This window comes from Mustelus asterias, chromosome 16, assembly GCF_964213995.1.
Source record: "Mustelus asterias chromosome 16, sMusAst1.hap1.1, whole genome shotgun sequence".
NCBI classification, from domain to species: domain Eukaryota; kingdom Metazoa; phylum Chordata; class Chondrichthyes; order Carcharhiniformes; family Triakidae; genus Mustelus; species Mustelus asterias.
In genome coordinates, this window is record NC_135816.1 from 56,859,587 (window position 1) to 57,003,765 (window position 144,179).

Genomic DNA, 144,179 nt, shown 5'->3' on the forward strand with positions numbered 1-144,179 from the left:
CACGTTTACCGTCTGGCAAGTAAATTACCTTTTAATTAAAGACTTCCACGAATAAATCATTGTTGTTACAGTAGAAATTAAAACACAAATTAATTTTTAGTAAAGCTTTTTAATAAACAAAACAACAACAGTTTATTTCTTAAAAAAGTGATCGAGTGTTCCTTGCTTGAACGTAGCATTTCGCTGGCTGCGAGCGAAATCTAGAATGCTTCTAAGTTGGAGGATTTTTATGTGGTCCACTTCCTGGGTCTCCAGAACCAGTACACTTGCCTCCGCCGGTGCTATAGTTACGTTACGGACGATCTCGGCATCCGTCAGATGCTCATATGTTGGTCATTCGTCGTCGGCAGAGTGCCACTGGTGTAGCTCTTCTTTGCTGCATTCAGACAGCTTCTCTGCCTCACGCACACCTTCCTCTGTGAAGCCGTACAAATCTGGCTCGTCATCATCTTCCATGGTGGATTGGCGTGATGGAAAGGCTGGCCCCAGACCCTTTTCCCAGCATTTCTCTACACATGACGAACTGACTGGTGGAGCATGGTGGAAACAACGGGGCGAGCGAGATTTGCCAATCATGAGCGGAAAAAAAAGGGTCCAATGATTCATCGCGTTATATCTGAATTTGCGCTAAATCGTGGCATGTAAAATCGGGGTTCCACTGTATCTCTTTCTTTGCTTTGTTAAATTCTGTCTCAGTGTACCCGAACAGGTGCCGGAGTGTGGCAATTTTCACAGTAAACTCATTGCAGTGTAAATATAAGCCTACTTGTGACACTAATAAATAAACCTTAAACTTTATTTTTGATCTTTTTTACCCCGTGAATCATTGCGGAGTGTTTTGCCATTTTGCTATATGTGCAAGTCTTTTGTTGTTAATATTGTTAGTATGCTGCTGATAATCTATACTGAACGATAACAGTCGTACCTGCTAACTGTTTATTTCTCACTTGTAAACTCATTGAATGTTCTCTCGACCATCTTCACGTTGCTACCGCTTGCTGATAGTAATTTAATCTTTTATTAGTGTTTGTAAGATAATGATCACATAATCCTTTCCGTGACGTGTGTTACTGAATTTAGGCTAACTATTGTGTAAGCTTTAAGTCACAATATCAAAACATCCTATTGTTGCCCCTTGCTGCTGTGCTATTTCTGCGAGATGAGGTTGATCTCTCAACCATTGCAACTAGCAAGGCTTTACCTTACTGATCCACAGGGCTTATTGTTTAAGTCTGAGCCTTTGAGCTAATTTTCCAGTCCTGATCTGACGAATGTTTTTTTTTTCTTCATGGAATGCTAGAATGGAATGTTGTTTGGCCTGAGATTCAACTGTTATTCATAACATGTCATTTTCCATCTCTATTCTCATACTGCCCTGTGCAAAATGTTGGCCCTTCAGCTCTCTCTTCTGCGATTTCTATAATTTCTATAGGGTCTGCACCGACAGTAAGTAGAGTGTATCTGCTCTGTTCACAACATCATGAAAAATCTGAATGTCTTTTACTGGCTAAAGGATTAGAATGTATTATATAATGTGTATAGCCTACTGCACTGCAATGCTTAGTGAAATAGAAATTGCATATGACTGCAGTATGAGTCACACAGCAAAACCACTGCAGTATGATTCATGAGTTGCACTTGTAAAAGCCCAACAGCAATTTGAATCTTCACGGCAGATTTTGTAGTTACAAAATGAAGATTTAGTTCCCAATTTTTAAACTGGAGCAGGAATTGGATATGTAGTGGGTCAGGTGAGTGACAAACCCACAGAACATGGCCAGCATGAGGCCCTGACAATCTTAAAACCTGGGTCTCATTTTATTGATTGATGGGCTGCCCATTTGATTGCCCAAGAAACAGCCATTTTCCCATGGTTTAATTTCTGACAATCCAGCCCATTTAAAGCAGGAACGCATCTCTTAAAGCAAGTTTGCATTCCTTTCTGCCTAATTTGCTTGTTGGAAAAAAATAGAAGAATGAATCGCAGGGTTGTCCAAAATTTTCTGATGTTTCCCTGGCGTTCCTCGGAGGCGGGGGTTGGGGGGCAGGGTAAGGAACGAGGTAGTGATCCTCATGGGGAGCAGAGTAAGGAGAGAGGGAGTGCACCCACAAGAGATCCCCAGGATGAATGTCCAACAGGCTAATATAAATTGCTGAGAAGGTCAGTGTCAGGAGCATCAGTGCAAAAAGGGGTTCAATTACCTCATGAAAGTAGCACAGTATGGCTCTTCATCATTCTTTTAAGAGTACCTCTTTTCCCTCCCTCCATCTTTACAATTCCCTCATCTTCAATACATTCTTCAAGTTTATTTATTAGTGTCACAAGTAGGCTTACATTAACACTGCAATGAAGTTACTATGAAAATCCCCTAGTCGCCACACTCCAGTCCCTGTTCAGGTACACTGAAGAAGAATTTAGCATGGCCAATGCACCTAACCAGCATGTCTTTCACACTGTGGGAGGAAACTGAAGCACCCGGAGGAAACCCACACAGACACAGGAAGAACATGCAGACTCCACATAGATAGTGACCCAGGTCAGGAATTGAACCCGGGTTCCTGGCGCTGTGAGGCAGCAGTGCTAACCACTGTGCCACCGCATTCTTCAACATTCATTCACAAGGAATACATTGCATCACTTTTTCACATTGCAAACACATTTGATTCTTTTTATATCTTCATGCCAATAACTGATGTCTTTCTTTACTCACATGCGATAACACTTCAGAAGGGAAGGCGATGGCCTAGTGGTATTATCGCTGGACTATTAATCCAGAAACTGAGCTGATGTTCTGGAGGACCCGGTTCTAATCCCACCACGGCAGATGGTGGAATTTGAATTCAATAAAAAAACACCTGGAATTAAGAATCTACCGATGACCATGACATCATTGTCGATTGTCAGAAAAACCCATCTGGTTCACTAATGTCCTTTACGGAAGGAAATCTGCTGTCCTTATCTGGTCTGGCCTACATGTGACTCCAGACCCACAGCAATGTGGTTGACTGCCCTCTGAAATGGCCGAGCAAGCCACTAAGTTCAAGGGCAACTAGGGATGGACAATAAATGCTGGCCAGCCAGCGACGCCCATGTCCCACAAATGAATAAAAATAAAAGAACAAACAACTTCATCAGTATTCCTTTGCACTTCACATTCCAGAGTTGGGTTTCCTTTTCATTATCTTCCCATCCTGATTCTGTCTTGCTTCTTCTCCAGTGCTCAGCACTTCATAATCTCCACTTTTCTTTTCAAGATTCACTCTCTTTAGCTCTTGTCCTTTCTTTCTTCAGAAGAAAGTAGCACACATGATGTTAGCACAAGGAAGGAATGCTTGTCAACACGGCCCTCACTTAAATGGAGCACCAAGTCCTGGAAACTGGTGACCATCTAAAACTATGAGCATCAGAGCAGGAATGGCATCTCCAAATTATTTGTACTTCTCTATTCACTTCAGAAAATATCACATTCCAATGGCTTGATAACTTAAAGACTGCATTCTGAAGACTGTCACCTGCTAATGCCCAGTCTGTCAATGCCATATTAATTCTTGTTACTTTTCTTTTTCCTCCAGTTACTTCTCAGCACCTGGGCCCTCTGGAGCAAAACATCTTAGGGGAAGCAACAACCTGACGTAATCATGCTCACCAAATCATACCTTAGGGCCAATGTCCCAGATTTCCTGACCCCCAATCTTGGTTATGTCCAATCCCACTGGCAGGGCAGAATCACCAGAGGCGGTGGTACAGTAATAATATACAGTGGGCAGGAATTGGCCCTGGGAGCCCCCAAAGTTGACTCAGGACCCCACAAAGTCTTGTGGCATCAGGTCAAGCTTCTTTGGCAGTATGTACCAAACCCTAGACCTCTACCACCTAAAAGGACAACAGCAGCAGATGCATAGGAATACCATCACCTGCAAGTTCCCCTCCAAGTCACATACCATCCTGACTTGGAAATATATCACCATTCCTTCACTGTCATTAGGTCCAAATCCTGGAACTCCCTCCTTAACAGCCCTGTGGGTGTATCTAATTAAATAGACTGCAATGATTTGAGAAGATGGCTCACTACCATCTTCTCAAGGGCAATTAAGGATGGTCAATAAATGCTGGCCTTTCCATCCAAGCTCACATCCCATGAATTATTTTTTAAAAAAAGACAATGCTCCTGAGGATGCATTGTCTCCTGTTCCATCCATTCCAAGCACAGGCACAGAACTGGCACTCTGCATGGGTTAGACTGTGAGCTAGAGAAACATCCATCATGAACAAGCAGCAGCAATGACTTACATGTGAGAGCAAGTCCTGCTCAAGTTCAGCTCTGCCGAACAAACTGCAGATGAGGACATTAAAGGGTCCAGCTATTAAAAGAAAATTGCTTTCTTCAAACAAGGTATACGTGGTATTGGAAAGCCTGCCAAGGAGTTGCAGCACAATGGCTGAAAGAATGTAGGAATCTGCTTGCAGTATTTCTGGTGTCATCTCACATGGCAACAGCATGCTTCAGTCTGTCTTAGAGTGTGTAGCCAGCTCCAACAACGCTGTAGATTCTTGGCCAAGAATCTTGCGTCTCTACAAGTAGACCAACATTCCCACCTGTGTTTTCGACAGCTGTTTTTCCTCACCCAACTCCGTACAAAATCAAACTGGCAATAATGACACCCATAGGTACTTAACATTTACTTAGGTAAGTATCAGAAAGAAGCCATCTGGAAGCTGGAAACTCATCTGGTAATTCAAACAGCACCGTGCAGACTGGTCCTATGTTACAATTCCCTGCAGCTGAGTGCCACTTTAAATATTGTTTCAGTGACTCTCAAAAGATCAATTTTACTAGGTTTCACTGGCAGGTTGGATATGAGGTGGACTCCTGTGATTTCACATTAAAATGGGGTGATGGTATCATTGGATCCAGATTTTAATGTTCTCATGAGTTCCCTTCTCAGCTTTGTTGGGTGCCTGAGTTGATTTGCAAAACTGCACAGTTAAATGGCAGTTGGTGGAAATGCTGCAGTAAGTCTGAAGCAACTTTAACTGCTTGACCTATTTGTTTCACCAGGCTTACTTAATGAGTTAAAATCAGCCCCATAACCTTATATGGCACATATATTCAGTAACACCGTTGGAGTGTATCCCAAAGTAGTTACACACCTTGGGGCTCACAAGCTCTCGTGTCTTATGAATGTCACAATTTTAAGTTTTTTGTTCTCTTTGGTTACGAGGAAGCATCTAATCCTATACGTGAACCTAATGTCCTTATAATTTTCAGTACATCTTTTACTGTTCAACATCTAGTTAAACCCAGGGATTGCAATAGGCAGACTTATCTCTGTACGCAGGCAACTTCTTCTTTCCTGAAGGTAGACTCAAAAGCATCCTGCTGAGACAGCCACTGCTTCAAGCCAACCATGAAGTATGCGAATAGGCAGCGTACAGTTTTCAGTGAGAACAGTCAATTTCATACACTCCTCAGATATGGAAAATAATAAACACGTAACTTATAAACTCACTGGCTTCTCTAGCTCGGCTATTCAAAATTAGGTGTTTCAGATCTTTTTTTTTAAATGCAGACAATTTCCTATTGTTGCTCATTTGGAAAAATCTCAGTCTCTTGTGTTCAAGGGAAAAAAAGAATGGTGGAAGGATAGGGCTCTCTAACACCTGATTTAAATCTGAAATATTTTGGGCGGGGTTAGGTGGAGGAGGTGACAGTGCATCCCTTCAATTGAGCAGAGTTACTAGCCTTTGTGTGAGCACCAGACTCCTCTCCGTATCTTCCTTGGGTAAACTCCTTCACTACCCCCATCTAATTAAAAGGAACTTATTGATATCTCCTATTCTTACAGTGGCATAAAATGGTTGAGATTGTGGACAATGATTCTTCCTCATCCCCTGCCATGCCTGAATAGTTAATGAACATTTAAAATCACAGTCAAAAACAGGTTGGCTTTGGCTTTCAGGCTTCTGGCTGTGAAAAAACAAATACTGAATTCAACATTATAGAAATGTTAAGTTTAACAATCTAGCTCAGACAACACAGGCAAAATGAAGATGTTGCAATATTATTGAAACTCTTTTAATGCATAACAACGGTGTAACGGATTGCTGGATGAATCAGCTGGTCCCATGACATTGCTGACTAAAAAAAACCTCATTCTGTTGGTGTAATTATCAGCTTACTTCTTTCTCTCCAGCTCTTCAGATTTTACCTAAACATTCAATGAGTTCTGTGATCATCATGATGACAGTATCAGTGAGGGAAATAGTCAGTGAGGTTACCCAGTGTCAGCATTGAGTCCATCCACATTTCAGAGGAAAGGTCTCTCTGCTTCTTTAAGACACTGTCACCTAACCCGAACGTCAATATTTCTATTGCGCCAGTGTGAATATTTCTGCTCCACAAGAAAAAGAATGACTCTTGTCAACAGTTTTCTTAGAAAAATTTCAACTTTTATTTTCTTTTAAATTACAAAAGACTAATCACTTTTCAAACATTATCCTGGAGTGTTCCTTTCTATATTGCTATGGTATCAAATAGTATGTAATATTTTATATATTTTTATTTGTTCATGGGACGTGGACATTCCTACACATATCTAATTGCCCACAAAGGCAGCGTTGAGCCTCAGTTTTGACCGCTGCAATTTGTATGGTGAAGGGAGTTCCTGGATTTTGACCCAGTGACAGTGAAGGAACGACAATATAGTTCCAAGTCATCATGGTGTGTGGCTTGGAGGGGAACTTGCAGGAAGTTGTGTTCCCATGCATCTGCTGCCCTTGTCCTTTTAGGTGGCAAACATCACAGGTTTAAAAAGTTGTACATGGTTGTACATGGTGTTGTGAGGGAATCTATGTTGCGGGTTTGTTTCAATGTGTTTTCAGGGCAGAAGACGGGCTCTGGTTGAAGGAATAAAACTCCTGGTTTGCCCGGGGTTTCGGTGCAAGGGGCTAGGCTGTGCACGTTTGGTTTCATATTCCCTTTGTTGGTTGAAGAGATGGCTTGAAAAAAGTGACCAGGTGGCTGGTATTTTGGCATGGATACATGACCACGGGAACTGTGTGGCCATGTGAAAAAGGAATACACAGCATAAGGTTACTCTGGAGCCGAAGAGGCAGCAGAATGTCACTCGCCCCATGCAGCTGGGGCTCAGTGTAGTCCCAGAGGACTGGTATCTCTGTGCGAGTTGGTGGATGTAAATGTGACCACTTCCTTTGGGGATCTCATATCTGATTGAACAAAGAACAACAAAAATTACAGCACAGGAACAGGCCCTTCGGCCCTCCAAGCCTGCACCGACCATGCTGCCCGACTGAACTAAAACCTCCTATCCTTCCGGGGACCATATCCCTCTATTCCCATTCTATCCATGCTAATGGCTCATGCTAACTACATAGCAGATGCATGGTTCTTTGAAACTAGCCATGTTGGTATTTAGACCAATTAGTTTGCTCTGACAACAATTTTCCAAAAAATGTACAGAACAGGCATCTGAACTAATCAGCAATCTTGCTACACTGAAGGCATGCAGCATAATGGAGAGGTTTTACACAGTCTGTCTGTATTTAATATTGCTGTGTCCAGATTGACAGTAAAAATTTGGCAAATCAATTTCATTTCCTGGGGAGGCAGTGGTGTAGTGGTATTGATACTGGACTAGTGATCCAGAGACCCAGGGTAAGCTCTGGGGACAAGGGTTCAAATCCCATCATGGCAAATGCTGAAATTTGAGTTCAATAATGATGACCTTGAAACCATTGTTGATTGTCGTAAATACCCACCTGGTTCACTAATATCCTTTATGGAAGGAAATCTGCTGTCCTTACCTAGTCTGGCCTACATGTGCCTCCAGACCCATAGTAACGCAGTTGACTCTTAAATGCCCCCTCTGAAATGGAAGCCACTAGTTCAAGAGGCAATTAAGGATGGGCGATAAATGCTGGCCCAACCAGCGATGCCCACATCCCATGTAAGAATTAAAAAAGTCTCAGTTATTTATTTACATATTATTGTTCTGTTTTCCCCAGATAATGCTGCAAAAGTCCAATTTTGCAAAATGCATAGCAATGAATTTCTATTGCTATCTTCCAAATAATTCACTATGAATATTGAATCATAACATTATTTTTAAATAATTATATTTTAATTGGTATGCACATAATTTTCTTGGATCAGTTATTTCAGATCAGCCTATTCCTTTATTTCATGTTTCTCTGCTTACTTTGGGAAGGCAGCCTTCTTGGGATCACAAAGAACCTTCCTGCTTGATATCCAACTGAAATTCCATGGGCTGGGAATGCATTCAAAATGACCTCAGTCATGTTTATTCAGGAGCATATTGAAAATTGCATTATATCTGCTTGACTCTGGTTTTCTGCAATTTAAAATCAACATTTTGAATGACATGAGCATCAATTTGAGATTATTAGGTAAAACCAAAAATAGGCAAGGCCGCTGTGTTTCCAAAAACTAATAATTTGGAAAGATGTCAGATTGGCATTGTTTTAGCAGCACTAATGTAATGATGCCAGGAATGCCATTTTTCAGTATTGGGAAAAGACACAAATATTTTCTTTATAACGTACTTCACCTTCCCCAGTGAGGGAGGTCTATGTATCCATCTAAAAATACATAGAGAAACTGAAAACTATCCTCATGAAATACATTTTTACTTTCTCGGTGAGACTGCCAAGGCAACTCATGAGCAACAAAGTCACAAGTGAGTTACTGCCAACTTCATAAATATTCAGCAGCAGAGCTGGCTTTATGGAATTTAGGAAGAAGTGGAACAAAAATACATATTTAATTGGTGAGATGATATTGAGTATTCCCTTTACTCCGACTTAGACTCTTCTTGTTTATAAAAAAAAGTAGCTTTAGTCAAAAACTATTTTAAGGTTGGTAAAGTGTTACAAACTTTTGCATGATGCTGTCATAATATAGCAATTATAGAAATGTGAAAAATGTTTCCACGGATGCTAGCACATACTAGTGAAGCAGAGGAAAAGCTACTAAATATTAAAGCATTTGGCAACAATGTCCATTAATTCCAATCGCTTTCAACAGGCAGTTTTCTTCCGTATTTTGATATTTCCTGTCTTGTAGCTTTTGGCCAACATCATCATTGCAGTATAAAGCATACACACATCTACAACCCATGCTAGACTCACCATAACCAACTCAAGTGAGATCAAACTCACTGTGAAATCCTTGAACTTTCACTGCTACTCAAAAGAAAGCATTGCATTGTCCACATATGTAGGATAAATATTCTAGGGTGGGTATTTAGCCCATTTCATTCAAGGACAATTTAGTAGAGTTTGAAACTGGTACATTTGAATAAAAATATCAACATTAAAGCACAATCTATTGCAAGCCTCAATGGGCAGAATACTCCCAGCCCTTGCGGGAGAGTGGGGGAGGAAAATTGCATTAAAAGCATCATCAGCTTCCCGACATACTCCCTCCTCCTTCTTCTCAGAAGCGGATTACATAGCAGTGATGACAATCCGCCCAACAGCAGTGGGAATGCAATCAAGTTAACTAAGAAGCCACTTAATGGCAATTATTGCAGCAACACTGCAATTTTGCTGGTGTTCATGGCCTCTCCCATCCCCCAACTTCTGCTCAGTCCACACCCTGGTGAATGAGAGGTGTTAGTTGTGCAGCAGGAGGTTAAGGCGGCATTACAGATTGGCTTCCTAACTCACAGCCTTGCCATTAAGTCTGGAATTCCTGAAGAAGGATAACTCTGGTTGTCATGGCCCTAATAAGGTCTCAGATGCTCCTCTGACAGTGATGGCAACACCAATGCTCCTTCAGTTCCTGCTGCTTGGGCCTCAGTTGCATTCTGTTTGATTAGAGACTCAGGGCCGCTGATCTCCTTGCAATGGGTCACGCTATTTGAAGTTCTTACCTCCAAAACCCAACCATCAGAACATAAGAACATAAGAAATAGGAGCAGGAGTAGGCCATCTAGCCCCTTGAGCCTGCCCCGCCATTCAATAAGATCATGGCTGAGCTGATAGTGGTTTAGTCCCACTTATCCACCTGCTCCCCATAACCCTTAATTCCCTTATTGATTAGAAATCTATCTACCTGTGACTTAAACATATTTAACGCGGTAGCCTCCACTGCTTCAATGGGCAGAGAATCCCAGAGATTCACTACCCTCTGAGAGAAGAAGTTCCTCCTCAACTCTGTCCTAAACTGACTCCCCCTTATTTTGAGGCTGTGTCCTCTAGTTCTTGTTTCCTTTCTAAGTGGAAAGAATCTCTCTGCCTCTACCCTGTCTAGCCCTTTCATTATCTTATATGTCTCTATAAGATTGGAAAACGGCTAATGTTACGCTGCTGTTTAAAAAAGGAAGGAGACAAAAGGCGGGTAACTATAGGCCGGTCAGCTTAACGTCTGTAGTAGGGAAAATGCTGGAATCCATTATTAAAGAGGAGATAGCAGGGCATCTGGATAGAAATGGTTCGATCAATCAGACGCAGCATGGATTCATGAGGGGAAAGTCGTGCTTGACGAACATGTTGGATTTTTATGAAGATGTGACGAGGGCGGTTGATGGAGGAGAACCGGTGGATGCGGTGTTTTTGGATTTCCAAAAGGCGTTTGATAAGGTGCCCCATAAAAGGCTGCTGAAGAAGATTAGGGCACACGGAGTTGGGGGTAGTGTGTTAAAGTGGATTGGGGACTGGCTATCCGACAGGAAGCAAAGAGTCGGAATAAATGGGTGTTTTTCCGGTTGGAGGAAGGTAACTAGTGGCGTGCCGCAGGGATCGGTACTCGGGCCGCAACTGTTTACCATTTATATAGATGATCTGGAGGAGGGGACGGAGTGTAGGGTAACGAAGTTTGCAGACGACACAAAGATAAGTGGAAAAGTGAATCGTGTGGAGGACGGAGAAGATCTGCAGAGAGATTTGGACAGGCTGAGTGAGTGGGCGAGGATATGGCAAATGGAGTATAACGTTGAGAAATGCGAGGTTATACACTTTGGAGGAAATAATAACAAATGGGATTACTATCTCAATGGAAACAAATTAAAACATGCTACCGTGCAAAGGGACCTGGGGGTCCTTGTGCATGAGACGCAAAAGCCCAGTCTGCAGGTACAACAGGTGATCAAGAAGGCAAATGGGATGTTGGCCTATATTGCGAGGGGGATAGAATATAAAAGCAGGGATGTCTTGATGCACCTGTACAGGGCATTGGTGAGGCCGCAGCTGGAATACTGTGTGCAGTATTGGTCCCCTTATATGAGGAAGGATATATTGGCATTGGAGGGAGTGCAGAGAAGGTTCACCAGGTTGATACCGGAGATGAGGGGTTTGGATTATGAGGAGAGGCTGAGGAGATTGGGTTTGTACTCGTTGGAGTTTAGAAGGATGAGGGGGGATCTTATGGAGACTTATAAGATAATGCGGGGGCTGGATAGGGTGGAGGCGGAGAGATTCTTTCCACTTAGTAAGGAAGTTAAAACTAGAGGACACAGCCTCAAAATAAAGGGGGGTCGGTTTAAGACAGAGTTGAGGAGGAACTTCTTCTCCCAGAGGGTGGTGAATCTCTGGAATTCTCTGCCCACTGAGGTGGTGGAGGCTACCTCGCTGAATATGTTTAAAGCGCGGATGGATGGATTCCTGAGCGGTAAGGGAATTAAGGGTTATGGGGATCAGGCGGGTAAGTGGTACTGATCCACGTCAGATCAGCCATGATCTTATTGAATGGCGGGGCAGGCTCGAGGGGCTAGATGGCCTACTCCTGCTCCTATTTCTTATGTTCTTATGTTCTTAAGATCTTCCCTCAGCCTTCTAAACTCCAACGAGTACAGGCCCAATCTACTCAATCTCTCCTCATAAGCTAACCCCCTCATCTCCGGTATCAACCTGGTGAACCTTCTCTGTACTCCCTCCAAGGCCAATACATCCTTCCGCAAATAAGGGGACCAAAATTGCACACAGTACTCCAGTTGCGGCCTCACCAGTACCTTGTACAATTGCAGCAAGACCTCTCTGCTTTTATACTCCATCCCCTTCGCGATAAAGGCCAACATTCCATTTGCCTTCTTGATCACATGCTGCACCTGCAAACTGAGTTTTTGCGATTCATGCACAAGGACCCCCAGGTCCCTCTGCACAGTAGCATGTTGTAATTTTTCACCATTTAAATAATAGTCCATTTTACTATTATTCCTTCCAAAGTGGATAACCTCACACTTGTCAACATTATACTCCATCTGCCAGATCCTTGCGCACTCACTTAGCCTATCCAAATCTCTCTGCATAATTTCTGCATCCTCCACGCAATTCGCTTTCCCACTCATCTTTGTATCATCCGCAAACTTTGTTACCCTACATTCGGTCCCCTCCTCCAGATCGTCTGTATATGGTAAACAGTTGAGGCCCCAGCACCGATCCCTGCAGCACGCCACTAGTCACCAACTGCCAACCAGAAAAGCACCCATTTATTCCAACTCTCTGCTTCCTGTTAGATAGCCAATCCTCAATCTACGCTAACACTTTACCCCCAACTCCGTGTACCCTAATCTTCTGCAGCAACCTTTTGTGAGGCACCTTATCGAACACCTTCTGGAAATCCAAAAACATGACATCCACCGGTTCCCCTCTGTCAACTGCACTCATTACATCTTCATAAAAATCCAGTAAATTCATCAAACACGACTTTTCCTTCATGAATCCATGCTGCATCTGCTTGATCAAACCATTTTTTTCCAGGTGTCCTGCTATTTCTTCTCTAATGATGGATTCCAGCAATTTCCCAACTACGGACGTTAAGCTCCCGGCCTGTAGTTACCTGCCTTTTGTCTACCTCCTTTTTTAAACAGTGGCGTCACATTAGCTGTTTTCCAATCAGCCGGCACTTCCCCAGAGTCCAGCGAATTTTGATCAATTACAACCAACGCATCTGCTATTACTTCTGCCATTTCTTTCGGTACCCTGGGATGCATTCCATCCGGGCCCATCAGCACTAATTGTGCAGTAAATGTGGACCTACAGGTTGGCTGCCTCCTGTATATAAATAGGGGGATCCACGTTCCCATTAAAGCAAACATTCTTCATCACATTTCATATAAAAAGCGTTTGATATTTATTTCCTTTCACTAATTTTGCTTCGATCCATTTTCTGTGATGATATTGATCTTTTGGTTTGTTATATTCCTACAGTACCTTATCTGACTGGCAATTATTTATGTGCGAATCATGTAGTGTTGGCAGATCTTTCAGCATTCTACCCATTCACTGGAACCAAGTCCACTCCAGTTGTCACACATGCAATTTCACTCAACTTGGCTGGATATTGACCAGGGGTGAGGACCCTTACCTAGTGGTACTGAATCAAATTGTACTGTCCTTGCCACACCCAGCTGTACTGCTCAGTTCATCAATTTAGAACTGCACTTTACTATCAGATGAACTTGTAGTTGAACTAGTATTGTACATTTAAGTACCACCTTAAGTAATTGTTTCTCAGTCAGAGGGCGGAATCTTGTTGTGACATTGGAGGATTCTCCTGCCAGCTGGAGAGCTGACAAGAGACCTGCGGTGCTTCTTTTCGGGAAGGCCTACCAAGCCACATGCCAATTAGACAGTGATGAGACCATTGGCTGGCCTTCCCCTGTAACCAAGACTCTGGGCATGGAAGTCACTCCTAGTGAGAGTTGCTGGCCAATCAGAGGCAGGCAGCTCTTGTGCTCTGCAGCCCCGCTGAAGGGGCTGTGGATGCTGCCAGGATATCCTGGAATTCTAGGATCGTGAAGGCTGCAGGCGACATATAAGTAATGGGTAGCGGGTGCAAAGGGTTCTCATGGTGGGGGGTCAAGGGAGAGGGGAAGCAAAGGCGGGGGTGGCACTCTAAGGTACCCTTGCCTCCCCACACACCTTCCCCATGTCCAGTCTCTTGATCAGGCACTGATGACAAGTGACCTGCTGAGGTTCACTTGTCGTGCATGTCGTATGGTGACAGACCTGCTTGCTAATCCCAAAGGTAACCGGATGATGCCTTTATGTGAAATCACAGTTTAAAAGCAAGCTGTTCAGCCTAACCAGTGTGTGTTCGTGTTATGCTCCACATAAGCAGTAATCCTAATCCTATGTGTCACTCCTATTCTTTAATCATTTTCAGCCCCTTTATTTTCAATCTGACTAACTAAAATGTTAATAAGTTATCTACTTCAGTTTATAACTCCGTTCGTGCATTTCACAGCCTCATAATGCTGTGTAATAAAAGCAAAATTTTCATACTCTCTCTCCTAAATCTCTTACATTTAATCATATCTATGTCACTTCATTCTAGTCCCATTAATCACTGGAAACCTTATGTTTCTACCTAATCTATCCCTTTCCTTGTAATAATTTTAACACCTCTATCAAATTACTCCTTAATCCCCTCTGATCTAACAAAAACAATACCAGGTTTTTCCTCAAGTCTTTATAGAAATCATAGAAACCCTACAGTGCAGAAGGAGGCCATTCGGCCCATCGAGTCTGCACCGACCACAATCCCACCCAGGCCCTACCCCCACATATTTACCCGCTAATCTACGCATCTCAGGACTCTAAGGGGCAATTTTTAACCTGGCCAATCAACCTAACCTGCACATCTTTGGATGTCTTACTTCATATTTGTATTTCCTCATTTCAGGCAGCATCCTATAGAAATGCCATTGTACTCTAGTTAGTCAACACTTTTTCTATGATACTCCAGCTGTACTCTTACTACTATTTTTAATGGATTTGTCAATTCATTACCTTCAGTCTATAAAGCTTCTTGGTTAAAAAAAATCCCAGTTTTATTGCAAACCTTTTCTGATTTAAACAAAATTATGACAGCTGACATATTTCAGATTTGATACCAGAAATGGAGCTTGTCACTTCTTTGAATATACATTGTTACCAGCGATGTTTCATTTGCAAAGGTTGTGTTAAAAATCTTCTGTTATGCAAATCCAAGTCTGTTGCAACCTGCTCTGTAGTGAACCTTTGGCATAGTGGTAATATTCCTACTCCTGAGCCAAAAGGTGTCAAGAAGTGGAGGCCTGGGCTATTGTTGTAAATTCTCAGTTGGTATCCATCAGGATATTTGCATCTGATTTGTGGGAGCCCATAAAATTATCTGCTTTAAGGGACTAACCACCCTAATGGCTGTAATAAAGATGGTTATGGACTTGAAGGAGGCATTCACATCATAGTCTATCAAATTATTTATCAACCTGTGAATCTTTTCACTACAATATACTCTTAGATTCCAGACATGGGTGGCATGGTGGCACTGTGGTTAGGACTGCTCCTTCACAGTACCAGGGACCCACGTTCAATTCTGGCCTCGGGTGACTGTGTGGAGTTTGCACATTCTCCTGTGTCTGCATGGGTTTCCTCTGGGTGCTCTGGTTTCCTCCCACATTCCAAAAATATGTGGGTAAGGTTGATTGGCCATGCTAAATTGCCCCTTAGCATCAGGGGGATTAGCAGGGTAAATATGTGGAGATACGGGGATAGGGTCTGGATGGGATTGTTGTTGGTGCAGGCTCGATGAGCCGAATGGCCTCCTTCTGCACTGTAATGATTCTATGATTGTCACAAAGTCCACCTACCAATCCCAGTATTAGAGTTGTAGTAAGTACAATTTCAGGTGACATGAGGAAGCCCTTTTTACAGGTGGATTGAAATGTACTGCCTAATAGGGTAGTAGAAAAAATCAATTGTTGCTTTCAAAAGAGAACAGGATAAATGCTTGAAGGTGAAAAAAAAAGTTACAAGACTATTGGAAAAGTGCTGGCAAGTGAGACAAACTTCAAAACAGCTGGCACAGACTTGATGGAAAGAATGGCCTCATACCCTGCTGTACTATTCTATTATTCAACATGTGCTCAGCTATGTAGACTGCAGATAATCTTTAGGTTGGGATGCCACATTTGCTTGCAAAATTGATCAACAGGAAAAGACTAGCTGTTCCAAAAAGCATACCCCAAAGGGAATGGAGCTTAAGTGCTAACATTTCCAGTGGAAACTTTTTTATAAAAATGAATCTAGGATAAATGACGAAAAGAAATCTGGGACAAACTTTTAAAAGAAAGGAACATGTGCAACAAAAAGTGTTTTGATCCTGTATCTTGAGTACCTGCTATAGTTTGATCATAGAATGGCAGAGTCTCCCACCAAATTGGTTCCTTTTGTTGGAGAATGGTTTACAGGGTGGGAAATTCAAAAGGAGAATCAAAAATAAAGACGGACCAGGGGCACTGTTTCTGATTACAAACTCCAATTCTGTGTTTATTACATTGAATTTCTTAATTTTAATCTGTGTTTTAAGGATGAATTTCCATAATTCTGTTTACATTTCGGGCCATTGGTTTATTGAGACTGAATAAATCAAATTATATTTTATTATATAAAATTCAGAGAATTATTACTGGCAGCCAGGAATCAAATTTCACAATTCCTTTCATTTTTCCATGAAACCATCAACCTTAAGCATACTATACTGATGTAACTTCTATTTTTGAAAAGCTTCTATATAAATCATGCATCTTTACTGCTTGAGACTGAAAAGCTATTCAAATGCAAGTCTTGAAAGAAAAGTCTTGCATTTGTATAGCACCTTTCACAACCTCAGGACATTTCAAAGCCCTTTAGAGTCAATTTGAAATATGGTTAATGTTCTAGAAAAGCCAATTTTGCATTACCATGCTCCACAGAGGGATAAATATTGGTCAAAACTATGGGGAGAACTGCCAAGCTCTTCTTTGTAACAGTGTCATGGACTCATTCACATCCATCCTCTCTATACTGCATCCTTTAGTTTTCCATGTCTGTTGTGAAAACAATGCAATAAGCACATTTGGGGCCTTTATTTACATCATGCTTTATTTAGTTAAAGTGAAAACAGCATGGGCAAAGTCTTGTGATACTGAAACATGTCACCAGGCACTAAAGTAGGTCCATGAAGGATACAGGATCGTTGTGCAGAGCCTTCCAAGTAAATGCTTATGTTTCATGTAACATGTAGCTTGATTTCTGAGTACCAACCAAATCATTATGTGACTGACGGGCAATAGGAGATTTTTGTTTTTTATTCACCTGACCTTGATTCAATTTTGCTATTTTCATAACTTTTGTTTTCTTTGGTTTTAAATGAATTGGGCTGAACCACGCTTACCTGAGCATTAATTTTTTTTAAATTCATTCGTGGGACATGGGCATTGCTGGCTGGTCAACATTTATTGCCCATCCCTCGTTGCCCTTGAGAAGGTGGTTGTGAATTGCCTTCTTGAATTGCTGCAGGTGACACCCTTTTAACAGAGAGTGGAGACTGAACAGCAACTGTTAAACTTGGGTTGTACCAAAATTACGACCCCATTCAGTCACTTATCATTGTATTAATAGGATAATAGAGTACAGAAGGAACTCATTAAGCCCACCCATCATAACTGTTAGGAAATATTTATTAGGTGCCAAAGTTCAATTTGAACTTTGCACTTCGGAGCCACCTGATCATATAAGATTATGAATGAGTACAGATTTGCAGCAGTAGTAATTGCTGTTCCCAATTTAATCCATCCTGACCTGCATCCAAACCAATCCCCAAAATTGGTCCTTAGTCAATGAAAATTAACTGTAACATGTAAGAAAAGTAACCTAAAGGCAGAAGAATACTTAAAAGGTGGAGGGTGCACAGTAGTCAAAAGGGGCAGCTCAGTGGTTAGCACTGCTATCTCACATTGCCAGGGATTTGGGTTCAATTCCAGCCTCGGGTGACTGTCTGTGTGGAGTTTGCACATTCTCCCCGTGTCTGCGTGGGTTTCCTCTGGGTGCTCTGGTTTCCTCCCACAGTCCAAAGTTGTGCAGGTTAGGTGGATTGGCCATGGTAAATTGTCCTTTAGTGTCAGGGGGACTAGTGGGGTAAATACATGGGGCTACAGGAATAAGGCCTGGGTGGAATTGTTGTCAGTACTGACTCCATTGGCTTTATGGCCTCCTTCTGCACTGTAGGGATTCTATGATTCTATGAAAAAAGGACATTGTGTTTTGATCTTAATTTCAATTTTTCACATTGGGAAACTGAAAATACTTCTTGCCACATCTTCTGCTTGACATTTTCTTGATGGCTGTGGAAAGTACAAGACTTTGGGTCATTTTGCACGTACAAAGCAATGTCATTAGACTTTTTTGCAACAGAGTGGGTGGGGCATCTTTCAACATAGATCATCAAGTCTCAGTCATGGGGAGACAGTGGGGGTCATGATGTGGAGATGCCGGCGTTGGACTGGGGTAAACACAGTAAGAAATCTCACAACACCAGGTTAAAGTCCAACAGGTTTATTTGGTAGCAAAATCCAGGGGATGTACTATTGATAAGGGAACTGATATATATATATATATATATAAAATTACTTTTCCATTGTAATTTTACTTCAATATATGAAATTTGCAATTATGAATGTGGTGTTTCCACACCGAGTAAAACTATGACCAATCTGAGTAAAACTATGACCAATATCAATGCTATTTTTTTAAACAAAAAAGCCCTGTCAAGCTCTAAGTGAACACAGTAAGAGTTTTAACAACACCAGGTTAAAGTCCAACAGGTTTATTTGGTAGCAAATACCATTAGCTTTCGGAGCGCTGCTCCTTCGTCAGATGGAGTGGAAATGTGTTCTCAAACAGGGCACAGAGACCCGATCTTGTGTCTCTGTGCACTGTTTGAGAGCACATTTCCACTCCATCTGACGAAGGAGCAGTGCTCCAAAAGCTAATGGTATTTGCTATCAAATAAACCTGTTGGACTTTAACCTGGTGTTGTTAAAACTCTTACTGTGTTCACCCCAGTCTAACGCCGGCCTCTCAGTGGAGAGTGACAGTTGGTGTCTCAGTGAGGGAGTGCTGCTCGGGCTGCAGTAGAGTGTGACAGTTGGGGAAGTGTGGGGAAGTTTTTTGTTTTCTTTTTTTTCTTGCTGGTAATGGCTTCAGGGATGGCAGTTCAGGCAGTATGCTGCATCTCCTGTGGGATGTATGTGGTGAGGAAATCCAGTAGTGTTTCAGGAGATTTTAGTTGTAAGAAGTGCATTAGATTGCAGCTTCTGGAGGAGCGTGTAAAGGAGCTGGAGGGGGAGGTAGAGGAACTCCGCATAATTCGGGAGGCGGAGGTGGAAGTTGATAGGAGTTATAGAGAAATAGTAACTCCTAGAAATGAGGCTTGGGTCAATGCCAGGAGGAGGGGTAAGAAGCAATCGGGAAGACAATCCCCTGGGGCGGTTCCCCTCCATAATAGGTTTTCGGTGCTGGAGGCTACAGTTGAGGAGGAATCAACTGAGCATAGAGAGCAGATCTCTGGGGGTGAGCCGAGTGAGAAAGCTCAGGTGGTTAGGGGCTGTAAAAGACTGGGCCTTGTGATTGGGGACTCCACAATTAAGGAGACAGATAGGAGGGTCGGAACTAAAGGTAGGGACTCAGGGTTGGTGTGTTGCCTACCAGGGGCTGGGGTCCGGGATGTGTCTGACAGGGTATTCAGGACTCTTAGGGGGGAGGGAGATAAACCACAAGTTATTGTACATGTGGGGACACACGACATAGGGAAGATAGGGGAAGGGGATATTAGGCAGAGATTTATGGAGTTGGGGTGGAAACTAAAGGCCAAGACTGACAGAGTGGTTATCTCTGGACTCTTGCCTGTACCACGGGATAGTTTAGAGAGGAATAGGGAGAGGGAAGGTTTGAATTCATGGCTGAGGGGATGGTGCAGGAGGGAGGGGTTCAGGTACTTAAGCAATTGGGGCTCGTACTGGGGAAGGTGTGACCTCTATGAGAAGGATGGTCTACACCTTAATCAGAAGGGGACCAATATCCTGGGGGGTAAATTTGCTAAGGCCATGCAGGGAGGTTTAAACTGATTCGGGGGGGGGGAGGGATCCTGAGTAGTGGGGCTGAAAGTGAGGGATGCATGGATGGGGACTGCAATGCACGGCATTGCAGAGGTGGGGTGGAGCAGGGTTTGAAATGTGTATACTTCAATGCCAGGAGTATTCGCAATAAAGTGGGTGAACTTGCAGCGTGGATCAGTACCTGGGACTTCGATGTTGTGGCTATTTCAGAGACATGGATAGAGCAGGGGCAGGAATGGATGCTGCAGGTCCCGGGGTTCAAATGTTTTAGTCGAAGTAGGGAAGGAGGTAGAAGAGGGGGAGGGGTAGCATTATTGGTCAGAGATTGTATCACAGTGTCAGAGAGGAGGTTTGATGAGGACTTATCTGTTGAGGTAGTATGGGCGGAGATTAGAAATAGGAGAGGAGAGGTCACCCTGTTGGGAGTCTTTTATAGACCTCCTAAAAGTTCTAGAGAGGTTGAGGAAAGGATTGCGGAGTCAATCCTGCTTAGGAGTGAAAGTAATAGGGCAATTGTTATGGGGGATTTTAACTTGACTAATATTGACTGGAATTGTTATAGCTCTAGCTCGTTAGAGGGGTCAGTTTTTGTTCAAAGCGTGCAGGAAGGTTTTTTGACTCAGTATGTAGACAGGCCAACTAGAGGTGAGGCTATATTGGATCTGGTGCTGGGAAATGAGCCAGACCAGGTGCTAGACTTGGAAGTTGGTGTGCATTTTGGTGATAGTGACCACAATTCGGTTACGTTCACCTTAGTGATGGAAAGGGATAGGCATGAACCTCGGGCCAATGGTTTTAGCTGGGGGAAGGGTAATTATGAGGCTATTAGGAGAGAATTAGGAAACATAGGTTGGACTAGGAGATTACAGGGACTGGGAACGTCCGACATGTGGAGTTTTTTCAAGGAGCAGCTACTGCGAGTCTGTGATAGGTATGTCCCTGTCAGGCAAGGAGGAATTGGTAGGGCTAGGGAACCGTGGTGCACCAAAAAAGTTTCTTTGTTGGTTAAAAAGAAAAAGGAGGCTTATGTTCGGATGAGACGTGAGCACTCGGGTAGTGCACTAGAAAGCTTTAGATTGGCTAAGAGGGAGTTGAAGAGCGAGCTTAGAAGGGCTAAAAGGGGACATGAGAAGACTTTGGCGGATAGGGTTAAAGAGAATCCTAAGGCGTTCTATAGGTATGTCAAGAACAGAAGGTTGGTTAGGGCAAGTTTAGGGCCAGTTATAGATGGCAGAGGGAAGTTATGTGTGGAACCGGAGGAGATTGGTGAAGCATTGAACCAATATTTCTCTTCGGTGTTCACGCAAGGGGACATGAATATAGCTGAGGAGGACACTGGGTTGCAAGGGAGTAGAATAGACAGTATTACAGTTGATAAGGAGGATGTGCAGGATATTCTGGAGGGTCTGAAAATAGATAAATCCCCTGGTCCGGATGGGATTTATCCAAGGATTCTCTGGGAGGCAAGAGAAGTGATTGCAGAGCCTCTGGCTCTGATCTTCAGGTCGTCGTTGGCCTCTGGTATAGTACCAGAAGATTGGAGGTTAGCGAATGTTGTCCCATTGTTTAAGAAGGGGAACAGAGACTTCCCCGGGAATTATAGACCGGTGAGTCTCACTTCTGTTGTCGGCAAGATGTTGGAAAAAATTATAAGGGATAGGATTTATAGTTATTTGGAGAGTAATGAATTGATAGGTGATAGTCAGCATGGTTTTGTGGCAGGTAGGTCGTGCCTTACTAACCTTATTGAGTTTTTTGAGAAAGTGACCAAGGAGGTGGATGGGGGCAAGGCAGTGGACGTGGTATATATGGATTTTAGTAAGGCGTTTGATAAGGTTCACCATGGTAGGCTTCTGCAGAAAATGCAGATGTATGGGATTGGGGGTGATCTAGGAAATTGGATCAGGAATTGGCTAGCGGATAGGAAACAGAGGGTGGTGGTTGATAGTAAATATTCATCATGGAGTGCGGTTACAAGTGGTGTACCTCAGGGATCTGTTTTGGGGCCACTGCTGTTTGTAATATTTATTAATGATCTGGATGAGGGTATAGTTGGGTGGATTAGCAAATTTGCTGATGACACCAAAGTCGGTGGTGTGGTAGACAGTGAGGAAGGGTGTCGTAGTTTGCAGGAAGACTTAGACAGGTTGCAAAGTTGGGCCGAGAGGTGGCGGATGGAGTTTAATGCGGAGAAGTGTGAGGTAATTCACTTTGGTAGGAATAACAGATGTGTTGAGTATAGGGCTAACGGGAGGACTTTGAATAGTGTGGAGGAGCAGAGGGATCTAGGTGTATGTGTGCATAGATCCCTGAAAGTTGGGAATCAAGTAGATAAGGTTGTTAAGAAGGCATATGGTGTCTTGGCGTTTATTGGTAGGGGGATTGAATTTAGGAGTCGTAGCGTTATGTTGCAACTGTACACAACTCTGGTGCGGCCGCACTTGGAGTACTGTGTGCAGTTCTGGTCCCCACATTACAGGAAGGATGTGGAGGCTTTGGAGAGGGTGCAGAGGAGGTTTACCAGGATGTTGCCTGGTATGGAGGGGAGATCCTATGAGGAGAGGCTGAGGGATTTGGGATTGTTTTCGCTGGAAAGGCGGCGGCTAAGAGGGGATCTTATTGAAACATATAAGATGATTAGAGGTTTAGATAGGGTGGATAGTGATAGCCTTTTTCCTCTGATGGAGAAATCCAGCACGAGGGGGCATGGCTTTAAATTGAGGGGGGGTAGTTATAGAACCGATGTCAGGGGTAGGTTCTTTACCCAGAGGGTGGTGAGGGATTGGAATGCCCTGCCAGCATCAGTAGTAAATGCGCCTAGTTTGGGGGCGTTTAAGAGATCCGTAGATAGGTTCATGGACGAAAAGAAATTGGTTTAGGTTGGAGGGTCACAGTTTTTTTTTTAACTGGTCGGTGCAACATCGTGGGCCGAAGGGCCTGTTCTGCGCTGTAATGTTCTATGTTCTCCACATCAAGCTCTAAGTGCCCTTCCCGGGCTGGCGGTTAGAACCCTTGCGTTTAAAATCCGCGCGTGCCTCCACGTGCGGATTTCCCGTTTGTGACGTGAGATGAATATGCAAAGGAGTCTTGCTGGGGAAGAGGGAGGGAGGGGAAGCCTTGAAACTGCCGAACCGGAAGAGAAAGCCGGCGCGTTCTGGTCAGACCCAAGGGCGAATGGGGTGGCGGTGGGGGAGGGGCCTGAAAACCGTCGAACAGGAAGAAGCTCGCGACTCTTGTCAGTGCGTTCAGTCTGTTGGTGCAGGCAGGCGGGCGGAGAGTGAAGGAGTGAGAGAGCCGCCTGGGGGGGTGGGAGGGGGGGAAAAATAATACAAAACAAGTTTTTAAATTCCCTTCCGTAATTTTTTTTAACGGAAGAGGTGGGGGGGGGGAGGAATTCGATAGAGAAACATAATTATATAATGTAATAATCGACATGTGAGAGAGAAACCGGCCGGAGAGGACGGGAGATACAAAAAAAAAGCTGCTGGTTTCGAAACAGTTAATTAGATTTTCTGAGGCAAAAAAAAGTGGTGCCGAAAGGGCGGGTGACTCGACATTCCCCCCCCTGTTTTTGTACTATTATATGTATATGTGTATATATATAAAGGGGAAAGAAACTGAAAGGAGGGTTTGGGGGGGTGGGTGGGAGGGGGGTTGAATTGTGCGGCCGTCACTCTCGCTCGATGGGGGATTACGGGTTCGGTTTATTAGTTCAGACCAATAATACCAACAGTAAGGTGGCTTTTCCAGTCAGATATCACCACCAACAACAGAACGCTGCCACCGGCTCGGCTTGGCTCTTCCCTGCCTCGGCTCCGCAGACCATGCAGGATGAGCTGCTGCTGTCAGAGAAATCCAAGCAGCAGCAGCAACATCAGCTTTCTCCCAGACTCGAGCAAGCTGCTCCCGAGCTAGTCCTCCTCTCCGACTCGCCCAAATCCGAGGAGGAGAACCTGAGCAGCAGCAAGGAGAAGCTGAGGATGGAGTCGCCCATCCTGCCAGCTTTCGATTACCACGAACCGCCTCCTCCGCCGCCTTCCTCCTCCTCTTCCTCCTCCTGCTCTTCCTCCTCCTCCAACAACAACAACTCGGGGCTCGGCGGAGCCGGCCCGGCCGGCACAGCGTCTCTCGCCTCCTCTTCCTCCTCCTCCACTGCCGCCACCGCGTCCTCCCTGACCGGTTTCAGCAACTGGTCAGCAGCGATGACTCCTCCTACCGTCGGCGAGGACAATTTCTTTCACCAGGGGCTCCCCTCCGCCAACGGTGCCATGCTCTTCCAGAATTTCCCTCACCACGTCAGCCCCGGCTTCGGGGGCAGCTTCTCGCCCCAGATGGCCCTCTCTCAGCAGCACCACCATCCCCACCCTCACCACCACCCTCACCACCCTCCTCCACCGCCGCCGCCGCCTCACCATCACCACCACCAGCCGCCGCCGCAGCAGCAGCAGAGGAGATCCCCGGCCAGTCCGCATCCAGCCCCGTTTCCGCACCGAAACGCTTTCAACCAGCTGCCTCACTTGGCCAACAGCATCGGCAAGCCGCCCTCTCCGTGGAACAGCTACCAAACCCCGTCGCCTTCGTCCTCCTGGAGCTCCGGCGGCGGCGGCGGGGTCGGCGTTTGGGGTGGATCCCAAGGTAGAGATCACCGCCGAGGGATGACCGGCGGGATGGCAGGCCTCAACTCCATCTCCCCTATGAAGAAACCTTTCCCCGGCAGCCACATCCCGGCGCATAAGTACTCGAGATCCAGCCCTGCTTTCCCACCAAAGTCGTGGATGGAAGACAGTATGCTGAGGAATGACAACATTTTACCATTTCAGGTGAGCAATTATTGGAGCCTATCGCTTTTCGTTTGGATTAAGCTGCAATTTCTTGAATGATAGCGTCGAGATGGAGATGTCAAATGTTCTCTCCAATTCGGCAACTTGTCGACAATGGCCTGTATTGTACACGTAAATACAGAGGACTACCGGCATAAATGTCACGAATTCCTAACGTCTCGCTTATTTTTAATTTATAAACTAGTAAAAATGATTTTCTCGATATTAATCAAGTGACCATACTTTGAATCTACTGTATTCTTAGCAATCTTTTATTTTCCCGAATCCAAATTGTAACTTCCAGCGAGACTTGGAAATTGAGATCAAATCGAGAGCCCTGATTTGTTTTTATCAACTCCCAGTACTGAGCACGACCCTGTTCGAAGAGTTTAATTCTTTTGAAATTTTTCCTTGAATTACAAAAAGTCCAGTTCAATTTAGCTTCTTGAAATCCTTAATTAATTTTTCTATACTAATAAACATAAATTATGTCGAGAGAAATCTATTTCAAGTATTCGCAAAGGGTGTGGATATCAGTGATGTGAGGGAAGTATTGATTCACTGTCCTTTGTAGCTGATTAATTCAAAATATGAGGTACTTTAAATTTCCTGGAGGCTTTTTGCAAAAATCCTTTTATTTCTGTCAATAGACAAAAAGATTTGACACTTGCACAGTTTTTCACAATCTTGTACTATTTTAATTTGGGAAAAAAATACTTTGCATTAGCATTTGTAGTCATGTAGATTCTAATTGAGTGATGCAATTCAAAATCTAAAATAGTTCTACCTGAGATCAATAAATTCAGCAATGTGTGTGTGAAGGCGTGATTGAACTAATCAGCATACAGTGCGTACACTTGCACTTGAGAGCATGCAGGATGATTCTTTGAGCTTTACAAACATTTCAGTAGCTACTTGCAATTTTGCTAAAATATATTCTGCATAAGGTATAACAAGAAGAAGTCTTGTACTTGTAATTCCAGAAAATATCTTTTTCCAAACTTGTGACCAGTTACTTTTTCAGCTGCTGGTTGTGAAATTATGTTGTTAGTTTTGAAGGCAAATGGAATATCCTGTAGCAATTTCTCTTTGGTGTAGTAAAATTAATAACACTTGTTTGCTTTCAGGAGATAATTAGTAGACCTTGCTGACTTTATTTTGGCTTGCAGGGAGCAAAATATGAAGAACACTTGAAGAGCAGCTCATGTTAAAACGATCATACACTGCTCGGCCTTTGCAGTTAAAGGGGAGTTTTAAACTTCCCAGCAATAATAGAAACAGTGGGTAGGAGCAGGAGGAGGCCATTTGTTCCTTCGAGCCTGCTCCACCATTCATCACAATCATGGCTGATCGACCAACTCAATAGACTAATCCTGCTTTCTCCCCATAATGAGCATGGTTGATCTATACCTTCAATACATAGTAACAATGTTCCCTGCCATCCATTGGTCAGAATTAACAGTACAAGGACCTGATGACATGGTAAGCTACTATGGAATAATGCACTCTTAATCAGAGTTAGTATTGGAACAGTGACTGCAGATTGACCTTTTGCCTGTTGCTTAATTTGCTTCAGAATTTTGTCTGAATTTTTAGCGTTCATTGGCAAAAGTAAAAAAATATGCATTATTATAAATTCTTTAGTCTTTTTCCCAAATGCACTTGTAACACTTGGGGTGTTTTTGTTGCTTCCATTGCTGGCATGTTGGCATATTTTTTTAATACTTTTCCAATTCGATCAAATCAAATCCAATTCAGAGTCTCAACAAGTTGAGACATTTCATATCCAGGCTGACAAGACAGGGCAAGCGACCAAATCACCCTGTCCTGGGCCTGATCTACATGAGCCAAGCTGATTGGAGAAGGGGGAGGTTCCTCCTCCAAGACTTGAGCTCATTTGCATCTTAGCCAAAAGGCCGAGATGCCGTTTTAAAAAATTGCTTCATATGAAACATATGAAGCCTCAGTGTAACCTAATGACCTCAACCAAGTGCGGCCGACCATGGGCTGCTGACCATACTACACTTGATCTTAGCCAAAAGGCCGAGAAGTGTTGGCATATTTGATAATGTAAAGAAATGGGTACGTATGTATTTACTAGATGCACTTCCAATGTAGATGTTCTTTTTTCAAAAATGCTGACGCCTTCTAAGAGATGCTGGCTGACTTTCCTACTCTTGTTATTTCAGAACTCCACTGCAGGAGTCGTCTTTGGATGTTACAGTGAGCAATTTCATGGGCAATATTATTTATCAGTTTTGTCTTTGCATTCTGAAGGTTGATTGAGAATTTTCCACAATTGGAAACTTCAAGTATTGAACCAGTACTCAAGTTTCCTGGCTCAGGTAGCTTTCCCTGTTAGCGCCCACAATGAAAAAGGCATCTGATTTGTTTCTTTGCATAGAAGCACCAACCTGTCAGGTTTGCTAAGTGTCGGAATCCAAATGGTTGAACTGTGAATAACAGGAAGCTTCTTTTAAAACAGAATCAGTGTTTAGTTCCTCTCCTGAAGGCATTGGCTCTTGCAGAGATCCAGTATTTTGTCCAGTTGAGCAGTCGTGATGAGTTAGCAGGCTGTTCATGGAAGTTATCACAGATGGAAGCTCAATATTTAAAAATGATACTGATAGTAATTAGGAAATTAGAATCCTGCTTTATTTAAAGAATATATGTAGATCATCTCCTGAGAGGAGAGCATTAATTCCAGGTGTATTTTGTTTGTTGGTCTAGTTGAAATCCGTCACCTTGTCACAGACCAGGTATTGAGTCCAGTATCTTCTAGTCTGTATGACTTGTGGTAAGATTTTCTTCTGATCCATATTTTGTGGCAGGAAGAAATTTAGAGCACATCTCACTCTTTGCACACTCCTTTTTAAGTGCCAAAGATGATAATGCTAGTAAACAGGAAAGCACTAGCATAACATTAGGGTTAAATGTACTGCAAAAAACATATTGAACATGCTTTCTTAAACCTTGCTTTTTTGGAGGGGGGAAACGGGAAGAGAAGAATAGAATCAACCTGTCCGGTTGGGCAAGTGGTTTCCAAGGGTCAATTTGAATTAAGAGCCCCTTTTTTGGTCATTTGCAGGAACAAAAATGAGCAATAAAATTGATTTGGAGATAGCCTTCTGACACTCTACTTAAACATTTGTCTTTCTCTTAAGTGACTTGGATATTGGGTTGGACACTGCCTAAAATTTGATCAGAGTCAAGCAATGAGAGTCATTTTCTATTGATGGCTTGCAACAGTTTTATTGTAACATTCAAGCTGAATGTAAGATTCTGGATAGATGGAGCATCAAATGCAGTATTTACACTGGTTATCTATTAACTTTGGGCAACAGTGAACCCTGATGGGTATTCACTGATGGACCCAAAAAAAGCAGTTGTTTAATTGCAAGAAGTGTTTGTGTTTTCAATGTGTATGTCAGCACAGCCTTGTTGCCTAATGAATCTGTAACATGTAGACATTGGTGAAGTATATTTTCAAGGACACTCTAGGAAATAAATGTCCATTAGGCATTTAGAACCAATAAGGAACAGCTTCCAATCTTCAAGGATATGAATCGGGAACTTGTGGAAACTCAATTGTATGAGTAGTAGAAGAAAGCAAGTTTTTTTTTTCAGATAATAGAAGATGTAAGGTATGAACCTGGCAATAATAGGCCAGTTAACCCAGTTACTGTGGTAGTTTACATGGGTCAAAATTTTACAAAATGTTGTTTCTGCTCAGAGACCACAAGGTAACCAGCATTCTCCTTGATTCAATTGTGCCTTAAATCACTGGAATTGTTTTTTGAGATCAGAATTATTCAATGAATATCTCTTGCCTACATTTCAAAAGATGTGATAAAGTTCCATCTGTGTGCTTTTAAGGAATATTGAAATGCTCTCAATTCATCTTAAGTTTAACTTGTTTGATTGGAAATGGCTCAGAATAAAAGCAAGAAGCCATAATAAATTAAAAGTTTTGTCAAGTACAGTAACAGTTCTATTCTGGCTCCCTTGATACTCTGCTATTCTTTAAGGATATGGAGGAGAATGCTTGTAATATAATACTTGCTGATTACATGACCACAGAGCTTAGTGTAAAAAGTGAGAGCTTAATAGCATTTAAAGTAATATGGACTCGAGCAGAATGGCAATGTATTCTAATGTACCTATAAATGTATATGGTAAATGGAAACAGTACATGATAAAGAATGGCTAATAGAATGGGGAAGTAGACTTGAATGAGTGCCATTGTGATTCTCTGAAGTAAAAGTGAAGATATTAATAAACCTATTCAAGATGAGGCTTCAGTTGCATGCAACATGATTCCACTAACACAGTAAAAGTTTCTTTGTTGCATTAAAGCATTATTGGGTATCCAGCCAAATAGTGGGTTCTGGTGTGAAAAGTCTTAATTCCGTGTGCTGCATTCAGTATAGCCATGAAGCTTTCAATACTACATTTTGCAGAAAGTTCTAACCATTACAGACCGACAGTGCACCAAAAGGATTTTTCCTGAAATGTAAGATTATAGGATAAAATTGTCCTAATTTTATCAGTTCTTCATTCATCCTATACCTGTTTTTATGCTCTAAAAATTGAGTGCATCTTCTAAAAGTAATTCTGATTTGGTTTCTGGAAAGCTGTGGTTACCAAGAGACTGAAATATTTTGTTAATGGGATTTTTCCCTCCCACACTAGTTAAGTCTTAAGTATGAGGAAAAAGACCAGCAGGGCATTGCGCAGTGGTGACAGTTATCCAGGTAAAAGTTATGTACAAGCATGAGAAACAAATGAGTTGAAAGCATAAATTCACTTGAGGGTATGGTGAATTCATTATTAGAGTAATTGCTGCAACTTGAGCATCTTGGAAGCTAATTATTCCTGTAGGATCCGTAGAAAGAAAGGGGAGTTGCAATATTAATAAAGTACATAATGAAATTATTTTAGTAAGGTCAATCAGTTGTGCAAACTGTGTGGGTAAAGTTAGGAACAGCAAAGGATGCAACACTCCCATTAAAGGCTGTTTTACAGATTCTGATAATTATAGAATTCCTACAGTGCAGAAGGAGGCCATTCGGCCCATCGAGTCTGCACCAACAATAATCCCACCTAGGCCCTATCCCCGTAACCCACATACTTATCCTGCTAAACCCTCTAACCAATGCATCCAGGGACACCAAGGGGCAATTTAGCATGGCCAATGCACCTAACCCGCACATCTTTGGACTGTGGGAGGAAACCGGAGCACCTGGAGAAAGCCCACACAGGGAGAATGTGCAAACTCTACACACACTGACCCAACCCGGGAATCGAACCCAGGTCCTTGGAGCTGTGAGGCAGCAGTGCTAACCACTGTGCCACCATGCTGCCCTGTAATGGAAGATCTATAAATATGGAAATATAGCAAAAACAAAGTGTTGGTGGCAGTGAGATTTTAATTTTCAAATAGACTGGAAAAAGCTGAACAGCTTGAGTAATGATATCAATTTCTTCCACAATGTGTTTTGTAACTGACAAGGGAACATTTCCATACTGGATTTAGCGAGGAGTAATAAACAATTAGTTAACTCTGGCAGTAAGCTAGCATCTTGCGAATAGTAACCGTAATATGATTGAACCTGATATTAAGTTTGCGAGGGAAGAGAGTCACAAGCCAAGGTTTTGAATTTAAGTAAGCTTCAATAGGATGAAAAATTAACTGACTGCGTTAACCTCTGAATTATTCATAAATTTATCAACATTGAGAATTATTCAGATATATTTATTATGATACAAAACCTGTTGTGGCTGTGTATTACAGTTCACTGAGGCAGAGTTGCTGTGGCAACATGCACTTCTTTCCTTCATGTTGTAGTCTGGTGCTATGGGTAGTGATGGCTGAGGTTCCAACATTCTTTCCATCACATGATGGGCCAGGGATCTTTCGCATTCTTAATGCTATTGATGTGTGTTTGAAGGATTTGCAGGTTGATACTGAGTCTGTTTGACCACACCATTCCTTGGCCATCACATCCTGGAGTGGGATTTTTAAATATTTTTCAGTGCATGGACATTGCTAACTGGGCCAGCATTTATTGCCCTTTAGCAGGTGATGGTGAACCACAGCCTTGAACTACTTCAGGCCATGTGGTGTAGGTGCAGCGAGTTCCTTTAGGGAGGGAGTTCCAGAATTTAGATTCAGTGACACTGACGGAATTATATAGTTTCAAATCTGGATGGTGTGTGGCTTAGAGGAAGGTTTGCAGGTGATGGTGTTCCTGTGCTTCTGCTGAAAAAGTCTTGCTGTGTTGCTGCAGTGCATCTAATAGATGGTGCATACCACAAGCTGCTTATTTCTGGATGGTGGCAAGCTGCTTGACTCTTAGAGCTGCACTCATCCAGGCAAGTGCAATGTGTTCCATCACACTCTTGATTTATGTCTATGGATGGTGGATTTCAGGAGTCGAGGTGAATTACTGGACAACCTCTGACCCGTTCTTGCAATTGCAATATTTACATGGCTGCTCCACAGTTTCTGGACCATGGTAATCCCCAGGATGTTGTTTGTGGTTGATTCAATGATGGCAATGCTCTTGAATCTCATGGAGAAATCTTGTTGGAGATGGTCAGTGTCTGCCAAAGTCTGGATATTGTCCAAAATGTGCTGCATTTTGACATGTACTGCTTCTGTATCAGAAGTCATGAATGATGCTTAATGTTCTGCAATCAGCAGAGAACATCCCCTATTTTGATCTTGTCATGTAGCATTACCCCTATCTTATGGTAGAAGGTATCCTCAATATGAAGGTGGGGCTTGTCTCTACAAGGACTGTGTAGTGATCACTCAATGGCAGATACATCTGTTATGGGTCAATTGCTGAGGATGAGATCAATTAGGTTTTTCCCTAGTTATCCTCCCTACCTGCCACAGACTCAATATAGCCACAATGTTATTTGGGACCCACCAAGCTCGATCAGTAGTAATGCTATTGAGCCACTCTTGGTGATGGACTTTGAAGCCCTCCACCAACAGTACATTCTGTGCCCTTGCTATCCTCTGTTTCTTGTAATGATGTTCTGCATTGGAGTACTGATTCAGCATCTCGTGGGTGGTACATGGTAATTAGCAAGAGATTTCTTTGTCTCTGATCTGATGCCGTGAGATTTCATAACAGCTGGAATTAATGTTGGGGACTCCTCGAGCAATCAGACAAGCCCTCACCACCACCACTGATGGGTCTGTCCTGCCAGTATGATAGGTCATAACCAAGAATGATGTTGGGATCTGGATGTCTACTGTGATGCTGCTGTTTCCATGTGGTCCATTTGGTTTAATTTCTTTTTGGCTCTTCTGTAGCAGTTTGATACAACTGTGTGGTTTGCTAAGCCATTTCAGAGGGCAGCTAAGAATCAGCCGCATTGCTATGCGTTTGGAGTCTCAAGTACACCAGACCAGGTAAGGACAGCAAATTTGCTTTTCCAAAAGAGATTCGTGAACCAGATGGGTTTTTGACAATGATCCCATGGTCACCAGTACTGAGACCATTTTATAATTCCAGATTTAATTGTATTTAATTTTCCCCAGTTTTCCACAGTTGCCATGGTGTAATTTGAACTAGTGTCCCCAGAGCATGAGCCTGGGCCTCTGGATTGTTAGTCCAATGACATTACTATGCCATCATCTCCCTGGAGCTTCTGGCTCAAGAGGCAGAATACCTACCGTGGCTCAATACCTCCTTATAAAATCTGCACATAACACTAAAATGTTTAGTGAAGGGAGCATGACCAACATTTTAGATGAGAGTACCAAGCTAAAAGAAAGGACTTAAATTTGGGCAAGGAAAAATGGATGGGGAACTATATAAAAAGCAACAGAGGAGAAAGAATAGGAGCTTGAAGAGAATATATATGGGGGCAAATATTTGCAAGGGAACATAAAGTTAACAAAGATATTTCTAAGAATGGTAAAGGAGAATGTGTGCCTATTAAGGATGGATGCAAGATAATGAGACACAACAATAAACCTACTGACTCTTCCATCTGTTTTTGGTGATTGTAGATGGTATATCAGTTGTACAAGGAACTCTATGAATAGGTCAATGGGAGGAACTTGGACATAATACAAATTTTAATATAGCAGTTGAGAAAATTATGGTACTCAAAATGGCCAAATTCCCAGGACCTGTTTCTTCACCATAGAGCAGTACAAGAAATGGGTGAAAAGCCCTTAGCTTGCACATTTGCCTTTTGTATAGCACCTTTATTGCCTTTGGGATTGGAAAATTGCAAATGTTACTCATTATTTAAGAAGGGGGAATGGGGAGAGAAACCAGTCATTTACACACTTGTCATGTTCCTGTAACTTAAACCAGGAGGTGGCACAGAGGTTAGCACTGCTGCCTTAGTGCCAGGGACTTGGGTTCAATTCCGGCCTTCAGACTGTGTGTAGTTTGCACGTTCTCCTCATGTCTGCATGGGTTTCCTCCGGGTGCTCTGATTTCCTCCCATAGTCCAAAGATGTGTGGGTTAGGTTGATTGGCCATGCTAAATTTCCCCTTAATGTCAGGGGATTAGCGGGGTAAGTACAAGGGGTTTGTCTTTTTAGACTTCTGGATGGCATTCAATTAGATTCTGAATAAGTATTGTTAGCAACAATGAGTACTTGGAATTGGAGGTAAACTATGACCTAGGTTGGTATTGGTTAGGAGGCAGGAAGTGGAAAGTTGAGATAAAGGATTTGGTCTCTGGCTGACAGAACATTGCATTCCCCAGCAATCTGTTTTGGGGCCACAGTTTGTCCCCAATAGATTAGCATTAATTATTTGAAGAAGCAGAGAGTTCTAAATCTGAAATTTGCAAGTGCATTAAGATTCCATTCTGCATTCAATTTTTTTTTCAACACCAAACCTCTGGAAATAGATATTGGCCTTGAAGTGCAGATTGACTAGAATCTGACAAGGCATAATGGTTAAAATATGCAGGCAGGTTGCAGAAACTGTCCTTGTATTTCCTTGAGTATGAGATTGATTGGGATGATCTAATCAAGGTATTTAAATTCAGTAAGATATTTAAGGGTATGCACAGAAACTATTTCCTCTTGTGGGAGAATCCACAACATGAAGGCATAATCTTAACATCAGTTGTAGGTTATTTGGAAGTAAAGTCAGGAAAAACGTTTTGTTTTAAAATTTTTAGTGAACATCTAAACTCCCCAAAAGGCTATGGATGTTATTGAATTTTAAGATCAAAGATCAATAGATTTTTTAGTTTCAGGATTATGGATCAAAGGCGAATAAATAGAATTTGGATACAGATCAGTCTAATTCAGTGCCAAAGTAAGCACAAGGGCTGAATGGCCTGTTTCTGTTCCTATGTCTCACTCCAAAATAAGACTGGCACGGTGGCAGTGGTTAGCACTGCTGTCTCTGAGCGCCAGGGACCGGGGTTCAATTGTGGCCTTGGATGGAGTTTGCATGTTCGCCCCATGTCTGTGTGGGGTTCCCCCAGGTGCTCCAGTTTCTCCCCTCAGTTGGATTAGCCATGGTAAATGTATGGGGATAGGGCAGGGGAAAAGGCCTGGGTAAGATATTGCATCAGAGTCGGTGAGGAGTCAGTGGGCTGAATGGAGGCCTGCGCTGTAGGGATTCAATGAATATTTAATTTTGTTGCATCTGGGTTAAAGTTATTCACTCCGTTACTCATTGAGATCAATAGTTTGCCAGTGAGAAGCAGGAAATAGGGATCTCTTCAACATTCAGTTCTGCATTTCATGAAGCTAGAAGCATTGCTGGTCCTGCCTTGGTCATCTACAGTGTGAAATATTTGTTATGGTCAATCTATGAATCATAAAGCTGGATTTTAAGAGGAATGTGACAAATTAGTGTTTTCTTAAGTTGCAGTGATTTGTATTGAAATAGGTAAGTAATCTTCACTAAACTATGCAACGTAGATAATTTAACCATTGCTAAGCACAAATTCCATTGAATCCCTACAGTGCAAAAAGAGTACATTTCGGCTTATCGAGTCTGCACTGACTCTCCGAAAGAGCATCGTATCCAGACCATCCCCTCCATCCTATCCCCATAACCCATGCATTTACCATGGCTAATCCACCTAACCTGCACATCTTTGTATACTAAATGGCAATTTAGCATAGCCAATCCACCAAACCTGTGCATCTTTGGACTGTGGGAGAAAACCAGTGCACCTGGAGGACCACTCAGACATGGAGAATGTACTAACTGCACAAGGTTACTCAAGGCTGGAATCGAATCTGGGTTCCCGATGCTGTGAGGCAGCAGTGCACACAGTAAAACACAGTATTAAGCATGTTTGGGCTTTTACCTAATTTCTCAAGTTTATGTCCTGTTCTGTTAAGTCCTCAACTTGTTGGGCTGTTTATTGTCCATTGAAGTACTTGGTTGATGCATCAACCATCAAATCGCATCAAATATGCATGTATCTGGTATGCAGAAGGGGATGAGTAAGTAGGGTTGTGAGGTTGCAGGAGCGTGGCAGATTTGCGAGAGCAGTAAAGGGAGGGGTAGGGGTTGAGTGCAGGAAGTGTTTAAGCTCGGTTTTTTTTTAAACACCTACCTTTTCAGAGGTTTTTTTTCATAGCAGAAATCTGGCTTTAAAGTCTGTCCATTAGGCCATTCCCACCAATAGAAAAAAAACAAGGTTTTAAAGGGATCTCACAGCTTTTAGTATTCAGTTCAGGCTTCACGGCAGCCATTACTGCTGCTCCGGAGCTTACGGCCCCAAATTCCCATCTCGTTGCCTCAATAGGGGTCGCAACTCAGTTTGGGAAGCCCTAACGTGCAGTATGAAATTGATGTCTTACAAAATAGAACAGGAGGAAGCAGAATGCAGTCTGAAAATTAGCAAATCGGAATTCAAATAGTGATGAAACATATGAACGTGAACAGAGAAGTGTTCATATTAGAATCAAAGATTTTAAAATTTCGCAGTGGAGGCATGGTAGGGGAGCCATCACCCATAATACTGTAGCACTTTTCATGACTGGTAGACATCTGTGAATCACAGACATTTGAAGTATTTTCCAACTGTGGTCACTGTTGCAGAAAACAATTTGAGGTAATTTTAAGCATCGTAGTGAATCTTGGGTTTTTTCCAATATTGGACGATCATATGGAGATGAAAGGCAGATACTCTGCAACATTCTGTTAAGTACAAGAGTTGATTAAAATGAAGTTACTTGAATATAGGGATTTTGTGATGTCCTGTTCCAAATTTGGGCCAATATGCATTGATTTTTAAGTGAAACTTCTGGAGAAAGTGAGAGCTACACCTGTAGGGGTAGCACAGTGGTTAGCACTGCTGCCTTGCAGCGCCAGGGACCCGGGTTCGATTCCCAGCTTGGGTCACTGTCTGTGTGGAGTTTGCACATTCTCCCTGTGTCTGCGTGGATTTCTTCTGGGTGCTCCGGTTTCCTTCCAGTGTGAAAGACATGCTGGTTAGGTACATTGACCCGAACAGGCACCGGAGTGTGGCGACTAGGGGAATTTCAGTCATTTCATTGCAATGTCAATGTAAACCTTACCTGTGACTAATAAATACACTTTAACTTTAAAAAACTGCATATTTCAGTGCAGCTCAAAGCATCGCAGATGCACCTGACCCTGTCCTTGCCTTGGTTGAGATGATTTTAGACAGCAGTCAGGAGTGGGAACTCTTAAGTGAGAAGCTTTTCCCTGGCTCATCCACACACCCAAACCTAGGAATGCTGAACTCAATTGTAATAACCCACTGACCTTATCATGCATCATGGCTTGAGGCTCGAATTTCCCTGGCCTTGCCCTGGCCCTCAACTTCTGTAAACCAGCATATCATCCAGAAAAATATGATCCGAGAAATCTTGCACAGTTTAGTTGCATTTACGAGTGTGGGATTTCAGAATGGAGAGACTGGCTGTTATATAAATTTAAAAATGGTTTTGATTTAATAGGGCTGAAAATGGAGGTGTTATTGGGCCAGAATGATGGTTATCCCAGATGACTGAAGATGGGACGAGACATTCGCTTGCATTCTCAAAAATTGAGCGATATGTATTGTGTCAAAGGATTGAAAGTGATGCACTACCTCCCTGTGCAATAAAGATTTAGGATAAATAAGGAAATTGTAAGCTGGTAGTTTGGCTTGCCTCAGTAATTAGCTTCCTGAATCACGATGCACTAAATGTTCACTAATTTCATTTTGTATTAGATAATATCATGGTCAGTGAACATTTAATTTTTAAAGAGCAGGTGCTTCCAAGCATTTGAATTTTTGAAATAAATTATTACAATATGAACCACATCTGCTTTATTTATGTATGTGGATTTCTGTAGGTCATAAGAGGTGACTTGTTTCATGCATTAAGATAAATGTATAGCCAGATGGTTACGAGACTGACAGCGAAAGAGTGGATATTTTTCCGTTTGGTATGTCTCTGTATCGAGTTTGGGGATATTTCTGTTCTCCATTTAATTGTAAATGGTTTGGATATAGACACAAGTAGTAATGAAGTTTGCCAGTACTGAAATTAGCAACTCAAACTGAAGGAGAAAGAACTGTTGCAAGGAAGGATTAGTGCCGTGAGAAGAGAGTAACAGATGCACTTCTGTGCATCAAAGTATGAAAGTTTTTCTTTAATCGGGGGAGGGAGGGTGGGGAGATCAGTCAAAGGAAGTCTCCTAAATTTTAACTTTCTAGAAATAGTGATGCCGATATTTGGATCTTTGAAGCTGGAAGTGCAGGTGGAAAATAATAACAAGTGATTGCATTTTGTATATGTGGGCATTGATTTAATCGTGATGTTGTTTAGGCCATCTAAGAGTGAAATACTGTGGATGCTGAATCTTAAATAAAAACAAAATGTTGGATGAACTCAGCAGGTCAGGCAGCATCTGTGGAGAGAAACAGTAATGTTTTGGATCTAAATTATCCTTCTACAAAACTGACTGTTGTTGGGAGTATTGCATGTAGGTCTGTGTACTTCAATATACAAATAATATCAAAACCATAGAAAAATTGCAACGAAGGTTCATGAGAGCTACACCAGATATGGGAGGTTCTAATTATGAAGCTCAAATTGAGGCTTTTTCTTTGGATTCAGAGGACTTGAAAAGCTTTGGAGAATAGATTTTTTTCTGGTAGCTGAATTTATTATACATGGTTATAGATTCTCTGGAAGAAAAAAGGGGAAGGTTAGAGTTTGTTTCCAGCAGATCATTAGAATATGGAGTGCTTTACCATGGTTGCCATTGAGACACATTGTGATCTAATTTTGAAGGAATTTGGATAAGTATTTGAAAATAAAAATGTAGAGAACACATGAAAGAGAAAAGGAATGAAAGTAGATTGTGCCAGTCACAAAAATGATAGTCTTAATGATGTCATAATATTTGTGATCCTCTGCTAGTAGTGCAGCAAAAAATGGTAACCTGAGATGATCAGACTTTATGGGTCAGTTAATCTGTCCATCAAAACTGAGGTGCGTTGAGAGCAACCTAATAATCTGTAGAGACCAGTGTTATAGTGGAAAAAACACAAAATTCACCAGACATAGCAGGATGAGTTTTGAAATGTACCTTAATGTATCTAATCGTGTTTTCTTGCTCAACAGCTTAACGTATGATCTACTTTATAGGCTGAGTAATGAATTCTATAGCTGTACATGTTGTCATTTGCACCATCTAACTTTGTTTCAACTTGAATTGTTCTCCAGTTTTTTTAATTGCATGTGTTAGCCTTAACTCAGTTGTAAAAGCACTCTTGCCAATGAGTCAGAAGGTCATGGGTTCAAATCCCATTCTCGAGAGACTTGAGCACAAAATTTGGGCTGCCAATCTATTGCAGTTCTGAGGGACAGCTGTACTGAGGTGCCACCTTTTGGATTAGACTTTAGGGGAGTCAGGATCTTGGTTTCAGGTGGTATTAAAAGATATTGCGGTGCTATGTTTTAGAACATAAAGTAAGAAATAAAACCAGTTGACCATTCAGCTGGTTTTACATATACTCTGAAGAAAAGTAGGGAGTTCTGCCCAGTGTCCTGGCCAACATTTATTCCTAAAGCAACATCTCAAAAAAACTTGCTGCTTGGGGATCTGCTATGTGTACAACTGGCTGCGGGTTTCTATACAATAGTCATTACATTTCAAGTGCACGTTTGCTGCAGTGTGCTGTGGGACATCTTAATATTGAGAGGCACTACAGAAATGCAAGTTCTTCAAATTTTACAGAACTTCCAGTCAATTCTGAGAGTATTCCTATCCCTGTAAATTATTATACAGTTCTGTGATGTTATCTCTGAACAACTGGAATAAGATCAACTCAGTATCTTTCTGTATAGTAGTCTTATCAGCAAAGGTTGAGCAGCTTGGGCTTATATCTATTGTAGTTTGGAGGAATGAAAGGTGATCTTTTTGAAACATGTAAGATTCTGAGGAGGCTTGACAGAGTAGATGCTGAAAGGATGTTTTCCCCTCATGAGTGAATCTGGAACTAAGGGGAAGAGTTTCAAATGGAGATGAGAAGGAATTTCTTCTGTGGGTTATTAATGTTTGGAATTCTCTACCCCAGAGTGCAGTGGAGGCTGGATCATTCATGGTTGAGTTTGATCTTATTTGAATGGTGGAGCAGTCTTAAGGGACCAAATGGCCTAATCCTGTTCCTATTTCTTGCGTGGCTGTGTTATGTTCTAGGACAAAAGAGAGTTGGTAGGATGGTTCCCCCTTTCTCCACCTCTCAATTACAGAAAACTTGTTTAACCCCCCACTGTGTTGTAATTGTTAAGAACAAATGATAGGTTTCGTCGCAAGTTTAAAAAGACTGACATTCTCACGTGCGTGCAGGGAAGTCCAAAAATTCTCTCTCTCCTCCTGCGATGAATTCTTGAAACATTACACATGTAGTTAATTTTGTGGTCCACTGAAGCAGAGTTTGAAAATTTCATAAGATATTCACTCTGCTTTATTGCTTGCAGTAGCAGGTCTCCTTTGTTCCAATTGAGGTCCCCCTGTCGTGAAAATCTGGTTCACTTCTTCAAACAATGAGGTGAAGGCCAGCAAGTTCACTGCATGTTAATGTTTCTGAGGCAGGATCCTGATCTTTCACTGATCTGGATCTCTCTCCTCTTGCTGTTTGAAAAATGTGCTGTATTAAATATCCTTAAGAATCCTAGTTTCTGTCAGGTGATCAGAGCATCTTTTTTCCATTGGCCAAGTTGTCAACCATTGTGAGAACATTGTCAAACAATGGAGTTCAAATTTTACCCAATCATACAGCATTATGATAGAATAGGGCTTTTTCACAGGAATTCAACTCCAAACCTAAAAGTACAAGTATTGTGAACAAGTATCTTTAATTATTTGGCTGGGAGCAGTTATTAATGATATGAAAGGTTTGTTGCATTTTAATCATTTCTCAATCAGATGTCCCAAAGTTTATATTTAGAAGTTTGTATTTTAATGTCTCATCCACATATGAAGATTAGTCGAACCTAAACTGCTTTGGTGAGCAATGTCACATAACTGTCAATGATACTTACATCAGTATGCTGATTGAAAGCAGACTGAATCAGTGACTAGATTGAAATTATCGACCTCTTTATATAAATAGTAATTTTCCACTTTCAGGTAAATGCCAGTGTTTAACTGCATTGAAATTGCTCAGCTAGCTCTGGAGTACAGGTCTTCACTACTGCTGGGATGTTTTCGGGCCCTGGAGCCTTCAGTGTATTCGGTATACTGTATCGTTTCTTGATCACGTGGAATTAATTGAATTTGCTCAAAACTGGCTTCAGTGATGGGGGATCTCTGGAAGAGATGGATCATCCACTCAGCAACTGGCTGAAGATTGATTGTAACCATCTTGTCATGCACTTGTGCAGGGTTCTGGTGGGTTTAGGTGAGAGTTCAGGTGTTTCTCCTATGTTGGTGCGAACTTGATGGATCGAAGGGCCTATTCTGCACTGAGTGATTCTATGATTCCACTGTTGAGCATGGGTGTGTTTGCAGAGCATCCTCCTGTTGTTTAATTGACTGTCACTGATAATGACTGTGGCAGAACTCTAGAGCTTTGATCAGGTTTATTGTGGAATTTCTTGGCTTGGTCAATAGCATGTTAGTCTTGTTTAGTATCGCATTGTGCTGTGTTGTAACCTCAACTGGTTAAAACCATGTTTCTTTAGGTACATCCGGTGTTACTCCTAGAACGTTTTCTATAATCCTAATTGAACCGGGGTTGGCTGCCTGGCTTGGTGGTGATGGTAGTTATCTGGGCCATGAGTTAGATTTTGTTTGAATGTCATTCTGTTCTGCTAATGGTTCACGTTCCCTCATGGGTACCCAATTTTGAGCTCCCAGGTCTGTAAATCTTATCCCATTTTAGTATGGTGATAATATAACATGTTACAATGGATGGTGTCTCAGTTTGAAATCTGGCCTTAGTCTCCATAAAGTCTGGTGTGGAGATGATTCATACCAGCACCATCATGGACTGATCCATTTACTCAGGATGAGCAAGGATAAAGTTGAGGATGGAGTCAAATAACCCTTTGGTTCCCCACAAGCCCAGTCTGGCAGCTATGTCCTTTAGGACTTGGTAAGAAGTTTAACAACACCAGGTTAAAGTCCAACAGGACAAAAGTCCAACTTTAGGACTTGACCAGCTCAGTCAGTGGTGGTACCACTTGAACATCTTTGTAATGGATATATAACTATCTCTCCAGAATATATTTTTACAAGCACATTTATGCATAGTAGTTGATTTCCTATAATAATGAATGTTAATATAAATGGCACACATTTTACCAGAGCATTGTTGTGTACTGAGGTTTTTCTTTTCTCATGGAGGTCTCTTTAAAGTAATAAACTCTAACCCAAGCCTGTGTTTGTTTAGCAATTAATCAGTTAGTGGATTTAGAAAGTAGTTTGGCCTGGAGCCTGAAACCTACTATCGGTAGCTTTTTTAATACAATCAAGTTTGTTTGATATATGATAGGCCTGAGCACGGTGGTTGATTCTTAACTGCCCTCTGAAGTAACGTAGCAAGCCATTATGTTGTATCAAACTTTTTGTGGGGAAACTGATAGGCTGTCAATGTTGGCCTTGCCAGTAACCCACATCCCAGAAATCGATTTTTAAAATGTGAATATTGACACCATAATAGGTGGGGTTTGTTTTAATTTAGTATAACTGAGCTTGTGATTGAATTGCAGCAGCCTCCTGAGCCTGATTATTTCTTCAATGAAATGCAATATGTACATGATAATTACATAATACAAATTATGTGCAAAAGATAAATCTGGATACTTTCAGAAGTGTGGTCCCAGGCACAATTGGGGATGATTACCCAATCTCCTCAATTCTGGCTGGAACTTGTCACCTAGTGCAAACTTTAAAAAAAAAGCATATTATTGCAACCATTTCTTTGCCCTCCTAAATCTCATGTTAAATCTAACCCGTATGAGCATATAGAGCACCAGATTCATTTGACAATTAACAGATCCAGTAACCTGACTCAAACGGTTACTAAACTACTCAGTATGGAAATTATTTTCAGTTTTTGGATCTTTTGGAGTGGTAGCACAAATTGAGAAGGATGTTTGGCTTCATTGATGAGAATAGTTTTAAGGTGCGGATCAGAAATTCCAAGGTCAGACTATGCCTCAACTATTTACTATTTTGGCATTAATGTGAGGATAAGGTGTTTTATTCTAGATTTGATTCTGTTGACTCGTTGGGTAGTTTTATCAAAACAAACTTTATTTAACAATATAGTTTAACTATAACAAATGAGTTGGTTAACATTTGAACAATACTTAAGCATATACTTGCATGCTTGTACTTGTTAACAGTCCTAGAACTTGTTGAACACCTAGAGAGAGATCTTTTCAGAGATGGAGAAAGAAAGACACACCTCTTACTACTTTCAGAACCAGGCAGAAACTTACTTTTTAAAAAAGAGACTGTGTATATTCCCTACAAGCTTAGCTCCTCCCATTAGTAATGAAAATCAACCTAATCCTAAAATAAATAAAAACCCTATTCTGATAATCCAGCAGGAACCTAAGTAAACAAAGCTGCATTAAACTCTTTAGACAAACAGGCATTTCTGTGGCCGCAATCGAGACTCCAGGATGGTGTTGCCTCCCTGGTGCCAGAGTCAAGGACGTCTGAGCGACTGCAGGACATTATTAAGGGGGAGGGTGAGCAGCCAGAGGTCGTTGTACATATTTGGTACCAACGACATGGGTGGGCAAAGGAATGAGGTCCTGAAATGTGAATATAGAGAGTTAGGCAGAAGGCTAATGTGAGAGTAGGAATAGGAGGATTAGGCAGATGAATGCCTGGCTTGAGAGCTGGTGCAGGGGGCAGGGATTTAGATTTTTGGATCATTGGGATCTTTTCTGGGGAAGGGCTGATCTGTTCACGAGGGATGGGTTACATTTGAATTGGAGGGGGACTAACATCCTGGCGGGGAGATTTGCTAGAGCCACTTGGGAGGGTTTAAACTAGTTTGGCAGGGGGGTGGGATCCAAAGCAATAGGGAGACAAAGAGAAGTTTGAGGACAGCACGGAAGTTAAAGAGAGCACATTAAGTAGTAAAGGCAGTGTCAGTAATCCTAGCACCAGACAGATCAGACAGAAGCAAGACAGAGCAAGGGAAGTCCAGATTAAACTGCATTTATTTCAATGCAAGAGGCCTGACTGGCAAGGCAGATGAACTCAGGGCATTGATGGGTACTTGGGACTGGGATATTATAGCAATTACTGAAACATGGCTAAGGGAAGGACAGAACTGGCAGCTTAATGTTCCAGGGTACAGATGCTACAGGGTACAGATGCTATAGGAAAGATAGAACAGGAGGTAAGAGAGGAGGAGGAGGAGTTGCACGTTTGATTAGGGAAAGCATCACGGCCGTACTGAGGGGATATATCCGAGGGTTCGGCCACTGAGTCTATATGGGTAGAACTGAGAAATAAGCAGGGGGAAACCACTTTGATAGGGTTGTACTATAGGCCACCAAATAGTCAGTGGGAAATTGAGGAGCAAATATGTAAGGAGGTTACAGATAGCTCCAAGAAAAATAGAGTGGTAATAGTCAGAGATTTTAATTTTCCCAACATTGACTGGGACAGCCATAGTATTAGAGGGTTGGATGGAGAGAAATTTGTTGTGTATTCAGGAGGAATTTCTCATTCAGTATGTGGATGGCCTGACTAGAGGGGGGGCAAAACTTGACCTCCTCTTGGGAAATAAGGAAGGGCAAGTGACAGAAGTGTTAGTGAGGGATCACTTTGGGACCAGTGACCATAATTCTATTAGTTTTAAGATAGCTATGGAGAATGATGGGTCTGTCCCAAAAGTTAATATTCTAAATTGGGGCAAGGCCAATTTTGATGGTATCAGGCAGGAACTTTCAAAAGTTAAGTGGCATGCTTTCAAAAGTGTGTTAACCAGGGTTCAGGATAAACACATTCCTCTTATAGTGAAGGGTAAGGCTGGCAGAAGTCAGGAACCCTGGATGACTCGGGATATTGAGGCTCTGGTCAAGAAGAAAGAGGCACAGGGCGGCACGGTAGCACAGTGGTTAGCACTGCTGCTTCACAGCTCCAGGGACCTGGGTTCGATTCCCGGCTTGGGTCACTGTCTGTGTGGAGTTTGCACATTCTCCTCGTGTCTGCGTGGGTTTCCTCCGGGTGCTCCGGTTTCCTCCCACAGTCCAAAGATGTGCGGGTTAGGTTGATTGGCCATGCTAAATTGCCCCTTATTGTCCTGAGATGCATAGGTTAGAGGGATTAATAGGTAGAAAATGTAGGGATATGGGGGTAGGGCCTGGGTGGGATTGTGGTCGGTGCAGACGTGATGGGCCGAATGGCCTCTTTCTGTACTGTAGGGTTTCTATGATGACGTGCATAGGCAACTGGGATCAAATGAATCTCTTGAAGAGTATAGGGGGTGTAGGAGTAGAGTTGAGAGAAATCAGGAGGGCAAAAAGGGGACACGAAATTGTTTTGGCAGATAAGGCAAAGGAGAATCCAAAGAGCTTCTACAAATACATAAAGGGCAAAAGAGTAACAAGGGAGAGAGTAGGGCCTCTTAAGGATCAACGAGGTAATCTATGTGCGGATCCACAAGAGCTGGGTGAGATCCTAAATGAATATTTCTCATCATTTACTGTTGAGAAAAGCATGGATGTTAGGGAACTTGGGGAAATAAATAGTGATGTCTTGAGGAGTGTACATATTACAGAGAAGGAGGTGCTGGAAGTCTTAAAGCGCATCGAAGTAGATAAATCTGCGGGACCTGATGAGGTATATCCCAGGACGTTGTGGGAGGCAAGGGAGGAAATTGCTAGCCTCATCTGTGATGGGTAAATTATTGGAAGGTATTTTGAGAGACAGGATCTACAGGCATTTTGAGATGCAAGGACTGATTAGGGACAGTCAGCATGACTTTGAGTGGAAAATCATGTCTCTCAATTTTGATTGAATTTTTTGAAGGGGTAACCAAGAAGGTAGATGAGGGCAGTGCAGTTGATGTTGTCTACATGGACTTTAGCAAGGCCTTTGACAAGGTACCGCATGGTAGGTTGTTGCATAAAGTTAAATCTCACGGGATCCAGGGTGAGGTATCTAAATGGATACAAAATTGGCTTCTTGACAGAAGCCAGAGGGTGGTTGTAGAGAGTTGTGTTTCAAATTGGAGGCCTGTGACCAGCGGTGTGCCTCGGGGATCAGTGCTGGGACCACTGTTGTTTGTCATTTATAGTAATGATTTGGATGAGAATGTAGGGGGCATCGTTAGTAAGTTTACAGATGACATCAAGATTGGTGGCATGGTGGACAGTGAGGAAGGTTATCTCCAATTGCATCAGGATCTTGACCAATTGGGCCAGTGGGCTAACGAATGGCAGATGGAGTTTAATTTGGACAAATGCGAGGTAATGTATTTTGGTAGATTGAACCAGGGAAGGACTTGGTTAATAGGGTGTTGGGGAGAGTTACAGAATAAAGAGACCTAGGGGTACATGTTCATAGCTCCTTGAAAGTGGAGTCGCAGGTGGACAGAGTGGTGAAGAAGGCATTCGGCATGCTTGGTTTCATTGGTCAGAACATTGAATACAGGAGTTGGAATGTCTTGTTGAAGTTGTACAAGACATTGGTAAGGCCACACTTGGAATACTGTGTGCAATTCTGGTCACCCTATTATAGAAAGGATATTAAACTAGAAAGAGTGCAGAAAAGATTTACTAGGATGCTACTGGGACTTGTTGGATTGAGTTATAAGGAGAGGCTGAATAGACTGGGACTTTTTTCTCTAGAGCGTAGGAGGCTGAGGGGTGACCTTATAGAGGTCTATAAAATAATGAGGGGCACAGATCCGCATTTAGATAGTTACATGGGTACGATGGGTATAGAGGGATATGGGCCAAATGCGGGCAATTGGGATTAGCTTAGGGGTTTTAAAAAAAAAATAAGGGCAGCATGGACAAGTTGGGCCAAAGGGCCTGTTTCCATGCTGTAAACCTCTGACTCTATGACTCTAAACACACCATTAGCTAAAATCAGCCATTATCCTTCATTCTCAACATTTCATAGAATCATAGGACCCCTACAGTTCAGAAGGACGCGATTCAGCCCATCGAGCCTGCACCGACAACAATCCCACCTCGGCCCTATCCTTGTAACCGTACATATTTAGCCTGCTAGTCCCCCTGACACTAAGGGGCAATTTAGCATGGCCAATCAACCTAACTCTCATCTTTCGAGTGTGGATGGAAATTAGAGCACGTGGAGGAAACCCATGCAGACGTGGGGAGAATGTGCAAACTCCACATAGTCCGGAATTAAACCCGGGTCCTTGTGCTGTGAGGCAGCAGTGCTAACCACTGTGTCACCGTGTTTCCCAGACAAATGGGCACCGCATAAAACAGAGCTTACTTTCAATCATACCCCTTACAAGAAATATGACAAAATTAAAAGGCACAGTATCATCACAATGCAGAGACTTTTAGAAAACTGATTGCGCCTTGACTGGAGCATTGTTTTCAAGCCTGGATGCCACGTTTTAGGAAGGATGACAAGACATTGGAGAGGATGCAGAAAATATTTACTAGAACAGTGTCATGAAAGAGGAGCTTCAGTTCTGTGGAGAAGTTGGTTTTCAAAGCAGAGCCTTGATTCATTCTGTCTAAAGTGGCGTTTCTTTCAGCAAGATAAATAGCACATGGAATGCAAAAAGCCACGCTAGTTAAGTAGGTGTTTTTCTGGTGAAAAGACAGTGTAAGAATACACATGCAGAATCATGTGGAGAGCAGCTTTGTTAAAATAGTTTTGGATGTGCAGGGTAAATAAGGAGAAACTGCTTTCAATGGCAAAATGATTTGCGTGATTTGGAGATGCCAGCGTTGGACTGGGGTAAACACAGTAAGAAGTCTCACAAAACCAGGTTAAAGTCCAACAGGTTTATTTGGTAGCAAAAGCCACTTGCTACCAAATAAACCTGTTGGACTTTAACCTGGTGTTGTGAGACTTCTTAAAATGATTTGTAACCAGAGGACACTGATTTAAGGTGATTGGCAAAAGAACCAGCGATGACATGAGGATTTTGCATGATCATGAATGCACTGCCTGAAAGAATGGTAGAAGCAGATTCCGTAGTAATATTCAAAGTTGGATAAATGAAGGAGAAAGATAAGCAGGGGTACAGGTAAGTGTAGGGTGTAGAACTTGTTATTGGGTAACTCTTTTGAAACATTGACACAAGCACAATGGTCTGATTGACTGTGCTGCATTATTTTATTATATTAAGCAAAAATAATCCTAGCTGAACCTTCCATTGTATACTCGTAGAAATGATTTTATTTGAAGTTACAACATTGTTACATGACTTTAAAACTACAATTTATGGAAGCAAATGTATCAAACGTGGAAACCTTGTTCCACTAGACAAACTCATGAGCCATCTATGAATCTTTGAAGTTCTATAGCACTTCAATGCTCTGTTTAAAAATTATATCTGGAGTTCACTAAAATTTCCTCAAATTCCAGAACTAATGGAAGCCACTGATTGCTAGTATGGTTCCTTCTGATTAGACATTCCTGATCAGTATTTTGGTCAGATTTAATGTGGAAAGTAAGAGCTTTGTAAATGTATTGGGATTATAGTTTAGAGGAATAATAGCAATTTGACCAGGAACAACTACAATTATTAAATCAAGTGGGAAAAGAAAAGGGTAAAAATAGCTGGACGAGGAAGAAATTAAAATTGATTTTCCTAGAAGTATTTAAACTTGTGCTGCAGTAAATAAATTTGGAAACTGCATGATTTACTTTTAGCCTTGATTCATTCTGTCCAAAGTGGTGTTTCTTTCAGCAAGATAAATAGCATATGAAATGCAAAAAGCCACAGTAGTTAAGTAGGTGCCTTTCTGGTGAAAGGACCGTATAAGAAAACACATGCAGAATAATGTGGAATCTAGAAGTTCCTGTTAGTGATTCAGTATTTCTCAATAGTGTGTGCTGTTGAAACCACCACAGGCTGATCAAATAGAAATGACAGAACTGGCAAGACTTTGCCCTTAATACTGTTAGTCTTGCCGTAAAACCCTTTGAAATTGTTGATTGTGTTGAATGAGGTCTAACTTGGTTTTTAATGATGCAGTAACTTCATAATCACTGCCTCAAGTGTTTATATTTATGACATATCAACGTTTGCTTGATATTTCACTTGCCTTAATCCCTTGATTATGTCCCAATCATTTAATTAAAAATTTCAATGCAATGAAAGTAAAGGATGATCAGTGCATTTTTTTACTACTTGGTTTGGTATCTGAATCCTTGTGTGATTGGCTACTTATCCTGCTTGATGATATTGTTTGATGCCTTCCCATGACTTGGCACCAGATTCAAACTGACTTTCGAAAAGAGAAAAGCCATGCCACAGAGATCACTAGATCTTTGTGGGCAGCTTGCTTCAAGGTCAACAAGTGCCATCACTTTGCTGTTAATTGCAAAATCTGTAGTAATTTTTGACAGTAATAGAGTTAGCAACTTTGCTTCTTGGTGGTTTGGAGTAATGTTTTACAAGCTTCTAAACTTATTTGATATTGATTTTGTTTTGGAAATTGATTTGAGTTGTGAAACAGATTATGAATTGTTAGATGTGTAAAATAACTTTAGGGTTGTATTTGATGCTAGTTATACTATTGATCTCTTCACATTTGAGCCACTTGAATATTGTTTCAATAGGAAACACATTTATTGGAACATTATTCCAAGTGTACAGAACACATCTGAATTTTTGCTAGACCCCTGGTTCTGGACTCCCCTGCTATCGGGAACATCCTTCCTGTCACGTCCTGTTAGATCCTCTTCATTCTTTTGAAGTCCAGCGAATATAATCCTAACCAACTCTATCTCTCCTCATACATCAGTCCTGCCATCCCAGGAATCAGTTTGGTAACTCTGCACTCTCCATTGCAAGAACATCCTTCCTCAGATAAGGAGATCTAAACTGCCTATAGTATTCCAGGTGTTGTCTCACCAAGGCCCTGTATAACGGTAGCAAGCCATGTAATATGAATGTTTGTTTTAAACCTCCGGCTTAATGCTGGAGTCTGTCCCTTTACCCAAGGCCATTGAAGAGCTCAGTTATGGAAATATGTAATTTTTTTGTCGGAAACTTTGGTGCTTGCATTGCCCATATTAAAATATTCGTTGATACTGACCTCCACTTTACAACCTATTCCTGTTCTTGATGATTGTAGAGTTATCCATTAAGGCAACATCTTTCCCTTTTCACAGAGGGTGGTGAGTGTCTGGAACAAGCTGCCAGAGGTAGTAGTAGAGGCGGGTATAATTTTGTCTTTTAAAAAGCATTTAGATAGTTACATGGATAAGATGGGTATAGAGGGATATGGGCCAAATGCGGGTAATTGGGATTAGCTTGGGGATTTTTTAAAAAATGGCGGCATGGACAAGTTGGGCCGAAGGACCTGTTTCCATGCTGTAAACCTCTATGACTCTATGATTAGTGAAGAGGAGCCCGTTAAACCACTCATTTTCCGTTCTGGTAATACTTGTTAATAAATGTAAGTTATTCACATGCTTTTAGAACACCTGTAATGTATTAATTCCTGTCCTCTTGTGAAACCACAGTAGTGCCTCTGTTAACCATTGAGACTGTTTATTATCAAACAGGTGCATAATGAGAGCAGTAGCACTAACTATTTTGGTGTTGAGAGAACATTTTTTTTTCTTCAGCCGGTCTCAAATTTGTCTCTGTATAAATGACTGCATGAGTCTTTTTTTAATTGGTACTAACAACAAACTGGCCATATTCCTTTGCTTAAATAATCAATAATAATTGCAGCTGCCTGCTGAGAACAGTATTAAAGGTTAATACCATATGTTCTTTGCAATTCTGCTAGTGATACTTGAAATTCTATTCGTTCCATGAATATGTAGTTCATGGCAAAATAATACGAATTCAGGAGTTCCCTGCAGTTGGCTTTAATGAATCATATTGTCATGAACTTCCCTAAAACCTTTGGCAGAGTCTGGTACTGCTTTCCTTTGTTTATTGCATGGTCCCTGACCAAAGCTGTGTTCTCCAATTATGTATCATTGCTGGAACTCTGGTTCATCCTCTTGGCCTGTTAGCGTATGGACTTTCCAGGGTTCTGTCTGCCTGCACTATTACAGTACTTTTTATCAATGACCATGCCCATGCATCACCCAAACTTAACCCTTCTCACTAATGAGTCATGATATTCATTTAGATTTTGCACACTGTACTTGCAATCTCAATCCTACTGAACTGCAATGGCTGAATCATTGCATCCATATCTCCTCCCTATCCTTCAATAGGACTATTTTTAAAAGCCTCAATCTCAAATCTAATGCCTACCTTTTCTTTGAAGGCCTTTGGAGTGCTGCTTCACCTTTCTATGATCTTTGCCTTAGTATGTTCTCTAACTTTTGAATAGCACCCCTACATCTCAAGTTTTCTCCAGTAAATTTGATTTTTAAAAAAATTCATTCCCAACTTCCACGTTGTAGAGTTTCGTTTCTCTCTGCTTCAAATAATACAAAGTTCACTGTTTCTCAACTTTTAGTTCTTCTGGAGTTGTTGCCATATGGTGTCTTCTAGTCAGTGTCATACCTTTCTCCCTATATTTGGCTCTGCATTGAGGTCAACTAATTTCAATATCTTTGCCTAATTCTTCCTTTGAATTACAGCTCCGGAGCTCCTTGCTGCCCTCCATCTATCCCACCATCTACACTCTTTACACTTGCCATTTACATTAAAATGGTGATGATTCAGTTAAGTCAATCATCAACCATTCCTGCCAGCAGAATATATCTTCCATGTTGTGAGTGGTTGTTGCAGCAGATTGACTCCAAAATTATCTTGTCCATGTCTTTAATTCTTTCACGATGTCGCTGGCTAGGCCAACATTTATTGACCCTGATTTTTATTTTGCCTTTATTCTTTGCATGTGAGTGTTACTGACAAGCCAGCATTTGTTGCACACCCCTAATTGCCCTTGAAATGAGTGGTTTGCTAGGCAATTTCGGAGGGCAGCTAAGAATCAACCATATTCGCATGCAGGCCAGACCAGGTAAGGAGGGCTGATGCCCTTCTCTAAAGGACCTTAGAATGGGTTTTTGCAACAGTCGATAATTCCATGATCACTTTCTGAGATGAGCTTTAATTCTGGATTTTATTAATTTTAAATTACACCAGCTATTATGGTGGGATTTGAACCCATGTCCCCTGGCATTAGCCTGGGCCTCTGGATTCCCAGTCCAATGACATTACCACTGTTTCTCCCACCGTCTTACCCTTGAAGGTGCTGGTGTGCTGCTACCCTGAACTGCTGCAGTGCATGTGGTGTAGGTACACCTGCCATGCTGTTAGCAAGAGAATTCCAGATTTTGACTCGGCATCAAAATCGGGATGATGTGTGGCCTGGGGGAGAATTTGCATGTGGTGTTAGCATGCATTTGCTGCCTATGTCCTCGGGAGCTAATAGAGGCCACTGATTTGGAAGCTGCTGTCGAAAAACCTTATTATTACAGCGCTGCCTTTTGTTAATGCTGCACACTGCTGCCACTGTGTTGTTGGTGAAGGAGGGAGTGAATAATGAAGGTGGTGGTAGGAATGCCAAGCAAACATGTTGCTTTGTCCTGGATGGTGTCGCCCTCCTTGGGTGTTGCTGGAGTGAAGTACTCCTTAGCATTAATTTGTGAGCGGAACCTCTGGGTTTCAATTCATTATGTGGAGATGCCTGCGTTGGACTGGGGTAAACACAGTAAGAAGTCTCATAACACCAGGTAAAAGTCCAACAGGTTTATTTGGTAGCAAAAGCCACTAGCTTTTGGAGCGCTTGCTGCTCCTTCGTCAGGTAAGTGGGAGTTCTGTTCACAAACAGGGCATATAAAGACACAAACTCAATTTACAAAATAATGGTTGGAATGCGAGTCTTTACAGGTAATAAAGTCTTAAAGGTACAGACAATGTGAGTGGAGAGAGCGTTAAGCGCAGGTTAAAGAGATGTGTATTGTCTCCAGAAAGGACAGTTAGTGAGATTTTGCAAGCCCAGGCAAGTCGTGGGGATTACAGATAGTGTGACATTGGCCGAGTTGAAAGAGTATGTATTGTGTACCTGGTGGATGGTGTTCTCACGTGAGATGATGGCATCTGTGTCTATGATCTGGCACGTCTTGCAGAGGTTGCTGTGGCAGGGTTGTGTGGTGTCGTGGTCACCGTTCCCCTGAACGCTCGAGGTGGCCTTCACGACACACGACAACGCACAGTTGCTGAGCAGAGACTGATAGCCAAGTTCCGCACACATGAGGACGGCCTCAACTGGGATGTTGGGTTCATGTCACACTATCTGTAATTCCCATGACTTTCCTGGGCTTGCAAAATCTCACTAACTGTCCTTTCTGGAGACAATACACATCTCTTTAACCTGCGCTTAACGCTCTCTCCACTCACATTGTCTGTACCTATAAGACTTTATTACCTGTAAAGACTCGCATTCCAACCATTATTTTGTAAATTGAGTTTGTGTCTTTATATGCCCTGTTTGTGAACAGAACTCCCACTCACCTGACTAAGGAGCAGCGCTCCGAAAGCTAGTGGCTTTTGCTACCAAATAAACCTGTTGGACTTTAACCTGGTGTTGAGACTTCTTACTGTGTTTCAACTCTTTGGCATTTTGCTATATAAATTTGCTGATTTTGTTTTCTTTAACACAGTTTACTCTACAAAGATGCTTTAGCACTTCAGCTTTCTGAATGTCTTTTAGAACTGTCCTTGTGGTTTTTGATTTGGAATAGTTTTGCATTCTATCTCAGAAATCATCTGAAATCTGCAAATTGGTAAGGAATGGATAGTTTGCATTGTATAAATTTGTAATGTTCTGCACAGCGCTTGCTGAGTGTTTTTAACTGCAATTTTGGTCAGTGATTTGTAAGTGGATATCTAGTACATTTTCTCAGTAAACGTTTAGTAATATTGTATTTTGGACTTTTAAGGCTGTAGTCAAGTTGACTTGAAAATACTATTTTAAACTTTTAAAGTTTGTTTTGTTGTAATGTTGGTCAAGAAATTTTTAATTCTATTTATACATACAGGATCATTCCTTCAGAGGAATGACAATAATTGAAAATACTGCAATGAATGTCAATCTATCAATTATTTGTATCATAAATTTCATTGGATTCTTCATACAAATCCAAATGTAATTACAAATTATTGAAAAATAAACTATTGTGTCATCCTATCTTGAAAGTAACCACTGGTAAATTTTTTTATTGTTTGCCATAATTTAACTTCAGTAATGAAGTGGTCAGCAAACAAAAGATAAATTCTGTTCCTTTTCCAGGATCGAACTAGATTATATGACACTTTAAACATGCATTCACTGGAGAGTTCACTGATCGACATCATGAGAGCTGAACAGGACCCACTAAAAGGTAAATGCAAGCCTCAAGACGAATATTGTAAAGTTTTTAACAATAGGCATTCAATTAAGGTTCTGTGGTTACAGAATGGCTATCTTCCACAAACTATTAACCGAAACTAGAATAATACAGTTTTAGGTTAAGCATAACAATGCTAAAGTTTAGAAAAAAATTAATTTGAAGGTTTGATTAAAGGTCCATCTGTGACAAAACTTGAAAGTGTTTCTGCCTTTCCTTGTTGTGCCACACTATTTCTAGCCCAAGAGAGCAGATGACTCATGGTTTAGGATTTCTACTGATATTGACAATAGCAATCTGGAGTAACTTTTTCTATTTTTCTTTTTCCTGTTGCCCCCCCTCCCCTGGTTTGGTGGACAGTACTTGTCACCTGCCTGTGGTGACACAGCTGAATAAATTCAATGTTTGTGTGACTGAGAATCTGTTAATTCTGAACCCACAGACCACAATCAGTAAGGAGGCAACAACACCACCTCCATGATCATCCTCAACACTGGTGCCCCACGAGGCTGTGTTCTCAGCCCCCTACTATTCTCAAACACCTATGACTGTGTGGTCAAATTCCCCTCCAACTTGATTTTCAAGTTTGTTGACAACACCGCCATAGTGCATCTCAGACAATGACGAGACAGAGTACAGGAATGAGATAGAGACCAAAAGGGAAAATGCTGGAAATTCTCTGCAGATCTAGCAGCATCTGGAAGGAGAGAAAAGAGCTGACGTTTCCAGTCCAGATGACCCTATGTCAAAGCTAAAAGGCATAGAAGGTGAGAGATATTTATACTGCAGGGTGAGGGAACGAAAGATGAGTCGTAGCCACAGAAACCAGGGGAAAAGACTGCTAATGGCTGTCCAGAGAGAATAAAGGATGTGAATGGCCAAAAGGCAGAGAAGCTAAAATGAGGGTAAGATGTGTTGGGGGGAGGGAGAGATGGATGGGACAGAGGTAAAATTTAGAAAAGGGGAAGTGAAAGGAGATTAGGCAGGGGGGAGGAGGGGGGAAGAAAAATGAAGAAAGACAATAAAGAAATAAAATGTAGAGAACAGTAAAAAAAATTAAATAAAATAGAATGAAACCAAAGGGGTCAAGGTGGGGTAGAGCAAATCATCTGAAGTTGTTGAATTCGATGTTGGGATATGAAAGCTGTAAAGTGCCTAGTCGGAAGATGAGATGCTGTTTCTCCAGTTTGCGTTGAGCTTCACTGGAACATTGCAGCAGGCCAAGGACCGACGTGAGCATGGGAGCAGGATCGTGGCAAGCAACTGGAAGGTCAGGGTCCTGATTGCACACAGACCGAAGGTGCTCAGCAAAGCGATCACCCAGTCTACACTTGGTCTCTCCGATTATAGAGGAGACCACATTGGGAGCAGTGAATGCAATACACCAAATTGAAAGAGATGCAAATGAAACGCTGCTTAACCTGGAATGAATGTTTTGGACCTTGTGATTGCATGGGAAGGTGTCATGAGTGACGGGATAGGTGTTGGGTATAGTGGAGGGGTGAACAAGGTTATCCCGGAAGGAATGGGGTCTCTGCAGAATGCTGACATGGAGTGAAGGGAAGATGTGTTTGGTGGTGGCATCACGCTGGAGTTGGCAAAAATGGTGGAGGATTATGCTTTGCATGCGGAAGCTGGTGGGGTGAAATGTGAGAACAAGGGGTACTCTATCCTTGTTCTGAGACGGAGGGGGTGAGGGTCATGGCGCAGGAGATGGACTGCATGCTGTTGAGGGCCCTGTCGACAACTGTAGATGGGAATCCACGGTTGAGGAAAAAGGAGCACATATTAGAAGCACCACTTTGGAATTTGCATCATCGAAACAAATGCGACGGAGGCGAACCAGCTGAGAGAAAGGGATGGAGTCCTCACAGGATGTAGTGTGTGAAGAGCTGTAGTCCAGATACCTGTGGGAGTCAGTGGGCTAATCTGGTGAACTGGTGCAGAGACCATATCTTCCTCAATGTCAACGAAACAAAGGAGATTGTCATTGACTTCAGGAAGGGTAGAGGAGAACATGCCCCTCTCTACATCAACGGGGACGAAGTAGAAAGGGTCAAGTTTTTAGGTGTCCAGTTCACCAACAGTCCCCCCCCCCCCCCCCCCCCCCCCCCCCCCCCCCAATGCCTCTACTTTCTCAGAAGACTAAGGAAATTTGGCATGTTAGCTCCAACACTCCAACTTTTACAGATGCACTATAGAAAACATTCTTTCTGGTTGTATCACAGCTTGGTATGGCTTCTGCTCTGCCCAAGACCACAAGGAACTACAAAAGGTTGTGAATGTAGTACATACCAACCTCCCATCCATTGACTCTGTCCACACTTTCCGCTGCCTTGGCAAAGCAGCCAGCATAATTAAGGACCCCACGCACCCCGGACATTCTCTCTTCCACCTTCTTCTGTTGGGAAAAAGATACAAAAGTCTGAGGTCAAGTACCAACCGACTCACTAACAGCTTCTTCCCTGCTGTCATCAGACTTTTGAATGGACCTACCTTGCATTAAGTTGATCTTTCTCTACACCCTAGCTATGACTATAACACCACATTCTTCACACACACCTTTCCTTCTCTATGAACGGTATGCTTTTGACGATAGTGCAAGAAACAATAATTTTCACTGTGCTAAAACATGTGACAACAATAAATCAAATCAAAATCAAATAATTGTTTAATGAGGTAATTGGCATGTTTTAATTTGGGTAAAATGCTAATTGGGTTGTGGTGTATAACAATGATTTGGATTTTTAGATGGGTTGAATGGTATATGTGGATCTTCAAAATATTGGGGATTGAGAGGAATTAAATATAGCCATGTATCAGTATGGAAGCAATGCGAGATATGTGGAAATAGAGTTCCAACTTGCTGCCTGGGAGCAAGACTAATGTGGGAGATCAACTAGTTTACTTCTGTTGAAACCAATGCAGGCTAAAAATACACTGCTCTGTAACAACCAATTTTATATCAAGTGGCTAATTTGCAAATTCAAGTTTATGCCTAACAAGCTGATAAAATAACCCATGGTGCAAATTTGTATTGTGAACTTAAATATTCCTGATTATTATATTGCCCCCTAACCTACATATCATGGGGCACTAAGTTAGCATGGCCAATTCGTCTAACCCTACATATCTTTGGACTGGAAGGAAGCAAGAGCACCCAGAGGAATCGCACGCAGACACGGTCACTCAAGGCTGGAATTGAACCAGGGTTTGTGGTGCTGACTACTGTGCCACTGTACCCATTAGTACCTTGGCCATGCCCTGCATAACTTGCATAAGTAAAAAAAAAGTACACATTACAGAGACTTCTTTTAATACCTCAGCCATGCCCCCTAACTTCCATGTGTAAATTCCCTTATTGGCCCTGTTCTTTGAGTATTTATATGCCTATAGAAGACTTTGTTCCCCCTTTGGCTGTCAGTTTTTTCTCATCCCTCATCACATCTGTCATGTGCTTTTCACCTCCCATGTGAACCCTCTGTTTTCCTCTTGGTTCTCAACTGTATTTTCTACCTGACACCTGTCAGAGGTACACCTTTTTCTGCCTTGCCTTTTATTTTCATTTCCTTTTTCATTCAGGGAGCTCTGGATTTGTTTGCCCTAATTTCCCCTTTTTTAGGAATATATTTTAACTGTGTCTGGACCATTTCCATTTCGAAGGTAGCCCACTGTTCAGCTATAGTTTTCCCTGCAAAACCTTCATTCCAGTCTAACTGGTACAGCTCCATGCTTGCCCCATTTAACGACACGGTGGATAGAGTACCCTTCGTCGTCCAGTACTTCCCCAGAGCGGAGAAGCTACGACATCTCCTCCGGAGCCTTCAACGTGTCATTGATGAAGATAAACATCTCACCAAGGCCATCCCCACACCCCCACTTCTTGCCTTCAACCAACTGCACAACCTCAAACAGACCATTGTCCACAGCAAACTACCCAGCCTTCAGGAGAACAGTGACCACGACACCACACAACCCTGCCACAGCAACCTCTGCAAGACGTGCCGGATCATTGACACGGATGCCATCATCTCACGCGAGAACACCATCCACCAGGTACATGGTACATACTCTTGCAACTCAGCCAACATTGTCTACCTGTTACGCTGCAGGAAAGGATGTCCCGAGGCATGGTACATTGGGGAATGTACGACAACGGATGAATGAACACCGCTCGACAATCACCAGGCAAGACTGTTCTCTTCCTGTTGGGGAGCACTTCAGCGGTCACGGGCATTCAGCCTCTGATCTCTGGGTAAGTGTTCTCCAAGGCAGCCTACACGACAGCGCAGAGACTGATAGCCAGGTTCCGCACACATGAGGACGGCCTCAACCGGGATCTTGGGTTCATGTCACACTATCTGTAACCCCCACAACTTGCCTGGATGTGCAAAATCTCACTAGCTGTCCTGTCTGGAGGCAATGCACATCTCTTTAACCTGTGCTTAATGCTCCCTCCACTCACATTGTCTGTACCTTTAAGACTTGACTAGCTGTAAAGACTCACATTCCAATCTTTATTCATGTAAATTGAGTTTGTGTCTTTGTGCCGTGTTTGTGATCAGAACTCCCACCCACCTGACGAAGGAACTGCCTGTTCTGAAAACTAGTGGCTTTTGCTACCAAATAAACCTCTTTGACTTTTATCTGGTATTGTAAGACTTCTTACTGTGTTTGCCCCATTTAAGTCAGCCCTCTCCCAGTTACTTTTACTCTGAATTGCCAATTATCCTTTTCTATCATCATCCTAAACCTTGCAATACAATGATCACTGTCTCCGAAATGTTTCCCCACTGACGCCCTTCTCACAAGTTGGTTGTCTATAGATTACACTGAGCAATGTAATTGCATCCTTTTTGTTTCTTCGCTCAAGCCAAATTGATTCTGCCCTTGAGTCCTCTGGAACCTTTTCTTTCTCCAGCACTGTAATGCTCTCCTTAGCCAATATAGCCACCCCTCCTCCTCTTCTCTCCTTTCCTATCTTTACTGAACATCTTGTATCCAGGAATATTAAACACACAGTCATGCCTTTCCTTGAGCCAACTTTGTTGCCGCCACAACATATTTCAACAATGCAATCTGCATCTGTAATTCCCCAGACTTACTATACTTTGTGCATTCACAAGCTAGCCTAGACCCGAAGTTTTTGCATCTGATTTTGGCATTGGTGAGCATCGGGTATTTCACTCCAGCTATGATTCAAGTGATCCACTATGAAGCTTTTATCAAACAAAGTTTATTTGAGGACACAGTTGGAATATAAGAGTTAGCATTTTTGCCAATTGCAAGACTTAAACATGATATAGTACAACTCTTAGCAACTACCTATCTCTGTTGTTCCAATTTAAAAGCAACCCCATAGGCATATACCCGTCTTCAGAATTAGTTAGCATTAAACAAGTATGCTCACGTGTTACTAGATTTCCAGCTTTTAACACCTATAGACAGAATTCCAAACAGCCATTTTCAGAGGATATATCCTTAAGGCTGCAAAACAGAGAAGTAAACCTAGTCTCTAACAGCTTCTGGTCTTCAGACTTCAGAGACAGAAAAGGATAAATCTCTGCAGCTTCCAAAACAGTATCTGAAAAACTAAGCTGGAATTCTGAAAATATAGCTGTCTCCAGTCATATAACCTGACCTGTCAATTATCGCAATCAAGCTCTACTCTGCAATCCCAAGGGAACAGTAGAACAACAGAACACTGCATAAAACAAACATGTCAGTCATGCTGTTTCAGCAACAATAGAGGACACCGGCTGCAGAGAAAATGGCTCCAACAAATGCCAGGGACTGCTATAAATATTCTGCAGAGAAGCAGGATTAAAATACATTTCTTAAAGGCACAGTATCGTCACACTGTTAACTTGCTGTGCTTCTAGTACGTCCCAGTATTTTGTGCATCCTGCTATTCTTCTATTTCCTCTTGGTTTCCACACCATTGCCAAGTTAACGTAAAGCCCTCCCAACAGCACCAACAATGTCCCACAAGGAACTCCTTCCCAGTGCAACTCAAGTGCAACCCATCCACCTTGCAATGCCTCGAGATTCACAGTAAAACAAATGGAAGAAAAATACACAATAGAGCAGTTGGACCAGGATTTAACTATTAATGGGATGAAAAAGACCTAATGAACTAATATTATTTATCTTGACTGTCTCCCTGGATTCCTAGCCGCCTCAATTCCAACTGGCTCAAATTGGCAGCTGTCTATATCTTGTTTTGCTTGCTCATCTCTCAATTGTGGATTATGTTTTAAATATCCTTGTTTTTGAATTACTGTGAAACTATGGATATCCATTCTCTTCAAATTTTATATTCCCTACACTCTTCACCACAAATCTAGTCTTTTATGCAAGGAATATTGCAACCCTTTAAGATCCACAATGGGATTAAACAATAAGGTTGAGTTCTGGTGCCAGCGTTCTTTGGCATATCCTTTTCTTTGCTGTCACTGTCACAGTTCATCTACAAAAGGTACCTACATATTCAGTGTAAAACTGTTCAACCTTGCCCACCGGAGATCAAGATAAAAGTGTGCCAAGTCTTCAGCGTTGTCACACCTGCATTCCATGCAGAGGAACATGTTCAGCAGCGAATGGATGGACTCTATCACCTGTTAGGTTTATTTCAACATCAGTAAGACTAATTTTATGGCTCAGGATATTGCCAAATAGCCATCAATCAACATTGACAATGTGATGCTGAAGGTTTTTAATAGCATCACGTATATCTAGGCTTTACAATCACTAATAATCTGTTACTTGATGCTGAAATCAACTTGCCTGTAGCAAAAGCTGTAGCTGTAAAAGCTAAAGTTTATTTATTAGTCACAAGTAGGCTTACATTCACATTGCAATGAAGTTACTGTGAAAATCCCCTAGTCGCCTCGCCACAGTTTGGCGCCTGTTCGGATACACAGAATTTGTCATGGCCAGTTCACCTAACCTGCACATAGTGGTGCTAGCCACTGTGCCACCGTGCTGCCCTGTTATGTCAAAGCTGAGCAAGTGTGTATAGAACAACAGCAACCTGACCAACATACCAGATTGCAAGTCTATCAAACTTGCTGCGGTGAGGGTGACTTGATGTTCAACGTTGTTGCCATCATGGAATTTGTAATATTCTGCACGTGCAAATTGTCAAGGTATGTTAGTGGGTATTGCTTTAATTTGCTTCATTATTTTACCTTGTAATATGTGAGACAAGCCTGCAAGATGGCTGGTAAAGATGCATTAAGAGATCAGGATTGCCCACCCTGGAACAAAAGTTAGAAGCGCTATGACATGAGTTCACTTGGGCTTCCGCTTATGACTATGTACTCCATCAAAAAGAATAAAGATAAGGTAAAGGCTAGTGGCCCAAAGTACTCTTGCTCTTAAGTGCTACAAAGATTATCTGCATGAGATGCAGCATGTTAGGAAATATGGAATGATTGAGGGTGTGGATTGAGGACTAAACCAATGGGTTTAATTACCCGAAACAACAAGGTGAGAGTTCTACCATCGAAACTTGCATTGCAAACCATGGTTGGTTTGATAGATTCAAAGGATGCCATAGCCTACACAACATCAGAATAAATGGTTGAGCTAAGAGTGCAGGCAATATATAGTGCCCAGTAATTCCCTTGCCAAGTTGAAAGCTGTCATTGAGGGAGGCTATTGCAGCTCAGCAAATCTTCAAAGTGAATCAGATGGGCCTTTTTCCCCCTTTGGAAGAGATGTCTAAAACTGCACCAGGATTCAAGTCAGTGTAAAATTGGTTGACTTTGTTATTGGATGACAATGCAGAAGGTGACTTCAGGATTCTTTGCTTGTGTTGGCCACCAAAGTCCAAGCGCAATGAAGGATTAGGGCAAGGGACATCTTGCAATAATTTTGGAGGTCAAATAAGAAAGCTTGGATGCCAGTAAATGTGTTTAGAGTGGCTTTCGGTGCATTTTTATCTATCTGGTCAGGAATATTGTGCTCAGCAAAACATTGCTCATGAAGCTTTTAGTTCTTTTTCACAGTGTCCTAGAACATCCTTTGATCCTCAACAGCCTTTCCAAAGAGGTCTGGATAGAGTACATCCCTAAAGATGTCACATCTTTGATCCAAGCTATGGATCAAGGTGGTTTTGCCAGATTTGAGGCTTGCTATCTACTTGGCACTTATTTTGCACGACTCACCAGGGTGGAAATCTGACCATGTGCAATTAACAGCATTGCAAATGCTTCAGAGGAGGTGAATCAGCTGGACATGAATAGTGTATAGTGCAAGGTCTGCCCTGAAGTAATTCGTGACTTCAGGTTTCAGTGAGCCAAGTGAATCTATTCAGCTAGCCATAGTGACGGTCAACAAGGTAGGATTTATTTTGAAGTGGACCGAGATAACATTGAGAAGGTGCTGGAATCCTGAAGAACTGACCAACAGGGAGGTGTTGCTTTAGGAGTGCACCTTTAACAAGAGTAAGCCAGGTGAAGAAGGGGAAGAATTGTCACCAAGCAACTAACATTGCAACAGTTGTCAGAAGCTTTCAACCTCATTGAAAATTTTCAGTTCTTTCAAAGATAATGATGATTAAAGAAGTTTGAAGACCAGCAGAGAAATAGAGGATCAGTCTCTGCTTCAGGGAATTGTACCAAGAGAAGCAAAAACACAAGGTGTCACAATCCATTCAAGGCTGCAACTCACCATGCTGTTCAAGATGTATAGGTGCCAAAAAGTCAGAAGAACCCTCCCCCCCCCCCCCCCCCCCCATCTCACATCAACCCCCCCCCATCTCACATCAACGTTTTGCCATCTTGATAGTGAGTATTAATTGTTTTTTGGCTTATAAAGTGTATTTAATGTTTTGGGTTGCATATTAAGGCTGCAAACCTTGGGTTAGCCATGCAACTCCTGATGTTACATACATGTAAAGAGAAAAATTTGCTTTAAGTAGTGCTTTCCATGAATGTAACTAAAATTGCATATTCCTGTACTCCATGTCTGGAAGAGTGTAGCTCCAACAACACAAGGCATGTAACCTGCTTGGTATCTCATCTGCAATGAAAAAACATTTACTCGCTCCACCACCAGCACACAGTGGCAGCAGTGTGTACCATCTACAAGATGCACTGCAAAGATTTGCTATCTTCCAAACCCAAGACCTCTACCACCAGAAGGCAAGGGCAGCAGAGGATGAGAACACCAGCAGCCTTTCAAAGCCATGCACCATCCTGACTTAAAACTATATCACTGCTCCTTCACTGTTACTGGGCCAAAATCTTGAAACTCCTTAACAGTACTGTAGGTGTACTTACACCACATGAAGTAGTTGAAGAATGTGGCTCACCACCTTCTTGAGGGCAGTTAGGGATGGCAACAAATGCTGGCTTCTCCAGTGATGACTACATCCCAAGAACAAAAGAGAAAATATGTACTGAGCCTATAGCCTTGAGATTATCACAAGGAGGTGGTGAGAGGTTTTATGAAAATTTATACAAAAATGTTAATAGAACAGGAAATTCTTTAGCACAAATTAATATTGAGGCAGAGCCTTATTAGGGGTAGGATAGTACTGGAAAGAATACAAATAAATGCAGGGAATATGATTAGAATAAACTTGTAAAGCAAGGGCACCCATGAGTCAAGTGAACTCCTGGTTGTGGAGTTTCATGACATTGTATTTGTAATGAATAAGCTTATTATTGCAAGTTTGTTTCTTTAATGTGACAGCATAAACCATCACATTGAAGAAAAATTTACCCATGGTTCAACTCTGGCCGATGTTTATTACATCTGCTACTGCCATGCTGGAAAATGCATGTGTATGGATGCCAGGTGAAGCCAGAATCTGCTGTGATATTCCCAATGGACAAATGCAGCTTCTTGGCTGGGTTCATGAATTGAGAATAGGCTCTTGGAATATGCACAAGGATCGGACTGTATACCAATATGAGCCAGCACCTTCAGAAAAGGCAGAAAATAAATCAGCAGGGCCAAGTACCGGGAGGAAGAATATTTTGAGTAGACAATACTTTACTGTTAAAAGGAAAGGAAAAGAAGAAATAGGCCACTCTACTATTGAAACGTTCACTGTCCTTTATATGAATAGATCATTGATTTGAGGCCAGTATTATGCCAGCATCCATTGTTGAATTAACCTGGATTGCTTTGAAACAACTAATGAATGTTCTATTCAGAGATTTGCTTCAGCGAGTTGAATCAGTTAGGTTTTTTACACTTGACTTGAAGTGGTCCCATGATATGATTTCAAACATATAACTTATGGAGGGAATAATTAACCATTTTTCTGCTGTCTTTCTTAAAAGCGAATTTATTAAACTTGGCATGAATTGACCAAAATTGAACTGTATTTTTGTTTTTCTTTTACAATTTTTGATTAACAGCATTTAGTGCATCATCATATGAACTAAAAATATGCATGTTGCTGAATACTCCATTAAGCATAATGGGTTATTTTTTCTTGGGAGTTGATGTATAAATTTGAGGTGGAAGGAATGGACTGAGGCTAGAGAAGTAAATAGTGCTGAACAACTTTGCACAGACCTATTCTGAGAGAATTTTAGACACTCTTAATTTACTTTCGTCCCCTCCTTTTCCAAAATTGCTGATTCCATCAGTAGAATGTGATGTGGCAGACTGTAGTCATTCTCTGGTGTACTTTGCCCAAGTGGCTATGGGGAATTTGTGAGCCATGTAGGCTAGTTGGGGACACCACAACAAAGTTATATTCTGTTACCATATAGCCATGCATATGCTGTTCCAGCAGGTGAGACTGGATAAGTCATCACAGATCCTGTCTCCCAAAATGTGGCCAGTCATACCACCTTGATTGCTACCCTAATTGTCAGCAATTAAATCTGGGCTCATTCTGCAGAGATCTTGCCTCTGAAATATTGACATGCCCAACATTTTGACATTTATGATATGAAAGAATGCTTTTAGCCAGCTGTTTTTGGTAGGTGATCTATATCGAGAATATTGTTCAGCATCCAAAATGTATGAGACATTGTATTTTAATATCAGGGAGTTAAGTAGTGGGAGTTTGTTCCTGTGTCGATTGAAAACAGTGTACATGTTTTAAGTTAAAGAATGAAACCACAAGATTCTGCGGTTTAAATAAGATTTTCTTTTGCTATATAAGAGTCAAGCAAAGCAAGTATGATGCTGCCTTGGATAATCTAAAGTACTCTCAAACTCAGTATCAACACCAGTTAAACATGAATTAACAGGCAAATTGTGGTTGATTATAAACTGTAAATTACACATTGCATAGCAGGTACAAAGACCAGTCTTATGAATTCGCTCAGCAATCCACTGAGCGTTTCTATTGTCAATTTACATTGCAAAGTCCTTCAAAGCTCTGTCTTCCTCATGATGGATTTCAGCTCCTCCTCCTTCCTGGAGTTGGCCTGATTCCCCAGCTGACAGCAGCGCACAACCAACTTGAATTTTATGGATACAGTCTTCATTAGAAGTGGCACATGCCTGCAGAACCTCCTTTAACTTGATCTGAATAATATAGGTTCAACAATGTTATCTTCATGTAATAGAAAAGGCTGCAGAAATTAGATCTTTGCTTATTCTCACCACCTGGATCCAGCCTCTGACTTCAGCTTACCTGTTCTGCACCAGTGGACTTTATCTACTTCTATTGAGCTTGGATGGCTGTGGCCTTTTATAGCTTTCATCCAGACTTAATCTCCCCAGAAGTTTTTGTTTTCAATCTGTTTCAGTCTTAGTTTTTTTGCTTTCCCTTTTCAGTTTCCCCTTTCCATTAAGATCTGTCTCAAAACTACAAACCTTGACCACAGATTCCATCACACAGGCAAAAAGCACTGGAGCCTGAAAGGGTAATTTTTTTTGTGTTTTGTTCCTTTCGCAGCTCCTTGTATAATGTGCCTGCATGCAGCAAGAGTTTATAACATTTTAGTCTTGGGCAGATATGTGACAAGTATATTGTGCCAAGCAAAAACCATCCCCCTATCCTCTGCTTTCAATGGCATTACCATCGATTTCCCCCACCATCAACCTCCTAGGTCATCATTACCAGCCTCTCTCATACCATGGCAACTAGAGAGAGGATCAGAGGAAGGGCATTCTGTGGCAGATGGCATGCGTCCTGACTCTGCAGAAACTTTACACCGTCTCCAAGGCACAAGTCGTGAGTGTGATGGAAACGTTCCACTTGTTTTGCAGCTCCAGCAACATTCAAGCTTCACACCATCTATGATTTTTGGACCTCACCCACCATCTTAAAATTTACTTTTCCACCTATATGATGCACTGCAACAAGCTGCCATGCCGCCTTTGATAGCATCTTCCCAAACTAATGATCCTCCTACCACCTAGGTGAAGGAGAGGACTGAAGATGTATAGGAGCACCAGCTCCAACCCTTCCCTGCCCAAACACACTCCATGCTAACCTGAATGCATATTGCTAGGTCAGAATCCTGGAACACTGTCCCAACATACCCTTTAATTGTCCTTTTAAGTTTTTTTTTGCACAAGGCAACTTAAGAGGCTAACTTGGGCGCAGTCTGCAGGGGAACTTTTGGGTTGCTGTGTAGTTTCAAGTTAATAATGTAGCAGTATCTTCACTGCACCAAATTAAGCAGGGGGCTGACCATCACCACCTTCAGGGCTATAGCCAGCGACATCCAGATCTTGTGAATGGAAGATGCTATACATACTATTTCTTACCTAAAAGAACATGACAAGTGCTTGTGCAAAGCATTCTTAGCCCAGTTTTTTAAAAAAAAGATAAGATATAAAGCTAGACATTTAAACTAAATTCAGCACACTAAATGCAAATATACTGTATAACAATATGCTACATAATGTGAATAGCAATATATGATCCAAATAGATCTGCGGCATATCAAGTGCTTAATTTGAGGGTGAAACTGACGGCAGCTTCCCAAAAAAATGGTCCTTGCAGATTTTAATATACTGTAAATGGCAAACAATTGCACTAGTAAAACTCCAAGGATTGCACTACCAGTTAAGAACAAAATCCATATTCAAAATCTTAGATGTTGGATTGGTGTGGTATTTTTGCTAGAAAGGGTGACCCAAAACTAGCTTGTCAGTTCATGGTTTCCTATTACTTTGTTTTATTTTCATATAGGTCGCTTAAACTACGCACATCCTGGATCGGACAATCCTCTTCCTATTAATGGTAAGTACTTGTCATAAATACCCAAACATTTCTTAATGCTGAAATTGGGAACTTTCCTGTTGAAGAATTGCAGGTCCAATCAGCATTGTATAACAGCTGCACCCTAGAATTCCTAACGGGGTCTTCTAAGTAGTGAATATCAGAGTCTAGTAGATTTATTTTCTAAGAATTACTCTGAATGCAACCCTTCATTTTCTGTAGACATTAATTTAAGGTCCTTGCTATTAAAACAACCAATGATCTTTTTTTCCTTATGTAACATCTATCTCGCTATATAGTATAAAGTAAAATTTTGTAACCTTAAGGACCCTCTGCAGTGCGCATCTGAAAAATTAGAAGCAAACAGCATCTTTATTGTAAACAGAGTAAGTTTGACAGTGTTATATCACTGCAAAATAGATATAAGCTACACCTGAAGTATATAGTGTAGAAGCATCTATATACATGAAAGCTTGAACAAGTAAATTAGCATAAAATAACAGGTTTTTAAAAATTGACTCATCGGTATTTGAACTATAACTCATTCTTAAATGTAATAGAAGCAGAATAATTAAATAACCATTTCTAGACTCTGGCCTATTTGACTGACGCTTTCTCATTCTGCAATCAAATCATAAAATATAGGACAGGAGCCATTTAGTTCACCTTTATAAGAGCCATCCAATTAGTCCCATTCCTCTGCCCTTTCCCTGTATCTTCACAAATATTTCTCCAAGTATATATCCAATTCCAACATATAGCCCTTCAGCCACTGGAAGCATTTTTTTCTTAATCATTCGATGAACCCTTCACGATTTGAACAGCTATCAAATTTTTCCTTCTCTTGTAAGAGGTTCATGCCCTGTTTCTCTACCCTGTCCAGGTAACTGATTCTTTTCTTTATTCGCTGCAAGAGGATATTAACTAAAACCATGAAATACATGGTACAGCAAATTAGTTTGGGCAAGGATATAAATCAATCCCTTGGTTCATAAGATTTTATAAGACTTTCATGATACATTCATTTTGTTTAACTAACCTCTTTAGTAGCTTGTTGTTTAATGCCAACAATCAGTTATAATGAATATGTATAGTGTGTAATAGAATCCATGTTTTAAATTTCCTGCAGCAGGATAGCCAAATATTTCTAAAAATCAAAATACCCCATTAGTAGCTGGTAAGATTTTATATCAGTGATATAAATTGACACAACTGTTCCTGACAGTTTGAAGCTATTTCTCTCCTTTTTATAATGTTTGTTGTCACTGTCATAAATGGCTTTTTGAAGGCAAGGGTGGGTAAAGTTCTCACTAAACTGCATCAGTATGCATGGTGCAGTGACCTGGAACATACCATGCAAGCTTTATTCTGAAGAATAAAGAATGAAGAATAAAGCTTGGAGGATGAGTCATTACTAATTCTCCTGTTATTGAGTTGATTTGCAATAGGATCTTCAGAAAACTCTGTTCACGTCTTCAATTTGGATAACCATATGGCCTCAGATACTCTATAATAATGTGGGTAATAAAATTATGAAATTTTCCATGATTTTTCATCAGAGACAAGACATTTACACTAAACCTTAGATGCCGAGTTAATCAAAACTCAAGTTGCTCAATCATGCTCCAGCTCACTTTCTAATTTGCAGATTAAAGGTCGTAATCTGTATGAAATTGCTTTTGTGCATAATCTATTTCCACAGCAGAAGATGGCATCATTTTGCTTTCTTTTGTCATGTAATGACCTGAATGGAAGCTTATTGAAGTTGGGTTGTCTATTGAAAGGAGAGTTATTAATTTTGGGGTTTCATAATGAAGTGCTATCCAGCATCATTTTATCATAAGTTATAATGTTAAATAGAAATCTTTTAACATGTGTTCCACTTAATGGATTTAAATTTAATCAGACCCATTGAGAGACTTTGGGGAATTTTAGTCTCACAGTAGCCGAATTAACTTTTAAAACACATTTAACTATGCCATTGCTCTTTTGGTTTTCAACAAGGAAATAAAGCTCGATTTTGAAGTTACTAGAATGTATAGACCAGTGGACTTTCCGAAATCAATGCCTTGATATTGCAAAAAAGTAGTGATGAAACACGAGGCCATTGTTGAACCACATTAGTCACTGGGTCCTAGATTCCCCAACCAGCTGGAATATTTTCGCTCCTGTCAGTTCCCTTAACATCTTGCACATTTCAATCCAATTAGTTCTTGGTGTTCCAAATTTCAGGAATAAACCCCTAATTTGTGTATTTTCTCCTTGTAATTTAACCCTTGGAGTCTAGGCATTGTTCTATTAAACCTATGTTGCACTCCCTCCAAGGCCAGTATACCTTCCCTAAGGTGTGGCACTCGAAACAGAAGGCCACTGTTATCATAGAATCCCTACAGTGCAGAAGGAGGCCATTCGGCCCATTGAGTCTGCACGGACCACAATCCTGCCCAGGCCCTATTTCTGCAGCCCCACATATTTGCCCTGCTAATCCCCTGACAGTAGTCAATTTAGCATGGCTAATCAACCTAACTCGCACATCTTTGGACTGTGGAAGGAAACTGGAACACCCAGAGGAAATCCACACAGTCACGGGGAGAATGTGCAAACTCTGCACAGACAGTGACCCAAGCCGGGAATCGAACCTGGGTCTGTGGCGCTGTGAGGCAGCAGTGCTAGCCACTGTGCCACTCTGACTTGTCAATCACCTACTTATCTTCCTTTTTAAGTCACTGGTCCCAGCTTGGTTCAAGTGGAGCCTGTTCCAGTGGTATAGTTTTTCTCCCAGCACTGGTTCCAGTGTCTTAGGAAATGGAACTTCTTTTTCTGCACACCAGTCCTTCAGCCACATTTTTCACCTCCCGATCTTCTGTTTCATCCATTTAACAGATTTGCCTGTTTTTTTTTCTGGACAGTGCCTGTTTCATCCTAAAGCTTTAATCATAGTGGCTATTCAGTTTCTTCTTTTTATATAGAAGATTGAACTTGATCAATTTCTGGTTTCTAATGTATAAATTTTTGTACATGTTAGGCTGTTGACTAAATCTGGTTCCATATTGCATTTAATATGGCCTCCCCATTGTTTAATTCTAGGACATTTTTTAAAGTCAAAGCTTAATGCACTGAAATTTCCTGTTTTACTGGCATGAACTTGTCTGCTTATTCTAATCTATATGGAAGTTAAAATTTCCCATTCAAGACTACCACATTTCCATTCCTAATTTCTATATGAATGCATTCTGTCACTTCACAGCTGCTTTCAGGAGAGTCTACACATTCTGCTACATTCTTAATCACGTTCTTAATACTGCCTGCTTACCTCTTGTTATATCACATCTTTTCATAGAAGTAATTTCTAAATAACTAAATCCACTCCTACCCCTCCCAAGTTTACATATCTTTCCTGTAGACCTTTATAATCTGATATTCTGTTAACATTAACATCATGACATCTTCCAGTTGATGGTCTGATGTAATTTTATTTGCTACTCTGCTTTTAAATTCTTGGAAGATTAATTGAGATCTCCTGTATGAACATAGAGATGGCTGAGATTAGATACAATACAACTGTACAGCTTCAAGGACATTAACATGTTCAAGTTTGACTATATGATTGATTTAGTTGGCTGCTTTTGAGCTTTTCAGGTCAATGTATGAAATAGAATAATGCATAGCTTGAATCAGGTGTGTTGTGTGTTTTGGAAGAAACTGTGGCTAATCAAGCAGATCAGATTATAGGTGTTTTGTGATGTCTCGCCTCCTGATTTTCCCTTGGTACTTGCCTAAATGGGTGAAATTCCTAAACATTCACTCCATCTGCCACTAGCTTACTCTGGATGCAGTGTATGTTACCTACGTGCACTGCAGCAACTAACCAGGACTACTTCAGCAACAATTTTCAGTAGGTATGTGGGATCGACATAGCTTTCACATTTCCCTCAAAGTCATACACATCCCGACTTGAAATTGTTGCTCTCCCATCACTGGGTTAAAATCCTGGAACTTCCTAAATAACAAACTAACAACATTGCGAGAGCACCTTCATAGAAATGGTCCACCATCACCGTCTCAAAGAAACTAGCAATGCCCATATCTGAGAGTAATGATTTTAAAGTACTGTACATTCCAACAAATGGGTGACTAATTCATGTCCATTTCTTTTGATTTGCTAGCTGGGGCTGAGTTTTGCACTAATTTACTTTAGGTGACCAGTATAGGAGTTGTAAATTTTTACAGATATTAGACTAATTTACTGTTTTCACAGCAATTTGGAAAAAAAAACAAATTTGCACATTAGTCATCCCCATTTTACCAGCGGTACAATTTATCTTGTCTTCCTTTGTTCCTCCCTCTTGAAAATGTGTGGTTGTCGTGTGAAGAAGTTATTAGTAATTTGGTATTACATCCTTGTCAGCACAATGATAGTGGCTGATATTTGGGGTTTTCAGTATTGACATTAGGTCCTTTTTCACTAAAGTGACATCCATTTAAAGTGCACCTATTCCTTTGCCTTTTGAAGGCACAGAATAAAACTAAACTGTTTCCATGAAATAACACTTGGTTTCTGCACAGCTTTTTTTTACATGGGTATGATAAAGGAAGTAAATTTATCTGATTGAAAAGTGTTTTCTTTCTGTTTACATGCAGCAAGGACATATGGGCGAAGGCGAGGTAAAACTATGAAAATAAATTACTATAATGCATTCATAGTATAGCACTTCAGCTCAGACTGGACTGGTAACTTAGTCATAACATTTTTTATACATGCGTCACAATATTTCAAAACACAAAGTAATTCCTTGCTGAAGGACTTAAATGGGAAATGTATGACGAAAATGCAAGTATATTCAGAATTTTATTTTCTTATTAAATCCAGTTGCACAAATGCTTTCATTGTACATAATATTGTATTCTCTACCTCTACATATCTATTTTTTTGAGATGCGCAAAGTTGGTCTCGTTTTACTCTATGGTCTATTTATTACACGACAATATTTAATAAATGTCGGGTCAGAATTAGCTTGCTAATACAGGAGAGGTATTGAAATACTTTCTGATAAACCCTTTTTACCAATTCCACCATGGTTTGCTCAATACGCTTCTGAGCTACTTCCAGTAAAAGCTTGTTGTTTTTAGTTTGTGACCCTTGGATGGTGTGTTTTTAACAATTTTGGAACCCTATTGGGTTTAACCATACAAGTATAAATAGAAAGCCTTTACTTTGTTTAGTATTCCAATAAACTTATTTTTAATATTTCCCAATCTCCATGCTACATGTGAGGCTGGGGCCATTGAGTCAAAAAAACTCTTCAGTTCATATCTACATGAAAACATGCCTCTTAAAAAGCTTTGGCTGGAATTCTCCCCCAAAAAAACTAAGTGCCCAACGGGTGAGAAAACGGGAGAATTTCCCACCTGTTTTTTGGGCATACTTACCTGAATGAATCTCCGACTTTCTGTGCCTCAGAGATTCACACTGGAAGTGGGGGCATGGGGCCTCATCCCGCTCGGCCGGAATCAGCGTACTGAGTAGGCCACTGCTGGCCTTCCAATGTTTTTCCAGGTCCCCTTCTCCCTGATTCTCTTGCGGAGCTGGCTACGCTAGAAAAAGGGCCTCAGACTCGATCGGTTGAGCGCCGGCCGCGAATCCCGCTAAAGGCCTCCCACTAATGTCTCCCAGCCTGCTGCGCTACTCGAGCAGTACAGAGGGCTGAGAAAATCCCGGCCTTCATCTTTTGTGACTGGTTTTTCAAGTTGCTATTCCTTAAAATAGCTTTGCTTAGATGGTAACTTTATTCATGTTCTCTTTTGCTGGGGCTCATTTCACAAAGCAAAAGTACCTTTGTTGCTTCTGTGTACAATTATAAAACCAAAGGAAAACAAAGTTCTCCTCATCTCTGCACGATGAGCCAATATTAATGCTCTTCAAGTGTAGAATCTTTTAAACACTCACATTTTACCACTTCACACAAACGATGGAAAGCTTTTTCAATATGTTTTAAGGAAAATATAAACCAAATAGAGTTGCAGATTTAGTTTTTCAGTTAGGACATGCCTGCATAGATGTGTTAATGCTATGTGACTGTCCTCGAATTTGCTATTCTAGCTGGTTTGCTACATAACATGATATTATCTTTAAAGGAGCAACCACTCATTAACACCAGTATAATTGCCAATGAAAGCACTTTTTCTCTACCTGTGTGAAATCATTCAAGTGAAAAACAAGAACGAATAATTTGCTACCAGCAATAATTTTATTAATTATCTCTATGCCATTACAAAAGCAGCAATAGCAAATTAATTTTGGATTCAATGTTCCAGTGCAGGTGAATTCAAGAAGTTAATCTTGAACTCCAGGGCAGACCTTGTGTTGGTCATTGCCAGAAAATAAGGAGCAAATATTTAATAAATTGTAATTTTAATTAAAATTTAGTGATTGTCATAATCATCTTGTCCATTGTCATCCATCAAGAATGCCAAATGACTGGCAGTGTGTCCACTTTGACAAAAACTCCCACCAAAAGGAATAAAATTATTCTTTATAAATGCTCTGAAAAAATAACTCAAGACATATGAGGGTTTTAATTTTCATTCCTTAGTTTTAATTACTAATTTGCACCAAGCCCATCACTCTTATTTTGACTTTCTTTGTAACACTCTAAGATTCTCTTTCTTTAAAAAAAAATGAGGAACACCTTGATTTAGAGATGGTGATCAATCCCTGGTATCCATTAACCTTTGTAATTCCATTGACATATCCTTAATTTTTGAAATAGGGTCACTATCTCACTGCCATTATTGCAGTGTCCTGTAATGTAGGTGTATAAATATCCATTTCTTTGCCGATCCCAATGAAATAGCTCACTCATTCCATGGCATCAGTCATTACTCTGGGAAGAGTGAGCTATTCCATTGTGATGGGCTGCACTTGAACTGAGCTGATTAACAGTACAACCATAGTTGTGGACAGGGGTAAATTGGAGGGGGGGTGGGGGGTGCAGGGTTTGGGTGAAGGGAGATTTAGAAATTCAAAGTTCATAATGTAATCTGAGCATGGTGAAAGAACTGATAGACTCCGGGCTTACAAGTTTTGCCGGTCTGCTTCCTCTTAGTACTGAAATCGCCACTCCAATAGTCCACCACTACCAATCGAATTATTTTGATATTGACATCCCATCTCTAATGACTGGTTCTACGAATGCATAGCAAGTGTGTCTCAAGATGAAATACAATTGAAATACAAGATGAAAGGCAATTAAATCCATGTAAAGTAATAGGGCACCAGGGCTTGATGGATTTCCAATAGAACTTCAGAATAAAATCCTTAGCACAACCATCTCCAATATCATTGTCTCTGGTTTTGAAATGCTTTCTCTCTAAAGCTTTCCCTCCTATGCTGTGTGAAGCATCTTTTAAAGATGGATAAGGATCCCCTGCATTGCAATTCATACTAGCCTATTTCCCTTTTAAATATGGATGTCAAGATATTAACGAAAGCCCTTAGTCCACCGTCCCAAACCTGTCCTTTCATCTGCCAGTTCTCCTGACCAGATGGGTATTATACAGGGCGAGCAATCCTCCTCTCAGTTGTCTTTTTGATATTCATGTGCATTTGACTACTTCTCTTCCTTATTTCGATTCTTATAACTGAATTCACCAAAGGCTTTTGATAGAGTGGAATGGGGCTAGCTTTTCACTCTTCAGACATTTGGATTTGGACCCATTTTTATAAGATGGATAAAACTATTGTATTACCCTCAGTTACATCAGTACATACAAATAATATCTATTCTAAAGGCTTTGGCCTCATTGCTATTGAGCCCCTAGCAATTTCACTGTGGACCTTTGGAGGTATTCTGGGTGTTATTTGGGGTGGAGTCGAGCGGAAACTCTATGGTGATGATCTGTTTCTTTACATCTCTGATCTGGCCTCGTATCTCCCACGTACTTTCTCTATTCTTGAGCAATTTGGTCATATTTCAGGTTTTAACATTAATTTGCAAAAGAGTGAACTTTTTCCTGTTAACTCTATTCCCAAGAGTTACCTTTCTACCACCTCCAAGGTCTCAACAGTTTTAAATATTTAGGCATTTTAATTCATTCCTTGGAGACCCTTTAAAGCTCCACCTTGATCATTTGTTGGAACATACAAATTAGAACTTAGCATGATGGTCTAATTTACCCCTTTCTTGAGCAGATCGTATAAGTTCTGTAAAAATGAATATTTCTATACTTCAGTGCATTCCATTATTTATCCCAAGTTATTTTCAATAGACCAATTAATTTCTTTTATTTAGAATAAATGAACACCCAGAATTTGTAAAATAGGATCACTATATGCCATGCTAAATTGTCCCTTAGTGTCAGGGGGACTGGCTAGGGTAAATGCATGAGGTTGTGGGGTTGGGGCCTGAGTGGGATTGTGGTCGGTGCAGATTCAATGGGCTGAATGGCCTCCTGCACTGTAGATTTCTGTTTCCAGCATTTGGTCTGTGGACTTGTAAATATGACATTTCAAGTGCTCATCTAAATGCTGCTTAAATGTTGAGGGTTCCCACCACTATCATCCTTTCAGACAGTGATTTCCAGGTTTCTATCACCCTCTGGTGAAAATGCCTTTCCTCTTAATTCCCACTAAATCTCTCGTCCATTACCTTAAACCCATGCCCCCTGGTTATTGACCCCTTGATGAAGGGGAAAAGTTCCTTCCTATCTACCCCATATTCTCATAATTTTGTGTACACTTTGATCAGCCTAACTCTCCTCTCTTCATTGCTGAAATGCTCCAGCCCAGGCAGTACCCTGGTGAATCTCCTGTGCACTTTTTCTAGTGCAATCGCATCTTTCCTGTGGTGTGGTGACCAGAACGGTGCACAATACTCCAGTTGTGGTGTAACGATAATTTTATACAGTTCCATTGTAACCTCACTGCTCTAATATTCCAAGCCTCAGCTAATAAAGGCAAGTATCCCCATGCCTTCTCAGCCACCTAATCTACCTGTGCTGCTGCCTTCAGGGATCTTTGGAAATGCTCTCCAAGGGCCCTCTAGTCCTCTACTACTTGGGGTGTTCATTTCCAAATTATATTATCTCATCTTTTCACTATACTGTGCTTTTTACTTAACTCTTGGAAGCAAGATTTTGATTCCGACTTGTCAGAAGATAACAGTCTATTTTCTCTTGTGTACATTCCTCATCTGTATGTGCAAGACATGGGTTGGTACAATTTAAAATTTTACATTATATGCATTTATCCAAAGTTAAATTAGCTAAGATTTTTCCAAATTTTGATCCAACCTGTAATAAATGCCACCCTGCCCCTCCAATTCCTATGTAATGACTGTGTCCTAAATTCTGTTGCCCCTGATGGCTGCAGCTCCTGGGAGACCGAGTTAGGGAGCTGGGTGCACTCCGAGGTTATCCGGCATGCTGAGCACTTTATAGATCAGAGTTTTCGTGAGGTGGTCACACCTAAGTTACAGGCAGAGAACGCAGGAATCACTGTGGCCATTCTCCTTGTAAAGAAGTATACTGTTGGTGGGGAAATGACCATTCAGGTGAAAGCAACAGTAGCCAGATCTGTGGCACAAAGACTGGCTCTGGGGCATAGCAGTAAACAGAACCATAGTGATAGGAGACTTGATAGTTAGGCGGGCAGACAGGAGATTCCGTGACTGCAAACGGGAGTGCAGGATGCTCTGTTGCCTCACAGGTGCCAGAGTTAAAAATATCTCGGAAAGGCTGCAGGATATTCTCAAGGGGGAAGGTCAGCAGCCAGAAGTCGTTGTGCACGTCGGCACAAATGGCGTAAATAGAAATAGGGATGAGGTCCTGAGGAGTGATTATAGGGAGCTAGGGAAAAGATTAAGAAGCAGGACCTAGAGGGTGGTAATCTCTGGATTAGTTCCAGTGCCACGTGCTAGTGAGAGTAAGAACAGGAGAATATGGCAGATGAATGGGTGGCTAAAGAATTGGTACAGGGGACAGGGCTTCAGATTCTTAGATCATTGGAATCTTTTCTGCAGCAGAGGTGACCTGTTCAAGAGGGACAGGTTATATCTGGACTGGAGGGGGGCTGACATTCTGGGGGGAAGATTTGCTGCAAGGGAGGGTTTAAACTAGATTGGCAAGGAGTGGGATCCTCAGCAGCAGGGAAGTAAATGAGGGACTGAAAAGAACTGCAGTACTTAGCAATGGCAAGCTGAATGGAAATGAAAGGCAGGAGCACAGCAGGGAGCAGGAAAAACCTGTTAGATTAAATTGCATCTATTTCAATGGAAGAGAGCTGATGAACCAGGGCATGGATAGGTACGTGGGACTGGGATATTATAGCCATAACTGAAACATGGCTAAGGGAGCGACAGGACTGGCAGCTTAATGTTCCAGGGTATAGTCAACATTAAGAGCATTCAAATGGTTATTGGATAAACATATGGATGATATTGGAATAGTGTAGATTAGAGGGGCTTTAGATTGTTTTCACTGGTCGGCGCAACATCGAGGGCCGAAGGGCCTGTACTGCGCTGTAATGTTCTATAAGTGCTTTAGGCAGGACAGAAGTGGAGGAAAGAGAGGAGAGGGAGTTGCATTCTTGATTAAGGGGAGCCTCACGGCAGTAGTCAGAGATGAAATAACTGAGGGATCATCCAATGAGGCTTTGTGGTATAACTAAGAAATAAGAAGGGGATGGTGACCTTATTGGGGTTGTACCAAAGGCCCCCAAATCGTCAATGGGAATTAGAAGAACAAATATGCAGGGAGATTGGGTAGACTTGCCATAGTTGGGAATTTTAATTTTCCTAATATAGGCTGGGACAGCCATAGTGTTAAGGGCATGGATGGGGTGGAATTTGTTAAATATGTTCTGGAAAGTTTGCTCAGGCAGTATGTGGAGGGCCCTACTCGGGAAAGGGCAAAACTTGACCACCTCTTGGGAAATAGGCAGGGCAACTGACTGAGGTGACAGTGGGGGACCAATTTGGAATCTGTGACCATAGTTCTATTAATTTTAGAATAGTTATGGAAAGGGACAAAACTGGTCCACTGGGGCAAGGTGAATTTTGATGGATTTAGGCAGGAGCAATGGTTGACTGGAGTAGCTTGTTTGAGGGCAAAGGGACCTCTGGCAAGTGGGAGGCCTTCAAAAGTGAAATAGCTAGAGTTCAGTGTCTATGTTCTTGCTGGGGTGAAGGGTAAGGCTGGCAGGAGTAGTGAATCCTGGATGACAAAACATATTGAGGTCTTCGCCAGGAAAAAAGAGACATGGCTCGGGTACAAGCAGCTGGAATCAAGGGATTCCCTGAAGGTGTATAAGGGATACTGGAGTCTACTCGAGAAGGAAATTAGGAGGGCAAAAAGGAGGCATGAGGTACCTTTGGCTGAGAGGATTAAGGTGAATCCAAAGGGATTCTCTAAGTATATCAAAGGAAAAAGAATAACTGGAGAGAAAATAGGACCTCTCGAGGACCAAAGTGGACACGTGTGGAACTGCAGGAGATGGGCGAGGTTCTCGATGAATATTTCTCCTGTGTTTTCTGTGGAGAAAGACGAGACATGAAGACTTGAACCTGGGAAAGTTAGTGGCAATATATTGGAAGGCTTGCATTGCAGTGGAGGAGGTAATGGATGTATTAAAATGTATGAAGGTGGCTAAATCTCCTGTCCCTGACCAGGTATATCCAAGAACACTAGAGAAGAAATTGTGGGAGCCCTGGCTGAGATATTTGCATCATCGTTAGCCACGGGTAAGGTATCATAAGACTGGAGGGTAGCAAATTTTGTACCCTTATTTAAGAAGGCCGGCAAAGAAAAACCTGGGAATTATAGACTAGTAAGCCTAACTACTGTGGTGGGTAAATTACTAGAGAGGATTTAGAGGGATAAAATGTACAGGCATTTGGAAAGACAGGGTTTGATTAGGAGTAGTCAGCACAGCTTTGTGCATGGGATATCATGCCTTACAAATTTGTTGGCGTTCTTTGATAAGTGACCAGGAAGGTTGATGAGGGCAGGGTGGTAGATGTAGTCTATAGGGACTTCAGTAAGGCTTTTGGTAAAGTTCCACATGGTAGACTGTTCTGGAAGGATAGATCACATGGAATCCAGGGAGAGCTGGCAAATTGGATATATAATTGGCTTGATGGTAGGAAGCAGAAGGTGATGGAAGGATGTTTGTCAGACTGGACGCTTGTGACTAGTGGTGTGCCTCAGGTCAGTGCTGGGTCTATTGCTGTTTATCTATATCAATGATTTGGATGAGAATGTCCAAGGGGTGATCAGTAAGTTTGCAGATGACATTAAAATAGGTGGTATTGTAGACGGTGAAGAAGGTTATCAAAAGTTGCAGCAGGATCTTGATCAGCTGGGGAAGTAGGTCGAGAAATGACAAATGACAAATGGAGTTCAATACAGACAAATATGAGGGGTTCCATTTTGGAAAGTCAAATCAAGATGCGGCATGGTGGCACAGTGGTTAGCACTGCTGCCTCTCAGTGCCAGGGACCCAGGTTCAATTCCTGGCTTGGGTCACTGGAGTTTGCACGTTCTCCCCGTGTCTGTGTAAGTTTCCTCTGGGGGGTGCTCCAGTTTCTTCCCAGTTCAAGGATGTGCGTGTTAGGTGGATTGGCCATGCTAAATTGCCCCTTAGTGTCAGGGGGACTAGCTCGGGTAAATGCATAGGGTTATGGGGATAGGGCCTGGGTGGAATTGTGGTCAGTGCAGACTCTGGGCCAAATGGCGGCCTCCTGCACTGGAGGATTCTATGATTCTATAAGGTAGGACTTTCACGGTGAATGGTAGGACCTTGGAGTTCAGATGCACAGTCCTCTAAAGGTGGAGTCACCAGTAGATAGAGCAGTGAAGAAGGCTCTTGGCATCCTGGCCTTCATCAGTCAGAGCATTGCGTATAGAAGTTGGGAAGTTATGTTGCAGTTGTATGGGATGTTGGTGAGGCCGCATCTGGAATATTTTGTTCAGTTTTGGTCACCTTGCTATAGGAAAGATGTTATTAAACTGGAGAGAGTGCAGAAGAGATTTACAAGGATGTTGCTTGGACTCAAGGGACTGAGATATAGGGAGAGATTGGGCAGGATAGGACTTTTCTTTGGAATGTAGGAGACTGAGGGGTAGCGGCATTGGTTTAAGTTAAGAGGGGAAAGAATTAATGAGGAGCAACATTTTTACACAAAGGGTGGTACATATGTGGAATGAACTGCCAGAGGAAGCGGTTGAGACAGGGATATTGACAATATTAAAAAGACATTTGGACAGATAAATGGGTAGAAAAGGTTTAGAGGGATCTGTGCCCAAACGTAGGCAAATTGGGTTAGTTTAGATGGACTTTTTGATCAGTTTGGGTTGAAGGGCCTGTACCCATGCTGTACATTCTATGATTTGATGAACGAGGAGACAGTACAGGAAAGAGGTAGAGAATCTGGTGAACTGGTGCGACAGTAATAATCTCTCCCTCAGTGTCAGTAAAATGAAGGAGATAGTCATCAACTTCAGGAAGTGTAATGGAGGACAGTCCTCTGTCTACATCAACGGAATTAAAGTGGAAATGGTCGAGGGCTTCAAGGTTTTAAGTGTCCAGATCACCAACAACCTGTCCTGGTCCCTCCACACCAATGCTATTGTTAAGAAAACCCATCACTGCCTCTTAATTTCTCGTGCGGCTAAGGAAATTTAGCATATCTACTGCGACTGACCAACTTTTACAGATGCACCATAGAAAACATTCTTGCTGTGTCATAGCTTGATATGGCTCCTGCTCTGTTCAAGACCGCAAGAAACTACAATGGGTCATGAACGAAGTCCAGTTCATCACGCAAACCAGCCTCCCATCCATTGACTCTATCTACATTTCCTACTGCCTCGGAAAAGCAGTCAGCATAATCAAGGACCCCATGCACCCTGGACATACTCTCTTCCACCTTCTTCCGTTGGGAAAAAGATACAAAAGTCTGAGATCACGTACCAACCAATTCGAACAGCTTCTTCCCTGCTGCCATCAGACTTTTGAATGGACCCACCTTATATTAAGTTGATCTTTCTCTACGTACTAGCTATGTCTATAACACTACATTCTGCACCCTCCTTTCCTCCTCTATGTACGATATGCTTTGTCTGTTAGTATGCAAGAAACAATACTTTTCACTATACTAATACATGTGACAATAAAGCAAATCAAAAGTTTTTTGATTTAAATGCACTTGCAATAAGATAGATAAAATGGTGCCACAGATAGAGGTAAATGATTTGGATCTAATCACTGAGACATGGCTGCAAGGTAATCAATGTTGGGAAATAAATATTCCCAAGTACATGATATTTTGGAAAGACAGGAGGCATTGTAGCTCTGTTAGTAAAGGGTGACTTAAGGACTTGAAAGAAGGGATCTGGTCAAAATGTTTTAACAAAATTACATTCCATGAAAAAACAAAAATACTCAGCTAGTTCCATCTGTGGCTCATTCAATAGGTTAGGGATAGTATTAGATTAAACAGAGGCTTACAATATTGCAAAAAGTAGTAACATCTGAGGATTGGGAATGTTTTAGAAATCAGCAAAGGATAACCAAAAAGATCAGGAGGAAAAAAAGAGTAAAATAGCCACTAATATAAAACGAGGTTGCAAGAGCTTTTATAAATGCATCAAAGGGAAGAGATAGCTAAAGTTAACATTGGTCTGTTTAAATCAAGGACAGAAGAAATTATCATGGGGAATGAGGAAATGGCGGAGTCAGTGAACAACATATTTTCTCTATTCAGTCGAAGACGCACCACGTTTCATTCCGGAAATAGATGGTAAACTGGGGCTAAAATGAATGAGGAAATTGGGAAATTAATGTCAACAGAGAAAGGGACTAAAATGCCTCACATTCCCAGAGCCTGATGGCCTCCATGCTCATGTTCTAAAGGAGATGACTGCAGATGCACTGGCTGTGATTTTCCAGAATTCATTGGATTGGGAATGGCCCCATCCGATTGGAAGTTGGCAAACATTGCTCTACTTTCCAAGAAAAGAGGGAAGAACGAAAACGGAAAACTAGACCAGTCAGCCTAAAATCAGTTGTTGGGAAAATGCTGGAATTAATTACTAAAGAAATGTTAATGCAATGTTAGAAAAGCATAGTATAATCAGAACTATCAACATGGGTTTACCAAAGGAAAACTTGTTTAACAAGTGTATTGGAGTTTTTGCAAATGTAACTAAGGCAGATGAAGGAGGACGAGTAAATGTTGAATTCCTGGATTTGAAAAAGGATTTCAATTAGGTGTGGCATAAAAGATTAATAGGAAAGTAAGTGCACAGAGTTGGTGGCAAAATATTAGCATGGATAGAGAATTGGTTAACAGATGCGAAGCAGACAGTGGGTGTAAATGGGATCTTTTCAAGTTGGCAGGTTGAGAGTAGTGGAATACCATAAGTAAGTGTTGAGGTCTCAGCTATTCACAATCTATAATGACTTGGATGAAGAGACAGAATAATGTATCCAAGCTTACTGATGATACAAAGCTAGGTGGAAAGGCAAGCAGTGCGTTTGAGACAGGCTGCAAAGACAGATTAAGTGAATGGACACGATAGTAGATGGATTATAGAGTTGAAGTATGATAATCACCTTAAAAGAATAGGAGAGCTGATTTTTTAAAAGGTGAGGAACTTTCAAGTGTGGGTGTACAAAGAGACTTCTATGCTCAATGAATGCAAAGATTTAATATACAGGAACTTTAAACAATTAGGAAGGCAAATGGCATATTGGCCTTTTTGTGAGGGGATTGGATTACAGGAATGAATAAATCTTGCTGGAGTTGTACAGTGTTTTGGTGAGGCCACATCTGGAGTACAGTGCAGTTCTGGTGTCCACATTTAAGAAACGATTGTACTGGAGGTGGTATGACAAAGGTTCACTAAGTTGGTCTTTGGGATGAAAGGTGTGTTCTAGGACGAGAGGCTGAACAAATTGGATCTATTTTCTCTGGAGTTTCATTGAAAAATGAAAGGTTCTGCTGATGGTGTGGATGCTGAGAGATTGCCCAACCAGCAGAAACAATCAAAAACGTGGGCGCACAGTCACAGGGTAAGGGGCCAATCATTTGGGACTGAACTAAGGGTTGTGGATCTTTGGAATTCTCTGCCCCAGAGGGTTGTGAATGCTCCATCATTTGAATACATTGAAGGCATCGATAGACAGATGTTTGGTCCCAGGGACTCGAGGGACATGGGGAATGGGCAGGGAGTTGAAGACCAAAAGGTCAGCATGATCATATTGAATGGCAGAGCAGGCTTAAAAGGCCATATCATCTACTGCTTCTGCTCCTTGTATTCTTGAGCCTGTAGCGCGAGGGGAATAAATAACTTTTGTGTCTTTTACATTTGTTTATGTTTATTATATAAAAATAATACATTTGTACATATAATTCTCAAGTTTCCAACAGAAGTTGTATTTGTAAAAAAGATCTCCAGGGTGGCATCACTTAAAAGGTTGTTTTGCCACCTCACGCTGCCATGTTGGCCATGATTTACTTCTCAACAGAATCCATTGGATCTTTTTTTTTCCAGCTGAGACATGAATCTCTCTTTCCCCCCCCCCCGGGTAAAAGTAGTTTCTAAGCCTCCCCACTTAATTTTAAGGTGCATAAATTTATTGGCTCAGATCCATGTCACATTTTAGAAATTTACAATGCATGTAATCAGGTATGTTATAATGATGTTTCAGTTTGATGAAGTGGGAAGGTCTATTGTAGGGTGGAAAGCAGAAAAATTAAATGACAAGGCCAGACAAGTAAGGAAACAATAGATGTGTCTAGAAGGGGTGTGAATGGCAAAATGGTGAACATCTGTTGTAGAAAATGAGAAATGAAACAACAGCCAAAACCAACAAAGAGAAAAAGAAAATAAAATGGTGAAAGGAAGCCTGGGGTCACCCCTGCAGACTGAGTGGAAGTATTCTCATCATCTCAATGCAGCACTTAACCTTTTATTTCCTTGCTCCTTACCATCAGTGTGCTGGAAATACTCAACAGGTCTGGCAGCATTTGTGGAAAGCGAACAAGTTGATATTTCATGTCCAGTATGATTCTTCAGAGTGTGTAATGTTAAATATGTTTATTTTTCCACAGATGCTGTCAAACCTGCTGAATGTTTCCATTGGCTGTAGTATTTTGCTTTTTTTTTTTGACTAATCTTCCTAACCATGTTAATTCCCTTAATTGTCTTGTAGCAGAGAGACAAATCCTATGAAGATTGAAATGCCAAGAAGTTTAAATTAGTTAAATATTAATAAGCAGACTAAATATTAATGATGGTAGCATGGTTCAGTGCTTTCGTCTCTCTTTTTCAGTAAGGAGTACAAGAGTGTGCCAGGAGCACCACCAGGCATCACTAAATTAGGTGCTAACTAAAGCTAAATTAGGCTTTGTGCATGTTAAATAACTGAAGCAGGATACAATTGATGAAGCAAAGCAATCCCACACAACCAACGAATCCGATCAAAGCTCTGCTGTTTTACTATACTCATTTCTGAATAATTGGTGAAAATTAAACAGAAGACGATCCACAAACAGCTGGTTAGGGTGGTGTTGTCCAAGTAAAAGCTGAAGGGAGACCTGATTGAGGTGTACAAAATTATGGGGGGCATAGACAGGGTAGGTAAACTTTTCCCTTTAGTAAATAAGTCCATAACCAGCAGGCAAAGATTTAAAGAGAATTTGAGGAAAACGTTTCCACTCACAGGGTGGTGGGAATCTAGAATTCACTGTCTGAAAGCATGGGAAAAGTGGGAGACCTCACAACATTTATGTATTTAGATGAGCTATGGGCCCTGATAATAATCCGGTTCACCAGTTTTATTTACTCCATATATCGGGAAACAGCTGAAAGGACAGGCTACAGCAAAATCTATTGATTCTAACAATATCTGGCTGTAGTACTTCAAACCTGTGGTCCAGATCTATCCTATTTCCCCAGCAAGGCTGTCCCTATACAGCTACAACACGAGCATCTATCCAACACTGAAAAATTGCCTGGTGGTGTCCTGTCCACAAAAAACAAGCTTTATCAGGCTACTCTCTTAATAGCCATATGTGGCATCAAGAAACTCTAGCAAAATTGAAGTCAATGGGAATTGGGGAGAAAGCTGTCCACCAGTTGGAACACTAAGCACAAAGGAAGATGGTGGTTGTTATTGAAGGCCAGATCATCTCACCCTCAGGACATTGCTGCAAAAGTTTCTAAGGGCAGTGTTCTAGGCCCAACTATCTTTCGATGTTTCAAAAATTACCTTCCCTTAGGTTAGAAGTGGGGATCATCACCTCTGATTGTATGGTATTCTGTACCAAGATATGGTCCCTGATTTTGGCACATGGTCCACCTCAACATCACGTGAGGCCTCACGGTTACAGGATGGATGCCAGCTATGCTTTTATTTCCTCCAATAATGAAGCAGTTTGTAAGTTAGTGCTTCAACAACATTCAGGCTTGGGCTGATAAGTGGTAATCTTATGGAGTAACATTTGCACCACATGTACCAGGCAATGAGGATCTCTACCAAGAAAATCTAACTACCACAACCCCCCTGGCCTCGTCATTAAATGACATATCAATGCTGAATCCCACAATGTCAACATGCTGGGGGTCGCCATTAACCTGAAACTCAACTGGAGCACCATACAAATTCTGCGGCAGTAACTCCTCTCCTGACTTCCAAACGTAGGTTCATCCCCTGCAAGACGCAAATCAGGACTGCGATGGAATACTCTGTACTTGCTTGGATGAGTGTAGCTTCAACTAAAGTCAATAAGTCCATCCAGGACAAAACAACCTACTTGAAAGGCTTCCTGTCTACCACCTTAAATGTTCCCTACCAGTGCAAAGAAGCAACAATAAAAGGCCTACAAATTGCAGTGAAGTAACTCACAATATCTCTTTGGCAGCACTTAAACCTGTGACCACTACCATCTAGAAGGACATGGGCAGCAGGCAAGTGGGAACACAACCTGCAAGTTCCCCTCCAAGCCACACATCGTCCAGACTTGGAATTATACCTTTGTTCTTTCACTATTGCTGGGTCTCTAGAACAGGAACTGAACCTGGAACTCTCCTTCCTAACAGCACTGTAGGTGGACCATGGAATTCAGCAGTTCAAGAAAACGGCTCATCATTTAGAGGGCAATTTGGGATGGTTGGGACAGCAATGCTCATATAGAACATAGGACAGTACAGCACAGAACAGGCCCTTCAGCCCACGATGTTGTGCCGAGCTTTATCTGAAACCAAGATCAAGCTATCCCACTCCCTATCATCCTGGTGTGCTCCATGTGCCTATCCAATAACCGCTTAAATTTTCCTAAAGTGTCTGACTTCACTATCACTGCAGGCAGTCCATTCCACACCCCAACCACTCTCTGCGTAAAGAACCTACCTCGGATATCCTTCCTATATCTCCCACCACGAACCCTATAGTTATGCCCCCTTGTAATAGCTCCATCCACCCGAGGAAATAATCTTTGAACATTCACTCTATCTATCCCCTTCATTTTATAAACCTCTATTAAGTCTCCCCTCAGCCTCCTCCGCTCCAGAGAGAACAGCCCTAGCTCCCTCAACCTTTCCTCATAAGACCTACCCTCCAAACCAGGCAGCATCCTGGTAAATCTCCTCTGCACTCTTTCCAGCGCTTCCACATCCTTCTTATAGTGAGGTAACCAGAACTGCACACAATATTCCAAATGTGGTCTCACCAAGGTCCTGTACAGTTGCAGCATAACCCCACGGCTCTTAAACTTCAACCCCCTGTTAACAAAAGCTAACACACTATAGGCCTTCTTCACAGCTCTATCCACTTGAGTGGCAACCTTTAGAGATCTGTGGATATGGACCTCAAGATCTCTCTGTTCCTCCACAGTCTTCAGAACCCTACCTTTGACTCTGTAATCCACATTTAAATTAGTCCTACCAAAATGAATCACCTCACATTTATCTGGGTTAAACTCCATTTGCCATTTTTCAGCCCAGCTTTGCATCCTATCTATGTCTCTTTGCAGCCTACAACAGCCTCCACCTCATCCACTACTCCACCAATCTTGGTGTCATCAGCAAATTTACTGATCCACCCTTCAGCCCCCTCCTCTAAGTCATTAATAAAAACCACAAAGAGCAGAGGACCAAGCACTGATCCCTGTGGCACTCCGCTAGCAACCTGCCTCCAGTCCGAAAATTTTCCATCCACCCCCACCCTCTGTCTTCGATCAGACAGTCAGTTACCTATCCAATCGGCCAACTTTCCCTCTATCCCACACCTCCTCACTTTCATCATAAGCCGACCATGGGGGACCTTATCAAACGCCTTTCTAAAATCCATGTATATGACATCAACTGCCCTACCTTCATCAACACACTTAGTAACCTCCTCAAAAAATTCAATCAAATTTGTGAGGCACGACTTGCCCTTCACGAATCCGTGCTGACTATCCCGGATTAATCTGCATCTTTCTAAATGGTCGTAAATCCCATCCCTAAGGACCTTTTCCATCAATTTACCAACCACCGAAGTAAGACTAACCGGCCTATAATTACCAGGGTCATTTCTATTCCCTTTCTTAAACAGAGGAACAACATTCGCCATTCTCCAGTCCTCTGGCACCATCCCCATGGACAGTGAGGACCCAAAGATCAAAGCCAAAGGCTCTGCAATCTCATCCCTTGCCTCCCAAAGAATCCTAGGATACATTTCATCAGGCCCAGGGGACCTATCGACCTTCAGTTTATTCAAAACTGCCAGGACATCCTCCCTCCGAACATCTATTTCCTCCAGCCTATTAGCCTGTAACACCTTCTCTTCCTCAAAAACATGGCCCCTCTCCTGGGCCATGTTTTGGCCCCATGAACCAATATATTTTTTAAAGATCCCAGCAAATTTTAGATTTGGAGGACAGTGGCGCACATTAAGCAAATATAGTTATATATGAACCAGTTCTGTGCATCCCACAAGGATTTGAACTATATGTAGACGGTCCCTCAATAGGTGTGAATCCCTAGGGGTTAGTGGTAATTTACTAATTTGGATAGAGGACTGGCTAACCAACAAACCTGGTGTTTTAACCTGGTGTTGTGAGACTTCTTACTGTGCTAACCAACAAAGCAGAGAGTTGGGGGGTAAATGGATCTTTTTTCTGGTTGGCAAGATATAACTAGTGGGGTACCATAGGATTCGGTCCTTGGGGCCCCAGCTATGTGCAATCTATATTCATGACTTGGATGCCAGGATAGAAGGTACTATAGCCAAATTTGCAGATGGCACTAAAATAGATAGGATAGCAAGTTGCGAAGAGAAAATAAGAAATTTACAAATGGATATGGGTAGGTTGGGTGAAGGGGCAAAAATTTGGCAGATGGAGTTTTAATAATTTTTAATAAGTGTGAGGTTATCCCTTGTGGTCAGAAAAATAGAAAGGCAACTTATCTAAATGCAGAGAAACTCAGTGTTTCGGTGCAAAGGGATCTGGGTATACTCATGCATGAATCGCATGTACGTACAATAATAGAATTTTGGCATTTATTGCCAAAGGAATAGTTTGTAAAATTAAGGAACTGCAACTGTACAAGGCATTAGTGAGACCTCACCTGGAGTATTGTGCACAGTTTTGGTCCCCTTACCTGAGGAAGAATGTAGTTGCAATGGAGGCAGTTCAGAGAAGATTCACTAGATTGATTGCAGAGATGAGGGTTTTGTTTTATGAAGAGAAATTTACACTCTAGAGTTTAGAAGAATGAGAGGAGATCTAATTGAGATATGTAAGATGATAAAGGGGATTGACAGGGTAAACATAGAGGATATTTCCTCTTGTGAAGCAATCTAGATTGAGGGGTCATAGTTTTAGGATAAGGGATAGCAGATTTAAAACGGATGAGGAGAAATTACTCCTTTGTGTCTTGTCTGTGGAATTCACTACCCCGACATTGAGTAAATTTGCGGAGTTAGATTTTTAATTAGTAATGGATTGAAGGGTTATGGGGGACAGACAGGAAAATGGAGTTAATGCTCCTAGTTCTTATGTTCTTAAAATCTTCCTGATCAAAATCATTGCTCTCATATTCCGAAGCTATGACTGTTAAGAATATTGTGTTCAGTTTTTGAAGCCTGTAAACTACTCTTATTTTAAATCATTAATATTACAAAGTGAGATTTGTTTTTAAAGCTTTTATGGAAGTCATCTCATAACTTTCATCTAGAAATATTAATGCAGAAAATCATTGCATGGTGCTTCACATCAGTGTAAAAGAAGGTGAACCAATAATAGAGATTAGAAACAGCAAACAAATGCTTGGTCAAAGGAAGATGGGGAGTTAAGAGCTAATGGTTTTACAGGGCTGTTTTTATTGATGATGTGGAGATGCCGGCGTTGGACTGGGGTAAACACAGTAAGAAGTCTCACAACACCAGGTTAAAGTCCAACAGGTTTATTTGGTAGCAAATACCATAAGCTTTCGGAGCGCTGCTCCTTCGTCAGATGGAGCTGCTCCATCTGACGAAGGAGCAGCACTCCGAAAGCTTATGGTATTCGCTACCAAATAAACCTGTTGGACTTTAACCTGGTGTTGTGAGACTTCTTACTGTGTTTTTATTGAACCGGTGGATTATTAGGTGGTTTGAGAGAGGTGCATAAAAAAGATGGGAAATGTATTTAGAAACAGAATGCTTTCACCAGATGAGATGCCTTAAAGGCACAAAGGATTACGTGAATGATTTCAGATGGAGGGTTTTTACAGGGAGTTATTGACTGGAAAGCACGACAGCAGTTGGTACTTGAAACAGCAATTGTGTCAATATTTATGATAGATGGTTGAAGAAAGGGGTATTAGGTTAGTGGGTCCAATTAAACAACTCAATGGGGGAGGAAGCTCTGCATTTATCCCCATCCTCAATGATGGGTGAGCCCAGCACACCAGTGCAAACCTTAAGGCATTTGCAACAATTTTCAGCCTGAAGTGGAGTGGATGGTCCATCTCTGTCTCTAGAGGTCTCCAAAATCATAGATGCAATACTTCAACCAATTCGATTCACTCCACATAATCACAGAATCCCTTCTGTGTAGGTGATAGCCATGATGTGGAGATGCCGGTGTTGGACTGGGGTGGGCACAGTAAGAAGTCTCACAACACCAGATTAAAGTCCAACAAGTTTATTTGGTAGCACGAGCTTTCGGAGCGCTGCTTCTTCTTCAGGTGAATGGAGAGTTGGGTTCACAAACAGAGCATATATAGACACAGTCTCAATTGCAAGATAATGATTGGAATGCAAGTCTTTACAGGTAACCAAGTCTTTACACGTACAGACAATGCGAGTGGAAAGAGGGATAATGACAGTTTAAAGGGACATGACGCTATAACAACGGATGAACGGACACCGCTCGACAATCACCAGGCAGGAGTGCTCCCTTCCTCTCTGGGAACACTTCATCAGTCAAAGGCATTCAGCCGCCGATCTTCGGGTAAGCGTTCTCCAAGGCGGCTTTCAAGATGCACGACAACGCAGAACCGCTGTGCAGAAACTGATAGCCAAGTTCCGCACACATGAGGACGGCCTCAACCGGGATCTTGGGTTCATGTCGCACTACGTGTAACCCCACCATTTGGCCTGGGCTTGCAAAATCCTACTAACTGTCCTGGCTTGAGGCAATTCACGCCCCTTTAAACTGCCATTATCCCTCTCTCCACTTGCATTGTCTGTACCTGTAAAGACTTGCATTCCAACCATTATCTTGCAGTTGAGTCTGTGTCTATATATGCCCTGTTTGTGAACCCAACTCTCCACTCACCTGATGAAGGAGCAGCACTCCAAAAGCTCCTGCTACCAAATAAACCTGTTGGACTTCAACCTGATGCTGTGAGACCTCTTACTGTGTCCTTCCAGTGTAGAAGGAGGCCATTCGGCTCATTGAGTCTGCACTGACTCTCCAACAGAGCATCTTACCCAGGTCCACCCTCTACCCCATTCCCTTAACCCCATGCATTTACCCTGCTAATCCTCCTAACCTATCTTGGGATACTCAGGCAATTCAGCACAGCCAATCTTCTTGAGAGTGGGAACTTCCTATGCCTGAGAAGCAGAAGCTCCATTTTCACCTTCGGGCTGTCATCCACCATATTATCGCAAGCAGTAGATGCAACTGGCTGCACCTTTTGTAAAATCACCCCACTGAGTCTGAAGTTCACCTCTGGTTCAAAGGGGATGAAGTCATCCCCTTTGAACCAGGGGATAATGATTTTGGTCCCCACAGTGCTGGAGAAAGTTGTCAAGATCTAATGTCCAGAATTTTGTTATTTCTACTAATTTTAATTATTTTTATATTGCATAATTTCAAGATCCAAAGTAAATAAACTAAGGCAAATATACTTTTAATAATTTGCACACAAACTATTGAGCCATGTCAAAAGATTTATTGAAGTTCGCTCAAATTTGGGTAATATTTGCAGCACCATCTTTTACATATCAACATTATTGCTTGCGTTTTTAAGTTGTTGTGATAGAATAGCTGCTATAGTACTTGACTAATAACCAGATGGCCTAAATTTACAATGGATAATTCGAAGTTTAATATTTATTTATCTATCTTGCCATACAATGCATGGCACAAAGCTACAGTATTAACAACAGCAACAGCATCAAATAATACATCTGTAAAAATCAAACTGTTTTTGACAAGACTTCTAAGAGTCACTACATTTTCAGCATTTGCAACAAAATCTGGCAAAGCATTCCAAGTATCACCAATTCTGTGAAAAAGAAATTGTGAATATCAAGATGTGAACCAAAAATTTCTGTAGTTTATACTGATGAACATGCAAGCTACTGTAATTGCGAGTAAAGATCTTTTCAGGCTTAGAGGTAGTAAGACTACGTATCAATTTATATACATCAACTAAATCAAAAATCAGTCTTCTCTAAAAATTGTAATCCAAGAATTCTTGAATGCTCCTCATAAAGCATTCCCCTCATGCCTTCCATTTTCCTGGAAGCACATCTTTGCACACTCTCTATAACTCTAAGTGTGGATTCCAAATTGTGGATACACACTCCAGGTGTGGGCGTACCAGCTGCTAATAGAGTTTTAAGATGAACACTGACATAGAGACTCAAAAAAGATGTATTTGGTGCTTGTAAAACATTTTCTGCCTACAGCAGATCATAGAAACCCTACAGTACAGAAAGAGGCCATTTGGCCCATCGAGTCTTCACCGAAATCCCACCCAGGCCCTACCCCCATATCCCTACACATTTTACCCGCTAATCCCTCTAATCTACGCATCCCAGGACACGAAGGGGCAATTTTAGCATAGCCAATCAACCTAACCCGCACATCTTTGGACTGTGGGAGGAAACCGGAGCACCCGGAGAAAACCCACGCAGACACGAGGAGAATGTGCAAACTCCACACAGACAGTGACCCAAGCGGGAATCGAACCCAGGTCCCTGGAGCTGTGAAGCAGCAGTGCTAACCACTGTGCTACCGTGCAGATTCGTAAACTTCAGATCAGCTGTAACAGTCACACCCAAATCTTTTTCAATTAATGAAGTGCTAAAGGCTGGCCATTCCTATGTACTGTGAATTAGGATTATTATGACTAAAATGGAAAACTGAACAGTTTGCCACATTAAAGGTAAATTGCCAGTCTTTGGACCACTGCACCAGTAAGAATGGAACAGTGGGTTAGCGCTGCTGCCTCACAGCGCCAGGGACCCGGGTTCAATTCCAACCTCGGGTCACTGTCTGTGTGGAGTTTGCACGTTCTCCCCGTGTCGGCGTGGGTTTCCTCCGGGTGCTCCGGTTTCCTCCCACACTCCAAAGATGTGCGGGTTAGGTGGATTGGCCATGCTAAAGGATCAGAAGGACCTTGGGGTCCAGGTCCATAGGACTCTTAAATCGGCCTCGCAGGTAGAGGAGGTGGTTAAGAATCAAGGGATTGAGTTTAGGAGTCCGGGGATAATGATGCAATATATAAGACCCTCGTCAGACCCCACTTGGAGTACTGTGCTCAGTTCTGGTTGCCTCATTACAGGAGGGATGTGGAAATGATTGAAAGGGTGCAGAGAAGATTTACAAGGATGTTGCCTGGATTGGTTGGCATGCCTTATGAGGATAGGCTGAGGGAGCTCGGTCTTTTCTCCTTGGAGAGACGAAGGATGAGAGGTGACCTGATAGAGGTGCGCAAGATGTTGAGAGGTATAGATTGGGTGGATTCTCGGAGGCTTTTTCCCAGGGCTGAAATGGTTGCTACGAGAGGACACAGGTTTAAGGTGCTGGGGGGTAGGTACAGAGGAGATGTCAGGGGTAAGTTTTTCACTCAGAGGGTGGTGGGTGAGTGGAATCGGCTGCCGTCAGTGGTGGTGGAGGCAAACTCGATAGGGTCTTTTAAGAGACTTCTGGATGAGTACATGGGACTTAATAGGATTGAGGGTTATAGGTAAGTCTATATATAAGCCTAGGTAGGTAGGGACATGACCGGCGCAGCTTGTGGGCTGAAGAGCCTGTTTGTGCTGTATTTTTTTTTAGTTCGCTGTGGAAAAGTGCATTTGCGAGCCCTGGATTATTTTTCTTAACTTACAAATAAACTTTATTGTCATCTGCATATTTTTTTTTAAATTTGTGAATACCAGGACATGTACTAAGTTTCTGTAGTTTATACTGATGACCACGGATAATACTGTAATTACGAATAAAGATTTTTTTTCTCCCATGACTGACTGCTGAATCTGACCATCGATGTCATAAATATAAGCCACAAATAAAAGGGGCCCTGAGACACTTTGAGGGACTCAAGAAATCATGTGTGTTGGATTTGATAATTGCCCATTAACAGTGACTACTTCCACACAGTCTAACAACAATGATTTTATCCACCAGTAAAATTTGCTTTGATCCCCAGTTCAGATAACTTGTTCAATAACTGCACATGTGGCACTGAATTAAAGACTTTTGAAAAATCCAAGTAAATTACATGATGCCATTGGTCTCTTCTAAAAGTCACATTCTAAAAATTCAAGTAACTGAGGCACACGAACCCCCAGGGATGAAGCCAATCAGGTTGCCCCAATAAGAACACACTCCTTCCCAAAAGTCCAGATGGTCTCTACAACACAAAACTCCATTAATTTTCATGAATTTGGCTAATTCATGGAATCTATTTTTAAATTTCCTTTAGCAAAATTCAAAGTGTTTCTAAATTTAAATCCGAACAGATTTTGTATTACTTAAGATGAAATTGTCTAAGTTAAATTCCTTCAAGTTTATAATAACTACCATTCCATCATTTCTGAGGGCATGAGAGAGAAGAAGGAAAGAAGGTTCATAAACAGGCCTGGAGTCCATGGCAATCAGGAGGGAAAGCTCCGTTGGTTAGAGTCATAGTGGATAAGGTAGTCAAGAAGGCGTATGGCATACTTGCCTCCATCAGTCGGGGCATAGAGTTTAAAAATTGGCAGGTCATGTTGCAGCTGCATAGAACTTTAGTTCGACCACATTTGAAATATTATGTACAGTTCTGGTCGCCACACTACCATAAGGGTATGGAGACTTTGGAAAAGGTATAGAAAAGGTTTACCAGGATGTTGCCTGGTTTGGAAGGTATTATCTATGAGGAGAGATTGGACAAACTTGGTTTGTTTTCACTTGAACTTCGGAGGCTGAGGGGTGACCTGATAGAAGTTTACAAATTATGAGATGCATGGATAGAATGGATAGTCAAAGTTCTTTTCCCAGGGTAAAAATGTCAATTACTAGGGGATGCAGGTTAAGATAAAAGGGATAAAGTTGAAAGGAGATGTGAGAGGCAAGTTTTTTTACACAGAGGATGGTAAGTACCTGGAATGCGCTACCAGAAAAAGTGGTAGAAGCAGATCCAATAACAATGTTTAAGAGGCATCTCGAAAGATACACAAATCGGCAGGGAATAGAGGGATACATACCGCGTAGAGGCAAAAGGTCTTTGGTTTAGAAAGGTGTCATGTGTCAGTGGAGGCTTGGTGGGCCAAAGGGCTTGTTCTTGTGCTGTACTGTTCATTACATTTCCAAGTTTCATACCATCTACAAACATTGAATTATGCCTTGAAACCCGATTTCAGGTGATTAATATGTCTAAAAGATCAGTGGTCCTAATACAAACCTCTGGGCACCACCACTGTATATTTCCTTTCAGTCCGAAAAACAACGAGGCATTGCTACCCTCTGTTTTCTGTCTCTTAGTCAATTTGCTGCCCATGCTGTTACTGCCCCTTTAATCCCATGGACTTTAATTTTTCTAATAAGTATTAAGTAAAACACCATTTGAAAATCTATCTATATAACAGCAACCTTTCTACCGTCATCAACTTGTCTGTTATTTCATCAAAACTGCTCTATCACGTTAATCAAGCACCATTAGCATTTAAGAGATCAGTGCTGCCTTTCATTTATTAGTCTGTACTCTTCCAGATATCAAATACTTTATCTAAAAATTTCTCCATCACCGACATTGGACTGACTGGTCTATAGTTGTCGTGTGGATCTGTGTCCTTTTTAAACGGATGTGTAACATTTGCAGTCCTTAGTTCTCTAGCCTCACCCTCCTATCCAAGGAGAGGGTTGAAAGATTGTGGCTAGAACCTCTAGCGTTTCCATTCTCACTTTCAGTAATCCAGAAAGCACCCTGTAGAGTTTGTGTGATGTTTTTATTTCTCTTTTACAGCCAAACTGGCAGTGGCTTCTTGAATACAAAGTATTTATTTCATACCTCAGCCATATCCTCTGCCTTTACATGAAAAATTCCTTTTTGGTCCCTTTTACCTTTGTGTTTATAAAAGACTTTTGGATGCCCTCTTATATAAGATGCAAGTCTATTCTGCTTACTCCCACTGTACTTTTCATATTCAACTTGTGTTTTTTACTATTTTATGAACCTAACAGTTGTCAAAAGCTTCCCTTTTCTGTCTCATTTTAATATTTTCAGAATTGCAGAGAGTCTCGGCTTTGGGTGCCTTTCCCTTTCCTTTAGTGAAATGTGTCTACTGAACTTTATCTGTTTTGAAGATTTCCCATTGTTGAATTATTGTTTTACTGTTGAAATTGAACATAGCCCACCTGGATCAGATTTTTTTTTCATGCTTGCTGAAGTTAGCCCTCCTTCAGTTCAGTACCGTATGCTTGATTGTACCTTGTACCTTATTCTTTGTCAACTATTCTAAGCCTATTCTAAATAAACTTATTTTAAAATGTATTAAAATATTTAATTATCCTGCATAATTAAGATATACACCAAGTGGTCAATAAATTACCCATTTGACTTGACGAAAAAGGGGTCTGGCAGATCTTTACTAGAAACAACCTATTTTATTTTTAAACATAGATGCAGAGACACCTGCGATAGCAGTCAACATTTTCTATTTTTATTCCATAATTCTTCTGTTTACTTAGCTTATGTACTTGCAAATCTATGAAAGTTTGTCTGAACAAAGTACAGAAAATTGCAAATGTTGATATGCTATGCACAAAAGATATGATATTGAAAACTTGCATCCATTTTAGAAGGGTAACTGAATGGTAAGACAAATATTCTGGGAAATATGGCCTTGAAAGAAGCATTTTTTATTTTTAATAGTTTAATATTTGTGTTTCTTCTAGGACATTCATCACTTTTTCCCGTTGAAGATGGTTTCCTTGATGATGGACGTGGTGATCAAAGTCTTCATGGTGGCTTAAGTTCTCCTCATTGTTTTCCTCATCAAAATGGCGAACGAGTGGAACGATATTCCCGTAAAGTATTTGTTGGTGGCCTGCCACCTGATATTGATGAAGGTAGCGGTGCTTTTTTTAAAAATTAGTTTGTTCCAAATATATTTTTAAAATATGACAAGTTAATGTTTGGGCAAACCAGCTTTATTCAAAACAATAAATCTAGTAACATTCACCTGATCATCTACAAAGTCCACAACTCCTCAGGGTATTTATATTGCCGAATGAAATATAAGGGGCATTATACATGTCAACATCAAATAGTGGTCAGTGGGTCAACAAATCTAAGTCTGTCTTTATTGCAATTTATTCCCCTCCATGGTCAGAGGTATAGAACATATTTTACATGTGCCTTGTAGAAAAGTGATCCATGTAGCTAGGAGAGACTAAGCATATTTTTGTACAAACAGATGAAATCACAGCAAGCTTCCGTCGTTTTGGTTCTCTGGTTGTTGACTGGCCTCATAAAGCAGAAAGCAAGTCATATTTTCCACCAAAAGGTAAGCCAAATTAGATCCAGAACCTGACATTACTTTTGATGTGATGCTAGAGGAGGGAATTGTCACATTTAAACAGTACTATCTTGAGCGTCATTGTCTTTAAAAATGCACAGTACATTTTTGTTTGAACCTTTATTGTGTATAATGGAAAGGAGTTGATGATTACCAAATTACGGCTTTTACCTTAAACATCAGGGGTACTTGAGTCAATTTTGAAGTTTAAATCTTGCTAAAATTACAAAATTAATTAAGGTAACAGTAAGAACTATGTTAATCTTTTTTCGGTCAGTAGTTTCAACTTAAAAGAATACTTATGTGAAATATTGCTTGCAGGTTGAAGTTGTGGCAGGTTGAAGTTGTGGCAGGCTGTATGTTTGTTGGGGCTGGCTCCAAGATTAAAAGTGAGAGTGGGCATTGATTAAGGCATAGGATGTGTGGATGATGGGGTTAAATATTGGTGATGTAGGTTGATTTGGAAATGAAATGTCAAATACAATCATAGTTAAGCTGATGAGGGAGAAGCATTGCCAGTGCACAGTAGCACAGGCATCTTTACATCAGTTCAATGCAATGGAGTTTTAAGTTTGTACAATTTTATTCCTAGGAATATTAAATAATCCACTTTTTTGTGTATTTACAAGAGTTTTTAAAATGCTCTTGTCGAAAGCTTTCCTTTGAGACTGAGCCTCGGTGGGATGTGCCATGTATAGTAGTTATCTTGGGTAAATCCAAAAACATGGGGGTTGAAATTGATATCAGTTGCATGTTATTCGGGGCATAAAACTGGTGCAATCACCTGATAATGGGATCTCCATTTGATGTTCACATGAGGCTAGGTCTCAGCCAAATTCCTGTGACTTTTTTTAGATATAACATAACACTTAAACAAACATTTGGCCCCTTGAATATGATAATGAGTTGCCTTGCACCTGTTTTTGGATCCTTGTTCCCCTCCGTTTTTCTTTGTGGAGACGCAGCCAACAGAAGGAAACTTGCATTTTTTTCAACTTCAATTTTGATGCTCATTTGACGTCAGTGTTCCTCCCAGCTTCACAGTGCTTCCGAAGACTATTGCCAGACTGCGACCAGCCCTTTGAAGACTTTACTGAATGCCACTTCCAGCAAGGCATACAACCTAAAATTCATGCTGTTGAAATGGGCTAGCTGTCTCTGGAGATGTGACAATAGGCCATAAATAATTTCACATGTACAACGACAACATAACTGCTCTACCTCTTCACCATGTCTGTCATCCTCAATTGCTGCATTATCAGATTCCTTGTTGAACTCTCATCCTGGATAAGCTGTAATTTTCTATGGTTAAATTTCAGAAAGACCAAAACTATCATCATCATTCACTTGGCATAAGCTCATATATTTGTTACCCAATCTCTCCTCATAGCTAAGACCCTCCATACCAGGCAACATCCTGGTAAACCTTCTCTGCACTCTCTCCAAAGCCTCCACGTCCTTCTGGTAGTGCGGCGACCAGAACTGGACGCAGTACTCCAAATGTGGCCTAACCAGCGTTCTATACAGCTGCAACATCAGACTCCAGCTTTTATACTCCATACCCTGTCCTATAAAGGCAAGCATACCATATGCCTTCTTCACCACCTTCTCCACCTGTGCTGCCACCTTCAAGGATTTGTGGACTTGCACATCGAGGTCACTCTGTGTTTCTATACTTTTGATGGCTCTGCCATTTATTGTATAACTCCCCCTTACATTAGTTCTTCCAAAATGCATCACTTCGCATTTATCTGGATTAAATTCCATCTGCCATTTCTCCGCCCAATTTTCCAGCCTATCTATATCCTGCTGTATTGTCCGACAATGTTCATCGCTATCCGCAAGTCCAGCCATCTTTGTGTCATCCGCAAACTTGCTGATAACACCAGTTACACCTTCTTCCAAATCATTTATATATATCATAAATAGCAGAGGTCCCAGTACAGAGCCCTGCGGAATACCACTGGTCACAGACCTCCAGCCGGAAAAAGACCCTTCGACTGCTACCCTCTGTCTCCTGTGGCCAAGCCAGTTCTCTACCCATCTAGCCACCTCTCCTTGTATCCCATGAGCCTTAACCTTCTTAACCAACCTGCCATGAGGGACTTTGTCAAATGCCTTACTGAAATCCATTTATACGACATCCACAGCCCTTCCTTCGTCAACCGTTTTTGTCACTTCCTCAAAAAACTCCACCAAATTTGTAAGGCACAACCTCCCTCTTACAAAACCATGCTGTCTGTCACTAATGAGATTGTTCCGTTCTAAATGCGCATACACCCTGTCTCTAAGAATCCTCTCCAACAACTTCCCTACCACGGACATCAAGCTCACTGGGCTATAATTACCTGGGTTATCCCTGCTACCCTTCTTAAATAACGGTACCACATTCACTATCCTCCAATCCTCAGGGACCTCACCTGTGTCCAACGAAGAGACAAAGATTTCCGTCAGAGGCCCAGCAATTACATCTCTTGTCTCCCTGAGCAGTCTAGGATAGATGCCATCAGGCCCTGGGGATTTGTCAGTTTTAATGTTACCTAAAAAACCTAACCTGTTGGGTTCAGTTTTGGTCGCCTTGCTATAGGAAATATGTTATTAAACTGGAGAGAGTGCAGAAGAGATTTACAAGAGATTTTTTCTTTGGAGCGTAGGAAACTTGAGGTGTGATCTTATTGAGGTGTATAAGATCATGAGAGGCATGGATAGGGTGAATGCACTCAGTTCTTTTCCCAGGGTTGGGGAATTGAGAAGTAGGGGGCATTTGTTTAAGTTAAGAGGGGAAAGAATTAATGGGAACCTGAGGAGCAACTTTTTTACACAGGGTGGTATGTAGGAGCTGCTGGAGGAAGTTGTTGAGGCAGGGACATTGACAACATTTAAAAGGCATTTGGACAGATACATGGATAGGAAAGGTTTAGAGGGATATGGGCCAAATGAAGGCAAATGGGGTCAGCTTAGATGGGCATTTTGGTCAGCATGGGTCAGTTTGGGCCAAAGGGCCTGTCTCCGTGCCGTAGATTCTATGATTCTATGAAAAGCTCAACTGAACCAGACGTATGCTGTGGCTTCAAGAGCAGGTCAGAGGCTTAGTATTCTGCAGTGTGTAACTTGCCTTCTGACTCCTAAAAGCCTTCCACCATCAGGAAGGTACAAATCACAAATAGAATACTCTCCACATGCCTGGATGAGTGCAACTCCTATAACGTTCAAGAAGCTCAACACCATCCAGGACAAAGCAACCCACTTAATAAGGACCCTATTCACCACCTTAAACATTAATTCATACCTTCCATCTTGGTACACCATGGCTGCTGTGTGTATCATCAACAAAATGCAGCAAATTGCCAAAACTTCTTTGACAGTAGCTCCCAAACCTGTAACCTCTGCCACATATAAAAGAAAAGAGCAGCCTGTGTGAGAACACCACCACTTCCAAATTCTCCTCCAAATCATGTACCACCCTGCCTTGGAAATAGATCACAATTCTAGTTGACTTTATTGTTCCAAGATTTTATTTCTCAAGTAACATTTTAATTTAACTATTATCTGCCATAATATTTGGAAGATATACTTTGAAGATGGTATCAAAACATTGTTCTTTCATAATTTCTGTTTTCATATATTTATAGTACCACGGTCATCTTGCTGGTCTTTCTTCAAGTTTGCCTCAATTCCAGTTTACAGTAATGACATTAAGGAGGCACGAGGAACAAGATAAATTCAAAATTTTAAACAAAGTAAAGGAAATGGATAGGATTATACATTGGTAAAAAGCTAAAGTAAAATTAAAGCTGAAGTAATAAAAAGATAGAATACGGAAGAGAGAATAGCAGAGGAAAAGGGATTTAGCAAGCTTGGGTAAATTCACACTTCAGTATATTTTATTAGTTTAGGGTTAATGCAACAGTGCTCCAAAGCAATTCTCAATATAGCTTTATTGTTCCAATAACTTGTTCCAATAGTTATAAAGGTAAGACACTAGATGGATGGACAGCAAAACTAATTGACTTGGATAAATTAACCTTTTTGTCTTATTTTGTAGGCTATGCATTTCTGCTGTTTCAGGAGGAAGGTTCTGTGCAAGCTTTAATTGATGCTTGTATTGAAGAGGATGGAAAGCTATACCTCTGTGTGTCAAGTCCAACCATTAAGGATAAACCAGTGAGTAGATATACATTTCATAATAAGTTAAAGTATAATATAGTTGATACAATTAGGCAGAGACTAAGATAACATTTTTTTGGTGGTTCTGGTATGTCAAGAACTGTGGCATTAATGCTACATCTATTTGTTTGAGTTCTTTAATAGCATTGCATTAAAATTGTTAGGTACAGAAGAAGGAAAACAAAGCAAAAATTACAAGCTGTAGTTCGTCTAATAATTTCATTAAAAGTATGAAAAAGGCTAAACTCCAGCGAAAGTATTGGACAGCCATTTGGGGAATTAGCTCAAACTCCAGCACTTAAGTGGATTAATAGAATTTTTCAAGAGAGCAACATTCATGGTCACAAAATGAAATGCAACAGCATTGAAAACCACATCAATGAGAACAAAAGTATATTAGTGTCATCTAAAATTAATGAATAAGCCATCAAATCTGCCTTATAATTTTTCAAAATTGAGGAATTCTAAATTTATGCATTTTTAAACACAGGTTCAAATACGGCCATGGAATCTCAATGATAGTGATTTTGTAATGGATGGTTCTCAGCCACTTGATCCACGGAAGACTATTTTTGTAGGTGGTGTTCCCAGGCCTCTGAGAGCCGGTAAGTCAAAGATCAACAAAATACTCACATTATATAACATGTGTTCTGTATTATTATTTAGAATTTGTCAATTTCCCATGGATGTGGAGTTGAATTAGAGAATAGGGATAATTGGACCATGCTGCACAGATCTATTTCATTCTGATTTTAAAGAGGGTATGATTACAGTGTGGCATGGACAGTTTCTGTTACTAATGTGGACAGAATTTATCATGAAAATAGAGAAAGTGCCAACAAATATTAGACTTTAATATATTACAGAATGTATGAAAATGGCTACATATAAAATGTAAAATAATTTTGTTCAACCTCACTTGTGTAGTTTGGTCCTGAGGACCAAAATGGGATTATGCTATTCCCTCAGTCCTGCAACTGTTACATTTGGCTCCAAAGATATATTTTCAGAATTTGTCACAGTGCTACTTTGAAGGATAAGGTTGGCATGACGGACATGAATGCAATATACAAAAACCGAGGTGAGAATTTTATAAAATAACAATGTGTCCACTTTCTTTGTACTTAAATTACAGAATGGATATTTCCTGAGAATTAATTTCATTCATAAAATAACAGCCAATGGCTCTCTTGGCACACCTTTAATAATATTTTGACATTTCCAAGGAACAAATGAGACATTTAGTTGCAATGCATGTAGAATTGTTAATTTAACTGTAGAATGTGCAATTTCAAATTAAAATGGCTCAATGGATTTTAGAAAAAGACCAATTTTACAGCGAAAAAATTTGGTATTAAACTTTGTTCTGGATAAACCTCTAAGCACGTTTTGATGAGATAGAACACTCCTCAGGTATGTATGTAAGTGATGCAATATGCATATCAGTTTGTGACTGAATTTTGATGTTGTGTCAACAACTCTGAATACCTGATGGAATGTCCTCATTCACAAACAAATTGTGAAGAGCACAAAGGTATAGCCTAAATATGAATGAAAATGAACTGTACTGATCATAAAGGAAAGTGTTAATTATTAAATTTGTATGCAAAAATCAATACTGCACTAACTGAGAAATTAGAGCAAGGATATACTGGCTAAGGAAGCAGAAGTGAGAAATTAAAATTATACAATTTGAGGCGGCATGGTGACACTGCTGCCTCACAGCGCCAGGGGCTTAGATTTGATTCCGGCCTTGAGTGACGGTCTGTGTAGAGTTTGCACGTTCTCCATGTCTGCGTGTGTTTCCTCCAGGTGCTCCGGTTTCCTCCCACAGTCCAAAGATGTGCAGGTTAAATAGATTAGCCAAGTTAAATTGTCCCTTATGTCCAAGGATGTGTAGGTTAGGTGGATTAGCTATGGGTAAATGCACGGGGTTACACAGACAGGATGGGGAATAGGCCTGGGTATGATGCTCTTCGGAGAGTCGGTGCAGACTTAATGGGCTGAATGGCCTCATTCTACGCTATAGGGATTCTATGAAATTATATCATACTATGATTGGAACATGAATGCATGACAGGAAGAAATTTCAACAGACCCAATCACATGGTTGCAATCCCAACTGCTTCCTTATATTTGAACACTTGCAAATAATCTGAGATGGCAGCCTGGAATAACTGATGGATTTCATCCAGATATTGTACAGCTCCTCTCTTATGCACAAATTACATTAGGAAAAAATTCCATTGTTTTTCTCTAAGCGCTCGCCAGCTGCACAACCAGCTTTTCTCTCCATATTTTCCAGCATTTAATTAAAAGAAATCCTGTGGCGTGTCTCATACCAGCAGGACGAGACCTGATAGAGCCGGCGACGTCAGCTCTCTCGAGATCAGGGCACTCTCTTAAAAAAAAATCTCTTCCCCACCCAGTGCCAGGCCTTGTCCCTCTCCCCCTGCAGACTATACTTAACTGAGCAGGTTGTATCTGTCCTCACTCCTCTGAGGGGAGCTGCCTAGAGCTACCTCTACCTCTAGCACTTCCTGCTGCATTCTAAAGTTGTGCCCCTCACCCAGTACCACTCCATTTAAATGTGTGTAAAGACCTGTTGAGATGAATGTATCTGTACTGGTGGACAGTACACATGTACATGTTCAGAGATTTCAGACAGCTTAGTGGGACTTAGCTGAATTGTTACCTAAGAAACGTTAGACTGAAAAATCCTAGTCTAACTCCTGATTATGTACAGAACTGACCTCCAATCACTCATGTTGACCTCACATCTTCTGATCCAACTACCACCTCATCTGATCACCTGACTACCCCTCCCCATCCAACTACCTGCCCAACATGATCTGACTAGCCCTCAACCTGATTCCCCTCCTGATCCAACCAGGCTATTCCCAACCCACCCTCGCATACCCACAACATACATCTGTTTGCATGCTCCCCCATTTACTAGCATTCACACTGGACATTTAAACTTACCATGCAGATGCTAGTATCATTTCTGCCTCTCACCCACCCCCAGATGACAAATGCCACTTTGTGAAAGTTCCAAGCCATCATATTGAATGGTGTAGGAGTGTTTTAATAATCCATTCCCAAGTGTGTCCCTGACATGTCCAGCAATTATCCATCCGTAGGTGTCCTTAAAAAGGGAGTGCTGAGCCTTCGTATTGAACCACTGCAGTCCAAGCAGTGAGGCTACTTCTCCAATGTTGTGTAAAGAGTTCTAAGACTTATCCAAGTGACGATGAAGGAATGGCAGTATGTATCCAAGCCTGGAGAGGAATCTGAAGCAATTGTTTTCCCATGGGCTTACCCTCTTGTTCTTCTTGGTGATTGTAGAGGTTGTTAGTTGGAGACAATTATCAAGCAAGCTTTGGCTAGTTGCTGCATTGCACAGTATGTAACCACAATGTGGCAGTGGTGGAGGAAGTAGATATTTGAGGTCCTGTAGGGCCACTGATTAAGTGGACTGCCTTGTCCTGGATGGTGTCAAGGTTCTTGAGTGATGTTATATCTGCACACTTCCAGGCAAGTGGAAAGTATTTCATCACACTCTTGATTTGTGCCTTGTAGTTGGCAGAGGGGTTTTAGTGAGATCAGGAGGTAAGTCATTTCCCACAGAATGCCCTGTCTCTAGTAAATGTGGCATTTATGTGGCTGACCTGATTGAATTTCAGGTCATGGTAACCCCAAGTTATTAATAAATGAACTTTTGACAATGGTGATGCCATTGAATGTCTTGGGGAGGAGATTGGGACTCTCTTCTTGGAGATGATTGCTACCAACACTCAGATATGTCCTGACTTGCCTAGATGAATATCACAGGTATTTACTTATTATACTACTATCTACAACAGCAGTGGCAATTGTAGTGAAGTCATCCACATAGCTCAAAAGGCTCCTAATATGAATGCTCCCACTATGGTCTAAACTCCACGTTGCATTTACTTCAGCTCACTTCAATAATAGATACAGGCAATCACGAGGAGTGGTTTTCAATACCTCAAAAACCCACTGTTCTATGTTTTATTGGAAATCGGCCACTAGCTGTGCAGTTCCTTGAGTAGTACAGAAGAATCTGGGTTGGCACTGGCCATTAACAGTTGCGTGCCATTGTGTAGTCTCGGAGATGACTAGCTCACCATTAATAACTTGAAGTAGGAGACTACTTTGTAAGGCAGTTGCGCAAACAGCACAGAGATGCTTGTGGTACAATTAAGGCAAATGCACCTGCAAAACACATGATATAATTGAATAAAACATACTCGTTGTTGCTATACCTTGCAGTCTGTGGTTATTTCATTGTGCAGAAAATAAAACCTTATTCTTCAAATGAAAAATGAAGTGTTTGATGCATGAGAGATGTCCTTTGTGAATTCCTAGGTGGGCTCAGTGGTAGAAAACCTGTGAGCAGTACCCCTGGTAATGTATTGCAGATGCTGAGTGCCTTTTATTCCTGTAGACCAAATTGTACACCTTGGTCACAGCCTCCATGATGAGCCTGAGCCTCCTCCTGTAGTGACCTCTCCCCCAAACAATACCCAAATAACTGACCTTATTCTCGCCTCCTTCCACTTCTTGTTCTCCTTTGGCAGCTACCTTGTGGTGTCTTAGAAGAAAACTATGCATGCTGTTCGTTTAAATTAACTGATACCAAACTTTAGTAAAATAACTACCTTTTGGTTTGACTGTGACTATAGAATGTTTCTTGAGTTTATAATTAATGACGAGCAAGATCTTAACCATTAAAAAGCTGTTCCTGTTACATTCTGTTAATTTGATTTAATTGATTTTTGAGGGAATAGGACTATTGAATGCCGCTAAAAATATTTTGTCATGACGTCTTTTACTTTTGTTAAAATTATCAAATGGAAAAACATGGTTGTTAAATGCTGATTTCTGTGGAACTTTGCCTGCCAAAGCACACATTTAACAATTGTTGGGTGCTCTCCCTACATCTTCTTTTCATTAATTTAAATAAATGGAAAATTGTGAGGTTAAATGGAAATTGCTGTAATGTGCTCCTGTCACACACAGCTTGGTGGAAGCAGGTGGCAAGAAAATCGAACCTGACATCTTTTATCTCCAAAGTTTTAAAATCATTTTCTGCTACATAATTGCTGCAATAGTAGTGTATGTAATATGTATCATAAAATGGTGATGACAAATTAGAGGTTTGAACAACAACTTAAGAGTATACACTTATATACAATATTTGAAATAGAAAAACATATCAAAGTGCTTCACAGATGGTGATTAGCCAAAAAAATGTCAAGCCAAGGAAGAAGATATTAGAAGAGATGACTAAAGGCTTTATCAAAGATTAATTTTAAGGAGGGTTTTAATTGAGAGAAGTGAAGATGTTTAGAGAGAGAATTCTAGAGCAGAGGTGTTAGAAGATCAAAGGCATAGCCATCCATGTTAAGGGGAAGTGAGCAGGGAAAGTGAGAGGCCAGAGTCTGAAGAAGAGTCCCAAGAGGCTTGAAGGATGTGACCATGACTGGATTTAAACACGAGAATGAAAATGTTCAATTTGATGCCAGTGTTGATCAGTAAGGATGTAGATTGTATTGTGTGTTGGGTATGGACTGCACTTTCTTAATGAACTGCTGTTTACAGAGAAGATGGAGGATTGACTAATAAAGCATTTGAATGCTCAAATCTATGGGTAACAAAGGTTGGATGAGGGTTTTAGCAGCAAAGGGATTGAGGGGGAAAGCCTTCTCCATTCCCTCTACCCACCATTGGCTGGCAGGTACTAAGCCTAAACTCTACAATTCTCGCTCAACACCACTTCCACCTGTCTTCCTCTCCATCTTCCTCTTTCCCATATAGGGTGCTCCTTAACTCTGGGGGAAAAAAATTTTAAACCTTCAATATTTCCTTTGGTCAGCATCCATTTTTGTCTGATTTCTCGGTCAAGTACCTTGGCTCAGCTCCTTTTTTGTGTTAAATATTCTGTATAAATCCAAATTGTTCCCTGCACGCTATAGTTTATTTCTTCCCATTCAGTTTCCTGTACTCAGAAGTAACCAGAAACAACGAAAATGATAACCAAGGTGATCACAAGAATACCTAGTACTCTACTACTACACTTGACATCAAAGTAGCATCCATAACTCTTCCATCCTCAATCAAATAATTATGCAGCTGTCTTATGATTCTTGTCTTAACTAAGAGTGAGGTAGTGACAATCTGGCTGGAGAATCCTTTATGTACTTGTTACTGATGAGCTTTCTTGTGCATTGTTATTTACCATTACTATATTATGTGCTTGGCCACCAAATACACAGAGGTGATTCCAATATCACTTTGGTTTTTTTGATTCATAAATGTCAAGAGGGGCTTTACTTTTTCAGGATGTCGCACTCTCAAGACAATGGCATTCCCACAGGAAAATAAAGCATGTGTGTAGTTTCATAGATAACAATTTATGGATAAATAGAGAAACCAAAGTATTCAAATACATAGCTCCTTGAAAAGTGCAATTACAGTGAAGACATTAGAAAACTTACAGGCTGGGCAGTTAAGTGGCAACTTAACCTTCGCATAATTTAATGTGAGGTGAGGGACTTGGTAAAAAAAAACATCACCTACACCTTAAAAAAAAAATGATAGGGTCAAAGAGCAAAGGCACCTAGGGATTTGGGTGAACAAATAATTAAAAACCGCATCACAGGATAACAAAGCAATCAAAAATGCTAACAAAACATTTTAAGACACTGGCTAGGCCACACTTAAGAGTACTGTGTACAATTACTAGAAAAAGGACATGGGGGGCATTCGAGGAAATGTGAAAAAGATTTGCAAAAATGGTATCAGAACAGAGAGACTACAGCTACTGGAGAGCATTGGACAGGTTGGAGCTTTTTTTTTAAGCAGTCTTGAAGAAGACCCAATAGATTTTTGACAGCATACATATATGTATACTTTTTAAATCAGATGAGACATTTAGTCAAATGATCAAAACTTAGTCAAAGAAGTAGATTTTAAGGAATATCGTTAAAGGAAGAAAGTGAGATGCAGAGGTGTAGGGAAGGTATTCTGGAGCTTGGGCCGGGGCAACTGAAAGTGTGGCTAGCAGCAGTGGAGCAGGTAACTTGATGGCCATATGTACAAGGTAGTTTTTCTAGTAAATCCAGTACAAAAATGAAAAGAAGTTTCTTTACTCATTGGTTAGAATGTGGAACTTGCAATGATAGAAAACAGTTGAGACTAATAGTTCAGCTGCTTTCAAAGGAAGCTTTATGCGTATATAAGGGAAATAGGAATAGAAAGATTTGCTGAAAGGCAGAATGAAATGGATGGAATGGGAAGAAGCTCGTAGAATATAATCAAATTGTGCCAAATGACCTGTTTCTATTCTATACATTTTATGTAATTATATAAATAGCATTTTGGATTTTATAAATAGGGCATAGAAAACAGGAATAAAGTGGTAATAAATTTGTGCAAGTCAAAGGTTAGGCCACTTATGGGGCTGGATTTAATGCTTTCCCACTAGCAGAATTGAAGGTGATGCAGAGGACTCCTTAATCTAGCAGGAGGCTGATCTGCTGCTTTCCCACCCACTTCTGTCCCACCACAGTTATACCAGCGGTGGGGGTGGTGTTGGTTACCTGCCCTCCCTCCAGTGGCATAATTGAGATTTTTAAGAGAGCAATTAATGCCCACATAAGGCCGCCTCCTGCCAATTATGAAAATTAACCAGAAGCAGGAAAGGCCCCCACCAAGAGCGAGATTTTCCCAAAAAAATCAAAGTCAAGCAGGAAAACAGGATGTTTTCCCATCCATTTTTTGGGCGAGCTGAGTTTCATGAATTTATGACACTCTGTGCAATACAGAGGCCATTAGGTGATTCACGCCAGCATGAAGAGGGAGAGGGGAGGGGCTGGGGGACAGAGCCTACACCCGCTGGAGAGACCAGCAGCAGTGCTCAGGGGGCCATTAGGCGTGTGCCGATCTCCCAGTATGGCCTCCTCACATGGCCGGCCCTGACTCCCAATCACCAGCCCCACCACTAGCCCCCACCCCCCGATGCTGAGTTATGCCTTCCCTCCCTTTCTACCTCCCCACCCCCTCACAGGGGGCCTCAATGGCCTCCAGTCCCATTGCTGGGGACCAGCTGTGACACCTGCTGGTGTGGACCTCCACTGGCGAGGTCAGAAACCTAACTGAGCTTGGACAATAGAGTCCCAGGCTCGCTAAACAGATTTAAATCAGCCACTGAATATTAAAATCAGCCTAGGCACTAGGCTGATTACGTCAGTAAAAGTGGCCGAGGAAGATCGTGACCGGTGATTCCCATTTTTGGCTACTCGACCAGCGTAGCGGGGTGGGAAAATCATGCCCCAAGAGTCCAGCCAAGTAGATTATCCTGAGTGGGCTGTTGGTGAAAATGGTGGGTGTCCCTCCTTAATGAGCCCTCTGGGTTCAACTGAGGGGCTGCCTGCAAGGTTTTCCCCCACCCATCTTGCCCTCCCTCATGGATTCCCAAACTGAGCCCTCCAACATCCTCCCTGGATGGTGCAAGGGGTGGGAAACTGACATATGAACTAGGAGCAGGATAGGCCACTCAGCTTCTCGAGCCTGCTCCGCCTTCAATAGGATCATGGCAGATTTGATTGTCACCTTGAATTCACATTCCTTCCCACCCTGATAACCTTTCTTGCTTATCAACAATCTATCTACTTCTGCTTTAAAATATTTAACGATTCTGTTTCCACTGCTTTTTGATCTGACTTAAATAGGTGACCCCTTATTTTTAGACAGTGACCCCTAGTTCTAGATTCTCCCACAAGGGGAAACATCCTTTCCACATCCACCCTGTAAAAACCCCACAGGATCTTGTATGTTTCAATCAAGTTGCTGATCTTGTAGCTGGTTTTCAGATGGATCCACTGTGGAATTGGTCGGTTCTGCTTCGTCTTCTTAGCGAGGAATCGCTTCATCCTGAAGGTTTTGTGGGATGACATGGTCACACGTCCACTCCGGCAGGAGAGATCGGCTGCAGACTGGCAGCGGACCCCCCCCCCCCGCCCAACCACAGGATGATCGTCAAAGAGCCGCTCTCTCTGCTTTCTGCTTTTTTTTTTCCCGCCCGGGCGCGCTCTCAGATTTTATTTCGAACTGCGCATGCACAGTTCAGAGCTCTGATCGGTCTGCCAGCGCTAAGCTCCGCCCACAGCGAGAATCAGACCGGAACTGGCAAAACGCGTATGGGCGCGCTGGAAAGAGGATTCCAGGTGTGGATCTCTTTGATGCCCAGATTCGGCACTTAGACTCAAAATGGTAAAATCAGGCTCAGGGAAAGGTTGTTTCTTCCAGTAGGGAGGAGGGGTCTGTGATGAGTGTTCATCAATTTAAAATGGCCATGACTGGATTGAGGAAAGAGTTTAGAAGAAATTCCTTTGCACAGCTTTATAAGAACAAGGAATACTTTGCCTCAGAATATAATAAGTAAATAAATACTTGAAGGAGAGGAAGATATGGGGAGGAAAAAAAACAGATTGCCAATTATCTTTGGAAAAAAACAGCACCGCTAAGATGGGCTAGGTGTTTCCTTCTGTGTTACAAATGCTAAGTTTCTGTAGAATCTCACTTTACAGAATTCAAAATCTGTATCGTTTAACTGTAAAATCAGTTTCTGTATTGGACAACTATAGATGCAATAGGTGCTTCCACTGCAATATTGGTAAATTGTAATTTATAGATCTAGTTTTGTGTTAGCTGACTGGGATAGGAAGTTCCTTTATATTGCTGTCAGTATGACTGTTATGTTGATGTGTCAGGCAAGATGCTAGGATTAGCCTGAGTGACCTGAGGCTGGGGGAAAATATGCCAGAATTCTTGTGCCTGTTTGGTATCAGATGACTTTTACACAAATTCATGCCTGTGTGGATGTCCAAGGAGGATACAAATCATGCTATGTTATGATAAATGTTCAGAGTTAAATACCTTAAGTATATTTATCATCCAGGATCCTACATAAAGAATACTATTCCCCAGACAAGATTTCACTAAATTGATCCACAGCTGGTATTAGGTTTAGATGGTAACTATAGTGAAAATTTCAAGTCACATAAATTAATAAAATATAATCAGTATAATAATATTAATTCTTTCATAATATTCAATTCATTCATTTGTATAAGTGCACTGATACACTAATATTTGTAACTGTTTAGCTTACTTTAATGTCACAATTTTTATGTGCAGTGGAGCTGGCGATGATCATGGATCGGCTCTATGGTGGAGTATGCTATGCTGGCATTGACACTGACCCTGAGCTGAAGTACCCAAAAGGTGCAGGGCGTGTGGCTTTTTCAAACCAACAAAGCTATATTGCTGCTATCAGTGCTCGCTTTGTCCAGTTACAGCATGGAGACATTGATAAACGGGTAAGTGTTGATCAGTGCACAGTTTATGTATATACGTTCAAAGAACATTCGTTCTCAATGTAAATGGGTCAAGAGAAACATAAAGTGGGCTGCTGACTTGCTTTTGCAGTGTTTATACTAACTCACAAGATTTAGGATTTACCCCAACTTTTGCTCCTCAAAAAAATTATTTATTGTTTTAATCTTTTTTTACATTTAAATGAAAATCTAAAGTTTGATTTTTTTTGCTAGAAAATTTTAGTTAGTTTTTGCTATGGAAAAAATGTTGGTGTAGCTGTCTATATTTGGTTCCATTTGTCTTTGAAAATATTTTGAAATTGTTTCACTTTTCACACAATTTAAGACCACAGTGAATGTTGAAAGCTAATAGTGGTGCTTGAATAATTGCTGAAATTTAATCTGTTTCAATTTCTACCTTCTGTTCCAAGTACTGATTGGTGTTGTTCTTCCCTTAGTCAAGACAGCAAAAAGCAGCTTATTGGTCATTTTTTCTGTTTCTGGGATTTTGCTCTTTGAACATTGATTGTCATATCTGTCCACATAAATAAAATGATGTGCATGCTGGAAATCAGAAATTAAAATATAAAATGATGGAAATACTCATCAGGTCAGGCAGCATCTGGAGAGAGGGAAGCAGAGTTAACACTTCAGGTCAATGACTTGCATCAGTACTACTCCTTATAAAGCACCAACAACCTGAATCATTAGGCTGGATTTTCTCTGTGGGAGCAGAAAACGGAAGTTGGGACTCTTTCCAGATCCTGAAGCCGCACTCGGGATGAAACAGTCACTCATTAGTGTTAGCATGGCGACAATTAAAGGCAATGAGCAGGATGGCAAAGCTGGAGGGACAACTGAGGCCTTACATCTTGAGAGGAATAGCAGGCTGTGATGGTGGCTGAATAACAGAGGTTGGAATCTTTTTTTAAACCCTTATTTTAAAAATGGTTCTTACTGCAAGATGGTGGTATATGGGAAGGAGCCCTCTATGGGGAATACATGAGACTGCTCTCACACACAGGTAGGCATGGAGGGCTACTAGACCTGATCTGTTGGTAGGACCACCTCCGAGCAGTTGAAGTGCCTTCACCAGTGCAGAAGTCTGAAGGCCGACTGGAAATTTCCAGTTAGCCTTTTATTGGATAAAAGACTCATAAGGAGTCTAATCAGCTATCTGCTACACAGGGATGGATAGCAATGCCGACCCCACCACTTCTAAGATGGTATGAACAGCATTAGGAAACCAGCTCGTGGCCAGTGACTTTAGTTTCAGCCCCGTCCATCTTTATTCCTGTGCCTAGACTGAGCCTGAAAATTCAGCCCATTAACTCTGTTTATCTCTCATAAGAACATAAGAAATAGGAGCAGGAGTAGGCCATCTAGCCCCTCGAGCCTGCCCCGCCATTCAATAAGATCATGGCTGATCTGACGTGGATCAGTACCACTTACCCGCCTGATCCCCATAACCCTTAATTCCCTTACCGATCAGGAATCCATCCATCCGCGCTTTAAACATATTCAGCGAGGTAGCCTCCACCACCTCAGTGGGCAGAGAATTCCAGAGATTCACCACCCTCTGGGAGAAGAAGTTCCTCCTCAACTCTGTCTTAAACCGACCCCCCTTTATTTTGAGGCTGTGTCCTCTAGTTTTAACTTCCTTACTAAGTGGAAAGAATCTCTCCGCCTCCACCCTATCCAGCCCCCGCATTATCTTATAAGTCTCCATAAGATCCCCCCTCATCCTTCTAAACTCCAACGAGTACAAACCCAATCTCCTCAGCCTCTCCTCATAATCCAAACCCCTCATCTCCGGTATCAACCTGGTGAACCTTCTCTGCACTCCCTCCAATGCCAATATATCCTTCCTCATATAAGGGGACCAATACTGCACACAGTATTCCAGCTGCGGCCTCACCAATGCCCTGTACAGGTGCATCAAGACATCCCTGCTTTTATATTCTATCCCCTTCGCAATATAGGCCAACATCCCATTTGCCTTCTTGATCACCTGTTGTACCTGCAGACTGGGCTTTTGCGTCTCATGCACAAGGACCCCCAGGTCCCTTTGCACGGTAGCATGTTTTAATTTGTTTCCATTGAGATAGTAATCCCATTTGTTATTATTTCCTCCAAAGTGTATAACCTCGCATTTCTCAACGTTATACTCCATTTGCCATATCCTCGCCCACTCACTCAGCCTGTCCAAATCTCTCTGCAGATCTTCTCCGTCCTCCACACGATTCACTTTTCCACTTATCTTTGTGTCGTCTGCAAACTTCGTTACCCTACACTCCGTCCCCTCCTCCAGATCATCTATATAAATGGTAAATAGTTGCGGCCCGAGTACCGATCCCTGCGGCACGCCACTAGTTACCTTCCTCCAACCGGAAAAACACCCATTTATTCCGACTCTTTGCTTCCTGTCGGATAGCCAGTCCCCAATCCACTTTAACACACTACCCCCAACTCCGTGTGCCCTAATCTTCTTCAGTAGCCTTTTATGGGGCACCTTATCAAACGCCTTTTGGAAATCCAAAAACACCGCATCCACCGGTTCTCCTCCATCAACCGCCCTAGTCACATCTTCATAAAAATCCAACATGTTCGTCAAGCACGACTTTCTCCTCATGAATCCATGCTGCAAAGATGGCTGCCTGACCTACAGTATTTTCTGTATTTACTTCAAAAAAATAATGTTGTTTATAAATTACTTTTGGAGACCTTTATTTTGTGATTATGTAAATCTAAAATCTTTTAGTTATTTTCTTATTTTACTTGATGAAAAGAACAGGATGAAAAGGATGCAACCTTTTAGTTCTCATGAGCAGAATGTTGTGCAGATCTGGAAATAGTTTCAAAGAATGCATGTAACAGCCTGGAAGTTTGTTGTGCTTTTGCTTGTGTACCATTTATCTCTTCAACGAATAATGGGAGTCTTCTGTTAATTTTTAGGTGGAAGTGAAGCCATATGTCCTTGATGATCAGTTGTGTGATGAATGCCAGGGTACCCGTTGTGGTGGGAAATTTGCACCATTCTTCTGTGCCAATGTCACATGTCTGCAGTATTACTGTGAATACTGCTGGGCTGCCATACATTCTCGTGCTGGGAGAGAGTTCCACAAGCCACTTGTGAAAGAAGGAGGAGACCGTCCACGCCAGGTTCCCTTTCGCTGGAATTAAGAGAGATAATTAAATAAGATTCTAGTGGCATGATAAGAGTGTTCTAGGGCTGCAGACACCAGACGAGCTAGGAAAAATAAATAAGTGCATTCTTCTACTGCCTCATCCCAGATTTCAAAATGTATGTCTCAAAACTTCACTTCAAAACAATTTGGTTAAGCTAAACTCTAGTTTCAATGTTTTCTGTACACATCAACTGACTTGTGATAACACTGGATATTTGATCCTTATCTTAATGGAATAATACAGATTCAGTCAGTGTGCAGGATTGATATTTCTGGGTCACGTACTTGCACAGCTTGGTGCTGTACTTGATGGGAAATGTCATGTTGAGGAAATTGTGTGATAGGGAACCAGTTTAAGCACCATTATTAGTTGTATAGACAGAATCTAAAATTAATGTGAAGTTATACTGCAAGCCCTTCTGTGTTTGGGTTTTCAATTAAATTATATCTAAAGTAGGGGAATAGCACTGTGTATGAAGTAAGAAAACTTGGATTTGCCCTCAAACAATATGAAACCCAAATGTTTTTTTTTCAAAACTGTGTCAGTGTGGTTTTAAAAAGTTGTTTCTAACACACTACAGGCTTTACTAACAAGTATATGGGGTAAATGCTTTTGGTGCTTCCCCATCTCTTCACCACCACCCCAAAATAAACAATATAAGACAAGGGGGTTTAGATTGCTGCTATGGTTGAAGTGTGCACTTATTTCAGAAATGGAAAAACCACAATTCGAAGATCTACCGCCCCTAAAAGTTTACCAAAGTTGTTGAGATTGACACAAATCTAATTGTAGAGAGGCATTTTCCTTGCTGGAAGAGATTTTATACCTTTATTTTTTTGATGTTGCTATTTACAAAGTCGACTTGATCTACTAATATATTGTCATGTGTCAGCTTTTGCTCTCCATTTTGACACACAAAAAGTAATACCTCAATTGTAGCCTTGATTTATATTTTTTTATTTTTAGTGATGCTATTTAATTGCAAGAGACAATAGGAGCCTTGCTGCTGTTTAGATGGTATGATAAAATGCCATTTCTTTTCCAGTAAAATGGGAATTAAAAATAACAAAGAAAAAGGCTACAATGCAACACAACTAGATGTAGCACAGGCTATGGCTTCAGCTGCCTAAGATTTTTTTATTTTATTTTTTATGTGGAATAGTATGAATGATTGAATGTTTACTTGTACACCTGTTTTGCATGCACTATATATTCATACATTTTCCCATTATCTACAGTACTTATATTCTGCCTATAGGTTTTTTGTTTAAAAAGTTACATTTTGAAAATGTAAATGGCATAGAACAAATGAAACATCGAAATTTGTTTGTGTGTGCCAAGGTGCATGTTTCTGTGTTACTGTAGGTTAGCATGTGGTGTCACAACACTATAAGTGTGTACTATGCAGGTTGGCTTTAAGTGGTACTGCCCTTGCAATGGCGATGTAGGCGCTGGACTGCATTGAAGGAGTTATCTCCTTGTGATTATTGCGTGATTCAGCCAAAGGTGGTTATGCATTCGTGTGCGATTTTTAAAAAATTATATATGTGAAAGGTTATTGCTCCTTACTCTTGCTATTTTTTTCTGATACAGTGCATAGCATCTTCAAACTCCTGCAAACCAAAGACTGGATTATTCACTGCTAACTGCTGACTTGTGACCCACAAGTAACACACTGATAATAGCAGTGTAACTATTCCTTTGAAGTAAGAGGGTTAAAAGAATTAACCCTAGTCAAAATGGAGACATTTGCTGTTAAATGATCAAATTTAAAGAGTTTGAATTTGATCTATGTTTTGACCATAGTGGTGACAAACTAACAGCAGCAGAGAGTTGTGAGGGTGCTTACCTTTTAGCTCGTCAGGGATTTACTGTTAAGTAAAGAATATGTAATTCTTAGTGGCAATCTTTAAGCTATAGAAAGTGTTGGTTATCATCCTTTCTTGCTGTACTGGTGTGCTGTTGTGCCATTCCTGCCCAATTCTGATGTTTGTAGGTGTAGTGAATTAACATTTTTGAAATTTGACACTGAAAGATAACTTTTCTACTAGTTAACTCCCTTTTTACGTAGCATAATCTGCCTTTGAACTTTTTGGTATGTTGTTTCTCTAGCTGGCTCTTTGTTCCCCTTTTCTTTTTATATACATATATCAACATTTGTTATGCACTACTTTTGTATATCTTGTTTTTTCCAACAGTTAATATTTTTAAGATCACTTTTTCACTGATCGCATCTCTTTTGCAATACCTCGATTTTTCATAATCTAAAGAGAGATGAATAGTTTTTCTATGTTTATTCAAAGATTTGCACATATAGTTAACTTAATTGTGCAAAGAAATGAGTTGAAGCAATCAGTTTTGTTTTCATTTTCTTTTCTTTTTTTTCCTTTAACATTTGAAGGCAAAGAGAACTTTGAATATCATGAATGTTAGGGATCAGCAATGCTGTTTAAACTGCAGAGTCAGAAAAACCTATAGTCATAGAAAGTCTAACCCTTCCAGCTCCAGGTGTTGATGTTGTTCATAAGTCTGAAGTAATGATACAGTAGATATTAGAACCTGATTGCAATCTCAGCCCAATCCCCATTGTTTAAATGTGGATTCTAGTTTCTTCCAATAGTACACTGTATTTTCAGCTAATATTCTTTGAAAATATTCAGCTAAGACTCTTTCTCGCAGTTCCTGTATCTATGGTACAGTAGCTGACCTGGCACAATTACAATACAAAATGCACACAGAACAATTAGCAGTAAACTTTGACATACGGATTCTTAGGTGTTTGATGGTTTTAAAAAAATATATACCTGTTTTTAATGGATAAAACCAGGTTGAACTGCCATCGAGTTACCTCAATTCTAGATAGTGTGCAAGGCTGAAATGATTAAGAAAATAAAAGCATGCATGTAAACAAAAAGAAACAAAATATGTAAACTTCGAAACTTACTTGTTTATTGTGTGTTGTAAAGTTGTTTACAAAGGTTAAATTTCATTTCTCACTTGCCCATAGCATGGCAAATATATCCTCATACACAGACCTCTGCAGAATGCATGATTTTAAATCTGATCTTGTGGTTCAAGAAGGAAAGGATTTTATGAATGCCATTGGAAGGACTTGATAATTTATTCTTTGTGTCTGGATTTTAAGAATTTCTTACAAAGTTACAGAAGACTTGAATGTGGTGAATTGTGGAAAGTTAATGTCATATTGTTATGTGCAATACTTTTTTTCTAACTTCTGAAAAAACTTTACAGTGTAAACCTTTAATGCGATTTTTTTTAATTGCAAACATTCAGATTAATATGTTGTCCACAATGTCATTTTCTACTGTTATTATATTCCCTTTTATCTTACTGATATTTGTAAATTCAGAATATGATCTTTGTACTAATATAAATAATTGAAGTTATTTTTAGATATGGACTAAAGGAAAAATGTGCTTGTTTGCTTATTTTTGTTACCTTACTTTAAAAAGTAGCAAAGACTACTTTTCTCAGCAGCATTATAATAATTGGGTCAATATCCTGTCCAGCATTTTATTTTTTGGTATTTTAAATTGAAATGTATAATTAGTTTTTTATCATTTTGACCATTCAGATTTTTTATGTTGTAATATTTTTTGAATGTGCAGCTTTTTTAATATTTTAAAATGTCTAGTTTTTATTGAAAGCTTATGTATTCAACACTGTATGGCAAATATTCATAAAGAAAGAATAGTTATTTGTGGAAGTCAGCCATCAGTGGTATGTCTCTGTGGCTGAATTCCTTGTGCTTTTCACTGTGTTTGGGGAGGTTGTAGTGATGATTAACAATTTTAAATAAAGGAAACTCATTTTTATTAATATTTGTTCACTTTTTTGAGTTGATATTTTATGTACCCCTCTATTAAATTATTTGATACAAAAATGCCCCTTTCTACAGCTTGTTTGTTGAAGTGGTAGTAAAACATAATGTTGTTAAAGTTTTATGCCAACTATTTATAACGCTCAATAATTTAAAAATATTTGTAATGTGAAATGTTGAATGATTAAAATGTTTCAATGTACTGTAAATGTCTGAGCTTTATACTAACACTGGTCTGCAACTTATTTTTCATTTATTTATTTGCTTTGATTAGATAGCTAACCATTGCCTATACTGCTTCTATGTACTGCATCTTGAAATGTACCCAATACAGTATTCTTGTTTTTATTGAAGGTCGTCTTAGTGTTCCTGCCTGTCTCTCTTGTAATCTTTAAAGTTGGTTTTAGAGCCAAGTCTAAGATGAATTATTGCAGCAAAAGGAACCTGTTTACATGTTTCTTTGTACTTCAAAAATAATTCGGTTTCAGCCTAAGTATGAATCCTGAAGTAGAAGTAGAGAACTGCCAAATGGAGATGAATGTAGTATGTTAACACCAAATGGCCCGGATCTTCCAAGGAACAGCAACCATCCTTAGATTGCTGCTCTGTTTGAAAATTCCCCTGACTCAATGCTGCTTCACATTTCTTCTGGGACCTTCTGAGCCTGACTTCTCCAGAAATGCAGAGCACAGTGTCCCCCTTGAGTGCTCCAATGAAGCAGAGTAGAATCCTGGGGTGGTGGGGGAAGGAGAGAGAAGAGCATGCCCCCTTTTTACAGCACTAACTGCCATATGGCAAATTTAAATGTCCAGTTTGAATGTGAATGGATGAATGAATGGATAGGTGGTTGAGATAAGTGGTTAGGGTGATAGAGTAAATGGGGAGGTGGGTTAGGTTGGGCAGGTAGCAGATGTGGTCAGTGGGAGGGGTGATCTGGTCGGGGATTACTTGGGTCAGGCAGGTGGTTGAAGGTGTAGTCAGGGGTGGGTGGGTTGTCAAGTTAGGTGTGTAATGACTTTGATGTTAGAGTAGGTTTTAATCTGTCTAACTCTTGCTGGTTAACTATTCAGGTAAGCACATAGCAACCGTCTGAAGTCTCCAACTCTTAACTCTGAGTCAAAGACATTCGCAGAGATCTGACAATCTGGCAACCGGAAGATTTGGGCCATTACTTTCCATGGCATTCAATATCGAACAAATCTCGGTTGTAACACTCTTTTAAAATCAACCGATTTTTGTGGTACGAAAGGGGTTTTGAAAAGAAAATGGTATATATTGAGAACCAATTTCAAGAGCTAAAACTGTCAAAGTGCATTAGGTCCATTTCACAAAATTGCATTTGGAATCTATTGGCACTGTTCAGGTTATATGAATCCATTTTAAAGAAATAAAACATTTGGCACATCAATACTTAGTACCTTTTTCCATATGACAACCTAGTCCTGTCCACTCCTCGGCTTTTGCCATATTCTTTGATTTATCCTTTACCCATTCCCTTATAAAAGACGTTTAAAGAAACACCTTGGTGGCAGTCTTCCACTTTTAAACCATGCCTTGTATTAATGGATTTATTTTTCTCACCTCATTAATTCTTCTTGGCATTATTTTAAGTAAAAGAAATTGTATACTGTTAAACTTGATCCAAATAGATTTCTGTAATAGAAAAGTTTATAATTTAAATGACTGCAGTTCTCTGTAAATGAGAACGTTGTCATTTTATTTGTAAACTCGGTATGCACACATTACCTTAAGGTTAAATAAAATTCTTTAATTGCTATTCAACTCTTTCTCCTAAATCCTTCATAAATCCGTAACTTCATGTTCATCTAGATTGTGGTCTGTTGAGTTCTTGTTGGTTTTAATATTATTAATGAATTGCTTTTGCAGGGTGGTGGATAATCACGTAGGCCATGAGCCTTTATTTATTTCTTGTCATCGCTAAATGTTCAAATTTGCAGCACATCGGAAAAAGCAAAGCGAAACATTAATTTAAATACATGAGAATTGCACAGAGCTATTTCCCAATCCATTTGACTTTTAAATGAGTCACCTAGTTCTTGCGTATCTAAGATAATTAAATTGAATAGTATTTGAAGACAGTACTCTGCAAAAGCAGTCAATACAGATGTCACTAGGGTAGTAGGTACTGTCAGTTCTAATATTGACAAAAATGCTTCCAGTCTTTCACAGTAACTGAATATGCTATGTAAATTGGTTATTTACAGAGGTAATTGATCTCATTTAAGTTAATTTATCTTAAAATGATGAGTGAAGTACTCTGTGTTGGTTCAGGCTCTGAAAGAGACATTAGTGGCAAACATATGTTGGTTCGTTAAAAGAAAATGGTGAAATGTAATGACCCAGCTTTCAGAAGTGATTGTTTTCAGGCAATCTGTCGACCCTAAAATTACTAATTTTTTATACTTGATTATAAAACAAGGAATGGCCCAGCTGGTAAGAGAATTATTAATAGGTCAATTGTAAATTGATCTTTTTTCATAAACTACAAAATATATCTTCATGTAGATTAGCGATGTAGGCGTCATATGGAAATGATTATTGATTTACAATGGTTATTTTTCAAATGGATGAGATGGGAAAAGAATATTTTTGAGATGATAGATGATGCAAATTAATTATTTTTGTCCTGATTCCCATTATGTGCCCACAGCGGGAAGACACCCAGCTGCCAGGTTTTTGTAACTGCAACCAACAGATTAGAAGTACAAGGGAGTAAGGAAAACCCACAGAATTTTTTGCTTTGGGGATTTATTTTGCCTTGGTCAACATTGCTCAAATTCAACTGAAATCTGGAACTCAAGCATGATGGTAAATCCAAATCTTTACCATACCTTGGTACTTTTTCATTTGTTTCTCTTTTGCATGTATGACTCCTGACTTAACTTTTTAATTTCAATAAATTATTTAATCAGAATTTAAACTTTAGAAATTATTTTGTTCTAACTGTTCAGTTGCAGGCTAGAAACCAGGCATATTTCTTGCTTGTGAGTAAACATGGAGCAGCCTCATTAGCAAAACAACTTAAGGTTGTCAACATGCTTATTAAGAGGTGTTGAGTTGGTACAGGGATATATTGGGAGGAGACAGTACAGCTACATAACTACCTAAACTGTTTTCTACCAAATTTATATTTTTCACCTATTCATATTTGTTTCTAATCATTGTTCATTTCACTTATAATTTGAAATTATATTCAGATGCCAGGTTATTCATTTTAAATAAAATTAGATCCAGTATTAAAAAGCTCTAAGTATTTCTACTTCTATTAACAGACCATTGTACTGCTATTAGACTATGCGGTACTGAAACTGATTTAGTCTACATGCTTAAAAGAAATTCACTTGGGTACTGAGGTATTCCATCTTCAGATGGCAATTCAACAATTAAGGATCTCATCTTTAAACTGTAAGAAGAACTGCACACTGGGTGGAATTTAATAGTCCCCTAGATTGGGCTGGGAAGCAGGGGGGGTTATAATGCGTAAGAATGCTGCAATGCAGAAACCTTTTGCTTGTCTGCCTTCCCGTCTGGTCCAGGAAGAGTTGAGAATGGCATTCAGGCCAATTGAGGCTCTTAGCTGGCCAGTGGGGCCTCATCTTGCCACAGCTAGTGTTCAACCAGTGGCAAATGGGGGCTAGACCATGTGGGCTAACTGCCAGGTAAATGTAAGAGTGTCTGCTGCCCAGTCAGGGCAGGGTGGTTCTTCCCCCCCCCCTCAGGCATCCTGTGTTCAACTTAGATATCAGCCAGTGACATGAAGCAACCCCCCAAACCCTCCTGCTAGGTCTCCCTGCCTGGGCCCAGCAAACGTATCCCACTCACCTTTGGCAGAAGGTCTAATGCTGATCTTCCAATTTATTGGCAGTGGCCACTGGTCTGATCCAATCCTCTTTTTTGGTCAACAAGATTAAGTGTCACCTTCGATGTAAGTTGATTAATGCAAAATACATGAAGCGGAATAATTTTGCTATTCACTGTTGACATTAGCCATTCAAAGTCAAAAACTTAGAAAGTGAAATTAAAGTATTAGTCCCAATAATTATTGATTTTATTTGCTTATTTTTTTATATTTGGCATGAGCTACAAGAGTATAAAAGACTACTGCAACAGAAAGTTCTTGACCTCTAATATGCTGGGACATGGTACGATGCATATTCCTTGTGATTTCCCTCATGAGAAATTCTTAAGTTCACTCATGCCATTGGGGGAAAAGTCTGTGACAAAGACACTGATATATTGTCAACTTGTTACACAGACATAAAATGGAAATGAAGATTGGATGATTTCCAAAACGTGTGCTGATCTGCCAATGCCAGTTTTATGTCTGATATCTCCTTATGCTCTGATAGTGTAAGCAGCAGCCTGTTTTAGTACAATATGGGGTCTTGGCAGATGCCTGGGAATAAAATTTGAAGGAAGGATTTATTTTGAAGGAAACTAAACAGTTTGTTAAATTATAAAAATGGTTCATAATTTTTGAGAAAGATTTGGTTAACTTAAGTTTGTTACGTTATGATCCTGAAGGAGACCAGTAGCTTTTAAGAAGAAAATCTAACTTCCCAGTTAACTGAAAGAATTGTGCCACGAAGTTTCAGATTTTAAAACGCTCCTACCTGTCTTAACACTACACTTCACAAACACATTTCTTGGGCCCAACAGGACAATCTCAACAGGACATTCCCTGTTCTACTTCTATTTCCACACAAGAGTTCCATTATACTTTACAGGATCTTGAAGATTCCTTCATTTCTAAAACCAAATCAAGATGAGCCCCAGTTATCAGGAATTCATTTGGATTCTTCCCCGTGTTCCTGTCATTTCACCTGGTTAGGTGACTCTCCAATTCTCATTAAGTACCAAACATTTTTGGACACCCCAGCTCAAAAGGTGGGCCTCGCTGCTTTCTCAGTGACTAATATCAGAAAACACCCTTTTCTTATAGCCCATTTGCTGAATGATAATATAGTTCTTGGCAGATTTTTCTCACTGCTCATCTTGAAGATGCTGCCAGCCTCCAGCTCTCAGCTTCTGTGCAAGCACACAGACAAAGCCCAAAATCAAGATAATCACCTCCCTGCGAACTATCCCTGTGGCAAAGTGGCACCCCTGTGATGTCCCAGATAGTGATTCAAATTAATCATTTACAATTCCCTAATGTGTCCTATGATCAGAAAAATCCATGTATACTTTAAAACCTTCCCTTGTTTACTTATTGCTTTTCAAATTTTCTTTGATCTGGGAAATTATATAAATAATTAATAGTGCTAATGGGGGCAACTGCAATGTTGCCAAACTCCCTGGTTGCATTATAAATTTGAGAGAACCACATGCGGTATATTGGCCCTTTAATTAAACATGGACCATCATTTAAATGGTACCTACCAGTTTATAAAATGCACTGCTGGTCTTGCCTGACCTTCCCGACCGAGGCTGGATAAGATTCAGGCAGTAACTGGCTCAAAAGAAATGGAATGAAAGGGGACATGCACGCTTTTGTATGACACTAGCTCCCATAAGGCAAATGAGATTAACGGTCTCACTGAAAAAAAACAGGCCAGGGAAAAGCTATGTGTCGAAGGTAAGTGGATGGGATTTGCCGGGGCAGGGGGTGGCTAGACGTTGGGAGTTCGGGTATTGGGTTGGGGTGGTGTCACACCAGGAGGCTGGACAATGGGGTGGGGGTGGTTAGAACAAGTAGGGTTTGGGGGATCCTGCAGGCGTGGGCAATGCCATGGGATGAGGGAGTCCCCTGGGATTTGGGGGTGTTGTCCTTTTGTGAGGGTATCCCATGTGGGGGTCTGGGTCTTTAAAATAGATGAACTGAAATTAGAAGTGCCTTTATTTACTTTTTCAGAGTAACTGTTAACATATCACTGGCAGAACAATCTGAAGTTAGTGATTTAAATTGCTTTGTGGGATGGTTCCCAGCACAGCAGGGGAAGTTAGCACTTCTAGACAATTGCCATGTAAACCTTTATCTAGGAACTTTAGAGAGGGATTCCCCAGCATATCTTTGCCGTACCCCCCCGAATCCAACACTGGGGAGCCAGGAGTTATGGGCCGTTATGTTGTTGCCTCTGTAACCAAGAACTACAATCCACTTAAAATTTACAGTCCTTTTTTTTTGCACTATTTTATTTTCTTCCTCGTGTTTGAAAATCCACTGCTAGTTAGAGGAAACTCATTATTGTTACCCACGTGAAGTTTCAAGCACAGCTTTTTAAAAATTCTTTCATGCAATATGGGTGTTCCTGGCAATTCATTGGCCATCCCTAATTGCCCTCGAGAAGGTGATGATGAGCCATCTTCTTGAACCCCTGCAGGAGATGTAGTGTAGGTACACCCTCAGTGCTGTCTGGAAGAGAGTTTCAATACTTTGACCCAGTGACTGAAGGAATGACAATATAGCTCCAAGTCAGGATGTTGCGCAACTTGGAGGGAAACTTGCATGTGGTGGTGTTCCGATGCATCTATTACCCTTGTCCTAGGTAGTAGAGTTCACAAGTTTGGAGTTGCTGTTGAAGAAGACTTGGTGAGCAGCTGTAGTTTAAGGTGGTGTATTTAGTGCCAATTAAGCCGGATGCTTTGTCCTGGAAGGTGACAAGCCTCTTCAATGAAGTTGGAGCTACATTCATCGAGACAAATGGAGAGTATTCCATCACGCTCCTGGCTTGTGTCTTATCGATGCTGGAAAGATTTTAGGTAGTGGGGCTGGTCTAGTTCACTTTCTGGTCAATGGTAGGGATTCAGCGATGGTAAAACTATTGAATGTCAGTGGGAGATGGTTAGATTCTCTCATCTTGAAGATGGTCGTTGCCCCTGGCATTTTTATGATGCAAATGTTATTTGCCCAAGCCTGAATGTTGTCCGGGTTTACTGCGTATGGACTGCTTTAGTATCTGAGGAGTTGAAAATGATACTGAACATGACAATCATCAGCAAACATCAACACTTCTGATTATGATGGAAAGAAGGCCGTTGATGAAGAACCTTCTTTAATTACTTTGTACTTCACATCAGTAATTTTCCACAGCACTTGGTGCAGGCAATAAGGCCAGTAAAGATCCCTATGAAGCAACAGACAATCTATCATTGGTTTTCAAGTACCTGAAAGCTGATTTTGTTCTTTCTCCAAGAGTAGCTGATTCTCACTATAATGATAATCGGGGCTCTCATACTTTGATGCAAGGAGATTTTTATTAGACGGAATTTCCTTGGAAGCATAAGGAAATGGATTGCCATTCTGCAGTATTTTCATCTAGAGTCTCCATAGTCGGCCTATCTTCCTGCAACAATGTCTTGGGATTGAGATAATTGACCTCCAATAACCACACCTATCTTTCTTTGTGCTAGGTCTGACACTAGTGGAAAAATTTCCTCTGATTCACAATGACATCAGTTTTGCTCTAGTTCCTTGATACCATACTTGGTCAAATGCTGCCGCAGGCCATTCAGCCCTTTGAGCCTGCTCTGCCATTCAACATGATCTTGACTGATCCTTTACTGCAACGCCATACTCCTGTGCTCGCCCCATTCTCCTTGACACCTTTCAATCTAGAAACCTATCTATTTCCTCCTTAAATATATTTAGTAATTTGGTCATCACAGCCTTCTGTGGTAGACAATTCCATAGGTTCACCAACCTCTGAGTAAAGAGGTTTCTCCTCATCTCAGTCCTAAATGACCTACCCGATACCCTATGACTATGACCCCTTGTTATCAACCCTCCAGTCAGAGGAAACAACATCCCTGCATCCAGTCCATCTAGCCTTGTCAGAATTTTATGTTTCAATTAGATCTCCTCTCATTCTTGTAAACTCCAGTGAATACAGGCCTAGTTGACCCAATCTCTCCTCATACGATAATCCTGCCATCCCAGAATTCAGTCTGGTGAAGCTTCCCTTAACTCCCTCCATGGCAAATATATCTTTTCTTTGATACGCAGACCAAAACTGCACACAATACTCCAGGCGTGGTCTCACGAAGGCCATGTACAGCTGCAGAAGGACTTATTTGCTCTTGTACTCAAATCCACTTGCAATGAAGACCAACATACCATTTGCCTTCCTAACTGCTTGCTGTACACTTTCACCTCACCTCTTGAATTCAGCTCTTTTGTCCATGTTTGGACCACGGCTGTAATGTAGTCAAGAACTGAATCACCCTGGTAGAACTCAAAATGGAGTCAGTAAGCTGGTTATTGCTGAATAAGTGTCATTTCAGAGCACCGTTGATTACTACTTCCATAACTTTTATGAAGATCGAGAGTAGACTGATAAGAACATAACATAAGAAATAGGAGCAGGAGTAGGCAATCTAGCCCCTCGAGCCTGCCCCGCCATTCAATAAAATCATGGCTGATCTGAAGTGGATCAGTTCCACTTACCCACCTGATCCCTATAACCCCTAATTCCCTTACCGATCAGGAATCCATCTATCCGTGATTTAAACATATTCAACGAGGCAGCCTCCACCACTTCAGTGGGCAGAGAATTCCAGAGATTCACCACCCTCTGAGAGAAGAAGTTCCTCCTCAACTCTGTCCTAAACTGACCCCCCTTTATTTTGAGGCTGTGCCCTCTAGTTCTAGCTTCCTTTCTAAGTGGAAAGAATCTCTCCACCTCTACCCTATCCAGCCCCTTCATTATCTTATAGGTCTCTATAAGATCCCCCCTCAGCCTTCTAAATTCCAACGAGTACAAACCCAATCTGCTCAGTCTCTCCTCATCATCAACACCCCTCATCTCTGGTATCAACCTGGTGAACCTTCTCTGCACTCCCTCCAAGGCCAATATATCCTGGGTCATGTAATTGGCCTGGTTAGACTTGTCCTGTTTTTTGTGGAGAGAACATACCTGGGCAATTTTCCACATTGCTGAGTTGATGCCAGTGTGTGACATTAGTGTACCTTAAAGAGATTTTGTTTTCTAAATTATGTTTTCTGCAGCTGTAAGCAGGCTTTCTTGGCTTCAGTTGTTTTCTCATTATGGCACTGGTTTGTCTGGAGGAGTCTTTTTATTGCTGCTTAAACAGGGGTTTGTTTATTTTTACTGGGTTGTTTATGACTGCATTGGTAGGAGAAAAACTGGTTGGCAGGTCAGGTGACAGGAGCTCTTTTGTTTTCAGTTTGAGCTGCTGTTTAGAAGGGACAGCAAGCTGAAAAGAAGTCTTTCCCTCTTCCTGGTTTTGGAAATTCTGCTGGTTAGTTGAAAGCAAGGTCTTGCCTTTCTGAAGGGGGTTAATCTGCTGTTGGTGGCTTGCTAGAGTCCCTGGTGTTTTGGGAAGCTGTTCTGACTTCAAACTGTTCTGAGTCTATCCAGAGAACTGCAGACTTCATCCAAAGGGCTCAATTCCAATATCACGTGAGCATTAGTCTTTGCTGTGTTGAACTTGTTTAAAGGGTCTTTTGTTTATGGGATTGGTTTGATTGGAACACATTAGGTATACTTGTTGGGTTATACATTATCGTGGTTGTTTTGTTTTTGTTTGTAATTTATAAAAGTTATTGCTAATTTTGATTCCACACATTTTAACTATATTCTTAAATAAAGTTTGTTTGAAAAAAGCTCCCTAGTGGGTCATTTGAATCATACCTGAACTGAAGCATATCATGTTTATCCTCGCCAAATTCAAAGTGCAAAACTTATGATCCAGGCGGGCTCCATAAAACACTTTGGAGTTTCTGACTTGAACTATAACAAGTGTCATAGCTGTTCTGACAGAAGTCTTCAGCATTGTTGTTGAGACATTGTCAGGGCCCATAGTCTTTGTAGTGTCCAGCACCTCCAGCCATTTCTTCTTATCACTTGCAGTGAATCAAATTGGATGAAGACTGGCATTTGTGATCCTGGGGACCTCAGGGGTAGGCTAATTTGGATCATCCATTTGGCACTTCTGGATGAAGATGATTGCAAATGCTTCAATCTTGTATTTCACGCTGATGTACTGGGCTCCCACTTCATTCAGGATGGGGTATTTGTGGAGCCTCCTCTGCCAGTCAGTTATTTAATTGTCCACCACCATTCACAACTGGATCTGCAAGACTGCAGAGCTTAGTTTTGATGTGTTGATTGAGGCACCACTTAGCTCTGCCTATTGCACAGAGTTTATTTTTTTCTCTATTTCTAGTTTTTGCTTTTTTCTTTGCCTCTATTTCTTGTTCAAGCCCTTTCACTTCGCTTTCTTTTTCCTCTCTTTCCAATTTGAGTTGCTCCACTTGCAACTGAATTCTATCTAACACAAGCTGCATATTATGTGGGTTACCTTTCCTCCATGAGTTTCACACATTGAGCCAACATCTCGATTCTTTCTGCTTTTATAACATCTATTTTAACTTGATCTGTAGCATTTCTGCTATTGTTTTTAAATTAACCTTTTGTTAATTGCTGTAAAGCGTTCAGTGATAAATCTTCCCTCTCAAGAAAAGTTTCAACAGTTGATTAAGACATTTGAACTCGTCAACAAATACAAGTGTGCTAGCGTGTCCCTTAAAGGAGCGGGCATTCGTAGGTCACTGGACCCTCCTGGGGCCTATCGGGAGGAAGCGCGCAAATTATCATCTGTTGGGTGTTAGATCACAGGTCCTGGTAGAAGGGAACCTTTAGTGAACCCGGGAGTTGATGAAACTAGACCCATACCTACATTGAGCTTGTTGTATATAGTTTATCTTTCCTTGAATAAATCACTGCTGTGATTGAAGGCTTTCTCATCATGATACCTCGTGCTACAACAACAAGTAGCCATGAAATCTTGTTCTCTGAAACTTTAGCAGATCCCAGCATAACCATTTTAGTCTGTGGATTTGAATCCCGCAAAGATCCCTTAATTTGTTACAAACTTGAAGGAGACCAGTAACTTTCAAAAAGAAAATTGATTTCCCAATTATTCATTGAAAGGATTACGTCACAAGATTTGAAACAAAAATATTTGCCACACCTTGTTTTATGTGTTTACAAACACGCAACATGATAACATGCATTGTCTTTGAAACATTGTGTATGATTCTTCACTAATTGAAATGATGTTGGGCTCTTCTGACTCCCTAATTTTTTTTAAAAAAGCTTTGCCAACTGCTTTTTCATGTAGTTAAGGCCCTTGAAAGTCTCCTACACACTATAGTGTGTCTCTTTGGTAATGAAAGACTACTCTGACTAGTTTTCAGGGGCCTCCCACACCATAGGAAATGAAAGGCAAATAACAGCATCTAACAGGAAAGAGGCAAAAAAACCTTTGTCACGTCATTGCTGTCTCCATTTCTGATTACAAAAGTTCAGCTGTGCATATCTGCTTATGTGGATGAAATATTGAAATTAAGAGTAAAGAATTCCACAAATATATCATTAAAAGGATTATTGTCAAATGTGAGGTGAGACCTCTGAGAGGAGAGGATACCAATGGTTTGATAAGGATAGTGATAATTGACAAGGACACTTAACAAGCACTTTTCTTTAATACTTACGAAAAAGAATATCAGAGAATAGGTGAATCCTCAGTTGGTTAGAAGCAAAAACATGATAAATTAATGTATTAGAGAAGTTAGGTCAATCAAAGGATACAAGGCTAGAACCTAACAAGATGCCAAGTATCCTCAGAAATGTACTAGAAGAACCAGAGAAGACCCTGCAAATTATGCCTTAGGGAACTGTAAGATGTGGGCAAGTGGGTTGGAGAACTAAACCAACAAATTATAGGCCATTTAGTTCAACATCTATAATATCAGCATCTTCAACTAAAGATACAATTACTAGATATCTGGAGGAAGAGGAAATAATTAGAAGTGGTCACTTTCAGAAAAGAAGGTTATACTTGACAAATCTAGTAAAATTCTTTGAGGAGGTGGCAGATCCAGTGGGTATAATGTACATGAATCTTCAGCAAGCTTTCAACAGAGTACGACATGGGAAACTATTGGAGACGTTCAAGAGGTATGTAATTAGGCAGAGGATAGCAAATTGTATTAAAATCAAGCTGGAATGAGACAAGACAGAAAGTAGGAGGTAAGAGCAGTTTCTTGCAGTGGTTGGAAGTGAGTAGCAGTGTCTTACAGGATTCTGATCTGGGACCATTTCTATTCATTATTATGTACCAGTCATTTGATATGGGGGGGAGGGGTGGGGGGGTAATTTTCTGAGCTTGCCATGCCGAGTGTAGATCTCACCATTCCCGGAAAATAGCATGCAGGCCTAAAAATCTGTTCTGCGCCCGATGCCAAACAGTTTGCAATCATCCCAGCCTCTCTACTGGAGCAAACCAGATCATGACCAGAAAGGGTGCGAGGCTGATTAGCATGAGATTGATTGGATATCCCCCTCCCAGAATGAGCCCACCTTCTGGCAGGACATCACACGGATGCTAATCACTACTGATATCCACGAGTGGAAAGCAGGCACAATGGCCACACTGGGGGACTCGGAGGCCATTGAAGCACCCAGGTGGTTGGAGGCATCAGACACTCAAGCAGTGCCAGTTTTAAGCACTGCCAGTGTGCCAGGGCAGTGCCTAGGGGGTGAGGTCTGAGTGGGGGCTTTGACAGAGGGGCTTAAGTGGAGATATACAGGAGGGGCCTGAGTGAGGGCTATGCCATGTAGACTGAAAAATTACTTAAAGAAGTGGCCCTGGAAATTGGTGGTCATTTTCCAAAATTATTTGGACTCTGGACTGGTTCCTATAGATTGGAGGACAGCTAATGTAAGCCTGCTTTTCAAACAGGGAGGTAGAGAGAAAACTGTAAACTGTAAACCAGTAAGCCTAACGTCAGTGCTGGGAAAGTTGCTACAGTCTATTGTCAAGGATTTCATAACACAGCATTTGGAAAGCAGTCATTTAATCAGACAGGCATAGTGGGGTACAGCAGGGATCTGTGCTATGACCCCAACTGTTCACATTATATACTAATGATTTGGAAGAGGGAACTAAATGTATTGCCAAATTTGCAGATGATACAAAGTTATGTAGGAGGATGAACTATAAGGAGAATGCTGAGATGTTTCAGACAGGTTAAGTAAGTGGGCATATGCATAGCAGATACAGTATAATGTGGATAAATGTGAAGTTATCCATTTTGGTAGCAATAATAGGAAGCAGGTTATTATTTGAATGGGTGTAAATTGAGAGAGGTGGATACTCAGCATCAGGTGTCCTCGTGCATCAGTTGGTGAAAGTAAGCATGCAGGTACAGCAGGCAGTAAAGAAGGCAGATGGTATGTTGGCTTGAATAGAGAGGATTTGAGTATAGGAATAGGGATGTTATACTGCAAATGTACAGGGCATTAGTGAGGTCCCACCTAGAGTACTGTGTGCAGTTTTGGTGTCCTTGCTGAGGAAGAAGGTCCTTGCTAGAGAGAGAATGCAGCAAAGGTTTACCAGCTGATTCCTGGTGTTATGACACGTTATTCTCCTTTACCTTACATCGTAATCTGCAACAATTATTTGGGAAGGTGTTATCTGTTCTTAATTAATGTTAAGAGATTTGTTAACATAAAAGCCTGACACTTGCTTTAAGTGAAGAATTAACAAGGTATTTTATTTAAATAATCAGGAACTTTAACGAAACAATTACACATTAACTCGGGTACAGTTCAACTGAAATGCTGTTCGGATAACACAAGGAACATTCATTACTCAAAGCAGAAATAATGGAATTCTAGTAGCTCTCAAAGAAATGATGCAACCAGACTTGATGGAATTCAGAAGCTTTCTGGGGTTCTTCTATAGTTTACCGCTGTCTGTAAGCGCTGCTGGAATTTTTACCATTCGCAGATTGAATTATTTTTCAGACCTATCTGAAACAGGCAGGGTTAAGAATTAACTGTTCCAGCTAATCTAACTGCCCTTAACTGCTTCAGGTCATCTGACCCTGCTTCTGGTTGAACTTCTGGCTCACCCCCCCAGTGGAACTTCCAGTTCAACTCTCCTCAAGGCTGTTGCATTCCTCATTTATAGTCCTTATGACCTATTAACATTCCTGTACTTGGATTGGCTTGAGCTTGACAACAATAGCAAATTCAGATTTGATAGGTCTTAATAGTTGAAGGTTTTATTTAAACTCATAGGCTGACACAAATGCAAAAACCTGCAGAGCCAGTTACCAAGGCAACCCTGATGCTTTTGGTCTGAAACAAATGTTGCCATTTGTGTACTCTGTATCTCTGCATTTTAAACATTTCAGCATTGAACACAAAACAGCTTTTTAAACAGCTGTTTCTTCCCTCTAACAGTTTTTACAATTCTTTTACATCATTATAAACATTCTTTACAACTTTACAAACTCAACTTCACAACACTAGGGTGGCAAGTCTGTCATATGAGGAGAGACTAAGTCAGTTAGGATTATATTCATTAAAGATTCGAAGGGTGAGAGGGAATCTCTATGTTTCGATGAAAGAGTTTCAGTGAGCTTCTTGACCAGGCATTGACCTCCAGTCTTATACACTCAGCTGAGATAACATCAGCTCCTGGATCTTTGCCAGTAGACAGGAATTTGTGTGTATCATTTCTAACAGTATGCAAGTGTCATCAAGGGAGCAGTTGATTGCTCCTTCATTGATAGATGAAGGCTGATTGAGGATGTGGTTAAAGTGCTCTGCCCATCTTTCTAGAATTTGGGAATTATCTGTGAGCAGTGTTGACCTGTTGGCACTGAGGGTTAGTGGTGGACCAACAGACTGAAGCCTGTAAAAAGATTTCAGAACATCGTAGAATTTCTTTCAGTCTTTATGGTCTGCAAAAGACGGAAGTTCATTTGTTTCCTCTTTCAGTCAAGTGTCTTGGCTCTCTCTGAACTTGTATTGGACGTTCCTGTGTATGTTTTGGTAGGCATTGTGTTTGGATACTAATGACTTATCATTGAGTTATCATTTGAGATTATGTTTCTCCTCCAATAGTTTCTAGATTATCTAATTGTTTGCATCAAACTAATTTTGATGCTTTTGGTAGGTAGGACCAAGGGCATCTAGAGAAGTGGAGTACACGTAGGGCAGAATTTTACAGCCTCGCTCGTCCTGAAACCATAAAATCCCACCTGAGGTCAATGACCTTTCCATGGTTTTCCCGTTGCCCCCTCCGATTCTTGTGGTGGGCGGGACTATAAAATTCCAGCCTATAACTCTGAAATTTGCCCAGTCATCCTCACTGTAAAGTGTCCATTTTCACTGTACACAGGTAACTCTCAAATTTCTCTGAAGGAGATTTCTTCATAACATTGTTTGAGGTTGGAGACGCTGCAATGTTTCTGGACCTGGGGTGTGAGGGGTGCTAGAGGGTTAGATCTTGACATTTAGCTTTGAAACGATAAGACAATGGTCAGTCCAGCAGTCAGCTGGCTTTTGTTACACACACATCCTGCCTGATGAAATGTATCCTAGGATTCTTTGGGAGGCAAGGGATGAGATTGCAGAGCCTTTGGCTTTGATCTTTGGGTCCTCGCTGTCCACGGGGATGGTGCCAGAAGACTGGAGAATGGCGAATGTTGTTCCTCTGTTTAAGAAAGGGAATAGAAATGACCCTGGTAATTATAGACCGGTTAGTCTTACTTCGGTGGTTGGTAAATTGATGGAAAAGGTCCTTAGAGATGGGATTTACGACCATTTAGAAAGATGCGGATTAATCCGGGATAGTCAGCACGGATTCGTGAAGGGCAAGTCGTGCCTCACAAATTTGATAGAATTTTTTGAGGAGGTAACTAAGTGTGTTGATGAAGGTAGTGCAGTTGATGTCATATACATGGATTTTAGTAAGGCGTTTGATAAGGTCCCCCATGGTCGGCTTATGATGAAAGTGAGGAGGTGTGGGATAGAGGGAAAGTTGGCCGATTGGATAGGTAACTGGATGTCTGATCGAAGACAGAGGGTGGTGGTCGATGGAAAATTTTCGGACTGGAGGCAGGTTGCTAGCGGAGTGCCACAGGGATCAGTGCTTGGTCCTCTGCTCTTTGTGATTTTTATTAATGACTTAGAGGAGGGGGCTGAAGGGTGGATCAGTAAATTTGCTGATGACACCAAGATTGGTGGAGTAGTGGATGAGGTGGAGGGCTGTTGTAGGCTGCAAAGAGACATAGATAGGATGCAAAGCTGGGCTGAAAAATGGCAAATGGAGTTTAACCCTGATAAATGTGAGGTGATTCATTTTGGTAGGACTAATTTAAATGTGGATTACAGGGTCAAAGGTAGGGTTCTGAAGACTGGAGGAACAGAGAGATCTTGGGGTTCATATCCATAGATCTCTAAAGGTTGCCACTCAAGTGGATAGAGCTGTGAAGAAGGCCTATAGTGTGTTAGCTTTTATTAACAGGGGGTTGGAGTTTAAGAGCCATGGGGTTATGCTGCAACTGTACAGGACCTTGGTGAGACCACATTTGGAATATTGTGTGCAGTTCTGGTCACCTCACTATAAGAAGGATGTGGAAGCGCTGGAAAGAGTGCAGAGGAGATTTACCAGGATGCTGCCTGGTTTGGAGGGTAGGTCTTATGAGGAAAGGTTGAGGGAGCTAGGGCTGTTCTCTCTGGAGCGGAGGAGGCTGAGGGGAGACTTAATAGAGGTTTATAAAATGATGAAGGGGATAGGTAGGGTGAACGTTCAAAGATTATTTCCTCGGGTGGATGGAGCTATTACAAGGGGGCATAACTATAGGGTTCGTGGTGGGAGATATAGGAAGGATATCCGAGGCAGGTTCTTTACGCAGAGAGTGGTTGGGGTGTGGAATGGACTGCCTGCAGTGATAGTGGAGTCAGACACTTTAGGAAAATTTAAGCGGTTATTGGATAGGCACATGGAGCACACCAGGATGATAGGGAGTGGGATAGCTTGATCTTGGTTTCAGATAAAGCTCGGCACAACATCGTGGGCCGAAGGGCCTGTTTTGTGCTGTACTGTTCTATGTTCTATGTCTCTCTGATGATGATGGTCCTGTGTGAGGTTGATGGAAGCACTCCCAATGAATGCATTGCTGCTGCTCCGTTGCTTGTCCATTACCACAGAACATGTGACAGATAGATGACTGATCGCACATACATAAAGATGAACATGACTTGCACATGAATTGGATTATGGTGAGGGAGAGTTGCACTGCGTCAGCCTCACTCTCTCCTGACCTATTTTGGTCCATAAAGCTGGAAATAGATCCGGGTGCAGTGGATGACCAGGACGTCTTCTGTGTCTTATCAAGTTCTATACACTCCACACAGAGTGCTGAGCTGCATTGAAGACGATTGGACATTAGATTGGTTTCATCCACTCAATCGAGTCTTTGCATGCCAGGGCAGGCAAGGGTAGGAGACATAACAGTTATCCTCACTTGGCTTGGCCAACTGTCGAAGTGGTTTGTCAGGGTGTGGCCACTGTTGCTTACTAACATCTACTTGGAGTTAAGGTGAGAGCTGAGACCTGACAGAACGCCATTGTTCTGACTAATGGACACATAGGTAATTGTCTTCCAAACTACAGTAGTTCCAATCAGGTGTCCCCTCTCCCCACTTCCATATCCCTTTCCTACATTTTCCATCAACTTCCTATTTAATATTTTTCAATAAGCTGAAACTTTCAAATTTGGAAGGGATGTAAAAGGGGCAATATCTACTTGGCCATACATTATACACCCTGTCCAATTTAACCCTCAGTATAAAAATTAATCTGCTCTCTTTCCTAAATCTCTTACGATTAATCTTCTATCTATGTCTCCTCATTCTAGAATCCTCTATCACTACTTATTTCTACTTATTCTTGTTTTCTCAAAATTTCAAACACTTCTGCCAAATCATTCTGTAGACTCTTATTGTTTTTTCAGAAACAGCCCTGATGTTTCAAATTTTTCTTCACATTTGTATTTCTTCAAATTAAATAGCATATTAGGGAATTTGCACCATAACTCTCTCTTTTGGCTCACCATCCTTCTCATAGTGGGGAACCTAACACTGAACACAGAACTGCAACTGTGGCCTTCCTAAGGTTTCATACAGATTCACCCTTACATTTTGGCTTATAAATTTGATACTTCTTGATATTAAAAAACCTGTATTTGTTAGTTTGGTTAATTGTCTCCTTCACAATGTCTTGTAAACCAGAACCTCCATAATCCCTTTGCTCTGTCATATCACCAAGTTCCTTCTTCCCTCTGCCCCATCCACACCCTCCCACTCCAACCCACATACACACCCTCTTCCTCCTTAGCAAGGCCACAGTTGCAGTTGTGTGAGCAGTATTGGGCTCCCCACTATGAGAATGATATTGAGTCAAGAGAGAGAGTTATGGTGCAAACTTAAGAGCTGTTTCTGGAAGAACATAGAAGGTTACAGAGTGATTTGGTGAAGGTGTAATTATTAAAATTTGGTTAAAAAAAGTATGGCCTCATATTTACTAACATTAAATTCCATCACCACTTTTTTGCTCATTTCACCGTTTTAGTAGTATCCTTTTGCAGCTTATTTTGGATAACCCTGGGCAGAATTTTCCCCAGAAAAACACCTAAGTGTCATAACGGCAAGAATAGGAGAAGACTGGAGGTTGATTTAATTTGATTTGATTTGACTTGATTTATTATTGTCACATGTATTAACATACAGTGAAATGTAATGTCTCTTGTGCACTATATGGACAAAGCATACCTTTCATAGAGAAGGAAACGAGAGAGTGCAGAATATAGTGTTAGTCATAGCTAGGGTGTAGAGAAAGATCAACTTAATGTGAGGTAGATCATTTCAAAAGTCTGATGGCAGCAGGGAAGAAGCTGTTCTTGAGTCAGTTGGTACGTGTCCTCAGACTTTTGTATATTTTTCCCGAAGGAAGAAGGTGGAAGAGAGAATGTCCGGGGTGCGTGGGGTCCTTAATTATGCTGACTGCTTTGCCGAGGAAGCAGAAAGTGTAGACAGAGTCAATGGATGGGAGGCTGGTTTGTGTGATGGATTGGGCTACATTTATGACCTTTTGTAGTTCCTTGTGGTCTTGGGCAGAGCAGGAGCCATAGCACGCTGTGATACAATCATAAAGAATGCTTTCTCTGGTGCACCTGTAAAAGTTGATGAGAGTCATAGCTGACATGCCAAATTTCCTTAGTCTTCTGAGTGATCTCCATTAATCAGTGAGGCACGCTCCAGAATGCAATCGTCCCACACACAGTCAGTTTTTTGGGAGAGTGGTGAATTGCGCACTGGTAATTGGGGTAGTGGGGAGTGAACATGCAGGTAAGCCTGGTTGCAGAGCGCTCGGGCACCATTTCGCAAATGCACCCTGACCTCACAGTGCACTGGGAGACCTGCCCCCCTCCCCCTATGGACATTGGGACCTCTTTCCCCCCCCCATCATCGGAAGCATGTTCCCCCTCCCCAACATGGGTCGCTGGCATCGGGGTCCTCCTGATGGGTCCTCCTGCCTGATCCTTGACATGTTCCCCCAATTTGACCCCCATTATGATCCCCTTCATGCTCCATCCCTGCATGAGCCCCCTGGACAGTCCCCCCTCTCCGGCATTACCCCCCTGACATAGCCCCCTCCCAGCACAGTACCCGCCCCCCCCCCCCCGCCCCGACATAGTTTTCCCTGCATGTGTTATTCCACCATGCTCTCTGATGCCTTCCATGATAGTGATCTTGGTGTGCAAATCAGGTGCATATGGACAAGAAGCTGCTCAATTTTTGATTTGATTTTGATTTGATTTGATTTATTATTGTCACATGTATTAACTTACAGTGAAATGTATTGTTTCTTGCGTGCTACTCAGACAAAACATACCATTCATAGAGAAGGAAACGAGAGAGTGCAGAATGTAGTGTTACAGTCATAGGCGGCACGGTAGCACAGTGGTTAGCACTGCTGCTTCACAGCTCCAGGGTCCCAGGTTCGATTCCCGGCCCGGGTCACTGTCTGTGTGGAGTTTGCACATTCTCCTCGTGTCTGCGTGGGTTTCCTCCGGGTGCTCCGGTTTCCTCCCACAGTCCAAAGATGTGCGGGTTAGGTTGATTGGCCAGGTTAGAAATTGCCCCTTAGAGTCCTGAGATGCGTAGGTTAGTGGGATTAGTGGGTAAAATATGTGAGGGTAGGGCCTGGGTGGGATTGTGGTCGGTGCAGACTCGATGGGCCGAATGGCCTCCTTCTGCACTGTAGGGTTTCTATGATTTCTATGATAGCTAGGGTGTAGAGAAAAATCAACTTAATGCAAGGTAAGTCCATTCAAAAGTCTGACAGCAGCAGGGAAGAAGCTGTTCTTGAGTCGGTTGGTACGTGACCTCAGACGTTTGTATCTTTTTCCCGAAGGAAAAAGGTGGAAGAGAGTGGGGTCCTTAATTATGCTGGCTGCTTTGCTGAGGCAGCAAGTGTAGAGAGAGTCAATGGATGGGAGGCTGGTTTGCGTGATGAATTGGGCTACATTCACGACCTTTTGTAGTTCCTTGCAGTCTGGGGCAGAACAGGAGTCATACCAAGCTGTGATACAACCAGAAAGAATGCTTTCTATAGTGCATCGGTAAAAGTTGGTGAGAGTCGTAGCTGACATGCCAAATTTCCTTAGCCTTCTAAAAAAGCATTGGTGGGCTTTCTTAACTATAGTGTCGGCATGGCAGGACCAGGACAGGTTGTTGGTGATCTGGACACCTAAAAACTTGAAGCTCTCGACCCTTTCCACTTTGTCCCCATTTATGTAGACAGGGGCATGTTCTTCTTTACACTTCCTGAAGTTGATGACAATCTCCTTTGTTTTGTTGATATTGAGGGAGAGATTATTGTTGCTGCACCAGTTCACCAGATTCTCTACCTCATTCCAGTACTCTGTCTCGCCATTGTTTGAGATCCGACCCACTGCAGTGGTGTCGTCAGCAAACGTGAAAATAGAATTGGAGGAGAATTTAGCCGCACAGTCATAGTTGTATAAGGCAAAGACAAAGGTCTCCAAGGGGATAAGCAATGATTTCTTGGTTGTCAGTGACTATTTATTAGTTGCCAGTTCAGAGCGTGACATACATTTTAGCATGGATTTGTTCCCCAATGCATGCCACAATGTTGGCTTTATGATCACCATGAGGAAAACTGAAGTAATGTACCAGCATGCACCCAGAACTTCTTGTCACACGCATAAGGTTTCAGTCCATGACCAGAAACTGTCAGCAGTGGATAAATCATTTATCTCATCAATAAACTCTCTCCAGCTGTCCACATTGATGATAGGACATGCAAGAATTGCCAATGTAGTTACAGCCTTCGGTAAACTCTGAACATCAGTCTGGGAATAGAGTAAGTCCACCTACCAAACTGAAAGTCTGTACTGCAATAGTCCTGCCTACTCTGATCTAAGCAGATTGTCTACCATTGTCATGCCAAGAAGCTCAACCACTTTCACTTGAGCTGCCTTTGAAAGCTTCTGAAGATCAAATGGCTGGAGAAAATACCACACACAGGTGCTCACTTGAGCTGGTATGCCAAGTATCCACACCATATTGAAACAATCACAACTGAGTTGGACTGGTCATGTAGTCAGAATGCCTAGAGTTTGGGTCTGTGGGGTGCATTCTCATGGGGATCAAAGTGAGAACTACAAGGACACCCTTGAGGCTTTACTTAGGAATATTGAAATCAACTTCAAGTCCTGGGAGAAACTCACCCAGGATTAGTGCACTGGGTGCAACCAAATAAAAAACAGTATGGCCTCCTTTGAAAACAAACACATTTCAGAAGCAGGGAGAACACAGAAGGAGAGGAAACCCCAAGCCAGTGACTCATCCAAAACCTACTCATCTGGGGTATTGTGTCCCATTTGCAGCAGAACCTTCGAGGTGCAGATCAGCCTGAGCTCACCTATGCACTGACCAGAACCCTACCAATGTTCCCAGATATTGAACATTGTCATCTTCAACTCAAAGGATGAACATGAGAGACAATTTCCTTCTTCCCTTTTGCCTCTTCCTTTTCTATTATTCTCGGGAATGATTTCTGTGTCTTGTACTATGAAGATAGATAGAAAATACTTGTTCAAAGTCTCTGCCATTTCCTTGTTTCCCATTATTAATTTCCCATTCTCACCCTCTAAGGGACCAAACCAAACTTTAGCTGCTCTTTTTTCTTTTTATATACTTGCTGAAACTTTTCCAGTCTGTTTCTGGTTTTCTCTCATTCTCCAACTTCTCTTTGTTGTTTGAGTCATTGTTTGTTGCTTTCTAAAAATGTTCTCAATCCTCTGGGCTACCGCTAGTTTTCTCACAAAATTCCTATTATTAACTCCAAATTATTTTTCTCTGAAAATCTGCAATATCAGCGTTACAAATGTTCGTACAATCCCATGACAATCCATAGCACTATTCACTCTCCCACCCAAGGCTGCTACAGTATATGTATTTCAAAAAATTATAGCACTGAAGCCTCCATAAAAAACCTCCTTTGCTTCTTATAAATCCTTTATTTTTCTAATACCAATGTAATTTTTAAGCAGGAATCCACGAGTGACAATAAAAAATACAGAAAGAATTATTGTCAACACACATTACATTTTTAATCTCCTTTTCTCTCTCTTCATGTTGCATCTTCGAGGGTTGTTAATCATGGCTTATGCCATGATGGCACAATGGGGCAAGGAAACTAGACAGGACTCAAGAATTACCTTAGCCAGTACAGGGATTAAACCCCTCTGCACCAGCACCTCTGCATTATTAAGCTCCACACGCTAGACATCTAGCCAGCTGAGTTAACTAGCCCCGTTAATATTTTTTATTGGAGTTAAGAAGAAAGGTATGAAATACTGCAAATTAAAACAAAGGAATGCTGAAAATTCACACAGAGTTAGCATAACAGGTTGGACTGTCCACCAAAATTGGAAGATGCCCCACCCCAAACCTCAAACCCCAACCACAAAAAACATTCACCTCCTTTTCATTCAGACTGTGTATTTTTAGCATTTTGTGCTTTTTCTAATTTAAAGGAAATCCCTTGATTGGAGATAAATGCCATCTTCTCAAAAAAGATAAAAGTTGCTTTCAGAGTATACTATATACATGTTTTCAAGTGCACATAAACAGGGAATGGCAAAGATTGAGACTTACGTTGTGGATTGCATATGACCCAAGATAATTGTACCAATGGTACCAAGGGCGGCACGGTAGCACAGTGGTTAGCACTGCTGCTTCACAGCTCCAGGGTCCCGGGTTCGATTCCCGGCTCGGGTCACTGTCTGTGTGGAGTTTGCACATTCTCCTCGTGTCTGCGTGGGTTTCCTCTGGGTGCTCCGGTTTCCTCCCACAGTCCAAAGATGTGTGGGTTAGGTTGATTGGCCAGGTTAAAAAAAAAAATTGCCCCTTAGAGTCCTGAGATGTGAAGGTTAGAGGGATTAGCGGGTAAAATATGTGGGAGTAGGGCCTGGGTGGGATTGTGGTCGGTGCAGACTCGATGGGCCGAATGGCCTCTTTCTGCACTGTAGGGATTCTATGATTCTATGTGCTGCTATGCCTACTTGTTGGCACAGGATATTTTGAATTTATTGTTCTGGCCTTGTGAGTTAAGGGTTGTTAATTCTGTGGTGTGTGAGCTTTAAAGAAATGTTATATATGTGTCTACAAGCCAGTGGCAGTAAAAGAAAGAAATATCTAGCTCCTTACATTACCTCAGGACATCCGCACTTTGCAACCAGTGAAGAATATCATCACTGTTGTAATACAGGGAAATGAAACAGCCAATTTGCAGACAGTTTCCACAAACATCATGAGATAATCTGTTTGGTGATGTTGGTTCAAGGATAAATATTGATAGGACACTGGGGGAGAAATCCCCAACTCTTCTTCAAAGTAGTGCCATGAGATCATTTACATTCACCCGAGAGCTTCTTGGTTAAATACCTCAACACAAAGATGGTACATCTTACAATGATGAAATTTCTCAGTACTGTACCGGAGTTTTAACCTAGATATTGTGCTCAGAGCTTCAGAGTGGGTATTTTTAAACCCATAACTTTCTGACTCGGAAATGACAGTGCCAATACTGAGCCGCAATTAACACAGTGGGTCAAGAATATGGACCAGAATTTTGCTGATTGTTCTTTTAACTATGAGCATTTTTCTCATTTTCTTCACACTGTCATGTATGGATTAAAATGGTGTGGAGAATGATTGAACGACTAATTTTATTTTGGTGTCTATGTTATAACCTGAAAATACTTCAGCTTTGCTCTCATGATTTATGAGCTCATTTTTACAATTGCACTTGAAACATTTACCTCTCCAGAGGCACCTTCTTCCATAATGGAACTGCAAAGTGTAATACAAAGGGAGTCACAGGGAGTCAAAATAAAGCTGTCTTGCGATAAATACCTCTGAGTATCACTAAATAGTTTTTATAAACTGGTCAAGAAGGTATGGAGGTGCCATGGGAACTGAATATTTTCTGGTGAAAGGACAAACACCCAACACCTTATTGAGTAACTTTGGACTGTGTACTCCTGATTATTGAGGGGCGCAGTCACAATTTCTAATCTCGACAAAACCATTTTACTTATTTACATGTATGTGCTGTATAATTTGCCATTGGTGTGACTCCCCAGACAGAGGAGCTTCAGATCAGTTCCCAGGCTAGTTTAAAGCTTTCGCCCTCATTAATATAAATGGAAACACTACTGTATTCCTAGTTTATCCCTGCTGGAACTGTTACCTACCAGACTGATTGGGAAAGCAGGAGAGCTGAAATAGAGAGGCTCTGGGTAAGATAGAAAACTTGAGAGTTGATTGTTTTCAAGTGAGAGGAATTATATATAGCTGTTTTGTTTTAGCAAATCCCTCAGGATTAATAAAATCCAGATTGCTATGAAGAATTTAAACACTGATGGATCAGGCACAGCTGCGATCCTTCCTCATGCTCACTATCAAATAGCCTGCCAATGTTCACTGTCTAGGTGCTCAATGAGAAATGGCCCCTTGGGTGAGGTATTGGATGATGTGTGGTGCCTGTGGAACTGTAGCTCAGCAAGTGGTCAAGGAGGGAGAAAATTGGAGGAGAAATCAATTGTTTAAAGGGTTTTGTTTCAGTCATGTGCATCTATGAAGATTAATAAATGTTCACTCCTGAAGATTACAGCAGTCACTGATGAAAAATAAGAATCAAATTTGATTCTTTCATTGCTGCCACAAAGGGATGAACAATATCCTTTTACCTCCAGGATAAAACTTTTAAAGGCACGACCCAAATTACAGCACAGTTTATTTGCACAAAAGTTGAGACCAATGGTTCAGACTTATTTTATACCTTAATAGTTAATTCCACTTTTTAATTATTCATTCATGTGATGCGAACATTGCAGACTAAAGCACCTTTACTTTGCACCCTAATTGCGCTTAACTGGCTTGTTAGGCCGTTTCGGTTAATAGTCAACCACATTGCTGTTGATCTGGAGTCACATGTAAATCAATCCAGATAAGGACAACAGACTTCCTACCCCGAAGGACATTAATGAATCAGATGCGTTTTATGACAATCCA

The 144,179-nt window shown here is 41.2% G+C and overlaps 1 protein-coding gene across 2 annotated transcripts; it reads left to right on the top strand.

Annotated features, from left to right (window-relative positions):
- Positions 1–23,266: 23,266 nt before the first annotated feature.
- cpeb4b (cytoplasmic polyadenylation element binding protein 4b) lies at positions 23,267–118,724 on the top strand. 2 transcript variants are annotated; one of them, XM_078231158.1, is made up of 10 exons: positions 23,267–24,722; positions 53,605–53,695; positions 66,822–66,872; positions 71,493–71,516; positions 96,500–96,673; positions 97,021–97,110; positions 101,168–101,286; positions 101,780–101,894; positions 111,517–111,698; positions 114,651–118,724. In XM_078231158.1, exons 1-10 carry the CDS (start codon positions 23,586–23,588, stop codon positions 114,876–114,878), a joined length of 2,211 nt encoding a protein of 736 aa, XP_078087284.1. In that variant the 5' UTR covers positions 23,267–23,585; the 3' UTR covers positions 114,879–118,724. The 2 variants fall into 2 exon arrangements, with proteins under 2 accessions (XP_078087284.1, XP_078087285.1); XM_078231159.1 differs by lacking the exon at positions 71,493–71,516.
- Positions 118,725–144,179: the final 25,455 nt, after the last annotated feature.

Bases quoted from the DNA above. Each gene is read 5' to 3' on its own strand.
- cpeb4b (XM_078231158.1), top strand. From the start codon at position 23,586: ATGGGGGATTACGGGTTCGGTTTATTAGTTCAGACCAATAATACCAAC. The intron at 53,696-66,821 runs GTAAATGCAAGC...ATTTTCATATAG, and splicing joins TGAACAGGACCCACTAAAAG to GTCGCTTAAACTACGCACAT. The intron at 66,873-71,492 runs GTAAGTACTTGT...GTTTACATGCAG, and splicing joins CAATCCTCTTCCTATTAATG to CAAGGACATATGGGCGAAGG.